The sequence below is a fragment of the Sparus aurata genome, chromosome 8, assembly GCF_900880675.1.
Source record: "Sparus aurata chromosome 8, fSpaAur1.1, whole genome shotgun sequence".
NCBI lineage: Eukaryota > Metazoa > Chordata > Actinopteri > Spariformes > Sparidae > Sparus > Sparus aurata.
In genome coordinates, this window is record NC_044194.1 from 29092080 (window position 1) to 29215252 (window position 123173).

The 123173-nt window shown below is 41.2% G+C and overlaps 2 protein-coding genes across 3 annotated transcripts; both read right to left on the minus strand.

The window, feature by feature from the left end:
• Nucleotides 1-2187: 2187 nt before the first annotated feature.
• LOC115585978 (carabin) lies at nt 2188-63724 on the minus strand. 2 transcript variants are annotated; one of them, XM_030424682.1, is made up of 15 exons: nt 63446-63722; nt 62626-62713; nt 62389-62496; nt 60668-60860; nt 60092-60217; nt 58946-59069; nt 58648-58717; nt 57190-57304; nt 56826-56943; nt 50744-50856; nt 30430-30534; nt 28587-28777; nt 24856-24983; nt 20674-20967; nt 2188-2756 (listed from the first exon to the last, which is right to left on the minus strand). In XM_030424682.1, exons 1-15 carry the CDS (start codon nt 63586-63588, stop codon nt 2690-2692), a joined length of 1983 nt encoding a protein of 660 aa, XP_030280542.1. In that variant the 5' UTR covers nt 63589-63722; the 3' UTR covers nt 2188-2689. The 2 variants fall into 2 exon arrangements, 1 of the variants encoding a protein (XP_030280542.1); XR_003984797.1 differs by lacking the exons at nt 2188-2756; nt 28587-28777 and having other exon boundaries at nt 20831-20967; nt 63446-63724.
• Nucleotides 63725-70070: 6346 nt separating this feature from the next.
• Nucleotides 70071-76881, minus strand: olfml1 (olfactomedin-like 1). Its single transcript, XM_030424925.1, has 8 exons — nt 76305-76881; nt 73750-73853; nt 73403-73593; nt 73050-73153; nt 71919-72110; nt 70964-71144; nt 70701-70860; nt 70071-70508 (listed from the first exon to the last, which is right to left on the minus strand). Exons 1-8 carry the CDS (start codon nt 76431-76433, stop codon nt 70352-70354), a joined length of 1218 nt encoding a protein of 405 aa, XP_030280785.1. The 5' UTR covers nt 76434-76881; the 3' UTR covers nt 70071-70351.
• Nucleotides 76882-123173: the final 46292 nt, after the last annotated feature.

The following is a 123173-nucleotide window of genomic DNA, read 5'->3' on the forward strand; positions in this document are numbered from 1 at the left end:
TGTGTCTGGTTTGCTTCTGTGGTGTTAAAAGTTCTTAAAATAAAAACTATTGCTTTAAAAAAAAAAAAAGAAAAATTGCTTAAACAGAAGCAAAACAATTTCAGGGCAACTCTGATGTAAATGTTTGACTGCAGTGTGATCTGTGTTGTCTTACGGTCACCTAAAATAGATTCAGTTTCCTGTAAAAGCAGCGACAAAGACGCGCACACTTTCCCAGACAGTGTAACAAGTTCAAATCTCCGCGCAGGTTAATGTTTCTCATACACACGGAGCTGATTTCATATCTGACGCACTGAAACTGTGCAGGCTAAGTGAACAGAGGTATGCGACCCCTCCGTCCACCCCCACATCTCTGGCCAGGTTGTGCAGTTTGTCTTTGATCCCGACCTACCGGGTCAAACCATTACAAGGTCAGAGGGTCCACTCTGTGCATTCCACAGCTCTTAATAGGTCACTACACTGAAAAAGAGAGAAAAGGAAAGAACAAAAATAGTTAATTACAGGAAGAAGAAGAGAGACCAGAATGCTCCCATAATCGGTTTCTTCTTCAGTGTTGGTTCCTTTATCTTCCAACAACGCTTCGTATCATATCCGAGCCAAGTATCGGTGCTCTTTGTTTCAGCCCGCAGCCTTCATCCATCCACTGCAAATCCAGTTAACTGTGTTTTCGCTCTTGGCATGACAGATTAATGCCGGCACTAAATCAAGCTCTCCTGTCGTGACACTGCTGTTGGGATCTACAGTAATGAACAGGGAGACACTGCGACTGTGAAGAAATAAAAAAAAGTGTAAATAAGCAACAGAGGGAACAGTATGATTGCATAGTGTAAACACCAGCTATGACAGTACAGTGTTTTATCTAAATGAGCATCATTAAGATGATGAAAACAAACACACAAGCATGTATACCCTCGTACCTTAATGACAGCAGTGTAACTGTGGTAAAATGAGGCAACTGTTAGTCATTTCCATACCTGCAGTTTCTTGATTTTGTTTCAGTTCAGAGACTGATCGCTAAAATGGTACGCATGACAATTGCTTTCCGGTAAACTTGATGAGATAGCTGTAGCAATGCCTGATGGCAAGCAAACTGCTTCAGACAGATTTGGAGTGGGGGGGCAAGCAGAGACCATCTCCTCTCAGAGATTCCAGCCATCTTGGTTTGCCCTGTATCCAAGTGTGATAGCTGTGTTCACATATGCTGACAGCTTTGCTACAAAAATACGGGTTCAATTGAGCAGGTTGTGAATAAAGACTCAAATGCGGCGCAGTTGTACTCAAAGTCGGTCGAAAGAGATCTCAAAGAGATCGGGGCAGTTCAGGTCAAATTAACAACGACAGTAAGAAAGCTCTGATGGTCAGGTTTAAGGGCACAGGGACTCTGCTGGTTGCCTCATCATTAACCAAGCAATAATCCTGCACAAGCTTATTCTTCTTTCAATTTTTTCCCCTGAGGACTTGAAGGACTCGTAGTGTCAGTTTTCCAGTCGGCTTCCAAAACCAAAGTCACATCATGCCATAGCTTCAGGCGTGGGTTGGAACTTCTGTGTATCAAATCCATGCCAGAAAGTGTTGGCTTAATATGACATCATAAACTCTTAGGAGTGTTCAGGAAAACAAAATGGAAAACATCTAATTCATTTTTAAAAGTCAGAGTAGGAATGTTTTGATTTTTAAAAAACAATGACTGTTTACTGTGTCTGCCCAACTATCCACTCTGACCCTGACCACCTACTTTTAACTGATGACCTTCAGTATTTGCATGTTTCCAAGAGGTTGCCCGTCAGGAAAATGTGGTCATTTTAGGCATCTGAACAAAAGGTAACTGCTTTCATCTCAGAGCGTAACCGTGCAAAGATGCAAGTCAACTGACATTTGAATGTCAATGCCATAAAACATTTGCACAAATGTAATAAACACAACGTGAACACACTGTGAGAAAACTACCCAGCTGTGACTGATTTGATGTAAGAAGCTCCGACCTCGTCTCAAGATAATTGTATGAGGTGAGCGTGGTTTTGGAAGCACAATGAAAAACTGACTCATTATACACAAACAAAAACAAACACGCACACGCACACACACATGCGTGCACACACACACAGGGATGTCACCACACTCCCACTTTTACCACAGAGTCACTGCGGTTCAGACAGACATTCTCCCTGAATAAATAACAAGTCACCATAAAATTATATCAATATTTTATTAGTTCCAACTATGAAAGACAATAAAAAACAGAGCCATGATTAAGCATTTATGGCTCAAATACAAAAAATAAACAGCACCAGCACAGTGCAAACTAGTATCAAACAGATCTGCATGACTGTCTGCACACAAGTCATACATGGAATTCAAAACATACAAATGAAAAATCATCTCTGTTCATTAGGGCTTAATGCTCAGGTAGAAATCTAGTTTTACAGTTCTAAGTAACATGAGCAGCATCTTCAGACTGTCTGCAGTTTGGAGTCATACAGTATGGCCCCTGTGCAGACCCTGTGGAGTCCCTACAAGACATTTGCAGTGATTTTGAGTCTTTGTGTGGGTTAGTTACTCATCAGGGTCCCAGACCAAACAACATCACCTGATTTACTTAACCGACTATTGTGGTTTCATCCTTAATGTAAACATTTGCTGCTTTTCATCACTTCACTTGTTCCATCATGTTCCTCTCCCTCCTTCAGTGTCAGATCAGCTTGGACTCTCTGGTGTTCCTGAATGGGACGCTGGTCTGATGTCTGGAAGACAACTCCCTGAGAGAAAGACAGGGAGGAGGGACAATAGATAAGGAGAAAACATACTTAAAATGTGTTTAAATATAGATTGAATCTATTTAAACTAAGTTATCCTGATTCTGGTTTAACCGATCCTGGTTCAGATCCTAGGGATATTATTAGAATTTTGACAGAAGACAGAACGAAAAGAACCCAATATTAATTCAATCAGACGATGGGGAGGTACTTAAGTGTTTTCTTTGGGTTAGAAGGTATAAATCAGAAAGCATTATAGCAGTTTATAATGAATCCAGTTTAATATATATTGAGGTCCTTTCAATAAGAAACTGGTCCTTCTTACTGAAGGCTCTAGGCCACAGATTAGGGTTGGGTATCACCAGGTACCTCGCGATACGATACTATCACGATATTTTGCCCACGATAACGATAATATCACGATACAGCGATTCTGCGATAATCAATATATTGCAAAAAATTTAATCCACGATACATCACGATATCTGTGTCACTGAAGAAATTCAGAATTTATTGACTGCACTGAATCCATTTCACAGGAATGACAAAACATTGTCAATCAATTTCACATGAATGACAGACAAGTAAACAAAGAGTATATTGCACAGTGTCTCTTCTTAACACACACACTGACTACAACTATCATTAAATATCTATACGTGTGGGTTTCAGAGCTACTTAAACCATTTTTTAAATTATATTTGGTTGTATACCTATGTTTTAATAAAGATAAAGCTGTCCTCCAAAGAGGGGTGGTGGTGGTGGGCCCAAAAAACAAACAAACAAAAAAACAAACAAACAATTTTTATTGTTTATTGTTTATTTTTTAAAATGTTTTAATATCGATATTTGGCACCAGTGTATCGATAACGTACCTCAAGACGAAATATCGCAATATATCGTAGTATCGATATTTTAGCACACCCCTACCACAGATGCCCATACTTTTTACCTTAGTGGGCCAAAAATGAAACTTCATGGTGGGCAACGGGCCAAAGCAAACGTCTGTATTTTCATCGTTCATTTACAGCTCAATGAAAATGAGCTGTAAAGTGAACTAGGCCAAAACAGTTTAAGTCATACCATTTTTGTAATTTCCCCTCTCTGTTCATACCATTTCAAACCACTGTGGATTTCCCTGGGTTCACTGGGTTATTGGTTATGGTTTCCTGTATCCGCTTTGCTTGTAACTATAACACAGTTCCCTTTGAAGCTGAACTAACATTCACATTCTTAGGGGCTCCAACAGACATTTTACTAATCAGCCAAAACCAACCTACGAAGTCAAATGTCCCAATAAACCACAAACATTTCTGAACACACCCTGATGTTATCTAACCAGTTCCATCATGAGGAAAACAGAGATGCAAAATCACATGCAAACATTCTGAAAGTGGACACGCATACACAGTGTTTGGGTCAAAGCAGATGAAAGCTCTGAGATAATTCATAAGCCACCTGTTTCCTTTGCCTCTGATTACCTCCTTACCTCATTCTTGATTATCAACTCCATGCTCTCTTTCTGAAGCAAGTCTGTAGGTGTGTGTTTATGTGAACCCCTGAATCCAGTCATTTCATCATGGAGCAAAAATTGTCTATATCATTACAAATGACATGACGGCGTTCTTTGGACTCACAGTGACCTGACCTTTATTGTCAAAGCAACTTTACTCTGCTCCATCAACCACTAACAGCCCAGTGTTCTTCGACTCTGCATGACATAAACATCACTTCAATTCCTTGGATTAAAATGTCTGACTAAGACTGGTGTGAGGGTGTGTGAGGCGGCACATGTGCCTGAAAGAGAAAGAGAGAGAGAAGATTGAGAGGGAGTGTGTGAGTGTGTGTTTGATTGAGTCAGTGTCGTTTGGCCTCATTTGGATTGTGTTTCTGAGTCAGTGTGAGTGTGCAGCGATTACCCTGAGCGGGTTAGCTACGGTGGCTTTAGCTGCATGTGGTTGGAGACAGACCCAACTTGATGGTAAACAGCCTTTCACTGTGGTTAGCCTTCAGTCTGGACTTCCTACAATGCAAGTCTCTGGAGGTTATTCAATGAAAGAATTGACACTATGGTAATGGTGCTCTTTGACACCGGCCCCACGCTATACAAGCGTATGGCCAAGTCAGTCACTGCCAGTAAGCGGCGTACAAGCCTATGAAGCAATCATCGAGGTGGGCCCCACACTATTCAGTCCACAGCCTTTAAATGACCCCGAATAATCACATTAACACCCAAACAAAGTGTATGAAAAAACCAAGGTGCACTTTTATAATGGCTATTTTCTTAGTAACCGGAATGGCACCAATATGACAACATATGGCTCAAACTGAACACCAACGCGGACCAGTTGGAGAATAATTCAGCCCCTACCACCCACACAGAAGGCACTAAACAGGAGCCAGTAAAAGACATCTTTGTCACCAGTCAAAGGAAATGCTCACACACTATCACTAGATCAAGACCGGCAAGGTTCATGATTTGCTGTGTGTGTGGTAGACATGAAACACAACATAAATTAAGAATTATTTGCTTCATAACAAAATATAGCGTATATTTTTGCCTCTACCTGTTGTTTAGTTTGGAATCCAAAGTATTACCACAAATCCTATGTCACTTTTTGATGTGCAGAGAGAAAAATACTGATAATGGAAATTCATCCAATCAGCTTATCCCAAGTGCTTTTTTTTAAATTGCCATTTGCTATAAAATCTTACATCCCGCCATCCCTACTGTGTGCACATATACACAAGTGTGCACATACTGGTGTGATGCAGGTGAAGCTTCCTCCAGACGCGGAGGAAACCTAGACTTGTGAAAGCAATAACTATCCCTCCTTGAAACATCTACATTCAATCTCCATTCAGTCGCTTCATGCTTCCTGCTACCACATCCATCACACTCACGTTACCCCCAGTAATGCATGACAAGGGCACTTAACTGAAAAACAATACTGGTTGTAATCTGACAGAGCTGCATGCATGAGAAGACTGACACCACTCTCATGTCTGCATGTCAAGTATGAATCTTAGCTCACCATAGTGAATGGAAGCAGGGGAAAAGAGAAAATGTAAAAGTGACAATTTGTGAATTTAGAGGCAGTTAGGTGCTGTTACTATTTCTTAATGAACAACAACTACCTCCATCCTCTCCAATTACTTGACAACAAGACCCTATTCTCACCAAGAAGTAGGAACAACAAATAACTCCCTGTGAAACCAAACTGTTGTCATGCTAAGAGTACAGCTCTGGGGATGGTCTGTTGGTCAATCCTCCATCACTTTGGTCCAGAGTGAAATAAATGTACAAATACTGACACATGAAATACACTTTGGTACAGATGTGAAAGGTGGCCAAAGGAAGAACCCTGGTGACTTTGGGGAATTTCTGTTTTTTCCTGTAGCAGGTGAAGGTTTTCATTTATTCTATGAAATATCTCATCAACTTTAAAGAGACATTTATGGTTCCAAGAGGATGAATCCTAACAAACTGTCTTTTTCTCTTGGCATATCATCACGTTGACATGTGGTTCTGAGGAGGCATTGTTCATACGTTGGGCACAAGAGGTCCAGGGTTCAGAACCCAGCAGGCACCCAAATTGATGCAAAGTGACCCAGAGTCAGTGACAATAAAGGTAACCACACATGAAAAAAGTTTTAATAAACTGAATTGTACACTTGAAGGTCAGGTGTGTAGTATTTAGTAGCATCTAGAGATGAGGCTGTAGACTGCAACCAACTAACCATGAGCTATGGTGGGTAAAACACACAAAAGACCCTCTCTAGAGCCAGTGTTTGATTTGTCTGTTTTGGGCTTCTGTAGAAACATGGCATCATGGTGACTTGGTGGAAGAGGACTTCACATGAAAAAATGCAACTGTTCTTAGTTTCATGTGATTATACTCTAATGAAAACAGTAATACTATTTACAATATTATTCATAATCATGGATCATCATATAAAACTCCATAAATCCTACACTCTGTCCTACACTCTAAGCTTTAAGTGTTGATCAGGAACTCAGTGATGAATGCAGCGTGTGGATAAAGTGTAGTGAGTGATGAATGCAAAGAAAATGTGTGTTTGCTGATGTGCTTCCCTGCTCTACCCAGTGACCCCGTAGTCACGAAGTCAAACCAAACATGTAAGAAGCAAGATGAACAAAAAAGTTCTGCTTCAGCTCAGTGTTGTAGGGCTTACTATTTTGACTGAACATCTGCATAATCTGTTGCAGCTGATAAAAGAGAGACACTTTGTGTGTGAGTGACATTCTTGAAAAGCATTCATGCAAATTTCGTTGGAGATACTGTCCACTGATTCTGGGCCGTGACACCTGATAACAATAATAAACCAGAAATATGGTTCAGCTTTATATTTACTAAGGTCAGAGTCATGATGCATATCTCCTATGTATCTGTTAAAAACATTCCCCAAAATCTGATGAATATTCTTAAGACTACAATGAAGGTGATATCATTCAGTCCGTCAGGGCATGATGAACTCAAATGAGCACAATGAGCTCGCTTGACAAGTTGAAGCCTGACAGACTGAGTCATACGACCCCAACATTTGTCACTGATGTAGAGCTCATTATAGTTTGCTCCCCTGTCATACAAAATTGCTGAGTTAATAAGGTTTCCAGTCATTAGAGGCCATAATGCAACTGCTAAAACATTTAGACTGGGTGTCAAGTTGGGACCACGCCACAGTGGGGTGGGAATAATTTAGACGAAGGTGGCTGAGTTACATAGTCAGATGAACTCTCTCTCTTGCACACGCACACACACACACGCACACACACACACACACACACACACACGCACACACACACACACACACACACACACACTAGAGTGAGCGCCCAGTACAGTAATGGGAAAGTGTTAGCCAGGTAACATCAGTCAGTTGAACTGAGCTCAGGTTTCTTCTGTTTCTTAGAGGCTGTGCGAGTGCGTGCACACATACAGTCAGTGCATATAAAAGCACAGCATATACATTACATACATGCATTCCCACCTATGGATATACATAAAGCAGGTGTGGGCGGTACACACACACCTATACAAAGAGAGTGATTATGACTTCTCCATACCAGCAGACACACAGCATGCATAATTTAAATTCAATTACACTGTAAGGAGAAGAAGGGGACTGTGGAGAGACACACAGCAGCAGCCATAATGTGCTGCACCAGTAAAACCATTTCCTTTGTGGTGACTCAGCGAGTGACACCAACTGGGCTCAGTTACTCAGCTCTTTGGACCCTAAGTAAGTTCTCAGCACAGAGCTGCATGTGTGACACCTGACACTAGTGGCCAATTCCTCTAGGAACAATGTTTGACTGCAGTTTGCTGCTATCTACTATAAGCCTGTACATGTCACACTGCTAAGACTGAAATGAACAACTAGTTCCATCATTGTTTTATTGGCAGATTCTGTTTTTGAGTTGTGGAGTGCTTGTTTAGTGTACAGGATACTGGAAGTCTGAGGATAATAAAATATGCCAATAACAAGTTAACAAAGACCAAAGTGCATCTACAAAGTGTGTCCTATCTTAACAACAGTCCAAAATAATAAAATATTTGGTTTACAATAATGTAAAACTGAGTTTACAGCCACAGCAGCAGCTCTGGGAGGCTGTATTTTGGCACAGAAGTGCTCTGAATAAATACTAGCGTCAACATGTTAACTTGCTGATGTATCACACACAATATTAACTGTGTTCCCAATTGTATCTTAGTTTAGCATGTTTGCAAGCTATCATTAGCAAAGTAGGACTAACAGAAAGTACAGCTGAAGAAAAGGAAACTTTTTGTTTTTTTCTACAAGATGATGGTGCAAGAAAAAAAGAGCATAAGCAAAGGTACTACAATTAAACTATACAAACCATCCAACAACTGTCGAGACATTTCACTCAAAACCAAAGTGAACGTAATGGTTGTACTAGAGGAAAGATCGGTGAAACCATACAAATTTTTGTTCCAATCCATTTAATAAATGTTGAGATATTTCAGTCCAGAACAAAATCATGTAGTTTTGCTTAAATAATGACAAGAACAATTAGTCAGCTATCAAAATTGTTTGCAACTAATTTTGTATCAATACACTGATTAATTATTTCAGATAATAATTAATCATACGGTAACTTATGTAATGGAATTTTTTACTTTTGAAATTACTTTTTGCCCAGTCATACTCTATGTATGTGAATGTACAATGCATTGAATTAACAATGAATTGTTCCATTCAACTTAAAGATAAAATAGGAAACCAAATTTACCTCAGCCACTGTCAAACAAGTGTCTTGCCAAATGAGTGAAGAGGAAGACCCAAGGTGAGGGCTGAACTCAAACATCCTCTGTGAAATGGGGGAGGCAGTTTGAATTAAACCAAGAAAGTGTGGGAGAAGGGACTTTGTGGGGGTTTAACATATATCTGTCTCTTCTTTGATGGTACTACAAGTTAGAAAGAGAACACATTGAGGGATCTTTTGATGTTGTATTAGAGCTTTCATACATAGCCTGGCTTTTCTTTATTTAACATGGATATGTTCATTTGACAACTCAGTGATGAGATCTGCCTTTCACAAACCAGCACAATAGACTATTCATTCACCACTAACCTTTACAGCCCCATCTCCCTCATCCTGTCCCCAGCAGGTGTTCACTTTAAGATACAGCCGATATCAGATACAATCTTAGATGTGGGCTATAGGAAGTGCTGGGAAGTTACTAAAGACTCTAAGCTTGACAGATAATTTAAAGCAGAAATGTAGATCAGGGTGGGCACAGTGAGTTTATATCTGCAGCTGCTTCTACTTCTTGATTCCACAGGGCACGTCTCAGTAACCACATGCACCGTTTGATTGGTCCTCCAGGTGGTTTCATGTTCCACCAGAAGCAGAGCGTCATGCCTGCCTGATATTGTTGACTTGCTTGCATCCTTCTTTCTTGATGTCTTTGCCTTTACCTTGGTAATGGTAGGATGTAGTTACATGGTTTCGTTGTTTGACTGTTATCATTGTGTTTATTGTTAATATATCAGACTTTGTTGCACTAGCCGTTTTCAGACAGGGCACCAAGCCGCCAATTTGCCCGTCCTTTTGGCGGCTTGGTCCGCGGCCGCTGAGATCCAGGTGATGCTAGCGTCTCCTCGGTCTCTGTAGCTGTTTGGTTGTGTTAGCTTGTTGTTGTGTCGGCAAGCTAACAGTTGCTACTTTCAAATTTAAAGCCCCCCGCTAAGAACCCAGTTCTAAACTCCAGTGGGGTGCAACGTAAAGCTCTTATTTTGAAGTCAAATTCATTGTCATTGTTCACAGCCCAACTTTGAGCTTCGCGTCACGTCACATGTTTACGCCTACCTCAGAGGCGGCTTTTGGAAAAGGAGGAATATTACGCCTCCGTTTTAGAAAGACAGGCCGGCACATTGCCGTCCTTACCTTGGAGCAAATGTGCCGCCTTTTCTATCTTAAAAGGGCTACTGTTGAGCTCAGCTCTGGGGTGTCCCGAAAATTGATCGAATGCACTATGTTGTACTCTGTCTGGCTCAATCTGCTCTTGATGCGTCCACTGGCCACTTCAGTCAAAATCTTGCTGACTCACTGCATATTCTCCACAGGGCGGAGTGAAGAGCCTCTGGGAAGCTGCATAAACGTGCTGTGGTGCAGCCGGCGGAACCATGAGCACCGTCTAGAACGGCTGCAATCAGTGCCGACCAAAAGCAGACTTTGAAAACAGACAAGAACGGCAGTTCCAGTTACAATAAGGGGAATAAACCTAATGTTGTGCGGTCCAACCTGTGCATAACCCTGCAGGCAGTTGCTAACATAGCATTGACAAAGCTAAATGGTGTTCTGTGCTGGCACAGAACGAGGTACCCAGATCCTTTCCTTGCCATACTTGGGGATTTTGACCTGAAAAAGTCCCTGCTAAACTTCTAACAACAGATTATGTGTCCCACCAGAGGTGTAGGACTGTCGACCATTGTGATTGTTCATTCAAGGAGAGCCACAAGGCAAATGTTCTACCACCATTTAGAAAGTTAAATCAAGCCATTGTCATCTTCATACCAGAACATAAACAAAAACTGCAGTGACCTAAGAGGTTAGGTTATCAGAAGCTACGCTGCAGGCTGCCATCCGTGATTTGATCCAATCCAGCTTTGAAAACATCAGTGAGTCTGTGAAGTACTGAGAAGCCTCATACCAACGCTTGTTAACAATATCACCCACAAGGTGACTGTATGTGACAGTACATCACTCGTGCTGCTTAGGACAGTCATGCTGCAGCTTGCAGCTCAAGATTTGCTAGATAGATATATAAAAGGAGTACAAGGCATCCTACAGGCTGAGACGTAGGATAGAAGTTACTGAGCGGACTCTATTCCAACTATTATAATCCTAACACACTGACTTTATAGCGAGCTCTCTGGAGTATACAATGCCTGCATTCCTTGCATACATCAAGAAATATGAGTATGTGACAAATAAATCCTTGAAGAATGTTTATCTGCACACAAAACATCCTCAGTCCCTTTGCACCAGAGGACTTAGAATCTGCTTTGTCCTTTTATTCTGTCACTATTCACTGCTATCCTTTTGACCTTGGAGGCGTTTTCTCTGACACTCATTAACTTTGACCTTTTCCATTCACTAGCATTTAAACCGACCCTTTCATTAAGATTGTTGATAAGCAACAATTTATGACAAATGTCTTGGGGAAATCTCAGCATCTATACTTTTTCCATTTTTTTTATTAGGAATGACAGTTCCCTTTGTTACAGTAGAAGAAAAACTGTAAGTGTACCTCACAAAGCAATTCATTTTGAACCTATTCCATTTATCACTTCTTTTTTCTGCAGGCAAGGGGGGAACCATTTCCATTCAGCTCTTAGAAAAACAGTGAGGTGTGGTCCATTCATGGTTCACTCACTCTTACATTTATACCTGTTCGCTTTTGTTCACCTTTCTAGATAAACAGCAAGGCGTGGGCCAGAGCTGACATTCACTTACACTGTTCCTCTGCCTTGGGGCTGACCCCTCTCTCTCTGTAAAACATAACCCTTGGAACTCTAGAAGTTACACTATAATTATGTAATAAGCAAAATAAAGTTTAAAGTGGTTGTGTTTGAATTAAATAGAATGACTGTAATAAGTAGACAAGACTTGACTAGAATGAAGAGTAATAAGAGACTTAAGATATCCCAGTAGAGTATATAAGGCATATAATGATGACATATTAGAAGAGCTACAGTATAATAACATGTTATATTGGTTTTGGACTGATAAATCAAAAAAAGAAGACTGAAAAAAGGACACTGGAACTACAAACTGTAGCTGATCTACGCACGTAAACTAAAGGGTGAATTATTCAAACCAGAGCTTAAACTGTTCATTCACCTCTGCTGTTGTATTTTTCTTTCAGACCTTTCAGGATTAGTGTTGACACTTCCTCAAAGAAGTACAATGTGTGTGTTTCTGTGAGGCTGAGTCTTTATCAAACAAACACCGTGGTGTGGGATATCAGTGTGAGTTAAGCTTCTTTTAACTCATGTGACCTGAACAATGTTGTCATTCACATGGTTAAAGCATGCTGCAACAACAGGCAGCTTGAACACGCACACACACACACACACACACACACACACACACACACACACACACACACACACACACACGCACACACACACACACACACACACACACACACACACACACACACACACAAGACAACAGCTGGGCATCGCTGGGAAATCTGGAATGATGTCATAAATGATTAAGATTAGAGTGGTGTAGTGTGTCAAGACAGCAGTGCTCTCTCAAAGAACATACACGTATATTTGCTGAAATCTGACACACACAAAAAAGAACACTTAATAAAGTCAAAATAGAGCAGAGAGGAGGTGGACTGTCATTACCAATTAAACCAGTGGCCCTTCACAGCAGCTGAGCATGACATGATTACTGCTTACTTGTTTTTTTGCCATGGGAAAAACAAGCAAGTTGAGACCAGACGTAAACAAGTTTTTGGAAGGTACATCAGTTGTACCCGTCACATTACACAACAGGTTTTAAGAACAGGGTGATCCAAATATCAGTGTTTTGGTCCAATTAAATCGCTCGTGAGGTGGATACAATTATAGCCCGTGTACATCGAAGCACACATGAAATACAGTATAAATATATGTTATAAAGTAGATGCTCCTGTTGCTAGGCAAAAACATTTTTTACATTCAGAGCAGATCAACGTCACACATCTTCTAATGAGGCCTCCATAATTTAAAAGGAAGTGCAGCTGAGGGCTGCTCATTATTCAAGTGTTGAATAATGGGTACACGACTCCCAAGTCTATTCTCTGTTTCTACTGTTTCAATATTCACAGAAAGAAAAGGGGGAAAAAACTGACAGGCTACTGTTCAGAACACAAGGCAATGTTTTAATTCAGCCGTTACATTATGTTCTCTGAATAAAGAGCTACTCCTGACACATTATTCCATCATTATCATTAGAGATTAAAGGCAAGCTTAAAGGATATATACAGGAAACAATAAATGCTAAATGTTTGTTGTTACTGCAGAGGAACAGAAAGTTTGCCTGTTGGCTAACCAAACAGGTAGCACTGATTCCTCAGAATTAGATCCCTATGCACTTAGCTATAAAAGCTCCAGGAGGGCCATTTCTGTGTTTACAGTGGAAGCGGTGTTTGGAGCCAACGTTTGAAATGATTTGATTTATGTCAATTTAAAGTGGGTTTGGAAGCTTCAGGAGGCTTTTAATGCAATACGCTGTTTTGCCGGAGTTCCGTTTCCTGAATCCTTCCTACAGAGGAGATGATTGCAATGTTAGACCTTAATGACCCATAGTCAGAACAATAAAGTAGCGCCTACGTTGAAAAACACTGGAATTTTCCTTTTACTGTTACACATAATGATAGTGTATACATCCAAACAGGTGCCACCATCTAAAATTTGGGGTTGTTTAATATGTAGTCAGTGGTACTCTAGTAACAATGAAATGGAGTGTATGGTAATTAGGCTTTGCCCATAGATTATATATCATGATTCTAGGCACAAACTATAGGTGAAAAGAAAGTAGAGCTTTTATTAACTGCTTTTAGTGACAAAGCGATTAAATCCAAAACATTTAAGGACAGGATTTCATTAATACTTCATGGTCTTTTTTCTGTCACTTTTGGTTACTCTGTACTGCCTTTGAGACGTGAATCTTCACATGAATATGCACCCTAGGAAACAGTCTATTCTAAAGGTAAGTGAGAGAAATTAGTTATCTAAGTCTGACTCAAGTGGTTACTAAAGGTGTGAATCCTCACTGGCCTTACGATTCGATTAAGATTCAGTTGTCAATCGTTTGAATGCAAAAAGATTCTCAATATATCTCAGTGTATAGCCTTTTATTCAGAGCCAATAATCAGACTGCGGAAGTCTACAAAATAAAAACTGCATCTTTTCAATACATAAACATTACTACACATACATTACTGATCTCTGCCTCCCTCCAACATAAGTTCTACATTTCACAGTAACGTTGGCCTAATGCCCACCCACAATTCAAAACATGGGAGCAACACCGTAATGCAACTTTATTCTACAGCTGAGGCTGGGCAATCAGTAATCAATATAAGCTGCAGACTCTCGATTATGCTCTGTATCGCTGCAGAATCTTATGTATTTCTCTCCACATCTCTCATCTATCTCTATCTTTTTGCATTCTATCTATCTATCTATCTATCTATCTATCTATCTATCTATCTATCTATCTATCTATCTCTATCTCTTTGCATTCTATCTATCTCTATCTTTTAGCATTCTATCTATCTCTATCTTTTTGCATTCTATCTATCTCTATCTTTTTGCATTCTATCTATCTCTATCTTTTTGCATTCTATCTATCTATCTATCTATCTATCTATCTATCTATCTATCTATCTATCTATCTATCTTTTTTGTTAAATTACTGTAGACTAAACAGAAACTGAGGCCATGTTTGATTTGTTTGCGGTAGTCAGGGGAATTAAGGTGTTGCCAGTCTAAGCACCAAAACACTGCAGTAAGGCCTTCAATGTCCCTTTGTTTCTTTAAATAGGATGAGCTGTGTGTGTGTGTGTGTGTGTGTGTTTGATCATTCATGCGTAGTATCCCCACTACCTGGTTATATAACACCGCTACACCTGCATCTTAGCAATTCCCTTAACAATGGCAGAGGTGGTGTGTGTGTATGTGTGTTTGTGTGTGTAAATGTCCACATCCATGCTTTAAGTTTGCCTGATTGATTTTGAATTTTTCATGCATATTTAGTTTGCATGTTTCATTACATGAGGCATGCACAACTCAAAGGCACATCAGCACACACACCAACAACCAGGGTACCAAAACACATGACCATATATTGAATGTCGCTAATGTTGATTTGGACGGGTGTTATGGATGTGTTAACTGTGCACAAGTCGTAAAGAAAATAAAAATAAATGTGGACACAAACATTTCCCTGGGGAGAGGAGATGAGAGGTGAGTACAGCAGGAGAGAGTGGCTCCCACACTGCTGAACATACAGTGAACAACACCAGAGGATCAAATGACAAGCTTCAGCCAACACACACGCTGAAGCAGACATAAGCATGTTTTGTCTATGTCAACCTCTCACACATGGATCCCAAACTGTTACACAATAAGCATACTTCTCGCCTGTTGTCCCAAGTCCCACACACACACACAGTCAGCCCATACACTTCTGGCAGGCTGCGTGGGTCACATATGTGCTCCTGCTCATGGGAAGGACGATGGCTCTAATTATTTCAGTGACTTTATCCTGCACACCTGCACACAGTGATCAACTTCTAACAGTGTCCTCACAGGCAAACGGCTATTTAACCTTGCCCAGGTGGACAGATACACACACGTATGCAAGGATAAAAGACATGACACAACAGTACACAGGTGTTGATGTGTGAGCCTGCACTTTTTAGTCAGATAATTTCCAAAAATCTCAAAAACAAGCTATCATACCTCATGGGTATAATCATGTAACAAGATTCTTCTTTTTTAAATACATAACATATCTTGACAGGTGAGCCTTGTCGTGGTTTGATTCAATTAAGCAACCTTACACACCCTGTTTCTGTGATATGATGCCAAAGAGAGATGATGTGTGTTCCTTTTTGCAAGTGTGTGTCGTATACCAGGGAAAATGTTCAATTGTAATTACTGACAACTCACAGTTCAGACAAGCTGCAGAACATATACACAAAACAAAATACATCTACATGGAAAATTCCATGCAATAAAGAGAATTTTTATGTAATGACAGAGTAATTGTGTGTTCAAGTGTAAAGACTGTTCATGTGTCACTATGACTGTTAGAATACAGGTTGAGCTAGTTACCTGGCACTGTGTCACTCATAATTAGAGCTGTGACTTGCATATATAAAATATGTTTTGCTGCATGCCAACGTGTCTACCACAGTGCTGTTATCATGTGTGTATGATTATATAGCAGAGATGAGAGGACAGAGGAAGAGTGACACAAAGGCATCAATTTTATGAGAAGACGGAGGTTTCCGAAATCAGTTCAGTACTGGTGTGAATGGCAGTCAGCTAAAGCTCCCATCAGGTAATTACAAAGCTGTGGTTTTGAACTTGAACTCTTGCATGCCAGTTTTTATTATGTTATGTTCACATTATTAGCGACAAAGTTACAAAACAGCCAAGACTGGTGAGCTCCACTGTCGACTTTAAAAGCCAGCTCCACTTTGTTTTGTAGCGCGTCACACCCAGCATGCAGCAACAAGTGCTGAGTGTCAGTTTACGACTTCATATCACAATTGTTTGTCACTGGTAGTTTGAACACACCATTAGTCTCTTTAGTCTCTATTTGTATAATTAAGGTATAAAACAAAGTCCAATTGTATCTATTAATAATAATAATGGTCAACAAAAATATTCTGATTAAATTTTTTTAAAATTATTATAAATGGTAAAAGGCTTCATTTAATCAGTGTTGTGATCAAAAAAATGTGTCATTAGCCCACTCACATACACCAGTGACAGCAAGCTACAATACAGGGCTTCAACTAAGACTATGACATGTGGGCAGGGAAGCCTGACTGTTAAGGACTGTTAATAAAACTATAAAATGTCAAAAATGTGTGGTGTTTAGCGTGGAATATGCTAAATAATCAAATTAGAATGTCCAAAAGCCATAATATCATTCATCTTTTAACTATTTTGTTTTTTACTTCATAGGTGACAAAATATCCTTGACAGCCAGAATGAAACTAGTCGCTCACAGGAAAGTGGCTCCATGACAAGATTTCTACTCTTTTCCAGGAACTCACTGTCCAGCTAACTTCTCTCTCTGTCTCCCAGCCATTTTTTCAATTCTGTCCCCTGATCTCATCTGACCTCCTGCACGAGGGAAGCCACAGAAAGTGGAAAAGCAATTTCAGGCTGGGTGTGCCGGGGGGCCTCCGGCAGGCACACACTGTCCCATTAGTGAGGCAGTGAAGACGGGACAGCTTAGCTCATCTTCCTGTGCATGTCAGTTGTATTTCCTTGTTTCCCACACACACAGGGAACAACTGCACACAACTCAAGTCACATAACACCCTTTTAATTTAAATTCCCTGAAAGGAATGTCTACATAGATATGCATGATTCAGAAAGTTGTTGCGTAAGTAGTGCAGATGTTCATGCCTCCCATTAGATTCTTGGTAGGGACAGACTGTACAGAAGGTGCGTAACCTACTAAACAGGAAACTACAAGTCTATTTTAGTGCTGTGATGTCCCCACCCTGCCCTGCTGTAAAATGCTTTGGAAAACACAACGGGATGGCTTCATTCTTTCTGTCTCCCAGTCCATCACACATAGTCATCTCATAAATCCATTACAGAGACCATAAACACATCAGTGTGATCCGTTTACCATTGGGGTTTACACCCAGGTACAACACAAGGCAATGTGTCTGTTAATCACCTGGGAGCCCTATGGCTCTCTGCATGGGGGTGGGCCACCAAAGTTAAAAGCTGGATACAAGTTTTGTTTTTGTGGTAAACTGTAGACTATATATAATATATATAAACAAAGTCATGGCGCTTTTTGTTACTGTGGTCTCAGATATCGCGTGGATAGTTGTTGCTGTAAGACAGTAGTGGTCCACTTTAACTCTTGTCCATGTTAAGTCGCATTCTGAGATCGAAACTTCTCAGCTGCCATAACGGTGGCTAGCAGAACAAGCAACTGCTAAGGTGAGTGGTTCAACTGTCTTTTTAGTAAACTCTGTGTACAGCGATTTTGATGCTATCGCTAAAGTGCCCGTAGCACTCCCATTGAAAATGAATTTGACCCGAAAAGGAAAACACGGTAAATCTTAAAAGCGCCTCTTTTGTTGCAATTATGCTTTTGCGCGAAGGTTTGACTTATATACATTTACAAAAAAAGCAGAGGTTGCATTTTGTAGAGAGTTTCGCTTTAATGCTGAATCACATTATTTGAACTACTATTATATAGTACTATGTCCTCTTCTTTATACTGATGAACATATTCATTTTATGAAAAAGTGTTGTGGTTCTTGCTTAAAAAGCAGGTGGAGCTGTCATTAGTAAAATAAAGGACCTAAAGGATAGAGGTTATCAAATAGTCATCTTCTTTTAGTTTTGTATACAAGTATGTTTTGCAAAGAGATGTTCTGCCATAACTTATCTAAAAATAGAATAAAAACTAAGTAAGTCATTTTTCTTACTGACTGACACGACAGACTCTAATGAGTTAACCTGGAACGTTTTTGTTTGACAAAAGCTGAAAAGAAGGAAATGTTTCCCTGGCAGCTTGAGGATTGATCAGTGAGAGGGTGTTTGATGTGGGATGTCCCCGTCAGTAAAATAAGCACACTTCCTCAAACCCGATTAACACGGTTTACAAGTTGCTTGTTTGATGTTGTGAAACTTGATATGCAACGTGATGTGGTTTGCTCCGCTTACCACACATACTTTATGCTTGACCACAGCTCCCTTCTACATCTGCCATTTGTCAATAAAATGGCTTGTTTGGCAAGTTTAATCTTTAGATAACCAGGAAGCTTTCCCCATCTTACTACTTAATGTAACAATTCAGCAACTCCAACTGAAATGTAGAATTTTGTATATGGAGTCAATTAGTTGAGGATATTCCAGTTACAATACTTTTCCTTTTTAATACAACCATTATGTCCCTGTGTGAAACTCCGACACAGAAAGACAGAAAAGAGGCAGTGTGTTGTAAAATTTAACCAAAGCATGCAGAGACACAAGCATATTTTTAATCAAGTGACTGTTGGTACAATCATTTATTCATCTGTATGGTAGATAGCCTTAAGACATTTACTCCCTAATTTGAAAATCTACCAGCATTTGGCACTTTGCAGGTGTTAATTTTGGACCCTGTCACATACCCACAGGAAAGGGCATACATTTAAAGATCAGTTGTGGGATTTTATGAATTGTTATCAGATCACTGAAAGATGATTGTTTGAACTGGAAACAGTACTGAATGTCTCGTAGTTTCAATCTGTTAATAGAGCTATTTTGTATTATGTGTAGACTAATTACAAAATACCTCTATTTTAAACAACACCATTTATACCACTTAAAACACCAAATAAATTGATTTTACTTCTTAAAGTGAGTTTAACAAGTGTATTTTTAGAATAAGGAGCCATAGAAAGTGTACTGTCTTTCACCTAGCAATAACAAACTTCCTTCCCAAAGTCTACCATTAATGTTGAGATTATTCAGCTCGGTTCTTGCCATTCATCAAGTTGACAACAACACAGTGAATTGCAAATCTGGCTAAGCTGTGAGCCAGTGTTTGAGCAAACACAGAGGGGTCAAATCAAAGTCACTGGGATATGGGTAGACATACCAGTCTGTTTGGTGTGTTGTTATACTCGATACTTAAATTCTCAGTATATGAATACATACAATGAATGCATACATTTTACTATAAGGATGATTGAAATAACTATATAGACATAGCTTTGTAATGTTAAAGCAGCTGTAAGTGATATAATTTATGAAAATAAGTGTTAAATAGCTCTATATTCTAACAGTAATCACTCTTATAGTGTCTTTACAATAACCCATGTCTCTCCTCTCCTTGCTCACGCAATAAAAAATAAAATACATTTTCTATTATCCCTGCTCACTTTATCCAATCCATGACAGAGAACTCCATAAAGAGGAGATCCTACCAATGAGTGCACAACGAGCAGAATCCTACTGTATACTCCTCAGTGTCTGCTGATTACTGCTGCACGTTCATGTGGTGACAGGGAGGAGTGAAGAAATTGCTAACTGGAAAATGTAAAGGGGGTTAACTAAAATGACAACAACGCTTATAGCAGCTTTAAGGGTATTTCACCAACATCTTCAGTTTTTAATGACAATGTTAGGTGGGTTGATGAATAGATACAAACATTAGTATGCAGAGCATTTTTTGAAGGTTAAGGATGCATGAAGTCATAATCACTTTAGCTGTTTAAAAATATAATGTAAGATAAATAATGTCTTCCCAGCGGGGGAGATTTAAATGAAAATACCAAATTAGTATTTGAATTAATTTTTTGTAATTTTTTCTTCCCTTGGGCTGTGTGGGTGTAGTACTAAACATCAGCTACTGTCCCAAGAGAAACCTCAGTAAGAGTCTGGAGAAGACCATGAGTTGGGGTGACCAATGAGGATAGGTAGAGCCACAGCAAATTTGATTCCAGATCTGCTGTTTTCTGAATTTTTGAAAGTGTGTTTTGGGATTCTGTCTAATTAACAGTGGACACATTAAGAGCAGTAAATATGGTGCAGAGCTACATTGTCATTCTCTATGAAAGAGCTATCACACTTTCAAACCATTTGACAGATCAAATTCATGTGAGGTTCTTACTTGATGAGAGCTGTCCTTGGTGAGTCTTGCTGCGTCTGCTGATCCCCGCATTGACGGGCACTGGATGGTGGAGGACTTGAACGTGAGATGGAGGAAGATGGAGGAAGAGTAGATGAACGAAGGGATGGGGGGAGGACAGAGGAGGAAAGAGGGGTTTGGCTCGGCGGGTTCTTGTCACATCGCAGAATACGGAGGGACTTGTGTCTGACAGGCTGGACCAGGCTGTGGTTGCTACGACGATGGGCTACCATGCTAGAAGGTCCTGTACCCGTCCTCCTGAAGGGTTGTTCTGATCTGGATACAAAAAATCACAGACTCACATCTCTCATCATGATTGTTTATTCATAATATGTATGGGAACAACAATTAGAGAATAAACATGCAATTTATCGCCATCTATCTCAACTCTCAGATGGGATTCCGCAGTGTTACAATATGCACTTTATCCCCAGGTGCAGGCTTACAGTATTAAAATACCACAGTGAAACACCTGTGTAGTGGCTGCCTCAATACAGACATGGGGTTTGGTTCTGGTGATGCTCAGTGACACTCTCTGCAGGGAGGGAGCAGTACTGATTCTAATTCCAAACCAAATGCTAAAGAACATGATATAACACGCGTGTATTTTGAATATTTGAAGATGCAGTGTGCTGTAATGTACAGTATCTACAAGGTATAAGGATTTATCTTGTCAGCTGATCCTCGTAAAGTTTTTTACTAGAGCTTACTACAAGAGACGGCTTCAGGTTAGCAGCTGTATGTAGAGAAACTGACTGGCTGGAAACATCAGCTGTGTACAGTTACAAACTGGCATGGTTTGTGCACTGCTTCATACAGTGGACTTGTTGGACTGGGAACAGCAATGACTGAGGTGCAGAGATGTTTGGGAAGGTGGTAAAGAGACACATGACTATTAAATGTTAACAACATGCATGTAATGTATAATATAATGGCTAAGTAAGTAACCTAATACGTAAACTAATATTTGGGGATAAAACATGAAGAGAAATGCACTTCTTCATGTTGACTCTTGGACTTCAAAGACATGTGCAATAAAGAACACCCCAAGACAGATTTGGTGGCCTGTCCCGAAGACATAAGCTATCAACTGCCAAACTATCAAAGTGTAAATGATGTATAGAAACCTGCTGAGGCAGGCAGGAGAGCAGGGGGAACTCTGAGAGGCAAATGCCACAAAGGAACACTGAGCATTCCTCCTATTGTTTGAGTGTTCTCCTGTTGCACATTTCATGTTTTGTCTACCAGTTTACTAACAAATTCAACATGTCTGACAGTAATTCTGGCAGGATTCCTCAGAGACTAAGACAGAGAGATAACCAAGATTCTTAGACAATACAGTACAGCAGGAGACATGTCACATTGTCATGGTATAATGTCAAGTGACCGTGGTATTCAAGTGGGGAGACCCTTAAGGCAAAGTAAGGGCAGCCACCCCTGAACTTTGACCCCTTCTGAGCAGGACCCACTCAGCAAAGTCTGATATGATCCGAGTCCTCAGAGGAGGGTTTTTGTCTCTGATGTTTGAAGCGGCAGCCATGTTAACTCTCAACTATTGTTTCATCTCATCAATGCTGGGAAATGTGGGTATAGAGAAGCAAATATTTTTCAATTCACAAGCAAAACAGCATCTACAGATGATGAAACATGACATAAAATAGTTAACCTAGTTGACTTTAGTCTGCAGAGGTCAGCCTAATCCTTTCTGTCAACCAGAAAGGCCTATTAAATTAGCAATGTAAGGACAGGAGCAAGGATTATTTGTTAAATTTCCCAGGCAGGAGTTTCCAAACATGAGGACAAAATGTCTTGTATGACCATGGGAACTTTACTGCATACCTGCAGTTTGCTTATTTGCATTTGTGTTTATCAAAGTAAAAATAATATTACGGTACCAACACTGATTCCCACTGTGCCGGTTTGTTATCCCTGGGGAGAATAGAGCAGTGCATTCTAAGGACAAGATTTTAGAGAAAACTTAAACAAAACAAGATTCAAAATGGACTTTCCATGGATTTGCCATTGGTGCACACTGACATCAAAGCCTAGACACAGGGTAGGAAAAGAAAGGACGAACCAAAACTGGATTAAATTATGCAAAATTCTGCAGTCAGTGTGGTCTAAAGGGGATCAACTCTGTCTTTGTTACGGTAGTTTCCCATTTTCACGTCGGTACAGGTACAAAGTGACTTCAAGTCCATCTCACTGACCCACTGACTGCAAGTATTCTATGACTCAAGCCCATTTTAAACATGCACCATGTTACATAATGTGATGGAAATATCACATGTTGGTCTTACGCACAAGTAAGGTTCCAAATCACATAAACTTAAAAGTCATGACACCATCTTGATAACTTTTTAACATATCTGTAAAGCATTCCACATAAAACTAAAAGGTTAATATACACAGAGATTAAATGAATGTCAAGTTCTGCCTCCATCATGCTCAAAATGGTAATTAAGTCATACTTATAACAACAAATAAGTTTTAAACTAAATTAGTAATGCAGTGTGTCAAAGTACCATGTGATTCTTACTCCTGTTTTCATAAAGGTTCAATTATATCAGCATAAAGCAATAAACTACATTTACATAAAAGACATGTGTCTGATGATGCCAAAAAGCCATCAGTTGATTGGATAAATTAAGCCAGCAATGTGTATATTTGTCTGCGACTTGAGACTGAAACATAAAACACTGCCTTATATATCTATCAGTATTTGACTCCAGAGCAGGGGGATCAAGTTTAACTTTCTCTTAATCTACTTCATCTCTATCCTTCCACTTGTAATCCATTCACTCATTCACTCACTTATTCTTATCAAGATGACCTGGTTTTTCAACACCTGGCAAAGCGCATTGTCCAGCTCCCTCCTCTGACACCAATTTGCTACCCAATTACAATAATCCTTTTGGTGACCTCTGGTGACCTCTGGTGACCCACAACCTGGTTAAAACAACCTAAACCACTAAACACAAAGACTAAATCTGTGAGGAATGACAAGTATGCTTGAAACATGAGCGCACGCACGTGGAGGAAAGGGTGCAAATGCACACACGTACACACGCACACCACTAGCACAAGAGCGACAGCTTTTTGTTTTGAGCAGTGTGCCTGTAGGAGGAAAAAACAACATTACAATGAGAGGATTAGGAGACTGTTGTGAAATTCCAAGTGCTCCTGAAGAACCAGCTGGTTTTATGACAAAGAAACAACTTATAGGAGACATAATTGAAAGGAAGAACTTTCAACTGGTACATAACTGAACTGAGTTCTGTAAAAGATTACGATCTTTACTTAAACAGACAGGCACTTACAGGTACCAGTGAGGTGAGTCTGGTGGGCAATTGTGAGTAACAGGATCAGAGGGACCAGACAACATTTAAATAGCTCATCATTTCCCATATATTTTCTTTTCTTCAAATGTGTTTGTGACATTTGAATTGCCAATTTATTTTGAGCACTGGCAAGCCCTTGTGTCTTCACTCATTTAAAGTCTGTATAGGAAAATCTTGAACACCCTAGGAACTTTTTCCATAAAAGATGATAGAAAAAATGCTGAGTAATATAAGCGCGTGCACATCTAGCTATAAAAATGTCTCAAGCTCTGACACAGTGACTGATGATTGGCAGCCTACTGAAACCCTCAGGACTAAATAATGATCTCAGATTCCAATTTGTTTTTGAATCACGCACATACAAAGGGGTAACATGCAGCCCAATGGCTTGCCTCAGGGGAAATATCAATGGATCAAATGATTGTGGGAATCCAAAAGCCCATCTAGTGGTTTTGTGTGATTTATTTAAGCAAGCACAAAGTAAAAGAAGTGAATGAAAAGAGAGACTAAGGGCCTGATTTGAATCGTGCAAGTGCAACAACAAATGCAAAGCGGTGGGTCTTGGTTGTCCAGTCTGGGGTGTTAACACCTTTACAATAGTGTTTAAGTATGCCTGTTACTGTACAAAGATTAAGGGGAAAACAGACAACTAGCAGGGACATGCAAGACTTTCCATTAAGAGACCCACAGATGGCCATTCATGTGCACAGGCAGTATTCAAATGCACAGTCGAATGTGAAAAACAAACACTTCAGCAGAGAGCCGACATGCATGCATGCAGACATGTCAAGTTTGGTTTGCAATGTTTAACCTTTGTCCTCACCTGTCAGTTTTCATGTTACCAGCTGTATCTGTCACACTGACAGGAGCAACGGTGACATCACCACTGCTCCCTTGCACCATCGTCCGCTGTGCTCCGCCTCTGTGCTGGCTCCGCCTCCTGGATCTGATCTGAAAGAGGAAACGAGGGAAAGGTGAGGGAGCTGGAATAAGATTGAAGCAACAGTGCGGTTAATATCTATGTATATGGTTGTATGTAAGATAGACCTCTTATTAGTCTGGACACTCATTAGTCTGTGTGGTTAACCAGCATCAACAACATACTGCTTGGAGGATGTGTTTTAATTTTCAGTATTAAGTCAGTAGGCTTCATCCTCAAGAGACCATGAATGTCTGCACATAACTGCATGGCAAACCATCAAGTCACTGTTAAGTGATGGTCAGAACACCTAGGTCCATGTCGCTAGTGCGGTTACAAACATGGCCATCACACAAAAGGTAATAGAAACAAGAACTGTATGTTGTATGTCTCCGTCCACCAGTCAACTCGCTATTACTGAGCTATATAATGAATATAATGATGTCACAGTGAAGTTGACCTTTGGGACTTCACTTCATCATTTTACCCCAATAGACATTTGTGAAAATTGTATGTTGAGTAATGGCCAAAAATGTGTTCCTGAGGCCAGTGATCTCGACCTTTGACCACAAAAATCTAACCACTTGACTAAAAGTGGATGTTTCCTCAGGCGTTTTCTGAGATATGGCATTCACGTGTATGGGCTGCCATGAGATGACCTTGACCTTTGACCACCAAATATAGATACAAAAAACATCCAAAAAGCCATCAAAATGACCAAGCTAAAAACTGAAAAAAAGGTTTTGTGAAAAGAAACTAAAATGACAACTCAGACTACGATGATGGGAGGAGGAATGAATTACAGAGTGTGATGAGGGATTTGAGGATTAATGACGTGGAAATACTTGGACAACTATGTGGAACATTCTTAGCCAAAAACCAAACCCCAAGGGCTGTCAAACAGTGCAAGCTCAAGTCAATGTGACAACATGCTACAAGATGTATTCCCATCCCAAGAAAACATCCCCTGGGCATTGTTCCAATCACATCTTCCAATCATTTCTATCAGATAGTTCCTGGAGTTGCATATTAATGTGACGGAGCAGATGGCAAAGTGGAAGACACTATTTTCTCTCATTTCAAACAAAGTTATTCTGGGTCACAAGAGACACATTTCTAAAGATAGGCATTCCCAAATGATCAATGATGAATACTGAAATATTTATTAACAGTCTGCTGTATTTCGCAATGCAAAGAACCTAAACTGTATTTCCCAAACCTACTTTAATCCTAAGAAGTAGGCTGAGCGAATACGCTAATCAACTCCCATTACAAATATCTAAAGGCATCATTTAAATGCTGATTTTATGTTTCGCTTATTTATTTATTTTTTCATTTTTTCTAGGGGCTTCCTCTGTTGTCTAACTGTAGCCACTGTGTTTGCTTGAATTGACATCTTGTCCTTCCTTTAAACAATTATTGTGTTTTACCTGACCTGTTTTAAACAACCTCTCTCCACCGTAAGTTCTTTTTAAATTCAACATAAACTAAAATTAACCAAAATAACACATTTGGTTTAATATATTAGACGTCAAGTTTATATAGCAATATACATAAACACATAGAGCATCTTTTTAATTTGAGTCCAAGTGTTGGTAATGATAAAGGATCAGCATCTCCACATCAAAAGTTCAACATCCCTGAAACATTGTCCATCCACTTCTGACTCTGTTTGAGCACCAAGCATCGATATTACAAACACCAAGAGTCCAATTCTTCTTCGCCCGTTGTAGACTGGCACTCTGTTAGCCTGGAACATGTTCGACTCATCAAGCACAACAGCCCTGATATTAGCCAGGGGCAGCCTTAAAACCATGCTGAATTAGCATGGCTTCAATTCCGACTCTCTTCTTCCCAGGGGCGATCGGCTGATCAGAATGGTTGAAAGACACCCCGTCCCTGATGGTCTCCAAGTCCACTGCTCCTAATCCAAAGACCTGCTTTTTTCTCCCATAATGATAACTGATACTGATTATGATAGCATAATTTAGAGGAGCTACCATCTTCATGCATTGCTGTTGCCATAGCAGACATGTTGAAAGGGGCGCTCTGGCTCAAACCCTGTGGAGTTACTCTAATGTACCCTTAATTACTCCAGTCCAACTAAAATCTACCTTCAAAAGCAGCTGTTGGCAGTGAGAACAAAAACACTTCAAATTAAACGTTCAGAAAAACCTGGTTACCAAATATTATGAAAACTCAACACAGCAAGAATAGAGATAAGCCCTGTTGTGTTTTACATCGGATGCCAAGTCAGTGGCCTTGCTGCCCAGTCTGGTCTAGCAGAAGGATTTGGCATCGAAATTAAGCTGCTGAAACTGTTTGTCAGACACTTGGCCCTTTGTTTGAGGCTTGCTTTCAGGCTGCTGGCTCTCAGTGGACCCTGACTTCTTTAATAGCAACAGAAAACTCCATACGGTTTAGGAGAGAGAGTTTGAGAGACTGTCTAGATGGCACAAAGTAGAGACTGATGGCCACAGCATACAGAGCATATTGTAACAATGCATGCCTGTCTTACATACAGCTGTTTCTCTTTTTGTAGTGTTTGCCACTGCTTTACTGCGGTGATGCCATGGCGGTGAATACAGGGGGAGGGCAGGGCGGGGGTTGTACCTTGATATCTGTTAACACTTCATCACAATTTTATTCTATAACCCGTTAGACACAATGTGCTCAGCAATGGCAGAGTGATGCTGTCTGTATTTAAGTTGGCTGAGTCCACAGGAAGTAGATGTTGTCCAACGATAATTTAATATGACTGCATCGGCTGATATTTAGCTTCTGTGGACAAAGATAAATAAACTTAAGATTTGTAACAACATATTTTTTAGTAAGCATTGTTTAAACCTACTTCTTAATACCCTCTGATGCACGTCATTGTTACATTGTTTGTGGGAACTACAGGTAACTGCATCGTCGTGGATGCAACCATCCCCCTTAAGAGAGACTGTGTATGTTTCAGCAGGAGAAAGAGTTTATATTAATTGATTATTGAATCTCCCAAGTCCCAAGCTCCATCACTGTTTCCTCTGGAGAGTATCCTCTGCACGTTCCTGTTTATAACTACAGTTTTAAGTTTTGCTGCTTAAATGAGCCATGATGTTTGCTACAGTGACATTACTAAATGCATGGAAAGGAAATCTTTAAATGACTGAAATCTGCCTCTCTAATAATTATCTAATTAGGAGCCAACAAGACAAGAACATGGGGTAAGAAAGTTATTGTTGTCTGGTTGGTTAAAGGAATAGTTAGGAAAAAGAAATAGAAATAGTAAAACACCAATTTTAATGCTAAATTAAATTAAATGACACTAAGCTAACCGACTACTGGCTGTAGTCATGTACTCAAAGGAGAGATGTATTCATCTTTTGAGTTATTCATAAATCCAACATTATTCCAATCATAACTTTCCTGTATTGGATCAACTGAGTTAAGTTAAAGGTAAAACATTCAAACAAAAAAGTGCCTCTGTTATCAAATACCGTAAGTCAGTAATAAGACCGTAATAAAAGAAAATAATATGTTACTTTAGAGGATGTGTTTAGGTATCCAGTTTTATTTTCCAAAGAACCCGAGTGAAAAACGCAGAATTTAAAAAAATACTTATCAAGTTCTCTGTACTAACAAAGCTTTACCTGAGCCTGTGTTAGCGAAGCTGAGGTCCGACTCCTGAACACTCGTCCAGGTGCAGGACTACGTTGTCTGGACCTTGTCTGAGTTTGAGAAGCCTTCTCTCCGGCCCTTTGTCTACCCATTGGGTCCAACAGGTATCGCTGGGCCAGACGCATCACCCGTGTCAGTACACCTTTTGCCCTAGTTACTGAATCTGAAGGTAAAATACAAGGAGTCAAAATCATGAATCCTGCTTGGACTACATTCTGTATCAGTTCCAAGGCTCTTCTCTGTTGTATCAAGGCCCTATAAAGTAAAACATGTATTTTATGGTAGTATGAAAAAACTGCATCTTGTAATAAGCACATCCCCATTTGACAGACATGCAGGACATGCAGGACCTGAGCACCGTTGACTTACAAAATCGTGGGAACAACCCTGTGATGACACTGTAACCACAGCATGTTGGAGTTACAAAATAAGTTATCATTCCATTACAGGCAGACCCCTACTGAATTGCCTTTGTATGTGTCTGTGTGTTTTGGTGTGTGAATCTGTCCTTGTTATACACAAATGAATGTTATCAGTAGCTCACCATATTTACTCAGGGGGCAGAATCTGCCTGCTTAGGCAAGCTGTGACCACAAATACCCACTTATACAATGTACTGTCCCTGTTTGTGTGCAAGCAAACTCATGCATACAGTCACAGACATAGAAGCTGTATCTCTTGTTATAGAACACAAAGAGAGAACATTAAAATAAAACAGTATGTGATCATTTTTACTTTGCATTGCGTATTGAAAAGAAAGTCTGGTTTGTGTTACCATGTTAACATTACAAAGTCTCATTTCAACACTAATTTAGCATTAAAACAATATTGCCATCTCCTGGAGTCAACTTTAATACAATATAAAAAAATGTGATGCATTTTCTCGGCAGAGCATTAGTCATCAGTGCTTTTATCTAAATATGACAAGTAAACAGCTTACTGTCTACCAGCTTACTATATTTGATTTTGTTAAAATGACACAAGCCCAAATAATATATTTATGTTTGTTAAAACAATTTCACTTCCCTGGTCATGGGTCTTTCTAATTACTATCATTAATGTAATGTATCATTTTGTGTGCCATACACCACATCATTTACACCCTGAAATGTATTTGTGATGTCTGTCCTAAGATAGGCCTATATGCAAAACAGCATCAAGATTCTATTTCCAACATTATGAACAAGGTTTAAAAATAAACCACTGTGGTAACTGTAGTTGAATCAAAAAGTTCTGTACAAATAAAAAAATGACCAGTATAAACATGATTCAAACCACAGCACTATTGGATGTACTTTCTTTATATGGCAGAGATTTAGTTTACAATTTGAGAGAACAAAAGTAAACAGATATTTCACCTGAGGCATATGAATGTTTAGTAATGGGTGATCTACTATAGTGGCAAAGCCGGAAGCATTCCCTTATCATACAATAGAGCTTTCTAGCCTCCGGTCAACATAATGTTTAAAGTCTCAAGTTTTTAAGTTATCTAATAACAAACAGTTCAGATAAAATATAATGAAAAAAAACAGAACTGTGATTTAAAGCACTTTTATGCAGGCTTATACTTGTCAACCTTTTGCATTCAACTCTGCCTATACTGAACCTGCTGAACTGCTAGTGATTTAATGCCACTAATATCTTTTTTGCTGTGTTAGCTGAGACCATTCTCCAGTCAGACTAAGATATATGGATGTGGGAGATTGAGGCCTGTTGCACAGACTACAGTTGTTCTATAGACAGAGACAATAGAATGAGACGGATGTTAAAAATGTATTGGTGTACATGAAGAGGCATCTGAAAATAAACACTCACCTTTCTCAGGTGGTTTCTCTCCTTCTGAAGGTGTTGAGACATTTTCTTTTTCCGTCCCTCTACTCACTTCGGTTGACACTGTGGCCTTCTGCTGTTCACACTGGTCTGAAAAAAACAGCACCACAAATGTAACATATAAGGATACATTACGTGCTACTAGCATAACCATTCAGATCTCCTGCCATAGTGTTGGAGGAAGATGCATTGTCGGTAATGTAGCCATAACATTTTGAGAAGAAAGAATATAGAGTGGAGCAAGTGAAGGACAATATCTATGTTTCTGCTGCAACAATTTTAATCCTATAACTGTCCATTATTAGTCAGAAACTGTTAAAGGAGTACAGGACTTAATCATGGCAGTACTCTTTTTAAAAGTCAATTTAAGACCATTTGAAAGAGAAAAATTAAATACTGTGAACAAGGATAAAAACGGCTGTGTACTATGAAAGGAGTTGCTTGTAATGATGGATACATAGAGAAATACCACCCGAGTCCCATTTAGCTCTACTGAGCCTTTAAGTATTCTTTAGATCATTGCTTTGGTTTTCAAACTGGCAACTGTACTCTCATCAACCTTGTGTTCAGCTGCAGCAGGCAGCAAAAAAGCTCTAAATCCACTGTACATCATCTGCTCAGAAGTAAATGGCGGACAATCGTTTTGGGAAAAAAAGGAATGAGTATACAGATCAAGTTGAAGCTAATGTTGTCTGGGGGTATAAACACGGAATATTATGGCCAACATGTTTGCCATACAAAAGTTTGTAATATGTTAATTATTCTGCTCTCCTAGGGGCTTAAATCTGAATCTTGGTTAATTGAGCTAGGGACACTTTATAAAGCTGCAGAAATTACTATTTTGGTGTGCTGTATTTCAATCAGGAGTTCTTACTTGACCCTATGCCCCCATTCTCTATATCTCATTATTTTGTTGTTTTGTTGTCAGAGTAAGCCATCAAATCTTTACCACATGTAACTGTCGGGTCAGCTCACAATAGTAGTGAATTTGGAAAAGTAGGATTTTTTTTTCTTACTCACTAAGCCAGAGTGAGGCTGAGATGCGGCCAGTGTGTCAGTTTATGTCATGTGGGAGGCCAGAGGTGATGTTGACTTCTAATTTGTAACAGTGTATCTGTGTTTTAACACAAGCTTCAAGGATAAGGCCTCTGCCAAACAGGAAGAGCCAATGATAAAGTGCCGTGTCTCCCGGCCTAATGCAAGGTCTTTGCAAAGTCCTGAGTGGGGTTATCTTTGATGTTAAAACAACTCCATTTCCCAGACACACCCTCCTATAGCCCATGGCTCTCTCCCTCTGCCTCATGTCTCTCCCTCCTTCCCTCCCTCCAATCTATCTCAATCAGTGTCAGGCATTGGTTAAGGAGAGGTTCTCTTCCACAACCACATGCCAACTTCAAAACACTGACACGTTGTGACATGTCTACCGGTAGCCACCCAAAGACTAACTGGATAAGAACATAGGACAATTTTACAAAAAAAAGAAAAAAAAAGAGTAGAAATTAGTCAAGTATTGTAGGTCTGACAACAACCTCCCCAGTTGACACTGCACCATAAATTAAAAAAATGTAAGCAACTTCGCTCTTTAGCTAGCATCGTATACAGTCATATTATAGTAATAAACATGTTTTTACAGTGCCCACACAAACATACCAACACTGATCAACACTGGTGAGCTCACCTGCACAGTTTCTGTATGACTCAGAGTTGTAATGAGAAGGTCTGAATGACTGCGTTTGTTAGATTTATAGCTGGAACTCGGCCCTGCGTGGGTTCTACTACTGCTCCTGCCACCCAGCAGTCAGTTTCATTCTCAGTCTAAATGCTCTTAAGGACAGAGTTTTCGCGAAACACTGCACAGTACACAAATAATTGTCAGGAGTTTTCTATAACCAGGTTTTCTGTCACATTCAAAACTATTCAATCCATCTAAATATTTAATATGTCAACACACAGGAAAACTCCCATGACATCCTAAATTTAAATCTCCAGTGTTATGGGTGTGTGTTAGTTGCAGTACAGTCCAGTTTATCAAAAGTTTGGCAGTAGAGAGTTGTGTGTCATCTACAGCATTAAACTGTGGTGCACTGTTGGATGACAAAGCCTTTAAATAGAACATAAAAACTCACAGCGAAGCACTCCAGGTGAGGTCACTTTGAGACACATGCTTACAGAAATTAAAGCCCCATATTGTTAACTGCACAGCATGTAGCGGTGATGAAAAGTGATGTTTTAAGAGGCTATTTCTTTGTGTCATGTTGGAAGCTTTAATGCTGTTCCAAATGTATTGCCTCAGTAACCTACCCTTGTATGGTGCGTCTATCAACTGGGCGCTATGGCCATAAGGTTTTTCACACTTAAAAGGGAATTTTCACTCTTTTCTACAGTGATTGTACGTTGGGCTCTGAGCGCTGCCAAACATGGATGACCTACATTCAATACTTTGCCTGAACACACTCTGTACAGACACAGTTCGAGGACAATGTTGCTGCTGCTCTGCTAAGATGCTGCCCAGGCTACGCACCATGTGTACATACACTGAAGGAGAAGAGCCAGAGAGGTAAACTCAAACCACACCTCCTGTTTCACTTCTGCACAGTTGTCCATTCATGGCGCGTTGCAGGAGTGAATGTCGGCTAGTTGATTTTAAAAAGTTACAGAAATGGTTGGACACGGCTCCCTCCTCATGCAACATCAAAAACGAGTTGGACCTTGCGACCTTCTGATAAGCGCTTCTGGTGGAGTACACTGGCAGCTTGGCCCATTACAGTATTTTACATAATTTACCCTCGAATTGCCTGCCCAAATAGACGGGGGAAGGGTTATGATCTGGGGCAGACTATTTGAAACAGCAGTGGCAAACTTGTTTAGCCAAGGGGTTTGAACGACAGCTTGGGGTTTAGGACTAGACCACCAAGGCTGTACATATAAAGAAGAGTTGGAGAAAACTGGCAGGTAGGATAAAAAGCTTTAGAATAAAGGAAGGATAAAGTAGTTCTTGTGTCTTATTGTTCCTCTATTTGACATTCCTAAAGGAGAAAGAATTTCTGCAAAAAAAAAAAAAAAAAAAGTAGATCTAGTCCTTTCGCTCTCATTTTTCCTGTTCTATTTCCCAGTTTACTCACTTGGTTGCATTAACTATTTAAGTCCTAACATAACAAGTTATTCAAACTCATTAAGGTTCAACAGAATTTGGCCCAGGATCAAAGCAAATCCTCCGGATGAATTAATCCTGGATCCCACTCGACTTTAATTGATAACATTGTAACATAACAACCCTGGCCTTTAACTGCTGCATCAAAATGAACAGTAGCTCATTGTACCAGGTTATTCTGTCACACTGATGTGAACCAGTGGTCTGAGAAGCTTTACCAAAGTAATTTTTTTCTAAATAGCAGGCATCTAAAGTGAAATCATAGACCAAATAGCTAAAAATGCCTGGCAGGAGAACTTTCATCCTAAAGCCTTCTTTGGATTTATTAACAGAACGTCACATCACAGTCTCGTCTCTTGCCAGCTGTCAGCCAAATAAGTCCAAATAAGTCTACCAGGGAGGAGTCTTAGCCACTCACTTTATACAACTGATGCCAAAGTAAAGGTCTGGACTAATGCTATATTGATAGATGCCAATACATGGCACATACAGACACACACATACATCCAACGTATTCTCATAATGTACTGAGGGGCAGAAAACATGTTGGCAAAGCCATTAAAATCAAATGTCTTTTTACCAAGGATATTGGCTGGTCTCTAGGAATTGCAATAATGGTCAGTAGGTTGCGCACTGACACTGTCATGTAAAAAAACAGTACAGGTCAGTGTTAACCAACTCGCAACTCCCATCTGGCTGCAAATACAGGATACTTGGATGGAAAAAGGCCATGTCTATCAGTGTGTACATCTATCCATCCATCTACTTATCTATACCTACTGAGTCTAATGAATCTATGCATCTGTAGAGAGGGTGAGAGCTGAGCTGTGTCAGACAGTCTAGGTAGGAATTATAGGTCCAACTATTGGCCTCAAGGTCCACTTTAAGATACACCCAGCATACATACCCAGTATATTCACAAACACACCGACAAATACATGAAAGGATATTACATAACATTAACACAGTGATGTGGCAACTTAAAGCTATTAAATTAAAACATACTGTCAAAATCACAACTCACACAAACAAACTGTTGAGAATGTCAGTGTCGGTCGGTGAGCTCAGCCCCTGTTTTCTCTATGACTCAGGGATATAATGAGAAGGTATGAATGACAGTGTGTGTTTTACTGCCCACTCTCTCTCCCTCTCCCCGTCTCTCTCTCTCAAAGTCAGTTTCAGATGACAGAGTACTCTGCTGATTCCTCAGTGTCCAGGAATTAATGCTGATGACACTCAGCCTTTTGAAGGTTGTGTTTTGTTGTGTTTGAAGTGTCTGCGTCCTCCGGGAGTTGGCAGGGCAGCACACCTGTAGCGGGGATTGAATAAGCTCTAATGTAAGGCTGGACTCAGCAGATCCTGTGGCCTGGGAGCTCACTAACACTTTTCAGTGGCAGCTTTGAAGTGCTGATCATTTACAGAGGGGGGAAAGAAGACTGAGTAATGAACACAGAAAATGTCTTGAGGGAAGAAATACAGAAGGGGATAAGGTAAAAGAAAGATGGAGACGAATTAAAAGATTCCATGGATATATTACCTGAACACCTTAGCAAGAGGAGAAGAGAAAATTAGACATGGGCTGTATTAGCACCAGATTTTATTCAAATTCAAATGTGACACCTGAAAACGATGGCCTCTCTGCTCTCCCAATGAAACTGTTGGACAGTTGATATAGTAAGGAAATTTAATCTGATTTGAAGACATGTGACACGCAAGAAGACAAAGTTCTACTGGAAAAATTTGAAAACTAATAAGCCAGCAGTTTTCAAGATTGAAAAACATAGTGGAACATATTGACCTCGGGGCAAACCTCAGTCTGTATTAAGCACTTTTTGATGATGTGTTTGTTTTCTGTAATGAACACCAGAGAGGAGTCTATCATGCTGAGCTTGGGTTACATGGACTTTTGTCAGGATTGCCATCAGCATGACCTCAAAAAGATGCCTTGTTATGTCTCTAATGATACAGAAAGGCATCTTTTTATATTATTATCTATAATGATTTTCTTTCTTGCTCCAATACCAAATTGATTTGAGTTTGGGCCAAGCAGAACTGGACAACTTGGACCTGGGACTGGTGACATAGGCGTACAGAAGTGTGTGATAGCATGACTTTGCTGGAGACTTTTAGAAGCTAACTGGTGTTTTTCCAATTTTGTGTGTGGCACCAGCGCTTTCACACCAAGTGAGCCCAAGTTGAGGGTCCTCTTGCAGAGCGTACACTGTGCTTTAAATTCATTATTAGGTACAGCTTTTGACAAACTGAATTCTGGTTGTTCAAGCCAATACCACTTACGTTCCTTGATACTTTGGAAAGATGTGCAACACACAGAGCTAACTGTGAATCTCAGCAACACATTCCCCCCCAAAAAAGGTGATGACGTAAGCGTTAAATGAACATAGATATTTAAGACCTAACTAAATGTAATTTAAGACCTATATGCAAAATATGGACATATTTAAGACTTTTTAAGGCCTAAAATTGAGATTGTCGAATTTTAGGCTTTTTAAGACCCTGCAGAAACCCTGTGATGAAGTGACTGATTAATCAGTTGCATCATATTTTCTGTGATAAGTAGAGCTTCCTGATCCCTGAACAGTGCGGACAACCTTAATTGAATACCACTGAGGATAATGAATGACAAAAAACTGCTAATGAATTCAGACCAGAGTAGTGTATGAAGTCAACAGCACCACTTGCTACATATTCTAGCTAGTGAAGTTAATAGAAAAGTGCTTCAGGGAACAAACATGTGCAAAGGCTAAGGTAACTGAGACTGAAACACAGAATTTGTCTGTTTCCTACTGAGTTTTTCTTAGTTCTGTTTTTTAACTTCACAAAAAGCTTTTAATTTTGTTCTAAACCTATTTCTTTGAAGGGAGAAAAATAAATATCATGAATACATTTCTTAGGCTTCTTTTAGCAGTACTCGACTACTTTTACCACTACCAAACAAGAGAAAGCAGTGTCTCGTGCTCTTTATCACAGAATAATGGACAACAAGGAGAGCTAGTCAAGTTATTTGTTATTTTAGCCCACTGGATATGAGACTCCAGTCATCCCATAAAATTTCTCTGCACAATGTTAGGTCACACTACACAAAGGACTGTGTGACCTTCACTACTGGGCACAGTAGTGGCGGAAAAAAAGCATTATAGAAAGCACAGAAAAGTAGTAGGTTAGAGAGAATGAGGTGAGAGGGACAGGAAGGAAGGATAGAAGGTGAACAGTAAGCAAAAAGGGAGGAAAAGAGAAAACTGGTGCAACAATGCCCACAATGTCTTGTGTAGTTGGAGATGGGCTGATAACTTGGCAGAAGGGAAAACAAAGATTAGGGCTGTGAGTCTCTGAGATAATGAATGTGATAATTGCACACAGGTACTCAAATAGAAGCATGTTACAGCGCAAATTGAGATACAGAACATCAATGAATGTTGTCACACTACATATCAATTTCGCTTTTGGAAATCCATTTGTTTTTTATGTATGGCATCTGAAATAAACTAAATATTGTAAACAGCGCAATGCTATATCTGTAACTTATCTTTATTAGAAGGTGTAGGAAAGTAAGTGGAAATATACACTGAATCGCTGAACAAGGGGATTTCTTTCTGAGTTATTTGTTCTCAACAAGCTTCATCCAGGCACTAACAGATGTAGGTGTGGTCATGAAACTATTATCAGTGTAGCTCATCGCTAACATCAAAGCTGTGTATAGTTTAAAGCTCTCAGCAGTCGTCTTACAATTCTTCCAAACTCACAGAGGTTAGATTAAGGGAATTGCAGTGCTGACTAGACCAGCCTTTACTATTTGATCTGACTGGCCTGAAATAACAACTTACCATGTTTCTCTTAAAATTTAAGTTTGGATTTCCCCTTTATTGGACACATTAGATAAAACATGTATTTGTTAGACTCTATTAGACTGCATGGTGGCAACTCAGATTACAATTAACTGCTCCTGATTTATTGAGCCTGCACTGATATAAACCAAGACACAAAGGGTAGACATGACAAAAAACAGTAGGGAGGGAAATTGATTCTACCTTGGATTAAAAAATGTTCTGTTTGAACTTTTTTACACAAACCATGTTTCACACAAACATCAGGCCTTCGTATTTGTCACGTTTTTCACTCTGGGGTTAGAGTAAGAGTATGAAAAGTAGATTAGCATTAGTCCAGAGAAACGTCAGAGGCCAACAGATGGAGGAAAGTAGATAAGGAGGTTAAAGAAACATAACTGACAACAATACAGCGAAGCCAGGAATGGAGCCAAGAAGTTTGCATGGAGAACACAAAAAAGCAAGTTTAACACAGAATAGTGACATCAGCTGTAGGAATAGTCAATCAGCAGTTTTCAGACAAAATTTAAACACTCTTACACCGACACGTGGTACTGAAGACCATCCTAGTCAAAATCAATTTGGCTAGTGCTATACAATCAAACTTGGTACTTCAGTAGGCCTAGAGATAAGATGAATGAACAGACTGAAACCAAGTGTGCAAATACTTTCATGCTTCGCTAACCAAGCGCCATGACCAGTTTCTATTGAAGACGCATCCTAAAAGAGAAAGACAGATGGCACCAAGGTGTTTACTCCACTGAAAGTGGAATAAAGATTGCATTTGTTGGGGACAATTTTTTGCCATGGATTAGTATATATTTGTGTTATACTATACAAGTATTTACAGCAGCAGAACAGTGGATTTGCAACAAGGATGGACACAGTAAATATATCCGTTCTTCTCAATTTGAGCTACAACAATGAGTCAATCAATTAATGAGTCGATCAAAAGAAAATTAATTGTCTTCTAGCTTGATAATCTTTATTTCTTCCATTCTTCAAGCAAAATGTCAACATTTGATAGTTGCAGCTTGCTTAATATGAGGACCTGCCACTTTGGGCTCTGTGAAATTTCGACCAGTCTTTCTACAATTGTTTCACAACTAATCAATTGATTCATTGATTGTGAAAATGTTCAGCTAATAAATCAATAATTAAAATAGCAGGGTTGGTGTAATTAACTTTAAACCAAAGCTACTACAATGCGTTGAATGATGTCTATTGAGGTGCATAACAGATTCTCCTCTCCTGTATTACAGCTTTTACCTTCAGTTTACTTGTTCTGTATTGTCTAACAATTATGCAGGTTGTAATCTAATTCAAATATAAAACTGCTATGTTTATAAATCACGTAGGAACTGTTTTCTAGATGTCCTTTAAATCAAATATGATAAAAGGCGGCTTCTGCTCTCATGAGTACTTGATATATTTTGACTGCTGACTGTAAAGAAGGCCCCAGTAAGTTCAGCAACTAAGCTGTCACACGCTGCTCGTGCAGGATATGTGGCCTGGCTGTAAGTCATTAAGCCAAAGCGAGGCCTCAACCTGTTCAGTTCCCACCATGAGTTTAGCACCAAGTCCCTTGAATGCAACAGGTCTTAACAATATCATGTCTAGCCTCATAAGCATTGGCCAACCAAGGTGCTCAATCATCTGTCATTATTATCTTAAGATATCAAAACCATTTTGTTCAAACTACTAGCAAATAGCCATGTCCTCTGGCAGTCCTTCAGAACATATATAACACAAATACAATCGAACACCCACACTCATATTTGTCTAGGTTTGTTATAATACTTTGGTACCCAAGGGGATCAACATCTCATCTCATAGCCTGAATGTCGTAATTAATCAAACAGCAGATAGTAGCCGAATCATTCCTGCTGTTTGGTTTTGCGTGTTTGCTGTTTTGCATGTGTGCGTGAAATTGACAGACAGGATAAGCTCCCTGAGGAGTGTGTATTAAATGATGGTGGGAATACACAAAACAGGCAACTTGTGTCTGATGACAATCAGAGAAAAACCCTGAGCCCTTAATAGAAATAGAAATGTACAGATTCTATGCACAGTCGCTCACACACACACACACAAACAAAGCTAAAAGAAATGAAAAGTCCCTTTCGTGTGTTGGTAAATCAATGGCTTAACAGTGTGGAGGCCACGACAGGGCAGGGTTGGATGAAAAGAGGGAGCAGGGAGGGAGTGTGGGAAGAAGAAGGGAGAAGAAAAAAAATAATAGCAAAGAAAAGACGAAGGCAAGGCAACAGATGAGGAGGAGAGACAGAGAGAGCAGGGGCGGGGGTTTGAGGGGGTTGGGGCAGAGGTTCAGAGGTGGGTAGAAGTTAGAAATGCAAATTTAAGCCAGCATTCAACATATCAGAATTAGCTGACTGTTGGACCATTTCCACAATATGATTTATTATAAGATATGGAGAAAATATTTCAAATAAACCATATCAAAAGTGAAAACTCATTTTAGGATACTGGCAAAAAGAAACCTGTAGCAATCTCATCATCAACCACACAATCAAACAGAACTGTGTAGAAAGTCGTGGATATTGCAATTCAGTAACCTCACATCTAGTGAATTACCTCTCCGTAGTCTTCACGGTTGTATTGGATTCAAATAGACTTCAAATATACAGGGGATTCACAGGAAACATTGCAGCAGGAAATCCAGCCTTACTGATAACTGTAATTCTGGAAGTGATAATCTTAAGTGCATCAGAAAGCAGCCATCTTCTACATTTTTTGACAGCAGGTCAGTATTAAATATACAAGGGTATAATGGAACGAGGAGGTGAAGCAGCCACAGTGAGCAGTTAGATGAAAAGCTGCAGGTTACAAGCAGCACACCTCAAATTTCTCTGCAGGGTAACAATTCCTTTTACGAACCTTTGGCATGGAAAATTACTCACACTGTGTACGTCATGAAATCAGATCACAGTGGTTCGTGACATGATGGAACAAGGCCCATTATTAGCCCTTTCTAGATAGAAAAGGCGGCACATTTGCTCCAAGGTATGGGCGACAATGTGCCCTCTTGTCGGCGTAATATTCCTCCTTTTCCAAAAGCCGCCACCGGGGTAGGCGTAAACATGTGACGTGATGTTAAGCACGAAGTTGGGCAATGAGCAGTGACAACGAATTTGTCTTCAAAATAAGAGCTTTACATTGCAACCCATTTGAGTTTAGAACTCAAATGGCGTCACTCAAATGACGCTAGCATCTCCTGGATCTCAGCGGCTGTCCAGTTGCTCATCTTGACGTCCGCGGATTAAGTGATGGACTGACTGCTGTGATCAGCTGTTTCCTAGTTTTAAAACTCACCGGCTGTGAGTCACACAACAGTGCAGGTCATCGACACCTCCGCCCACCTCAAGCAATTGCCGGCACATTGACGCCTCGGATTTAGATAGCAGCTGAGGTGGAAATAAGTGTACCCTCCGAGGCGACAAACTGGCGGACCAAAACAGACCCCCAATTTACCCCCCTTCGTCTAAATCCGCGGACAAATTAGCGGCTTGCTGCCCAGTATAATAACGGCTATTGATTGACTTCATTATTAAAACCATGCAAGTTTGTTTTAGATGCTTTTAAAAATACACCAGTTGATCTTCTGTCTTCTGACAATCTACCTGCTCATGGAGTGATTGGATTCATCAGAATACTGGAACTTGTCCTGTGAATCCACATTAACTATAGCAACTATACATAATCAAGTGAAGGAGAAAACAGCTGCAAGATGCATTAGACAAGGGAAATCAAGTAAAGTAGATAAAATAGGACAGTGACAGTGAGGGAGTGAGGGAGAGAGAGAGAGAGAGAGAGAGAGAGAGAGAGAGAGAGAGAGAGAGAGAGAGAGAGAGAGAGAGAGAGAGAGGTGGATGGATGTGGGAGAAAAGACAGAGGAAAGACATAATGGAAGGGAGTGGGCCGGTTCGCCCATGATCCCCACTGACCTGTGAGTTTTGACCCCTACCACACCCTGTCATTCAGAACCTGCCTTTTAATGCGCCTTAAGGCCTACTGCAAGGTCAGGGTTCATTCCCGGAGGGCAAAGGTCCAACAGGGACTCCAGAGGCTGGGGTACATGAAGCTGGACACTGAATACATATATAAAAAAAAAAAAAACATGAGACGAGAAGTCGGCAAAGCCACAAATGTAATACTCTTAAGTATTAAATTATTAAATACATGAAACAGAAACAAAAAAAAAGAGGGTGCTGTAAAAGAAAATGACAGGAGGTAGAAAAGGACTGGGGGATGAATAGAGGGTAGGGGAGGAGACATTGAGAGTGGGAGGACAACAAAGGAACCAAAATTGCCATATCTTTACTTTCTAACCTGTAATTACAGCTGCCAAAACTAGAATGATGAGCGATCTAAACAGAGTCTGGGGCCTCTAATTTAAACTCCACAACTTTAATATTCTATTGTGCCATTCTATGGTGATGATGGCTAAACATAGTTTAATGAAGTAAGGTTCTGCCTCTGTGATTGCCTGTCAGAACAGCCCTCCAATTTTTCTGTGGGTCAGTGTAGGTGTGTGTGTGTGTGTGTGTGTGTGTGTGCACGCGCACTTGGCTACCGGAGCTTATTGGACTACAACAATCAAAACAGTTGTCAGGCCTTTCCACCTGATTATCCCTCATTACTTTCTACTTGTTTAAAAGTTATTTCATTTTATATCTCACACTACATGTTCTAAAATGCTATGCCCATCTACCCAACTATTCCTCACTTTGTCTCTGTTATTCTGACTCATTGTCCAACCTCTTTTCAGTTACACTTTCCACATGATCAAACACACAACAGTAAACCCATTTTCCTGTCCATGTTGACGTTTTTTCACTCAGTATTAGATCTTAAGTTCAGCAAAGAAAATTCTTTCTATCTCGTTTAGCAAGAGAAGAACGACCCAAATTTAAGTGTATGCAAATCATCCTAACCTCTTTAAGAAATTATGCCTCACATTTTACAAGAAATAAACATAATTAAGAAAATCGATTAATTATTAACACCGCACCTCAGCTGCTTAAATCTGAGAGCTGCACTCTGCTCTAGACTACAAACAAAGCTGCTTAATTCCAATGCTTGCATGAACACAAAACAATGTATGTTACCCTCTCTCTTGCACAAACTCATACAAACTAATATCCACCACACATACATAGCCTCTCCTTTCACCTCAATTATACAGCAGTGTAATTGGTAGGACAGCCACAGGGGCTCCACAGTTTGTAACAGTAGAACAGGGCAAGAGGAAGAGAGGGTAGAGCTGGAGTGGATGAACACACACAGAAACGCACAAACAGACACACACATGCGCGCACAGACACACACACACACACACACACACACACACACACACACACACACACACACACACACACACACACACACACACACACACAGACAGACAGAGTGAGAGGAAAGCAAGCAGGCAGGAAAGGCTTAAGGGCTCCAGCCCTGGAGGAGAGTCTTCAGGCTCTTGGTAGGATCTGAGCCAACACTGCCTTCCTTTCTTTTCCTTTACAAAGATTTGTTTTTCTCCTCTTCCCCTCTCATCTCCTCTCCTACCTGCGGCTTCTAATCCCATCATCTACCACAGTTATACACAAATCACAAATAATTAATTCTTCTCCTTATTCTATCTAATTAGGGACCATATGCAAACAAGCACAGAATCCCAAACCAGCTGCCTTGGTCTAATTTAATGAGGGGAGATGAGGACATGCAAACTGTTGTTCTCTTGCTTTTAGTGAAGTACTTCAACTGTCAAAAAGCCCCCATCTTCCACGACAACTCCTAATTTGCACACGATGAGCTGCAACTGCAAAAAATTCAAAAATCAACCATCAAAATACAAGAGACGCATGAATGAAGTGCAATACAAAAATAATTAAGGGTTAGGGTTAGGATTTTTGGGGACGATCACTGGAAGCAATTTCGACTGATAACTATCCGTTCCTGATCAATCGAAGCAGCCTCAAAAATAATTTCTTTCGTATCACAAAATCTGAGAATGAATATTAAGAGCTGAGGCAAGAAGATGGTTAGGCTACTACATTATTAACATAAGTTTAACTATTATGATAGTGGATTATCATCTTTAGTTGTATGGCAAGGAAAAATGCTTAATACTCTGTTTCCAGCTTTTCTGATATTACATTCCTTTGAAATATGATTGCAAAGGAGCGCCGGACTGTTAGTCCGACCAAAACAAGCAATGTGAATTGTCACTATTTTTTATTTTTTTATTTTTTTAACATTTCAAAGACTGGATTGGATTATCAATGAAGAAAATGTATAGCAAATTCTTATGTGTGTCAGTTGGAGACACTAAGACTGTCAACAGTTACTACAACTCAGTCAACATGAGTAGCCAGACAAGCCTCTGGGACACTCAGTGCGTTTACATGCACAGCTTAGTCAGATTACAGCCATAGTTCGACTATGCTACTCAATCAGACAACTGCCTTATCCGAGTATACATGCCGGTGAGAAAATCGGATTATTGGCCGGAGCATGTCCTATCCCGGTACGCTAGGTGGCGCTGTACCCATTTCAACTAGTGTTAACGGGGCCACCTCCGGCTGACCTCTTTACGTCACCAGCTGCCTCGGCATTCAAGAAAGATGGCGTACAAAGAGCGAGACGAAGCTACATCTTTGTACACTTCGTATATGGTGTACATGATAATTACAAAAACTAGAGGCACAATGGCGCTCTTTCTTGCGGTGATTTCGGAGGAAAGACGCCGCCGCCACCGCCGCCACCGCCACCCATCTACTTCTGGCTCACGGCCCCGGCGAAAAATCTCGCGCCTGCGCAGAACGCAAAATCCAATCCGATCCGCTGGAACATATACATGCAGGAGTAATGCGACTATCAATCGAATAATCTGGGTGCTTTAATTCGACTATGAGAAATCCGATCCGGTCCGATTTTAGTCAGACTAAGGTGTATACATGCATCTTAGAAATCCCATCATAGTCAGACTAACACAGTAATTCGATTTTCTTGAGTGTCATGTAAACGCACTGACTGACTCACTTCCTGCAACCTGCTACTCAACTTCATGCTGAAAATAAGAACTCGGTACAATATCCAGGTCATTGTTGGTGGATAGTACACAAACAAGTCCAAGTTTTGACCCCTCTGTCTCATAGGAGTTAAGGAGAAAAGCAAGTGAAAGAGCTCATTTACCACCACAGACCCAAACAAACAAGCACCCTGACCCTCTGTTCCTGCTGAAAGCCTGACCAAGTATTTCCACCAAGTATTTGTATGGTTTTGTTTATGTGAGACTCACAAGAGATGTGTCTAATGAGCAGAGTAGGTTAGCTTATGGATGATCAAGCAGGTGGCATTCAACTTCAACCATCAGGAACAAATGGAAATGGAGCGGATGGAGGGATTACAACAAACCTTTACAAAGAGCAAAGCTTACTAGAAAGCAGACCCAGCTCAGGGGTCAGAGGTAGGCCAAGTGCCCACGGCTCAGGAGCCTTATCCAGGTTACAAAGGTGACATTCTTATGAGACTAATAGACACACCTTAGCACGAACAGTGGCCTCAGACCACAAGACCATTAGAAAGATGACCCAGATGTTTTTCTATCACTTTTATTTTAACCCAATGTCAGACAGGACATGTACGCAATGAACACTATTTCTACCACAAGTAACATCTTTAATTACAAGTATTTGTACCACTGCAAGTCTTTGTCTCATCAATTGTTCAGATCTACTGTAATGAGTAGTTAGGCTGGATGAAGTATTAAAATTGATCAAATTTCATAATCACATCACACGGTCAAGCTCAACTTCTGGAAGTATTAAGTATTGTTACAATGTAAAGATTATGTAATATATTAGGTTGAGTTAAAAGTCATAACATAACCGTATATGTTATTGGTGATTTAATCACGTATTTTGCCTCTCTGACCTCTATGCTCTGTCTTCGAAAATAAACTTAACTTTACTGATGACAACATTTTTTCAGAGACATATACAAGCCTGCCAAGGACCTGAAGCTATATAACCTCAGCTGAACTTAAAATAACTTCTCATTTTGAATACTCTGTTTTTGTCTCAGCCACCTGTGACCTGTGCATTTGTGTGTGTTCTTGACCCCTTGGACCAGCCCTTAGGGTGCCAACAGCAGTGTTCAAGAGAACCTCTTTCTTTCTGCAGGTCATAAACTCCACACTCTGACCCTTGAAACACTGTTCATCACTTCTCTTGTAATCTGCTTGTTTGTGTGTTGTCACTCCAGCTCCAAAACCTCAGCCAATTTGTTTTGATCCTTGATTTTAACCCGACCTTGCTCGTTCCAACATGGTCTATCTGCTCCATATTCAAGTCCTTCTTCCCTCAGCGCGTGTTCTCATTTGTCTTGTGTAAGTTGTGTAAGACACATACATTTTGATATCAACTTCTGTTGTTATGTCTATTCTAAAATGGAAAAGGAAGCACAAGCATGAATGATGCAAGACCCTAAGGCACTAAGTAAGTGTGCTGTGCCTGATCCATTTATCATAAGGCAAGGACAGAGAGAGAGAGAGAGAGAGAGAGAGAGAGAGAGAGAGAGAGAGAGAGAGGAGAGAGAGAGAGAGAGAGAGAGAGAGAGAGAGAGAGTGTTGTCATTGTTTTCACACTGTATTGAACCAATCTTGACACACACACACACACACGCACACTAATATACATAAACTACTGCAGTGACTCTGCTGGAGCCAAATAACAGATGGGCAGTGAGGTCAAAAATGGTGTGAACAAGGAGATAAAACAGAGATTTAGAGAACAGATGGATGTAGCCTTTACTGATGGGAAGAGTAAGGAAACACACACATACAGTATTGTCAAGCATAACACATAATGCAATGAGAGAATTCCTACTAAAATCTCTTTATAACAGGACCGACTTTCAAGAGTATTTATTTGGGGGGGGGGGGGAATTGTTGTGTCAAAATGGCAAATAAGCCCCAGGGGATGTTAACACCATATAAGCTGTATAGCTGTGGTAAAATGTATATATTTTAAGCATGCTTTGACAGGTTTGAAGCAGCTAGTTAATGAATGATTTAACTAACCACCTGGTTATCCTTTCAAATCTATGCAAGTATGACAGCAGCACTGGCTTTAGGAGGTTATTTAGGGGCATTGAGTAAAATTAATGCTGAGTCACTGCACTAAAGCACGGGCAGCAGGCTGACAGGAAGTAGGTAGGTATCATGGGAGCATGCTGAGTAGAACAGGACTCTGGCATCTGCTGCTACACCAGAGAAGTCAGGGAAAAAAGGAGGAGACTTGAGAGTACGAGCAAGGGAGGGGAAAGAAAGAATGAAAGGAGAAAACGGTGGAAGAAAGGAAAGGAGGAAAGGGTAAAGAGGGTAAAAGAGGGCTGAATGGAGAGGAGAATAATGCGGGAGGGGAGAACAGGGAGGGGAGATAAAGGTTTTAGGAGTAGGGGACAGGAGAAGGAGAGGTGAGGAAAGGAAAACAAGAGGAAAGTAGCTTGTAGAAGGACAGAGGGACACATACAGTATACCTGCTCTGAGAGCTTCTCAGTCTGACTCAGCATAAGCCGCTTCAATTCTGTCCTTTTTTGCTGACTTGGCCTGTTGTTGGATGGGTCCCAGGGACCTCACTGTCACACCTGGAACATTCCACAACAGTATCATTCGTAACACCTGCTCTTGCGGGGGCAGTGCACCACATGAAACCCTTTAAGTAACTTTTACCACCAAAAATGTAAATGTAATATTCCTTTTATTTTAGATTTAGATTTAGAAAATGTTCTATGTATGAATGTACACTGATGAGTCACAACATTGGAACCACTGACAGGTGATGTAAGTAGCACTGATCATCTTGTTGCAATGCAATGTCCTGCTGGGAAACCTTGGCATTCAGGTGGATGCCAATTGACACACATCACAAAAACTGCTCAGGAATGGCTCAAGGGACTCAACTAAGAGCTCAAGGTGACAACTGGGCCTCCAAAGATTCCAATCAAATCCAGCATCTCTGGGATGTGCCGGAACAGGTCCCATCCATGGAACCTCGTCCTCCCAACATTGAGGAACCAAAGGATCCACTACTGATGTCTCAGTGCCAGACATCACAGGACACCCCCAGATGACTTATGACCATGCCTTTATGGGTTGGAGCCCTTTCGGCTGCACAAGGGGAACCTGCATATTATTAAGCAGGTGGCTGATCAGTGTATGTATGTATTGTGTATGTACTTGTCTGAAGTATTTACATTTTTAAACCTAAAAACTAAAACTTTTTCTACAAAATGAGTCTTTTTGGATCGGCCCATATAGACTAAATGATGAAACAAACGGGGAAATAAACTATTCAGTACTAGATTGGTCAGGTCTGTGCTGGATCAATGTGGCAGCTGAGTCTTGAGAAGATTTGTGTCTACACTTTGCCAAGTCAGCCAAGCTGACTCCAGCTGCCACCCTCAGCATAAGAGCAAGCAACAAACTTTTTCAACTGATGTTGAGTATTTGGTCTTGGAGTGACTCTAACAGTAAGCTAGGACAATAAGGATAACTTGTTGTGAAAAAAATAGAAATTGATTTAAAGTTTGAGAATTTGGCATAACGAGGCAGAGTGTTTTTGACTTGATATCTCAGGCTGTTTTTGGACATTATGGGCAATGCTGCAAATCAATGAGCAGGACTGATTTATGATATGAAGCATTCTGTATCAATCTGATGAAGTATCTCACTGGACTACCCAAAGAGACATTCCTGTGTGTTTATTTCAACTATTAATTGCTTCTCAATACTCACAGCAGACATTTTGAATTGTCATATTAGAAAAAGCACACATGCTACAACAACTTTTCTTAGCTAAGCGCATCACACAGCAGGGTGTTTGCTCTAAATGTGGACCTGCATATTTCCAGCACTCCTCAATTGAAGATAAGCATTACACATCTACACTTAATTTCGACTTTGTTGCCTAGGAATGACTAAGGTTAGCAGATAGTGTGTCCGATGCAAATTGGGCCTGGGCGATAAAGTGATAGCAATAAATATCGACAACACGTCATCGATAGCAATAAGACAATAGTTTGATCAAATGTTTGATAGTTCCATAGTACCAAAAAAAGCACATAACGAATACTCCCTGGCTTTTCTTGCTGTCTGAAACCGCTGTCTGTGAGCTGTAGTTTCACTATTTAACGAACCAACCTTTTTTGGCCTCTGGCTCAATCTTCTGCTGCTCCTCTCATGGTCACTCATCCTCAAGTGCTGCTACATTGCACTTTCTCCATATTGCCCACCCATCATGCAAGACTGCCATATCAATTACAAAATAAAGCTAAAGGACTTGGTGCCTTGACAAAATCTTTCTAGAGTGGTTCTGTCACATCAAGTAAGTTTTATTTTGATGCCCAAAAATCACTAATTATCCTTAAAGGCTAATTCATAGTTTTCTTTGGAACCAGTATTCTATGACAGCTCTGAATATCCCATAAACAGAACTGTTTTCCAGCAAAAGCACCGTCAGTGAACAGTGCTCCAAACAGCATGCATTTGGATTCATAAGTAGAGGTCCCAATTGTCAATGGGAGTGTGTAGCACATGCCACAAGATTTGCAAAATACCATGATATTGATGGGTGTCAGTGACAGAGAGAGAGAGGGTGAGTGAAAGTCTGTGAGAATGAGAAAAAACAGGAATGTTCGATTGTGACAAGAGGTAGCAAATGAATCAGCTCGTTTCCCCTGCTGCCTTGAGGGCTAGACAGTCTGACAGGGCAGCAAATAAGGATGACTCATCCTGACTCACATACAGCCACACACACACACACACACACAGGTGGGCGCACAAACAGGAACACAGGGTGACGGATTATCACCAGCATGCTTTTGTGTCTTCCAACTGCCCTGAAAGGAAACCTCTCATCCTCTCACAGAGTCTTCTGCCCTTTTCGCAAATACTCTTACTTACCCAACTCATTCTTTGACATGCTGCCTCTCTACCGCTCTCTCTCTCTCTCACACACACACACACACACACACACAAACACAGTATCTCTTTCTTGCCCCTCTCCTTTCTGCTTTCCCAGCTGCATTGACATACAGCCCTGCAGCCACCAACCTGTGACTCATCCCTGTAGCCTTTCTGAGTCTGTCAGGATGCACGCACAGACACATACATATGTACACAATTACAGCTATGAACACACACATACATGCACATCAGGTTTGCATTCCAATCTGTCTGTCCTTTGTGAAAATGAGACTCAGTGGTGAGGGGTTTCCAGATCTTTTGGAGCTGATATCTGAACAACGTTCAAAAGATGAAAGCTCCTTTGATCTGACAAGGCACAGACACACACACGCACACACACACACACAGACACACACACACACACACCTGAACTTTGACATCAGTGCTTTTGGAGATCAGCTGATTCTGGACAAAGTTAAGGCTATTTGGCTAAAGTTCTTATATTGTAGAAAGTGAGATTTCCATGTCTTTCTTTATTATAAGATAGGTCTAGATACTATATAAATGAAAGAATTGAAATGCTCAATCCACAAGTCACTCCCAAGTCACTGCCCTCAGCAACGCCCCCAGCACAGCTGTGGTCACAAAAACACCGGTAGAGCTAAGGCAAAACACGGTAGGTGATGCCTGCTCAGGCCTGTAAGAGGTGACCAATCAGAGCACACTGTGCCTTTTGGAAGAAGGTAATTAAAGAGACAGGCACTAAAACAAAGAATTCAGCCTGAGGGTGAATAGAGGCGCTGTTGGCATTGACCGTATGATTTGTTTAGAGGACAGTCTATGGCAAAATGCCAGCTTTAAATATCTCTTTGAATTGTGAAACAGCCAAATAATGAAACAAAAAATTAAAAGCTTAAATGAAAAGATGCTTACTTAAGTATAAAACACAAGTAAGGGAAGGCAAGCACAGTTCAAGGCAGTTTAACATTTAGAAAGTTTTAAGAAATGAAGTGAACAAGGGATGATTGTTTCCTCCTTTTATAACAGTGTTCTCAGGAAAACACTTGAGATGTCTTCCCCAAGGTCCAAACCACGATGTACACTGACATTAAGAGCAGAGAACAAAACAGTGTGTGTATGAGTGTAACAAGATCAGCAGGTGTGCCACCAAAGGTTAAGTGATGTAGGCTGAATCAGTTACCAGAGTTTGAGCGACTGCGTGCCGACTTGTCCCCAGTGTCCCTTTGCATTCTTAGCCTCTGCTTGGGGACAACTTCTTTGTGTGCATAATGTGTGTAACGTGTATCTGTGTGGTACCTGTTTTGGATCCATGATGGCTCTCATCCAACACCAGACTGTTCATACATTTCAGCTCCCAGTCTTGGACCTCAGTTCTCCACAGGGCAGGAACCAACACAGTGTACTGGGCCCTGCAGACGGATGTGTGGTGTGGAGTAGAGAGAGAGAGAGTGGAAACAATGTAAAATGGATGCCAATATCCCATCCAAAAAAACAGAATTACCGCCTTGCCTATGCCTTCGCACACCAGTCAAGCTGCAGTTTACATGTCTGTGTGCACTCATATAAAATATTCATAAAGAAGTTAAAGGAATCTAAGAAAAGATTTTTAGTGTATTTTTTGGCGAAGTGGAAGTTACCACTATACATCAGAGGTCATCTAAAGGAAGTGCCGCTGTCCGGGTCAGGACCCAGATGCCGTTCAACCTGGACCTGGACCCTTTACCAATAAATGATTGAGAATTATTACATCTTAATGGAGCTTTTCTATATTAACCGGCACCACTTTTCCAGCCTTTACAGTACTGGTTTAGCAGCCAACAGAATTCCAGAGACCAAATGCATGTGCTGTAAATCATCTCACCGGACACGACTTATCCAATCAAATCAGTGCATTTGGACAAGGGAGCAACTCAAGTGAGTGAAAAAATATATACAAAAATGCGAGGAAACGTGGGTCAGAGAAGAGGTATTTTACATGTTTTACTCCAAAAAGAGAAAAGTGCACAACGAAATCAGGCAGTTTAAAACCAGTACGTCTCATATGTGATGATACCCTGGCGAATATAAAAACAATGTGAGGTTCAACTGTAAGACGAAGCACAAGTCTTTTAAGCAAATAAACCCACTCAAATCCAAAGTAAGGGAACCAAAGATAAAGGCAGCATCGAACATTATTTAAACAAAACATCGTTCAAGGTTTACATTGAGCACCCACCTGTGTATGAGGATGGCTCTGACATTATAACAGACTTTTTAGTTGTTAAAAGGTGCATCTGTCAGAGAGAATGACTCCATCCACGATCGCTTAAGAAGTGAACAATATGCCCTCAGTTTACACATTCTGTCTACTGTCAATCACACTGGCAGAGACAGATGTTCTCTGGTAATACATTTCTCCTGTAAATGCACTAATTGTGATGCAACCTCTCCTAATTACATGAAGGCCTCCTTGCTGTCGTTTTGTACAAACTTTGAAGTGCACCTAATCCTTGCAATGTCCTACAGTGCATGTTTGGTTTTTTTTGGCTACATAATTAACAACAAACTGAAAACTCCAGATAGCACGGTGTTACTCTGGGCTACTTTATAAAACATACTGCCGACAAAGAAAGCTGATAACGATGCTCTGAGAGAGAAACAGTGCAGATAATCGTTTTAAGACTATACCATTGTGGCCCTGTTTCTGTATTAATCACAGAGTGGACATACAACTGCAAATGATGCAACATTAATGTGAGGTGAGACTGCAGAGGGACAGACAAACAGATGAGCAAGAGTATACAGAGACAGAGGAGGGAGAGAAAGTGATAAAGAGTGATGTGAAATTGAAGATGGATTACATTGTTAAGCTATCCTTCCCAGTATATAATGATAAATGGTTGTAGACAGCAATATTTAAGAGTGCTTGGGAGAAAATGAAGAGTGCCATCATGGGCAAAAGGAATAAATGATGTGTTCATGTCAGCTCACTGTAAGATCCCAGCCAGCATTTCGCAGATGGTGATGTGAAGGTGGTGATGGTAAGAATGTGAAATGCATATTGTCTAACTTCAATGATCAACACAAGAAAGAGGGACCCAGTGAGTGATCCTCAGTCTGAATTCATTTTGGTTTTTAGAATGGTTGAAAGAAACAGGAAAAAAAACTAAAGCAGAGACTTTATTGAAGCAAGCGTTGTCAATGTGAAGTAAACAAATGATGTGTCAAACCCCTCTAGCTGAGCGAGGGTGTCAGTGTGTCAATGAGGATAAATGAATGAATGAAAAGAGGCATATAGGAGGAGAGGAGGCACAGAAAAGAAAATGAGAACACAGGGGAGGAGGGACAGCCCAGGGAGGTTTATGGGAATTGAGTATTGTGAAGGAGGGGGTAAACAAAAGAGAAAGAGATAGGACTGGTGGAGGCCACTAAGAACAACAGTGTGTGTAGGGACTGAGTAGGAGAGGGTTGCGGGCAGAAATAAGACTGGGCACAAGAGATATGGACACTAAAAGAGAGATGGTGAGAACTAGGTGCTGAAAGAGAGAAGAATAAGTCAGTGGAATGGAAGTGGATAGTTTAGCTTGTATGGGAACTTGTATTTAAAAATGAATAGTTTTATAATATATACCATAATACAATAATTTGTTTCAATTACATCTCATTTTAAATTCCTGTTTTGATGTTTATTTTTTAAGGTTTATCATCACATTGTATAATGGGAACAAACAAGCAATCTAAAAAATATAAACACCTATATATATTAAGGACATATTTGGATATTGAAAACAAACAAATCATACTGTGGTTATCACCACAAACAAAGGGCAAACTAACAAACTTTAATTTGTGAATCATTTATAGCAAGTGCTGCATTATGAGCGATATAATTCTGTTGTTTCAGATTTTTTTTGTTGTTGACATAATTCATTTTCTTTCAGAAAGACTTTTTCAGACAGAAAAATAGGGATGTTAATGCAGCAGCCCATTCTCATGCTACTATAAATTAGATTTTTAGAAAAGAGAGGAGATAACGGGTCTGAAATCTAGTGGGTGTAAAGGGAATTAGTATTGAAATAAGGCAGCCATATATGATGAAAAAATTACTAAAAGGCCACAGGTCATGCAAGCAGCTCCATGAGGTTATACTTGGGTACAGTGGTGCTTTTAGCTAAATGCTAATCTGCTTATATGCACATGTTTAGCTGGTGCAATGTTTACCACTTTGAGTGTTTTAGCATACCATCATTTGCTTACTGCCACTCAACAAAGTAAAGTTTTCTAGGTATGTCATCAGTTTTAAAAGGTATAAGAAAGTATTCGAAAAATGTATTTATCAACCTGATGATAAATAAAAAGTTAATGCACTCTGAGGGGGACATGGAGGGCTAGACAGTGTAGAAATGTTGAATGCATTTGAATTGAATTAAATAGAATTTTCACCGAATGTCTTGAGAACAGTAGCTCTATTTGGAAAGAATGAATCATTCTAACCTTTTTGCAGCAGGTTAGACACATTTAAATGAAAAAGACTGCTGGTCAGACTATAATTTAATCTATGCAGTGAAGACTTTGACTTCACCAAGGATTACATTTTTCTCTTACTGAATTCCCTTCAAAGGTATCACCAGTGAGAAACATGCTGTCTCCACTTATACTATTCTAACAAAGGAGTACAGAGGACTGACAGAGAGCTTTATCACATGGTGCAATGACACTAAGGTGGAGCTCAATATCAGCAAAATGTTTTGTTCCAAACTTGAAGAAATTCCCTGAAGGTGTTCCTGAGATATGGCGAGATCACTAGACTACAGACTTGAGGTCACAGTGACCTTTACCTTTGACTGCAAAGTATATCCTTGAGTCCAAGTGGATGTTTGTGCCCAATTGTAAAGAAATTCCCTCAAGGCATTCCTGAAATATCACATTCACAAGAATGGGGCAGAGATACGTAAAGATGGATGGACGCACAACTTCAAAATATAATGTAAACCAACATAAACATCCCTAGAGCCACACTACTAGCAGGCCTACGAATTATGTAGTAAGACATAATTAAAATGCAGTAGCCAAAGTCTATATGAGGAGCAGAGTGTTGGAAAACCAGGCAGACAGTCAGAAACTGAATGAATATTCTAGAGTGTGAAGCTGTCTCTTTGAATGGTAACATAGGCTGTGCTTGGAGTCATTGTTATAACCTAGGACCGAGGTGACAGCTGATTGACAGCCCAGTGTAGACGAACAGGGACACGAGATGGATGAGCCTCTCAACCAATCATTAAGCAGAATAGCCTATATGGGTGCATGACAACACCTGTTCCTGCCATTCACAGAGAGTGAAAGAGGCTGAGATCCTTGAGGAAAATTAAAAGCGGTGGAAGATCACGCCTCACTCTCCTCCTTTTCTCTCTCTACCCCCTCCTCAATTAGTTTACCTTCTCTCACAAGCTGCTTCTCTCTATGACCCTCCATTCATCTTTCTTTCTCTCTTTTACTCTATTCGCTCCCTTTCCCTCTTTCTTCATCAGGATCTTCCCAGTGTAAAGGGATCCTGCCCTGGGAGACAGTCGGACCACTTACTGTTGACTCCTGACCAGGCTTTCATAATGATGCCAAGCAGGCAACAAGGACTTCTCAATGTGATGTGATGGCAGGCTGCCCACTGAAAACCAGCGCTAGAACAAAACAGGACTGTCAGTGCTGCCCTTGATGCATGCATATACAATAAGAAGAAGAGGTTCACACATGGAATACAATGTACTTCTACTGTCTTTGTAGCACAGAAATCTTGGAAAACATTGGTCTTATTAAGTGGTTATGAAAAGCTTGATGTAAAATGTTTAAAATGGGGCACAAAATGGCCACCTTACAGTTTAGCTGTTCTTCATAAGAAACAAAGATTTGTCCTTCATAATCCACTTTGCAGGGCATTGGTGTGTACCTAGTATGCCTCTCCCCCCTGGTTCATGATAAAGTGCTTTATCACTGCCTGTGACACAGCTACGTTTATGGAAACTACTTGGCGGAGTGGCCTCTGTTTAATCCAGAGTCTGCTGCACAGATCTTTGTCTAGGGTAAACAGACTTGGGTCCAAACAGGGAGACCTTTCCAACAATGAGAAGCACACAATTGTGACATTAAGGTAGCTGAAGGATAGCTTATCTATTAAAGCAAATATGATAAACTGCATTTTATTAATCACTGTGCACCAGTCTGTCACAAACACACAGACAGACACAGACACACACACTGGCTGTATACATAAACCTAGTGACCCTGCTGAGTTGCCATAACTACAGCTCCATGTCAACAAAACATGTCCGTCAGCATGTGACGTTTATATTCAACATAGTGAGAGACAGACAGAGGAGTCCAACTGAAAGCAGCATGGGCTGCCATTGAAGAAGCTAATTTAGCATAAAGGATGTTTAATCCAAACATGTACAAAAACAACCAGAGCAAAACAATGACGCTCTACTTCTCCTGGAATGCTTGATGTCAAAACATGTCCAGTCCTGATGAATTGATTGATATTCATGAGATGCCTGCGGTTTTATTTAGGACCAAGTCTCAAAACTGAGCTCTGAGAACTGTGCGGCACATTCTTCAGAAGAACCCCTCGCTTTCAGCACATTCATGAGGGTGGTCTGGGACAACATTCATGGATGCGGGTCTCAGAAAACACATCTAATGCAATTTTTTGCTACACAAAATGTGGATTGTGGATATCTACACAAATGTCAGGATAAGGATGACATGATGTTATAAGCCAATCAGCAGAAAGCACAAAATATATATACAGAATTGTTTAACAACATAACAAAAATGTTCAGAATGTTAAGAAAAAACAATACTTAAAGCAAAATGCTGTCAAATACATAATGAGCTTTCCTTTTAGTCCATCACTACACTGAGCTGCGGCACACTGCGTCAGCTTCTCAGCGAGGTTGTCTGACATGTGTCAGAGGGGTAGTAGGAGTCAGGAGCACACTAGTCTTGCACAGCTTTCCACACTTCATTCTGAATCTGTGCCAGCACTGGAGAAAGGAGCATCTCCCAGCGTCAGGAGCATCAAGGTACTAAATTAACTCTTTGAATCCCTTACCCTCTACCACACCGATTGGCAAAGTATCCCCTTAGACCACAGATCATTATTTCTCAACCCAACTAACAGCATCCTCAGACATGACTACTGACACAGCTTAATGTGCTACCTCAGACTGCTCTAGCGGAGAAGTGTGCAGACAGTTTGTTTGTATGCAAAGTAACAGAAGGCCAACATGCAGAACACAATAAAATCTTCTCAGCGGTTAGCCAATTAATGGTTAACTGTTGCCATCCCCACACCAGATAGTGTTCAGTATCAAAGCTTTCCAGTTTTTAACTTGACTGTACTTACACATCAACAGGTACTCTCAGTAGCAGAGGTAAGACTGCTCCCTCATCATTCAGGTCCATCAGTCGAGGCTCCAGGAGCTCCATGATTGTCAGAGCAGTGCGGAACACAGCTGACAGGCCTGAGGACAGAGCAGGCTTTACAAAAATGATTGCTATAATATACATGAATGCTTTGTTCATACAAAATAGGTAAAAAAGAGATGAGAGAATTATGCCTTGGACAAGACAAGACTATTTATTATTTTAAAAAATTACAATTATTAAAAATAATTGCCCAGAAATAATAAATCACAGTAATGTCAATGTGTTTCATCTGCTTGCTTATATATTTGTGCATGAATGAGTGTGTTTGTGCGTGCACAAACCGTGCAGAATTATGAGATCCCAGACAGCCAGGACAGAGTCCCAGCATGGCAGGGAAGAGAAGAGCGTGAGGAACCATGGCATCACAAAGTGGACTGATAAGACTCCTACTGACTCCTGCAGGGGGGTTGGGAAAACAGGAAGGGCTGAATTGGCATAACCAAACACTATTCAAGACTCAGTACTCTGCCAGTTCCTGTCCGTGCTCATCTTCACTGACATCCTAACTGAAACATCCATCTGCAATGTGCAAGTTAGTGTTGAAACTGAGTTGTTGCTTTGACGATTTTTTTTTATTAACAATGGTGTTACAGTCTAAAAACCATTAGTTATCCCAAATCTGCTGAATGTTGGTTTTGTAATTTTTAACAATATTCTGTTGTGTAATATTCACTGCTCTAACAGATAGGTCTTACAAATGGGATTGGGATCATTCATGTTTTAGCCTGGAGTTCAAAATGCAGTAGCTCTCTGTTTACTCAGGTCTGGTAGGTACAGCACACGTACAACATTTTCTTTCCAGCTGGCCTGCCTTTACTCTGCTGAACAGCTCTATTACAAAGGAAATGCTGACCACTGATCTTGAATAGGCTTTTTCCGTAAGGGGGTACAACTATTATGTCTACAATAGCCCCCTGTGGTGTGTGCGTTTCTGTGTGTGTTGACTCAAAAAGGGCAGCTTTCTTCTCAGACCTGCTGAGTCGATGTGACGTACAACAATCCTTTCAAAGACACTTGACTAGCACAAATGATAGTAGTGAATGCATCAGTGTGTGTAAGGAGACTTCGATGATGATTTTGAACAGAGGAGAACAAAGTTGCAAATGCAACCCTGACCTGGTCCTGACCTTATCCTCCTCCATACTTGTTTTCTGTATATATTTTGGCTATAAATATAGCTAAAGTGATAACATCCCTGTGATGGCATTCAGTTTATGCCTACATGCAGCTGCAAGAAAATTGTTGTGCATCTGCTGTGAGGTTCACTTAATTGACCTCGTGAAAATAGTTCAACAACAGTAGGGACGCAGGGAGAAAATGACATAGCTGCCCCGTGGGCAAACATTAATAATACCAAACATGACAAGCCTTGAGCCTAATGCAGTGAATGATAGAAGAGGCCCAGTTGCTGATGGATACATTACAGTGGCCTCTCCCCTAAAGATGAACTACTCATCACTTAGCCATATCTGGCCTGAAAACACACACACACACACACACACACACACACACACACACACACACACACACACACACCATTCATGTCAACATGTTTTGTGGGATAATTTCGCCTCCAAGTTTTCAGTCTAGTCATGATCAGTGCCATGTTGAAATTCAAACCTGCTTGTTTCGTTCTCAGTCTGTCATTTTTCTAACATTTAAAGTGGATCACCAAGCTTCTGCTACTACCTACAAATCCAGACAGTGAACAGGAGGAATGAAAATCACAAAGGACTCACCATGTGCTGAGAGAGCTTGGGTTTTCTGTGTTTCAGGAACTGGTCAAACACCTTCACCTGATGCTGGACCCTTATTAGATGAAAATTAAGAACTCTGTGATTACTCGACAACAACAAAGTGCATCTTTCCCTGATTTCTCTAATTGAGTGCAATATACTGAATGTTCAATTTAGTCAGTAATAAAATGCAGTCTATTCAGTCGTTCACCGTGTATTTGTATCTATTATGCATTCAATTTTTAGTTATTAATATTGTATTTATATTTGTATTTATTATAAACTGTGAGCCAATTCTTACTTGGTGAGGCTGAGGTCAAACAGTTCAGCCAGATATTTGGGTTTATCCAACAATGCTGTCAGAGCCCAAAACGCCTCCTCCTCTGCCAACTGCATCAGCAGCACTGCAGCAATGTAGGACATCCCTGTGAGACACAAAGAGATTTTTACATATAACACAGAACACAGAAATACTGCATTTCTTACAGCAGGTAATCAGTGTTTGATATACTGCATTAGGAATATTTAAGCTACTGGACTAATCATGTTTTATCAAAAGGGTGAGACAATGAAATTACTTCAGTAGGAGCAGCAGGGTACAATGCTGAGTACGGGCGGTAGGACATAACCTCAATAAGCTACGCTTGCAAAATGTGCATATCTGGCCTTCTCATGACCACTGCAGCTTTCTTCCAAAATACAATATATTTTCTATGGAAGCTGCATACACAGGAGAATATCCTGTAATGCATCGGGCTCGAAAGTGAAAAATCTAAACCATCAATGGAATATTATTCAAGAAGAAAATGTAATTGATCTTTCCTTCTACTTGTATAGCATGCTTTAACAATTAACGACATGTTATTTCCAGAAACAAAGTTAAAAAAAATTAGCAAAAAATAAATAACAGGCAGGTATTTAATCTTTTGGCAAATGTGGCAACAATTTTCATCCAAGACAGAAGACAACACAGAGCAGCTGATTATCCATGAATCAAACAAAATAAAATAAAATAAAATACAAATACATTACATAGACAATGTGTAGTTAACAATGTGAATAATATTTCTCGGAGACTTCCTGAGCATGGCAGAGCATGGTGAGCATGAGGCAGTAAATCTTTATATTAATAGTCCTCTACTTCTATCTAGTGGTCAGATGATGTACTGCAGATCTCTTCATCAAATCAGTAAAAAAGTGTGTGAAATAATATGCTGAGTCAGAGGGAACACCTTGTTAAACTCAAATTTTCTTCATGTGTCCTTCGACAGGGCATTCGGAACAGAGACAACAACATGATGATAATCACTTTCCTGTGGATCAGAGAAGGATAACAGAAGAGGGAGTCCTATATACTGTTAAAAAAATAAAACATTATTCTCACAATCCCATGTGTCTGATAAATGAATACAGAAAAATCATCATAACCATTTATTCAGTCAATCACCTTGGCTGTATCCAACCTGCGGGCTGTATTTGGCATAGGCAATAAGGACTCTGAAGAGTTTAGCCTGACCCTCGATGGCTTCTGGGCTCTCCCCCATCAGAGAACGGTGGGTTGGGAAGGAACGCTCTGTGGAATGGTTAAAATTAATATGAGCTACACTTATAGTAGTACACTACTAGACACTTCCCTCCAAAAACAGACCTATCAGCTACTTGTACCTGCTGTTCACAGAAAATCTCTGTCATTTTTATTTACATTATTTTCTAAAGTTATGCTCTGGTCACTACTAAAGTTCACCTTTAGCCCTAAACATGCTGCATGACCGGAAAAGAGCTGAATTGCATGGTGAACTACCAGTAGAGCAGAACACAGTAACAAACATAACACTAAAGGCCAACATTAACCAATTTTTGGTTTCAATGATCGGGGTTCAGTATCTTGCCCAGGCACACTTCGACATGCAGACCAGGGGAATCAAACCTAGTGACCGTCCAATAACAAGGTGCTGGCTCTACCCCTGAGCCACAGCAACATGTGAGCCCAAGCCTACAACTACATTCCACATTTTGAACTCACGTAGGTCCAGAGCGATCTGCCTGAAGAGTGTGATGTCGTCTACAGAGTATCTGGGCTCTGGGCCGCTGGAGGGCTGCTGCTGGTTCAAACCCAGGTCGTTCTGAGTCTCGCTCAGTGTGGTGATTGCAGACAGGATGCCATACTCACTAACTCCCAAGTCCACCAGGGGCCCTCGCACCTCAGACAAGCAATTCTGTTGGAGAAAATCCAACACATTCCACTGTGAGAAAACAATCAGTAACACTTCTGCTGTGAATGAATGACAGAGTAGGGTAGGGATCGTGACTCATAATCCCGTTTGGTCAGGCAGCAAATCAATGTACGGTCAACTACATTAGTCAAACTACAATGAAATCCTGGTTACAGATAGCGATTGGGGAATTGAAGCTTGCTGAAGCATTGAGCAAAATGGCGACATCTGCTTGCCATTTCTTGATGTTGCATTTCTAGGAAGGATTCAATCCAAAACATGCGATAAACATGTTACCCAGAATATATCAATTAGTGTTCTGACTGGGATTTTCTGTTAAATAAAAGTTAGTAAGAGCCTACTACTTTGCTTTCAAAAACTGTGTGGGATTGTGGTAATCTGAAATACAGTAATACTTCTCCACTACATGAGTGATGTAATTAGGCCTCTTTTGAGGTAGTCACATAATTTTTGCTATATTTACTTGAGGCATTTAGCTTCTTCTTCAAAAAGGTCAATACTGTGATGGGAGGTCTGCTTCAAGTTTAACATCAATAGTTTTGAGAATTTCCTCTAATTTGACAAAATATAACTATGGCTACCACCAACTATTGTTATCAACTAAATGTGCAGATTAATTTCTGTAATAATCAATGTATCATTTTGTTGATATGTCAGAAAGTAATCTAAAACATTATATTTCAATACTGATGTGTTTCTGTTTAGCATTTTTACTTGAAAAGTGATTTTGATATCTTTGACATCAACAACAAATAGCAACATATTAAAGAAAACATAATCATGTATTTTATGTTATTATTTGTCAAGTTACCAATTGTTATACAAAATTACTGCAACAAAACATTTTTCACATTTCCTATTAATCTGCTGATGATTTTTTTTATTAAATGTCAAAAGCAGAGAAGAAATTACCATCACATCTTCCCAGAATGCAAAGTGACATTTAACTTACTCAGTTTACAGAAATACAACAAGCAAAGCAGCAAACCCTAACATGTGAGAAGCTGAGATGAGGGAATGTTTTTCATGTGCTATTTTACTCAAAATATGTCAACGCAACATTTCCATCATTTAAATAACAAGAATATTAGGTGGGCTAATAAATGCAAGCAGTATAAGAGTATACCAGAGAGACACAGACTGACACAGAAGATTAATTGATTATCTAAGTAATTACATATCGTATTATTGACAATTGACAAATCAAAACATATCAATTAACTTATTGTTTAAGCTATAAAACTAAGTGTAGAATCAATTCCAACGCTACACACTTGTATTTTAAAATTTTAAGACATGGTAAATAATTATTTTCAAATGATAATTACAGTATTTATATGTATTTTCTTTCTTGCATTAATTCAGTTCGGGAAATCACAGCCCCATTTAAAGTATATGAGGGAAATGTTATGGCGGCACCGTTTAAAAATTGAGTACTACAGTATATAACATCACTTGGAGGAGGCTGAAACTAGCCATTCTTCCCCGTGCATGTCTCATTGTATTTTACCTCGTAGTTGAAGTCACTGGTTTCTCTCAGACTGTCTATGGTGAGAAGACACTTCCACACTCTACCTCGCAGGCTTGGAGGGATACCCATCCTGACAAATCGCTCAATCTGAAAACACAGCAAGTGTGTGAGGGAAGACAAGATGTTTGTTTACACTTACTGCATGGTAAAACAATACGGAAGATTATTAGGAAGACTTTGGGACTGGGGTTTTTTTGCAGCCGAGACCAGTCTCACCTGGCTCTTGCAGATAAAGCTGGCTCCATTCCAGTAGCTGAGCAGCTCACACAGCTCTTTCACCCTCACTGAGCTCATTTCAGGGTAGCTGACACACAAGACAACATAGTGGGATTAGACTGATTCCTCTGTTTTTGGAAATCAGGCTGATGATGGTATTTTCAGTGAAAGCAAAACTGGTCATTGACTTTTGCACTTCATTTACAGAGGGATCATAAATGATTACTGAAACGCTGAGTTGTTCTGTCACTGCTGGTACATGATTCGGTATTCTGAGTATTCATGAATAGGATTTTGCTTGTGCTAAATCACATGTGATTGCTAAGACCAATACAGTGTGTTTTATGTGTGTTTGGCGGAGGAGGGTACACCAGAGTGTACCCTCCTCCGCCAAACACACATAAAGCAAGCATATTTTTCATGTATCCATTTTTATTCCTAATTTACTTTTTGGTCACCAAATGGTTGAAGTTAACGTTAAAGGAAAGCCGGGGAACTAATGACTGGATGACATCAATACATAACATGAGACACAATTAACTTCACACAGCGTCTATTTTCTCTCAGTAATAACCTCAACAGGTTTCGAGTGCGACGTTTAACGTCAATGTAAGTACTTAGCGATAACAACCAAAAGGTTTGAATAATTGGAAATATAACTTTCTATTTTCATTAGTTAGCATTAATTCAGCTGTAACGTTAGAGAGCTTTGAATGTCCTGCTTCAAAGCCAAAGTTGACGCTAACTCACAAACTTACAAACAAACTACCAGCTAGCTTAACTACTTCCCACGAGCTAATAACGCTCCCCTGTCCCGCACCTGTAGTCGTGACATCGGTGATGAAGTTTCTGGTCCTTTCGTTTAGTAAGGGCAAAGCCGAATTCATCAAAACGCAAGTTCTCACTGCGTCTCCTAATCGTCGAGCTTCTCCTGCTGGCGTTGCTGCTGCTTCTCCTCCTCATGCTTGTAAAGAAAGACAGTTGTTCGTGCACACCTTCCAGCCCGTTTTCAAACAAATCTGAGCAGCAGTCAACAATGCCGGCTGGCCGCTCCGCCGTTGGTGCTGTCAAACTCAACGGTCACTCTGGACCCGCCCCCCTCTCTTACGTCACCGCCAACTGAAAACGGGCGGGATGAATCAGAGGGTTTTAAACAAAGAGAGTGGAGAACAGCCGAGGAGCGTTACGTCAGACAGCCTGATCAGAAACACAACACAACGCGCTGACATCATGCTCACATCAATGGCAACAACACAACGTTTCATACTTTATGTGATAATAACATTAGTTTGGCGAATATATTTCATGAGCAGCTGACAATAACAAACTTGCAGGGAATCCTATAAAGGTTGGTGGAAAGAAAGAACACTACTCTATATCTTCCTCATACACTTATTTCTTTCTCCCTCTTGTATAATAGAGAGCTAAGGTAACGTCGCTTCCGGTTTGCCCCATTGGACTTTATTTCAGATGAACTTGTGCGGTAGTGAATCGAGAAAGACAAATAATTTTTTTCCCTGTTTGAATTGTGTCATGAATCACATATGTGATGTTTGTCAATTCAAAGGACAAGTTTTCAACCTTAGAAAGTCGCCGGTTGTCATAAAACGAATGAAGTATAAGACTGTGAAAATATGTATGGGAGGACACAATGAGCAGTCTCAGTAGTGGAATCATCTCGTTGAACAAAAACCCGTCACTGAAAAGCTGCTGTATGCTATCTTGCTCACAGAACTGACAAACTGCCATTTCATATAACTCAAGCTGTCAATACGGCCAGTTCCATTTTCATTTTCACCCGTGTTTGTAGTTATTCTGTGCCGGGTTGAAGGCCATGTTGGTGTTGGTGACGTGTGTTGAGTGAGATGAGTGGTTTAACATAAAACTAGAGGGTATTTGAGTTAAACTACGACAAACTGCGACTTTCTTGACTTGGAAAATTACCTTTTAAAGGGACAGTCATCATATAGGCTATGTAATTCACTACATTACTCAAATTATTTGTCTCTCCATTCACTACCATACAAAGCTTCTCTGAAACAAGTACCCATGAGAGAAAGTGGAAAGGTCTTGACCTCGGCTCTCTATAAAACCCCTTTACATCTGCTTGATTGATTGATTGAAATCTTTATTTCAAACAAAACCATTTTTTAAGACCACTAACAAACAAACAAAAGAATGGAATTAAACAGAAAAAAAAACTGTAAATTCCAATTATATGTTTGAAAACAATTGAGAAGAAGTCTGAAATATATATAATATCACAACAACAGTTATTTACCCCAAAGAGATTTATCTTACAGTATGTGGTCATTGACATTTCATGTTTCTGCCGGCCTTGTTGTATCACCAATGAAAGAATTAATCCTAACATCAAGAAATTCAATATTTGTGATTTAAAAAATGTTTGCTGGTAACATATTAGAGACCTCCACAGATGTGTGATTGTACTGCTTTCATGTGCGATAAGACCCTACCTTTGGCTCCCAAGTAACTCAAACCCTGTTTTCAGTGGTTTACAGTGATCTTTTTTAGTGGACTGGATTTTACAGTAGTAATGAACCACTACTTATTTGTGGTGGTGCACAGTGTTGTGTGTAGAGTAGTGACCACAGCAATGCTGCTCAGTTTATTATAATTCAGACTGAAAGTGAAGTTAGAAAGTCAGTTAAGTTAGAAGTAACTTGCTCAGTGTGCTGCTTGAAGAAATAATCTGATTACCAGTGAAATTACTGCTGTGTGTTTGTGTCTGTGGTTAAACGCTGTCAGTCAACGGAGCACATCATTGAGAGCATGTTTACTTCCATTTCTGGAGTACATTCCTGTGAAAGTCCTCGGCCTTCAGAAAAGAATGAAGGCGTAAGAGACTTTCATCTCCTGGAGATCACGACCCTCCAACAATCTGAACGGAACGCAAACGAAGGGCTGAGAGAGACCTTCCTTTTGTGGAAACATATTCCTTACAAGATCTGGGAGAAACTTGGTGGGAGACCTTCGTTTAGGGAACTTCTGTCGAGTCTTCACATGCCAAGTGCATAGTGCGCACGACAACTGTGGCTTATGATTTTGTACAATGTGCAGGAGCACAGGACATTGTTTGTCAGGAGATTTAAAGCTACATAATCAAAAGCTTAAGTCTAAAGCTAAAGATTTAGAAACACATGTTTAAAAAACTGGCAAGTATGGAGAACTGGTTCGCCGATGATGGCCCTGTGAACCCTTTGGCGCAATCTAAAACAGGCCACGGGTACTTGGCATGTTTGCCGTTGTGGGCAGGTACAATGTGCAACACCATGTCTCATGTTCTTTCACGAGAACCTTGAGTGTTGCATGTTTATAGATACCTGGGACTGGGAGGGACACCCTGTCAATGATCTCTAACCCACTTTCTTCACGGTCTGATGCCCTTCCTGAAAGTACAACTTTGGAAATGATCGATTGAACACCCCTGGAAATAACTAAACTTCACTGAGACTTCCTTCAGCCTCCAATACCAGAAAATTCACCTATGAACTGCAGAAAAGTTGGAAGGTCCATGGTGATGGCATCAGATCGACACCAATGGAGCAGAGGTGGAGAGGGTGACCTGAGGACCTCTACTGGACCATCACCACCTCTACATGGGTCAATCAGACACCAGCAGATCTGGTCTTCAGGGGTCTCACTGAGGAGACTTCTGCTCTCCAGGAGTTCCAATCTGGAACAGTGAATTACAATGTAATGCTTCATACTGTTTTTTGACTAATAACTGTAATTTGTACTTGAGTACTTATGTAAATGTCCATACTGTTGGTACATGATTCAGAGGAAAGAAAAGAGGAAGATGACGACAAAGAAAAGGTGAGGAAGACGCTGGGGAAGAAGATATGAATCATCCCCATGTCAACAGGTGTGAATCTTTCAGTTATCAACACCTTTTATTTTCCCCTGACAGGCTGAAATTAGACCTGACCTCATCCTCAAACCTCTTCTCACGTAACATCCACGTTGAATTTCCATCAAGCTCTGCATTCAGTTTTCATCAGATAACTGAAAGTGCTTTGTTCTGAAAAAAGTACAAACTGGCAAACAGACAACACAGACCATTTTTCTACTCAAACAACTGTGACAAATGTGTGCTTCATAAGCTCAAATTCTTAATGTAGATGACCAGCTGTGGAAGTTTAATTTCATTTTCATTTATTTTTCATTTATTAATTTATTTAAAGAACAGTGCACATTAATCAACATTTCTGTAAATGTGCCAGTTTTAGCCAGCAGGCTAATTTTCAACTGTAGTCCTTTGGCAAGATGTTAAGCTAGGCGCGGGGTGGCTAAGAAATGATATAGTTATGTATTTTACCCGATTCACCTGCACTCCCTTTAAACGTGGCTTCCTGGAATGTTTATGTTCGCAGTCCGGTATGTTAACACAAAGAAGTCGACGACAGCAGCTACCAGCTCTGTTGATCCAAGTTCAGCATCTCTAAAAATGGCGGTTGCTAAATGACACTACAGAAGTTGTCACAGACGTTTAACATCATCACAGCAAACACAGAAACTCATCTACTCACAAGTCCGTCTTTACTGACGGAAACTTCAGTTATAAACTATTCTAACTCTAACTCTTTACAACCTGAAGATTGATATTATATAGAAAAAATGTACTGTCATTGTGCAGTAAGAGAATTAATGGTGGGTATGCGACTGCAATGTAGTCTGTTTATAGCCTAACTTTAGCTTTTTCTTGTAGAGATTTAATATACGCTATGAAATCGCAAATGATGATGATCTGTGACGATTGTCTTGTTGAACAAAACACATTCAAAATCCCCTAGGCTTTTTGCTGAGGGAGCCAGGGAGATAGTAACTTCCAGGTTGGCCTACAAAAATACATTACTACACCACTCTATACACAGTCATTGTCTGTTCTTCACTACAGGCACATTCTGTACCGTAAATCTGCCCCATCATGACTTCTCAGTCAGCCCCTACAGTCTTTATCTGTTTGTTATGCCATCACTGATGACACATTTAATGCTCATCATCACTGCTCTGTTGTAACACAGCGTGTAAGGAGGAATTATCATCTAATGATGCAGTGTAAATATATGCTGTTACAGCATCTAGACCACCTCACATCTCATCTCTCATTATCCAGTTATCCCTATTATTAGTATCATTATTACACTTGAAATTGTAAAGGGAATGAAAACAAACAGCTCTCAAGCTAGATGTGTACTCTTTTTAGATTTTAAAGATTGACTTTTGTTTTTATAATCTTTCTAATGATTTCAATATAGGGGTGTATCAATGATGTATTTTTGTAGGCCAACCTGGAAGTCAGCATCTCCCTGGTTTCTGCGACAAGAAGCCCATGAGATTCAAAATTGGATTTTTGATTATCTCCATAAATATGATCTGTAACAAACAGTTCATGTTCATGAATACTTCATGATTCTTATATTCAAGATAATCTTCACAGACGAACACAACTTTTGTGATTTCATAGCGTATATTAAATCTCTAGTAGTAAAAAGCGAAAGTTAGGCTATTACCATTGCAGCCGCATGGCTTAAAGTCACCACCACTAACTCTTACTACACAATAACTTTACATGTTTTCTATAAACTGATCAATCTACAGGTTGTTAAGTTTGAATTAGACTAATAGACGGACTAGTGAGTAGTTGAGTGAAGATGGTTCAGTTTATAGAAAACATGTATAGTTATAGTTTAGTAAGACGTGCAGTGGTGGGGCCTTTAAGTCATATGACTGCAACATTTTGTCCTACAGCATGAAATACATCACCAAATGTCCCTCAATTGAATTACAAAGTGCTTACGTGTCTTAGGGCACACTTACACTTGGCCCAGTTGCTCCATACTGTGTGGAAGCGTGATTGTCCCTCCTCTCCAGTCCCCTGCTGGCCTGCACTCACTTTGCTCCGGCCGCAACCAGGCCTGACCATGATTACCTCTGGTATGTACGTCATCCCGTCATACTGCAGTTGCAGCACAATGGAGAACAATACAGAGAACATGACTTTACTGACCTTTATGTGGCTTATTTTGTGTTATTTTGGTCATAGACGCCCTCTTACATTCCTTGATTTCTTGTTTGTGCAAGGCAGAGTAATACCCATGATTATACTTCATGTCCACATTGTGCATCTCTGCTTGTGCTAGTGCATGAGTAACTGTATCGTGCTGAAGCACACCTCTTTTAACAATGCCAGGGCCAAGAATGTGTACCGTGCATGGGCACGGTACAGATGGCCTAGGATGAGTGCATCCTGAAAATGGAGGTTGCTAACAATTGGCTAAATGAGACTACAGAAGTTTCAATATATGCTTTGAAAACACAAAAGAGGTGTTCATCTGTGAAGATTACCTTGCAGTACAAACATAAACTTCTGTTTGCCACAGAGGTTATTTTTGGCGATAATCCAAAATCAAGGTCAAAAATCCCATCACCAGGGAGATAGTAACTTCCAGGTTGGTCTACCAAAATTCATTACTACACCAATCCATACACAGTCATTGTCCGTACTTCATTACAGGCACATTCTCTACTGTAAAGCTGCCCCATCATCACTTCTCAGTCAACCCCTACAGTATTTATCTGTGTGTTCTGCCATCACCGATGTCAAATGTCATGCGCATCATCACTGTTCTGTGTCGTAACACAGTGTGTAAGGAGGAATGATCATATTATGATACACTGTAAATATCTGCTGTTACAGCATCCAGACCCGACCTCACATCTCATCTCTCATTTACATCTCAAAGACAATCCAGTTGTCCCTTTTATAGGGTCACATCCTAACAGAAGTCAGGTACACTTGACATTTTAAAGGGAATGAAAACAAACAGCTCTAAAGATAGATTTATCCTCTTTTCAGAATTTAAAGATGGACTATTGTTCTATCACCTTTCTAATAGTTTCTATTATCTCTATTCTGTTGTTTGCCGGCTGTGTGGCTGTTTGACTTTAAATGTTTCTTTTTCTCAGGCCTGAGAGAGAAGAGATCTAGGCAGGACAGCCTAATTAGATAAAGTTAGTTACTTTACTTTACAGAAAGAGGCTAACTTTAATGAAACTTTAATGAAACCTTAGCTATACTGGCACAAATGCACAATTCACGGACAACTTTCGAGTAAATCAGAGACCAGCAAAAGGCACACTAACAGGTAACATGCAGCAGGGGAGCTTCAGTTCCGTCAGCACTAAGTACTGCTGATCTCCTTCATAAAGATTTATTGTACAGTATGATGGCTTCAACTGTATCCTGCAAATAGAGGAAACATATAGGAAATATATGAATTATGAAACACTGTGTATGCATATGTGGGTGCAGCTACAGGTATGTATTATAAGTCATAAACATGTGTGGCTCATCCAGAGGGTGTTTACATAGGCCACCAGAACATCATGTACTAGGGCAAGTTAAAGAAAACACATACAACACTTAAATGTTCTTTATTGTCGTGATATACAAAATGTAAAGCCTAGATAATGTATAAAATGCCTTTGGTTGGACGTGATGTGTATGTCGTAATGATCAACCGTGATAAAGGCGACATCCATTGCCAGCAAAGGATCACTGTACTGAACAACAGTAGATTATAAGCTACACATCAACAACCCTAATTGATGCTATTATAAGTGATGGTTATTGCGTACTTTTGAATTTTCGAAGTGGTAACATGAACTGTTTAAAGAGTAACACTGTAGGTCATCATGTTCATTCTGCGGTGACTTGGTCATTTCTGCGAGTGTCCACTTTGTATATCGTTTGGTAGCCGTCGTCCCAGGCATACAGCTGCTTGTCCCCGGGGTGGTAGTGGATGCTGCTGTGGCTGGTGTAGCGCTTTGGGAAGAACAACACTGGACTCTCATCACTGCCGATGGATGCGTTATGAAAGAGAAAATGATTAATTAAGTATGTGGATGTAAAGTGAATTCGTGTGAACCTGGATTTTTATTCTGTCCACCAAACGCTGCGCTGTACTTGATTTCCGACTGTTTTTCTGTGTATGCCCATGCGGATGGGTACTAATGAGACTTTATCTTAGGTCTGTGTGTAAACCAACCTGTGGATGGTGTCATGGATGTCGTACAGACACTGGATGGTGGAGCGTCCTCCATAGCGTGTGTTGTAGACCACATAGAGGGTCCCACATATTAGGAAGGCTCCTTCAGCATCACGGCTTCTGCATTGTGTGTCCCAGGTATATTCTACTGCCAGAGATGCTGAAGGAGAAACAAAAAAAGTCCCCAAAACGTTGGCTCAATATAGACCAGATTTCATTACTAACTGAATCTCTGTCTCCTATCTAGGGCTTGTATGCTCTACCTTTATCCAGCTTGGTAATGACCAGATTTCCTCCATACTCGGGGTCAGCGTGGATGACCCAGAGTCCGAGTTCATCCACAGCCAGGTCCAGGTAGGTGTTGGGGTTCAGACTGTAGACTGGCAGACGACCTGCTCCTGGCAGCAGTGTACTGTCCACCACTGTAGCATTCAACAGGTCTACCTTTATAGAATGGACACAGATGGAACGAGACATATTCATGAATGCGGCAATTGTAGTTCAATTTCTCTGACATGTTGTAACTAAATCACACCAAATTAAATGTATGTATATAGCCCAAAATCACAACTACATTGCTTCAGTGGGCCACAGGATTAGATGTGTAAAATGAATGAACTAGAGTCTGCGGCGATGCTAAGGGGTCTGTGAGGCTGTACATACTGTAGGCACAGTGTTGCTCTTAGCTTTATGTTAATATCATGCAAATGTGCTTACAATGACGCTGCCTATATGGTATTTAGCAAGTAATGCACAACATGTCAACATTTCAATAGTATAAGGTATTGTTTTTTTTGTATTTTTCTTTGATTTTTTGAAAACTAAACCCACTAAACTTTCTGCAGCACTGACATTTGCTCTTAAGTATTTTGAGAAAGTCAAGCTCAGTTTATTGGAACAGAATTGTTTCTCCTGGCATTGGTAGCTCACTGACCTCAGCTAACATGGAGCAGCAAAGGAAATTGGACAATCTACTCCCCAATGACTAAGCTCCTCTGAAATGATCTGGAGTCAGCCTCTAGCTAAAAAAGATTTACTTCAGCATTATTCAAGTGAAATCAGTGTATTCAGCAGTAACTGCTCTCACCAGCTGCTGCCAAGCAATCTTCAAAATGTTGAATTAATCCTCCAACACAGAGCAAATTAATACAGAAATGCCTTGATGGGAAATACACATATATAATGTTACGCCATGATTACTTTATGCAAATCACACACCTTCAGTATCTGGTTGGGCGTTTCTGCCTTGTGGCAGTAGAGGAATCCATTGTAGACCACATGACCCGTCCCCTGCCAGTCGAACGGCAGCTGCACCACTTTTGCTGGTGGAGTGGTGGTCCTCTCTGCGAAACTCTGCAGAGAAACATACTCCAGCAGTGTGTTGTTACGAATTCCACTGAGCAGGTAGACCTGAAAGATTGAATCCAGTTGAGAAGTGAGTGAAAATTACATTGTGGGACTCTTGGTTTGAATACAAGAATATTCTTAATCCATGGTATTCATACAATAATAGCTCTCTCACGTCATATTTCAGCCTTGCTGATGAACGTCATTGTGAAAAGTGTTAAAGAAGGCATTAAAGTCTTCAGACTGACAGAAAAGCCTGATATTTAAAACGTGTAATTTTGAAGAAATGGACAGAATGTTAAAGGTTGATCCAAAACTATAGCTTACTGCTGCCTGCTATACTTTTTGGCTGGAGCAACGAGCTGTCATTAGCTAGTTATCTTAGTTAGCCATGCAGCTAAGTGGCCCTATTAGCTGATGTATGATCAGCAGGGAAGTCGCATACTAGGAACCACAGCTGGACACCAGACCGGGACTAAACACAACACACGACAGACACAGAGGAAAAAGTATGGAGGTGATTTACCAGGCTTACCAGGACTATGACTCCTCGGTTTGGTGACTTTTATGTCATTTATGTCAAGAAAGAATGAAGTGTGTTTTATGTGTTTCACATCCCGTTGATTTACTTTCATTCAGTTCATTTTCTGAACATGTAAACAAAAATTCTGGCCAAATTTTACAAATGGCCCCTCCAGCCACTCATTCTTTAATGGATGAAAATCCACCATCTATGTTATTTATATTTCTAAGATATTCACATGAATGGGAAACATACAACACTGAACTATATGGGCCCTGGAGTGAGGACTTTCATCCAGAGTGAATCAGCCGAACAATTAATTTTGATTGTTTTGAGAAAAAGGTCAGAGTTTTCCACCAGCGGCCTCACACTGAGAGGAAGATAAGCACAGTCTGCTGCACAGAGAGAAACACAGCTGTCTCTCCAGCCTCAGCAGCCCATTATAGCTGTAATTACGTCATCTTTAAAAAGAAACAGACCTTAGCTGATCCTTCAGAAGGGTCCTTGAACCAGGAACCGGAGGTGTCTCCTGTTCTCTTCACAATCTTGAGGGATTTGATTTGACTCAGGGCTGTGCTGCAGTCTGGACATGTTGGAGAAAAGATCACCGATGAATGGATTCTTAAGAACTGTCCAGACTGATATGTGTCTGTGCTTTGTCTGACTTAAATGATCTGTACATTTACCATTCATATTTTTTCCTTTTACTCTGTTCCTCTCTTTCAATCTCCTCCTCTAGTACATAATCTCTTTAGATAGATATAGTAAAGGCTGTCATCATTATCAGTGCCGCCCCCCCATACACTGTACCTTGTACAGGCGCCCCTCCTACCTTTCTCCACTTTGATCTTGGCCTTCTTTTTCAGCTGCTCCTGTTCTGCAGCCTTTATCTGCTGTTCCAGCAGTGCCTCCTCCATCTCGATGTCAGACTGGGTGGGAATCTTGTTTTCGAGATACTCCAGCTCTCTCTCCATGCGGTCAACTCGCACAGCCACGTTGTCCACCTGGTTCCTCACCTCTGATCTATGGAGCAATACAGTTTAGTGTCTCACAGTTCTTGTGTACCTTGAATAACCACCGTAGTTGCTTAGTTTGGTCACATGCTATTTCATTCATGCATTCTTATAAGTATTGTCCATTTTGGATACATGTTATAGGGTCATTTTTCTGACAGCCTACCTCAAAATACTGACAGTGGACAGAAAACCTCTGATTTCAGAGGAGAGGTCATAGGTCTTCTGGGTGACGGCCACTGTGTTTTGCTCGCACAGATTCAGACGCTCCTGATGTCATCGAACAGAGAAAAAGGGTCGAATCACAATTAAAGCAAGGTTACGTTCCCTTTGAAAGAAGTACGCGTTCCTCTTCTAAATTCATAAGGTATAAAAAGCTCCCTTTCTCATTTTGTTAGACAGGACAAGTCTTACTCGCTTCTGCTGTGCATAAATGGTGGCTTTAATGTTAGCTAATGTTGGAAAACTTTAGCTAAGTACTGCAGTTTAAAGTACATAGTGGGTCAGTTCTCTGACTTGATTTCTTCCACACTTACAAGTTGGCAGCCTTACTTGGACCAGATATCTGTTCTGTTCTGTTCTGTTCTGCTCTGTTCTGTTCTGTTCTTAGGCAAACTTTCCTGTAAACAGGCAGCTACAGGGACCTTAATATGAATTGCTGTTTATGTTATGTCCCCATGGAGCAAATGGTTGCAAACTCAAGGAAGACAGAGGCCAGTTGATGACAGGCAATACAGTTCAGAGATAGTTTCCTTGCAACTTGCTAACAGCAGCCACATTTAGCATCAGGGCACAAAGCAGCTGGTATCTGTCCATCACAAAACTCAATGGATCACCTCAGCGCTGCAGGCTTACTCGCCTCCATTACTCTTGGAGGCTTCTAACAACCCCTGTCTGGAGATGTTCATCAGTGTTTTAATCATCTGTCAGATAATAACAAAATCTGAAATACCATAAAACATACCTACAAAAGTTTTTTAATGAATTATTATTATTTTTTTTAACCATTTTTGGGCCTGATGCTGGCGTATAGGTGAGATCCAGAGCAAGACATGATAAAAACACCGTCATTGATTTTGACTGCATAACAGATATAGGAAGTACATGTAAACTAAGCAGCTTTAGAATTCAGGAAGATTAAAAAATCGGTCACACAGCTGAGATGATGTCATAACTTGGCAGCCTTTTTATCTAAGCATGTTAATGTAAATATATACAGTAAGGCTTGGGCGGTATAGAGGTATTACAGTATACCAGGGTATTTAGAATTCCCCAAGGTATGAATTACATTACTTTCAAAAACACAGACATTGTTCCTTCCATCAAACTGAGACGGAGATGCTCGAGGCTATGTATTGCAGTGCACAGCATGCGTCACCAGGGGTCAGTCTATCCTGGTGCAGCAGAAAGATGCTGCCTGCGAGTCGAGGGGGAAATGTGATAGGACTAGTCAAAAAAATAGTATTTTGGGTTTACTCCTAAAGGAGAGCCAGGCCACATGGACAAAGTTTACTGGTCACATGATTTTACTCAACTGCTAGTCACCACCACCACCTGCACATGATCTCTGTTCAGCGCACTGATGGGTCAGTATCCCTGCAGCAACAAGTGTCACTGGGTGCTCCAGCAAGAATCTATAGAAGATGAGTTCCAAGGAGCGCCCAGCGACAATGGGAAGAATTATTGTTTTTATTATAACTCCATCCATAAGAAACACAATGACACACTGTATGACCATTTTGGTATTTAAAAGCATCAAAAACCAACAGTCTTATCAGACGGTGGGACCCTGTGGCAGAAGCTTATGAAACTGTGGTCCGTAGATGGAGCTGTTGGCCTCCGTGTGTCACACTGAGAGTGAAGAATGTGGACCCAAACGCAGCAGAAGGCAGGCAGGAAGCAACGGCAGAACATTTATTTAAAAAATAACTGCAGGAACAGGCGAACAGAACGAAAGACTCAGCAAAGCCTGCACAAAAAACCCTTAATACAAGCTAAACTGACGAGAGGATGAGGGGAGGGTGGAGAGAGGTGGAGACGCACAGGTGAGGGGGGAGAGCTGAAGAAAGATGAGAGGCAGGGGAAAGCAGTGGGAACGGGGGCACGGCTTACAAGGCTGAGGAGGCGCAGGTGTGGACGGAACGTCAGGCTGAGAGAGAGCACACGAACACAGGAGGGGGTGAAACAAAGGGCAAACAGCAAAGACGCCACATAAAACCCAGAAAACCCAATTACAAGAAAGAGCAGCACCATGACACTGTGGTCTAATCTGTGCCAATTATGGGGTCCTAAGTAGGAGAACCGCTGTTCTACACCCAGCAAGACCTGTGTAATTAGGCTGATTGCATATTATACACACAGGATGTCATACATGCTGCAATGACTTCTATCACCAGCAGCTCAGCTCGTTGCATTTTATACATCATGCCTCATTCAATAGTTGTAGGTATGAGGAAGTAGATACCACCCAAGCCTCACAACAAGTGATATTTTTCAAGCTTTAATTCACAAATCTGCTCGTTTTAAGGTCTGACAGCAAGAAAAGTTGAAATCTGACACAAAGCAGTACAGTAGAGTAGTTTATGGTCATGTATGAGTGACACTGCAAGCAGTAGTTAATGAGAGCTGCCAAGATTGAGGTTATACTGTCTATACTGTGTACTGCAGCTGAGGGATGCAGGTACATGATGTCAAACAGAAGTGCAGAGGGCAGTCACCTACCTCCATCTGAGCCAATCTCCTCTCCAGGTACTGGATTATAAAGGCATCCTGGGATGAACCCTGGCTCCTCACTGAACCCGCAGTCAGATGGAGAGCCAGGAGGAGGACGGGAAGCAATTTTCCTGACATTTCTATACTGTCAACAACTCTACTCCGAAAACTAACGCGGCTGCCGCAACAACGTCACTATGTCTGAGGTAATGAGAGCGTTTCCTGTATTCTTGCAGAGTATAACACACTAAAACAGTTCACACTGAAAAATAAGCCAAAGGGAAGCAAAGGTCAGCCCATGTGGCTTCAGTCACAGTTTACAACAACCTTGAAGTGTTGCAAGTGACCCTTGATTGTCTTTAAATGGCTGGATATTCTTGTTTCCTTGTTTTCCTGTAAGTTGTTTCAGTCCTGTTAGAGTTGTTGCTCCAGAACCTTCTTGCATGTGCCTCTAAGCAGTTGCTGCTCCACTGGATTTTTGGATCCAAAGTGAACCTCGCCCACACAGTCCCTCCCAGCCCCTCACACTCTCACACTCACGCACTCTACCCTGCCTCTCACCCACCCTTCCCCTCTCCGGAGTTTGTGTATTTGAGCTCTGAGAGAGAAAACCAGAGGAGAATGTGCAGAGAGAAAGACAGTGAGAGCTAAATACCGAGACAGTTCATATCCTATTGGTTCAATCCGGCAGTTTTTTTGTGTAATACTCTCCAGATGGCGCACTGACACGTCCTCAGTTCTCACAAAGTTGATAACCAGGCTGTATACAGTTACGGGGATCCACTCATCCTGCCTGAAGAATACACATAATTAAATGTGTGGTATGAAGTTTTGAAAAAAAAAAAAACAACAACCTCAAACTTCAAGTTAATATATGAAATAATAATAAGGTGATAATACAAACTCAGAAATAGGTATTTGATATATTTCCATATAAACAAACATACTTTAGGGGAATAAGGTCCCAAGAAAGTTAGCTACTTAGAAGGCTCCTGCTAACATAAATAAAGTATGAAATTGTTTTGTCCTTTGAGAAAAGTTTGTTAATTCAGGCATGACAATCAGTAAGTGAAGTTCTCTTAACCCATTAATGACTAACCAATATATGTAGTATATTAAGGAAAAACCCTGCAGTTTTTATTACATTTTTTTTCTGTTACATGTCGAAACATAAAACTTGCTAAGGAAACTGTCAACACATGTCCACAAATGTCAAAATCGAAACTGGTCATCCAAATTTGTCTTTCACATCATGCCTGAACTGCGGGACACTTCTGATTTAAAACACACAGACATAAGTTTAGCATTCATTTGACATGCTACATATCAGATTTGCCCTGGATCAAAGCACATATACTGGAAATGAAAGTTGATATGAATGCATTGTTACCAAGAATTTGATATAGCTCCTATATAGAGATACTGCTAATTTGTTACTTAAGGAAAATACAAGTTTCTATGGTTCTAAGAGAAACTTTATAAGCTTTATACTATTTAAGTGCATTTGCTCAGCTCAGATAGTATTTCTAATGTCAACATTAATGACTTAAAATGTCAAAACTATAATGCACCATGTGCAGAACTAAAATAAGAAATTAAAAACCCTTCATTCCTGACTGTAAAATCTGACAGAGGGATTTTGTTGTCTTGCAAGACACAGAGGGTGTTTCCGCTGGCAGGATTGCAGGTGGCATATTAGACACTGTATTATGTGGCTACAAAGAAAATATGACAAAGGTGCCTTGTAATTTATTTGCTCCTAATTCTAGCCTATGATGTTAAAGACATGTTATTATCTAATATCACAACCTCCCAAACCAATGGTTATTCTGACTGAGGAGACTTGCGGCTTAGAAAGACATCATACAAATATGTGCAAAGACAAAATACATTTAACTTTAAAGATCCTCGTTTTAACACGTGCGGCGGCGTGGTTTCCGGCCTCATTCCTGGTGATCCAAGATTCCTGGTAATCCAGATGACATTGTGACTGATTCAGGTCCAAAAGTTGTCATTTCCATTGTGGACGATTCCTGGTTTGCTGCTGCTGCTGGATGATGACTTTTATCCCCATCTGGTGCTTTTTAGAGCCACCTGGGTCTATTTCCTGGACTTCTGTTGTGACAGACCGCATCTGGTTGTCAGCTTTTCAAGCTGTCCTCTATCTGGCGCATATTACACACGGACCTTTGCTTGAAATGGCAACTGTGCGTGAACATGATGAGGAGGATGGAGGATTAGTCACTAACATCGTAACAAAGCAGCATATTTTGAGTCTTCTTGGCATCTTTTGCTGAGCAGTTTGGTATTTTGTCCTCGTTAGGCTTCTGCAGTTGCGCAAGGATCTACCAGGAGATGGCGCCACATCACAACTGGATTACTAATACATACTACAACATACTACATCCTAATAGCAGCAGGCCATACCACGTCACCAACAACACAACCATCCACTCCCCCCACATGTTGCCTGTGGCCTGTAATTACAGCCTGCTGCTAAATCCTTTATGGGAAGCAGTGGTATTGATAAGGCAGCAGGAAAGTATGAAGGAACAGTCAGAAAATAAATTCATAATTCACTCTGTTGCTGTGGTTTCTTGCCTTTCTGGCTTGTATCACCCTATACACAAACAATGTGTGACTCCAACGGTGCCAACTGGCATTAATATGCTTCTCGACATGCGGCTCACTTGCGATTGGATCTCACTTCGCTGCTCTATGTGCAAATAAACCTCACTGGGACAAACGGACACATTTTTTTTACACAAAGAAAGACCTTTAATATTTGAGGAATTTACAAAAAGAGTCCAATTAGTCACAAATGTGTCATAGACAGTGTTTCACTAAGTGAATGAAGTTTCTCGTAACTCAGAAACTCACACAATTGAGCAATTTTGAAATGGAGTCTGGGGACTTGACATAAAATGGTCTTCTCTCGCACATTCAGTGTAAATGGTGAAATCAGTCTAAACAGTGTGTTCAGGCAGCTGCTCGATGATGGCAGGTAAGACGCAAGCGAGACATGGAAGCAGCCAGGCTGCTAAAGCCGTGCTGCCACAAACTGACGCTTTTTACAAGGAAAGAAACATCCTATTGTATTGCATTAAATGCCGAATTTACAAGACAGTATGGATGATGTAAAATGTGCACTAGTCATTTCCAACACCTTGTTTGGTTTCTCCTCACTAAACAACACTTCAGATTGTGTGATTTGTTAAGGGAGTGTGGGGATGTTGCAGTTAATAGTTCAATGGTAGGAAACTGTGCACACAAAACATCTGCAGCTCACATTAACCCTAACTCGGAACATATAATTTAGGTTACAGTGAACCACGTAGAGATCAGACGGTGTATAATCCATTCAGCCTGTTTGTGGCTTCTTCTTCTTCACGTCATTTGATGTCGGTTGAGTAGGCGGTCCCTCAGTGAGGCGAGGGTATACAGTATGTGTGCACACACTGCTAAAAGAATGTGGTGACATCATGCGCCGCAGACCACCCCTGAATGTGGTCTGAATGGTCGGGTCTCAAATGTGTCCTCAATGCATCTTGGGGGAATTCACACCTGTGCTTCGAGCTGTCCACATGGGAGGTCTGATGTGGTCTGATGAGAAGTCTGCTATGTCTCTTGACCCGATTATGGCAGGAATTTATTATGCTATGAGTTCCCCAACCTGACAGAGTGATCACCTCATAAGGTAAAGTTATCGTGTAGTCTGTTCCCTGTAGAAAGTGACAGTACCTGGTTGTTGTTTTGTTTCGGTACAGCACTGACCCCACCCCAGAAAACATGTCTCATGGAGAAGGTACCTGGGGAAAGGTAAGGAATTTATCTTGTTTTAGGTGATCGCATTACTTCTTAACACTTTGAGATCCTCTAGCTGTGGACTACATGCACAAAGGCACTCACGCCCCAGCTACATGCACGCACACACACACACACACACACACACACACACACAATGAGATGTAACCTTATAAAATATTTATTACAATTTGTGGGGGAGGCCTATAAAATATCCATAGAGTCTCAGCAAGACATCCGACTGGGTTCAAGTCCAGAGCTGACAGCAGGAATCCCAAGATCCTTGTGTGTTTGTGTGTGTTGTTTTGTGCGTTATTGTGCATTTATGAGTGTTTTCAGAGTATCAGAGTATGTCTGCTTCCTTGCTCATGTTTACCGTATGTCTATATGTTTGTCCATCATATGTTTTCCTGTGTGTGTGTGTTTGTGTGTCCACAAATGCATTATGTGAATGTGTTTTGTAATGGCAAGGTCAAGATTGTGAAAGGCTTTACATTTCTCTATAACTGTATGTTTGTTTTTGTATGTGCAGGCTTGTGCCACCGGACCGTGTACACGTGTGTGTGAGGGAATGTTTGTATGTGTGTGTGTGTGTGTGCGTGTGCGTGTGCGTGTGCGTGTGCCTGTGAGTGATTTGAGTGAGCGATGTCAGCTTCTCACCACCCTCGAGGAGCTAACATAATCACCGACCTTTCCTGCAGTCTCTGTGTTTGACAGATGATAAGGTTTCAGTACCAGCCAGCAGACAGCTTCCACCTGGAGATCAGGTGACTCTGTAGAAGCTGCGGGAAAGACTGCCTTAAAACAGAACACGGCCTGTGCAAGCAGCTTAGTATGACTAATTTTTATGTTTATTCTTAGGCAGTTACATCTAGTGGTAAAGGAGAAAGACGGGTTAAGTGCGACAAAGTCCATTAAGAGAGGAGGAGAGGTGGACAGTTTAGCTTACCGGAGTAAACTACCTTTTAAATATAATATAGTTGAGTTATTTCATGTTCGTAACATAACATATGTAAATTAAGTTTAAAGAAACTAAAACAAATCACAGCCCTGTTACAAACCTAACAAAAGTGTGACAGTTTGTCTACGTCATGGTGAAGGTCCAGTGAGCTAGTTGCTGTTACACTCCAGCTGTCGTGCCGTTTAGGGAGTCATTGGCAAATGACCTATTCTGTCATTGTGGTGTGAGGACAGTAAGTGAAAAAAGGACGTGTCCGTGGTGTGACTCTCATAGCCCTTAAAGGTGCACTGTGTAGTTTTGGGGAAGAAGTTTTAATCAGAAGAGAAAGGTATTCATTGACTAAAAAAACAAACTGACCTTAAAAGACAGCACAAAGTTTTCTTTGTTTACGTGCGGCGGACCCTGCCAGCTTTCTAGTTTCAAACAGTGTCCTGGGACCTTATTTTCCTCTGAGCTTGTTTATTCAGTTATGGAGAAAAATACATATTTCTGAGTTTGTTTTACTTCCTCATTAATATTGTAAACATTTAAATTCTGAGTTTGAATTTCTTCTCCAAAACCACATGGTGCCCCTTTAAAGTCCACGTGGAAATGTTAATCTGCTGCTGGCTGTTGCCTTTCATTTTAGATACAGACAAGAGATGTTGTTATCACTTTAACTTTCCCTCTAGTTCCAACATGACTTTGTCTTTTATGTTTATTAGTGATTTTTTACATGTTGTATTTTTTGTGCCAGGTGACAAGTTCACCTTCCCGTTTATTCCCTTTGTGTGTCGCGTCTGTCATCTCGAACGCACTGACAAACAGTGAACAGTATTCTACACCAAAGAAATTTGACACATTGCTGATTAACCCTTGAATTGAGACATCTTGCTTCTTTCTCATTGCTGCTGATAGCTGCACAAGCGCAGTAGCGATTATCTAGCCTTACAAACCACGGGCAGTGACACAGAAGTCAGTGTGTCCTTCTTCATATATTTCGCGGCGCGCCTGACGAGGGGCAAAAATTGGCATGTTCACCTGTGTTGTTTTTCATCAGACTGCTTCAGAGTCATTGGGCGCAAGAGTGAATGTCGATTACACATTCATTCACATGCAACATTAGAGACAAAAGCCAGATGTCAGTGGTTGTTTGTCAGTTTTCTGTCCAGCGTGCTTATTATTTTCCTCTCACTATCCCTCTACAGGTACAATACCTCCCGCTTTGCCAAAGTGCCCCCTTGTTTTTCACACTGTTTCACAATTGCTCTCTGACCTTCCTCTCCCTCGCTCCTCTCCTCTCGTCTCCTCACTCACTCTGTGGGTGGTCTGACTTCCCATTGTTCCACTCTTCAAAATTTAATTACCAGGACACTCCCTGGTGCAGCGAGCCAAGGTGAATGCCAAGTCCACCCCAGGTGTAGAAATTAATTAGGTTTTAACACAAGCACAATATGTTGTTACTTCCCTTTAGCTTTCCCATTGTCAGGGAACTTCAGCTACTCTATTATTTATCATTTCAAAGCAAATTAGTCTCGTCCCGGTTTGCATTTGCTTGCGAGGGTATGTTTTTTGAATGTGTAATTGGAGCAAACAAAACAAGAATACAGCTAGGTTAATCCTTCAAAGGGAGGCCTTCTCTCAGCAATTACATGCACCAGTAACACATGTGTTATTTTCTCAGGTGAGTCAATATACCGGCAGGTCTAAGACATCATCAGCTGTTTCTCTTGTATTTCTTATCCACAGTAAATCCAAAGAATGCAGATTTGTTTTCTTGAGATCCATTCCTTTTTTTTGGGACATTATTTATTGGATGCAGATTAAAAGCAAACATGGGGCCTTATTTCAGTGAGATGGGCAGTAGTCAGTCCAGTAGGCGAGGAACTAACACACTCTTGATCCCGTCTGCAATGTGCCATGAATCACATGTTTGGCCTAGCCATATTGACAGCTGCAGTTAAAAGAACAGAGTCAGTTTTGTGAGCTAGCAAACACACAGGACAGACTCTAAAGTGTTTCAATCATGGGTTTTGGTGAGCGTTCAAAGAGACCGTTCTAATTTTTTAATGTACTTTAACAGTCTGACATATATTTAGTTTAATCACAAACTGCGACTTCCACAAAATGTAAATGTCTCAAACATCATATGTGTGATTTATGGCAACATTCAAAGGAATCACCTTTAAACTACTGTAAATGGTGGTCCACCGGAGGGGGCATTACATTTCATTACATTCTATTTTCTTATTGATTCATTCTCTTTCCCTGTGACTTGATGTGGTCTGGTTCTGTCCGACAGGCGCTCTGCAGAGAGAACGTGTGATAGCGAACAGTTAGAGATGTGCATGTGAATATGTGAGCTCCAAGTCATCACTTCTTTCATGCTGACTGAAAAAATAGTGAAATAGTGAATGTTGTTTGGAGTTTCTGATTATCACATATTAAGCAGCGCTCATCAATACGCTGCATATACAGCAACAATAGATCAAATGCGTGTCTGTAATGTGACAGCTGTTGCCTGTTACGGCAGATCCATAGATGGTTATCACCCAACTCTAGTAATCATAAGCTGTGAGCCTTTAATTGTCTTTCAGCTTTGTTTAGATTTTTCAATCCACAGCTTTAGCTTAGCAGTTCAGTCTCGAGTATCAGAGTTTTTTTTCTTGTTTCAACAGCCCAGTCGCAGGATTCAAATGTGTCGTATCACACTTACATCACACATTTGCGACCTGACCTATCATCTGCGAGGTGAAGGGGGACGGCGGTGGAGTTACAGGCGGGAAGGTTGCCAAGCCGGTGATCGCAGTTCCAGATTGCGTTTCATTTTAACGAGGGACATATTTAAATGACACCTTAGGATGTCTCCAGTTGTGTTTGTGACAAAGACTATCATGGTCTGGGTTTTTGTATCACTCACTTCTTGTTTTATTTTGTAGGTTATCTCCTCATGTGTCATGTTTTACTTTTCACTTCCTGTCTTTGTGTTTTTCCCCACCTTTTTTTTTATTGCTCTGTTAGTTTCACCTATCCCTCCTTCCTCCCTCATGTATTAAGTGTATATCTGTGTTTTCCCCTCTCTCTTTGACTCCTTGTTCCTCATGTTGCTTCTGTGTTTGCTCCTTGTGTTTTCTGCAGTCCTGCCTGTGTTCCTCGAGCTTCGTCCTGGTTTGTAGTTAGTTCAGTTTTGTATTTCTCTTCAGTTGTTTTGGGTTTGCTGCAGCCTGCTTGTTGGTTTTGTTGCCTGCCTTTGATTGTTGGACATCAGCTTACATAATTACAGCGCTTTCCCTTTTGTCTGTCTTGGTGTTTTGCATTTGGGTCCTCTTTTGCCAACAAAAAAAATATTTTCTCAACCCCAACCCAGTGGTTCCTGTGCCTGCAGCTAACCAGAGCAGAAGTACAGCATTGTCGCAACATGAAATAGAAAATTAAACCCAAAGAAATGTTAAGTTTTTAACATACAGAAACAGACATTTCCAACATTTACTCTGGCTATTGGGATGTTTGTAGCCTCCTGAAATGGACAGTGATTGCTGAACTTATGTTCATCAAGTGTAGAAATATCTCACTCAGTATCAATAATCATGTCACTGTGTCAGTTGGATTTGTAAATTAGTAACTGTTTTTCAAGGTGATAATGAGAAAGTGTTGTCTTTACAGCTTGTTGTGCTCACTGCAGGTGTTCAAAGATCCACGCAGAGAAACCTTTGAACACTGAGGTGCCACATGCGAAAATTAGTGTTTTTGAGCGAGCACCTTATCTCCGGAATAATTAGGCCCCAGGCATTTCAGCTGAATCTGAAATGCGCACACAATACACAGTAAGGCAGGAAATTTATTTGTTGACACCAGGCAGAGGACAGAGGAGGCATGAACATTATTTCAGACGTGAGCCATGCAGTGTTTCTTTTAAAAGAAGTCACAGACGGGATCGTTTGTCAGTGTGCTTTATTATTTCCCTGAAATCATCAATTATGGAAGAATAAATAACAAAAGAGACTGAAAGATTTTTAATGATGTGTCGTCTCACTTTTTTTTACATTACTGATGCAAAAGTTTTCCCTTGTCCCTAAAAAGAGGTGCGCGCCAACCAACAAAAAGCCCTGCAAGGCTTGATTCAGGGTAAAGAGAATATTCCATTAACAGCTTTGGGATTTGCTGCCTCCAAAGCTGTCTGTGGTTCCGGACCGAAATGACCTATAACGCACATTTACGAGTCCTTAATTACCACACTATTGTACTGACCCCTTATTTGCATACTTGTGGCCTGCCTCATGTGAAGATTGTCGTTTTCCACATCATCAAGTCATTCTGTCCCTCAAGACTGCCACTGGTCACACATGAGTGTTGTTTACAGCACCAATCTTGCAAATTTGTTGACACAGCGGCTCAAATCCTAAGAAATTCCAAGAGACAACAAAAAGTGCATCTGGCGCCAGTGGTCGGTTACATGGACAATATTTATTTATTTCAATTCGACTGAAATTATTCTGATATAAATCCATCTTTACTGTTTACGCTGATGCTAAATGAAGTGATCCATAGACATGTACATGCCCAGAAACATTTAATATGAATGCAATTTTTTTGACAATTGAAGTATATGAAGCGTCTAATCTGCCTTAAGTATAACAGAAGTAGGAGAAGGAGAACTTTACTGAGAATATTCAATCCATTCATTCATGGATTTGCTACTCGGGTGTCCAGGTGTCCCACATTTCATCCCTTGTCCCCTGTCCCACATATGAGTCAATGTCCCACTTTTTGATTGGCTATAGTTTTCAGAAGCTATTGACACACTTTCCTAAAATCTGGCTTTTGTTCGATGGCTGTCATCATGGTGATGTGTTTTGTTTTTATAAAAGAATAAAATGAAGTAGCGGTCAACCACAGGTGCCAGAAACAATGTTTGGTTTCTGATTGTTTGACCAACTCGTTCTCACCAGCCTTTTGGCCACCGGGGCATTCAACAAATCTTTGAAGATCTCAAACATAAATGGTTCTTTGGCAACATCAGATATCTGTCCCCTCTGAAAGCAGCGTCGCCTAATATTATCCCCACATGAGGTGAAGACAAAGAAGAAGTGAGAAATGTTTGGATTAAGTGTTTACATGGTTATATCCTGGATGAATCCTCATAATCCCACTCATAATCCCCTTCAATGGAAAATATTAGCTGCCGTGTTGTATTTGTCTCCGTATCCATCTTACTTGATGGTTGAGTAACATCCTTGGCTACATTTACACCAGTGTCTCAAACTTTTTCAGACCACCAATAAATCAATAAAAAAAAAAAAAAAAACCTCATGGACCACCGGACATCCTAACATCCTCAAAAACAACTGCAGCAATATTTTCATTCATTTATTTAACAGTATATTACAACTTACAGCATAATTAGTTGACTTAACAAAAAAGCAAGGCCTACTCACTTATCACTGTCTCTGTTGCCATCTTTGTGGGAAGAATGTTGCTGGTTTTGTTTTTGTTTCACACTTAGGGATTGTAAACCTGCGCCCAGAGGGGAGAAGCTGAAACTCATTGTGCAATGGGTGGGAACTGTCCTTTAAAACTGAACCACATATGCGTTGTAGTTGTTTTGTGTACAAGGTCTCCACGTTGAGCTGTGGCTCACCGAGGCACTGTCGCAAAACTGTCACAAAACTACATTGCTGAAGCCCGACAACGCAGCAAGACAGGCAATTCATATAATAATGTAGGAATTTACATACAAGTGGATTTCATAGCATAAACAACACATTCATCCGACTCGCTACCAGGCTTTGGAGATGCACAAAGTCCCAGACAGTTTGAGGAGCACTTAATTTTAAACATATTTTACCAGATCTACTCGCGGAGCACTTGTGCTCCACCATCGATGATTTACAACAACACTCTCCATCTGATTGAAAATTAATTCAGATCAGGCTGAATTGGATGAATCATTTCCTTCTGAAGTAGTTAAAGATGAGACATTTTTATTCTGATTGGGCCATTAGTTGACCATCAGGGTCCATGTTAAGAAAGCTGGATCGATTGAACTGTTCAGAGGCATTAGCAGTTTCGCTTGAGAGAAAAGCTCCACCTTTAAAAAGTGCAGTCCATGTTGAATGCATTTGATTGTTTTTGCCAGCAAGATAATTCCCATCATGTCTATTTCTGTCAGTAGTTTCTTTCTGAATGAGCTTTTCCTATGTGATGTCACTATGCCTCGCTCGGTCTCCCTCCCTTGTTTTCTCCTTCTGCGCTCTCCATTTCTCCAAATGTGACACGGTTTGAAGCAACACCTCCAGTCCGAGGCTGCATAGAGAGCAGGCTCTAAAAGCACGGGAGACATCAGACATGCATTAGGAGTGGACAGGATTATGCCATACAGCTATTAATATTAGAAACCTTCAGCACAGTGCAGTGTACTGAGAGCTGGTCGTGCTAGAGGAAGTGATATCTAACCACCAAGTGGAACCCAAGGAACACACTTGGAGATTGTCCAAAAAACCCATAAACAACGGATCAGAAGTTTTGTGTGATTTGTGGCATGTGTGTTCTGCAGTGGCAGAACTAAGAGGTCCACAGTCGCTGAGGTGAAGTGCATGAGTTGCTATAGAAACTGGAGTGAGGTGTATAGGTGCTCAGGTAAAGGAATGTGATAAAGGTCTCATCACACAAAAGCGACCACGGGTAGCGTAACCCTTAGCTTCACTGGATGACCTTTCCAGCACTTCTACAAGCTGCATAACACATTGTGAGAAACCAAACATCTTTTTCGCAGAGGGGAGTGCTGCTTCCAAGATTTGCCGTCTAATTAGGGACAAAAACCTGAAGCATTACCGACTTGCGTTCGTTCCCCCGACCTCGTTTATCGGTCTGAGATATTGCTCTCTAAATAATTAATCCTTAAAGAACACTTTTAATTTTTTACAGCATGTCTCTTATTTTATTGTTTTGGCCATTGTTTCCCACAGTAATAATACAGTTGTACTCATCAAGTTAACAGCTGAGGTGTTGGAATGTGGCATCATCACTAAAAATAATCTGATGGATCAAGAAACACAAGTGGACAGCGGATCATTAAGGTTTTAAACGAACCTCAACTGGCTGAAACCTGAAGTGAGACTACAGCAAAGTCTCAGTCAGAAGAAAGATCCAAGGATGCCCAATTTACCAGACATAATGATAGCTCTAGACATGCACATAGTCAAAAAAACAGAAAGCAAACTGAGCAGCTAATGGATGCCGATACTCTGCAGGGAAACAAATATTAACATCAATCAAAACACTTTAGAATAAAAACACTCAAGTACACTTTGATTAAATGTTAAAATTTACATTTTCTAACTTTATATCTGGCCCGTCGATCTGCATTCATACTGACTGCCAGCTGTGCTCAACACAGCAGGGAAGCAGCTCCGAAATACATTAAAACAACAAATGCCTCACGCCTTTAAACCTGACAGCGCACAACAATACACGCTATACAAACAACCGTGAGCCTACCAGCAGTGAGGCCTGCACGTGCCTCGTTCCAACCAGCCTGAACCAAACGTCACAGCCTGTGTTCCTACTACAGGTAGACTTAGTTTCTGTAGACCTCATCAGATGGTGCAAATCCCCTTTTCTTACTCAGCGCCACCTGCTGCGGAGAGTTTGCTGAAAATATGAAATGGCTAGAGTGCGATGATAAAATCGACCAACACATATGCATGCTTATTGTCGTGGTTTTTGTTGGAGAATTCGTCCTCATGATTAGTGACTTTCCACTTCCTGTCTTTGTCTTTTTCCATCCCTTTTTCTGTGTACATGTGTTTCATCTGTTCATTGTCTCTGGTCTATTTAAATCTGTCTTTTTCCCTGATAGTTAGTCTGTTTTGTTGCTTCTGTGCATTTTTTGCAATCCTGCCTATGTTCCCTAAACTTTATTTTAGTTTTATAGATTCGCCCGACCTTGTTTTTGCAAATTTAGATGTCCGCCCTTTGATTTTCTGTGTGTCTTGTGTTTGGGATTTTTGATAGTCCATAACATTTTAACGAATTAATCTTTGGTAAATTAATGCCTCAGTGGGGATCTGGCCAATATGAAATACAAAGCGCTGCTAGCGTATGTCAGCTAGCACATGAGTTATAGGTTCACATCATTGTAACTGACTAAACAACATTCTTCCATCAAAGAGAGACACAGAGATCTGCATCAAAAACTACTCAAAGATTTCTAGCTGCTTACTCAATATTTTTCTTCCAGCCTGCATGACCTCAGGTCAATTGGCATTACATTTTTGAGAGTTTCGGGATTGCGGACATTTGATTTTTCTGAGGCAAAAGATTACTACATCATCTGCGTAACACCTCTATCAGCTATTGAAATTAGATAATTAGTTACCTTCATGAGGGCTGTGCTATGGTGAGTGCATAGACCTTAAATTTACCGTAAATGACAGAAATTAGATGAGTGTTAGGATAATGTCTATAACTGAGGTTGTGCGAACAGCCATCTCCCATCTGAAATGAGAAAAATTTGTTTTTTGTCACTAAATATATGTAGTTTTGGGGTACTGAATGTAATAACAGACTGGAAGATAGTCTCCATCAACACACAGTGTTTGGTCAAACAGTTTTCCTGCGAAATAAAAGATTTTTGATTACTTTCCCTGCAAATAAGAAGGTTTTAATCCGGCTTAACCTGTTTTATTTTTCTTTTGTTGAGTCTTATTAAAGGTTGTTTTATTCTAACATGGTCAGAACCAAAATAAAACCACTCTACAACCCACAGTCAAACAATGTCGGAGTGTATATGAAGTACACTGTCCTTTTATTTCAAGCTAATTAAATCTGCAAATTATTTTTTTGAAAAATAATACACTGAACCTGCCCTTGTACTTCCTTGCGTTTGATTGAAGTGCTTGTACATTATGTTAAAGTGTACATAGTCAACTTCTACAACGACTGAAGTGAAACAGTTTGCAGTCCCTTAGTGAGGAAAAATTATGCAGCTAGTCTCTCTGCTGGCTGTTGGCTTAATTGCCTGGCTATGTTATAAATAGCAAACGGAGCCACAGCCATATGCCAACATTTCTTGAATGCATAGCTCCATGAGGCTCAGCTATCTCTGCAATCACGCCACTCCCGGTAAAGTGCTACTGTTAGAAGCTCATCTCCACTGTGGATATGCAGGAAACCACACCCTGCTAATGAGCAAATGCTCTTATTCATTCAAGGACAAACAAACAGACAATCAGCAGGGAATGCAGCTCACTGAAGTGTGCTGTGCATCCAGGTGTATCCATTGATCCCTGTTGAGAGTTCCATTTGGAGAATGTATCAGAACAGATGTTCTTTTACTTTTTAGAAATTATTAAAAAAAACCAACAACATAGATGTGAAATGTAAACCTTGTTCTCTTGTATTGTTTCAGGGAGGCTAGCTGATGCTACTTGGCAAGAAAATTGTTTTATGAGAAAGCACTTTGCTGTAAAAGGAATGTATAATGAATAAGTGTGACAGCGGCTTCTCCAAAGAACATTCAGAGGAACATAAGGAGCCATGGGATTTCTTGAGTTTCACTATTTAATGGGTGAGCTGCTTTCTGTTCTCTAATATTGTCCCAAATGGAAAACTGAAAAATGGCATATTAATTCCTTCTGTAATCTAATCGACTCTCATTATTCTCCTCAATTGTACTGTATGCAACACCCCCTTCGTACCAAAATCCTGGATCTTATTTTATATTCATTACAGTGAAAGAGCAGGTTTTTCATTTTCAATTTCATGACTTCTGCATGCTACATATTTTTCACAACTCGCTCTTGTTGAAGACACTATCTGTTCTCTTTTATAAAGCCTACACAGTCCTGTCTTGACGCCCTGTTTCCTCGCATGTTTTGAACTGGTGCCATGTGTCTCCCCAGCTGCTCTTCCTTATCAGAAACCTCTGCTTCTCTATTGGAAAGAAGCAAGCAGGAAGTTATGGGGGACGCATGCAGCCACCACAAGTGTATCGACATTTTTGGGGTGCAGGTCCTTGGTCATAAAGGTCTGTAATTAAAAATCTTCTTCTGATGAGTGAAGCTCCGTTCCGGTTTTGGCCTCATCAAGTACAACTTGAGTGGGAAAGCTTGCATCTCCCACCATCACAAAGGGCACATAACCCATGTGACTAGCTCCAGGCAGAGAGGTACTCAATGGCACGTGAGGTGTTCCAGTCTTGTTTCCTCCTTCTAAACATGATCCAGCATACACCACACCATCGCTGGGTCTTCCGAAGTCCCAAACTCAAATCGCTCTGAACCTGTGGTCCACGACTAGCAAAACCTTGATGAAAAAAGTCTTTTTGTATTTAAGTTCCTACTTCAAGACAATGGTGGTGCTTGTATGGTGATGCTATCCATCTATTGCTCCCAGTTCATTTGGGAAATTCTAGTTTTTCCTAGAATCCTTGTGCATTGTGTAGGTCTGGGTAGGAACCTCTACATCGTAACTTTCGCAATGCTTGCATGCACCATATGGACAGAGATGATAACAGTCTTGTGGCCAAGGCAATAGCCGAATGCTACTAGTGAGTCCCTGGAAGTCAAGTATCTGAGAGGAAAGAAAAAGAATGACAATCCACAATCTTTTGGAAGAGTTGAGGCATGGAAAAAGGATCTCTGGGGGTCCAGTGGCATCTGGCACCATGGCGTGGTAGTGGATCCTTTGAGTCCTGTGGGTTGCTAGGTTGGGCCCCTATGTATCGAATGTGTCTAAAGGATGTTTGATTAAATTTGGATCTGGGGAAATTGGAGGCCAAGTCAAAGCTTTGAGCTCTTTGTCACATTTGTCGGGCCATTCCGGAGCAGTTTTTGCAATGTGGCACAAAAACTGCTCCTGCGTTGGGGCTTCTGGGGCCCCCACTGCCATCAGAGAGTGCCATTGCCTTGAGTTGGAATTTGGAGTTTCAGTGGGTGATTCATGTCAAGTGGCATCATCATGGAGGCCAGGACCCAACGTTTCATTGTGACAAAATGATCAATGTTATTCACTTCAGCTGTCAGTGGTTTTAATGTCGTGGCCAATCAGTTTACATATTAAGGGAAAGAAGAAACAGTTATACTACGAATTTAGTGAGACCAACGACTTTCAGCGTTCATGTCGATCCTTGACTCGATAAATTGACTGAACAACAATAAATTATAGCACAAAGTCCTTCGGGAGATGTTACACAATCCACAGTTAAAGCTGCAGTCTTTCACAATTTCTTTTGTTATATTTGCTAAAATTGCCATCATGATCCGACAGTAGAATAAAATACAGGTCAGGTGTGTAAAATTCCACTGTCTGTGGCTTCACCCAGTGGCCCTAATTTGATTAGCAAGAATCCATCCCTCCCGGCTCATTACAACCAATCAGAGCCAGGGGGAGTGTCTAAGAACTGTCAATCATTCTCGTGCATACACTGCTGACAGCCCCCCTCCCTAACGCAGTGCTTACTGGGCAGTGCCCCTCCCCCGCACAGGGCACTGCCTGCTCTTACCTGGTCACATACTTTCATGCCCTAACTGTAAACCATGGCGGAGAACAGACAACATCAACAGAGCCAAAACATGCCCCACCATTGCCCACGTAAAAGAGAAGAAAGAAGAAGACTCACAAGAAAGGCAGTGTAAAAAGAAAGAATTGGCCCAAGCCAGAGAGAAAATAAGGATAAATATCAGAGCTTCTTTTCAGAGGTGGACGGAGGTGCTGGATTTGTAAGGACTCAAGAGCGTTTGCTGCTTTTCTGCTGGACAAGTAAGGACCCCTGCTTGATATATGTTTCATTCTATGTTTTAACCACACGGCTATGGTGGTGGCGGTTACAGTAATTCTCACAATAGCGCATATCACCAATGTTGCAGTCGAGCTATGTAGCTTGTTGGTAAATCTAGCTTGTTAGCTTGTATGCTAACTCAGTGCCGTGTTCCAATATCCATACTTTCCGTACTTACTATACTTAGTTTGAGTACGTAGGGTGTTCCGATATCTATCGCGGTGAAAAGAAGTGAACTTAAAGGACCCGGATGTTGCACTCATAACGGCAAAATCGTTGAGTGTGCAACGATGTACACTTTGCGCACTCAACGGCCGTCATCTTGTCTACGTAGCGGAAGAAGCGGAGCCAGGCAGAGGCGCTCCGCTCGGATTTTTTTTTTTTAAATAGCTTCTGAGACAACAGCGCCTGCAGCGGAGCCATATTGCAGGATTGTAGGATTGTAATTGTTAAAAAGTAAAGCCGTAGATGTCTTATGTTCACCGTTCAAAGTGGGATGTTTTTGCCGCCGTGGCGGCTGTCGCGATCATAATTTCCGGTAAGTGCACCACGGAGTATTAGATTTGGAACAATACTCACCTGCTGAAATCTGCGTACTTAGTAAGTGTGGATAGTGTACTACGTTTAAGTGTACTCATGGAAGTATGGATATCGGAACACAGCACTGGTGTTTAGCTTTGTCTTTATGGCTACTGGTTAGCAAAAGTGTCTTTCAAGTGACCGGGCAGATATAATAACATCAGTTTGTGTTCAGTACGCTCTGAAGTGGTTGAATTGGTTTAGAGAAATAAGGTTAGTCATGCTTCAGAAAGGCGGCATGGCAAAAATGTTGCACTGGGTCAGAGCATGTGAGCGGAGCTGAGCGGCGAGAATTTCCGCTCCCCGCTTACGTGGGTGTTCGCTCCATCGCTCAAAGTTATACCAGACAACTCCGCTCAAAGACCGCTCTCCGCTCACCTAAAATTACATTCAGCAAATTTAAAAGAGGGAGCAATTCCTGACGTTGCACCTATATGACCTGTCTGCTTGCTTTTGAAATATTTTTACAAACTCCATCTCTCAACGAATGACCTCTGATGTAGGCTAACCCTTGAAGGCACACGTGAGTCTGTGTGGACTTGTGCATGCCCTAGACTCGTGGAGAGCGGTATCGGAACAGAACTGGAGTGAAACAGAACCATCGCTCTGGCCTTTGGATTAAAACCGGCTCTGCCCTCCGACTATATTTCGCACGCTCCGCTCCCCGCTCGCTCCGCTCTGCTCACATGCCCTGCCACTGGGTAATGATTACCAGGTAACTCCGTCTATTGCAATGTAAGGAATATTGTTTGTTACTCGTGTTTTACAGTGACTCGGCACAAGGCACTAGTCATTGTAATTTAGTTGTATTGATCAGAAATGTGCTTCTTTTGTTGTTGTTATTTTGAATGCGCCATCATCTCATTCAAATTTTCTGGTTAAATTCACTTTTTTCTCGAAACTCCAGACTGCAGCTTTAAGTATTAAACCCACTTGCCAATGCTGGTGAATGCAAACAATCATGTGATCCGCACATAGCAATATAGCTTCAGCATAATATCAACCTCACTGTACAGATTGTATAGCCCAATGAGGCAATGTGATTGTGATTTTGGGCTATATAAATAAAACTGATTTGATTTGATTTGAACCTCATTAATATCCACCGATCAAGTTCATATCGAATTGAGTACAGAACATAGTCAAGACCTCATGAAGAGAAATAAAGAGAGCAGGTTGAAGAGAAGATCATGACGGAGAGCTATGGTTTGGAGAAAAGCAGGACAGGAAGACATCGACTACACAGGCTCAGAGATAATTCTATTGTATTAGGCGAGATTTAAAGCAGATGTCTTGGCTCAGTCAGGGAATGGCTAATAGGAAAATCTAATTCAAATCCTCCACAGATTACATTATAAATTCACTCCAGGCCATAAAAAAGAACCTTTCAATTCACAGGGTGTGTCAGACAGGGGAGATAATGTCCAGATCAGCCTAAGCTCTTCCCTGAAATGCTGAAATTATAAAAATGATGTCAGCTTATTCTTACTTGTGTTACTAACTTTATTATTGGTTTATCTGGTTGATTTTGAGTAACAACAAAAAAGTTTTTACTGCATATTCACACTGCAATTATTCAGGAAAAAAAAAGCTTGACAAAATGTTTTTGACAGTGACCGGTGGACATATAAAGTATCACATTCTCACATCACATCACACACTCACATACACACGCAAGCACGCATGCATGCACACACACACACACACACACACACACACACACACACACACACACACACACAAAGACAAACACAAAATACACACACAAGATGTAAGCAGAGAAATGGTTCAATAGTTATTGAATGGATATGCTTTGGCTATTGTCCAAATCAGTCTGCAGGCTGAGGGGATAAAGGGAAGCATTAATGGCTTTTGATCGCATTGAAGGTCATCGCAAACGGACAGGATGGCTATCTGCCTGCTGGAGGATAGCAGAAAGCGATCTTAGAAAGGTAACAGTTTCTGACTAAATTAAACTCTCCACAGGAGAATGTGGTTTAGTCAGAGTTTTTGCTCTAGGTTCTTAAAGCCACAAAGTGCTTTGCCAGCCATTGTTAGAGACAAACATTTATAACAGATGACTGACCTGATGCATGCATTTTAAAGCTTTTTGAGATGTTAAAGGTGCTATTTGTAAGAAAAGGCAAAACTTCCCTCATTCCCAACTCATCAAATAATAATGTTCTGGGTTTCCAAACTTGTCAGAAACTAGCGCTTTGTGATGGTGGCCGACCCATCCTAAATTCGAAAGCGTCAGTTTTTGACAAGATGGGAATATGACTTAAAAAAAACCCTTTGAATTGGCATCTTTAAACCTAAGCAAGCTATGAAGCATTTCTTGTTTCATTTGTTGCAATTCTCTTTACATTTTGACAGCCATTGATATATAGAGAACTAAAGTCCCGCCCTCTTCAGGTAATCCCATGGGACCTTATTTTGGAAAACTCTGTATGGTGGTGAAAGGAGAAAGAAAAATCATTTTTTGATACTGGTTGAATTGTGCCTCCTGAGTAGATAACCCTGGTACTCCACCAAACCATCAGCTAAAGCATTTTTAGTGTCAGCTAACTGAATGTTCCAAAGTGCATAAATGCCTGAAAAATGAAAAGGCATTTAGAAATATAAAACTCTATATCAGAAAGTGTTTGTAGTTAAGCAGCCAACACAAACAGGGTGTCTGGTTCTTTAATTTGATTTTTGGGTTGATTTTCACTTGCTCAAGTTCTGCAGAAGAACAGGCAGGCGAAGATGTTCCCATCTCCAGAGATGTTGTGATGTTTGTACTTGGTCGTCTAAGTGAATGATTAGAAGTAAATCTTTGTCTGAGGTCAGAAGAGGTCAAAAAAGACCATTTGGCCTGTAGCTTATCTTTTCAGACTCCAGCAAAGACTCCCATTAAGGCTTGAACTGAAACAATAAAACTGTCTAGCTGCTGCTATATTTTACTGAAGTATGGTCTGAGGACGTCTCTCTATACTTTTTCTCTCTTTGCATTTTATTTCCAGTACATGTTGTAACTGGCTGGCTGTACACTCAGGTCAGTGATGTCACAGCAGGTGTTTTAGAAAGCATTCATGGACATGACAGAAAACACATGCTTGTCTTGCTCTGTACTAGAGCTGTCCCAAACGATTATTTTTCAAATGATTAATCTAGCGATAATTTTTTGGATGAGTCGGCTAATCTAACGATTCATTTTTCGATTAATCTAACGATTCATTTTTCAGTCACATATTATTTCACATGACTTTTTTTTGCTATTTGTTGCTCCTTGGTGCTCGTGCTGCTGTTGTTGATTGAATTCTTCCTCTTCCGTTTTAAACTATGGAGTCTACACTGATTGGCGACGAGCATTCTTGTGCATTACACCACTGGACTGAAGTGAGATAAGAGTTAATCTAGTAGCCTAGTTGCTTGTATGGACCTACAAGAAATGGATGAATAGACTCCGTTGATTTTGTTCTGTTAAGTTTGCTCAACATACCTTAAACGTCGGCTTTCTCTCCAGATTGTATGCTAGCGTCTTGTCCAAACAGTACGGTAATTTCCCTACTGTGTGACCGAAAGACGCAGGCATAATTATTTCAGTGTTAGCTTCCCTACAGCGGGACATGCTACAAATTCTACTAACGGGACCTGAACGTTACGTACGAGGTATCTGAGCCTGTTTTGCCCTGTATTGTTCATGTAGAAAATACAGAAGCTACATGTCGGCACAAGATACATGTAATGTAAAGTTATGGGATTTAAAAAAAATCCCAAATGAATGGACATTCAATGGGGCTAGGAAGGGGTTGACAGAATGTGTGTTTTCTACCCCCTTGGTTGTTTGGGACGATGCGTGGTCTCAGCACTACTCCACACAGAGCAGTGTAACAGACTCCCTCTGCTTGTTATTTGCTGTTACCCTTTCATAATTTAATGCTCCATTGCTGACCAAGAGCATTAATGTGGTATACAGCACTTTGCTGTAATACTAACTCACAAAGGAAAGAGGAGGATGGCGCATAACAGCCGTGTGTTTGCATGTATGGTCAATGTATCGACTGTCTCTCTCAGCGAGGGATCACAAGCTCAATCATCTCTACTATAGGAGGTATCTGGCTGGTGCATTGTGAGACATGGGGAGCTGATAGCTTTATGAAGAAGAACTGTCCGAACAATCTGATGCAATCCCATGGTCTGCTGTAAATCCCGTCTACAGTGGCTGTAGAAAAGAAACAGCAGACAAGTTATGTGAGAGTCTAAAAGCTGAACAAACAACTCAAGTGAGCACTTTATCCAACTAAAGCCGTTTACAACCAGCACTTTTGACCGGTCGACTCAAACTGAGACGCACTATATTGCTTTTCCATCGCAAGTTAAGCGAGCTGCGCCGGCGATGCACCTGCTCCAATGAACAGCACCCGTCCCCCCAAAAAATCAATACTCAACTCAGGTCTGTGCAGGAAATCTGAGAGAAAGACTTTTTTAAAAGTGTGTTCAACTCTCAGTACTTTTGTAGTTGAGTCTCTAGTTTTTCTCGTCATCTGCTGTGTTTTATTGTTTTATCATGTTCACTTCCAGCTGTTTCAGGAGTCGTGTTTAGTTACTGCTGCTGAAAACATTTTTCCTGTAATGCTGCTTCATAATTGTTACGTCCCCGGATGGCTAGGGGATGAAGGGAGTAACATATTAAAAATGATGAACCGGGAGTTAAGGAGACAAAGGAAAACTGTAACAAATCTTCACTCAAACGGCTTTATTGCCTTCAAAGAGGAACTTGTAGTAGCCCACACGGCTGTAGTCAAGACAAAACAAAGCACGTCACAAACACACTACACGCTGTAGCTCAGGCTCTCTGCTTATCACGGCTGCCGGCGGCCCACTGGCATCTGCAGCACCTTTATATCCACACCAACTAAGTGGCAAGCAGCTTCAGGTGTGCAATCCACACACTGATGAGGAGGAGGATGCAGGTGTCACCTGAATGGATGAAAGAAGACACACACAAAAATACACCCACAGCACTGAGGCTGTAACACCCCCTCCCATAAGAACAAACCACGTTTGTCCATACACATCCCACAAAACAATGTACACCTCCACCACATGTTATTCACGCACAAACAGTGCAGACCTCTGCCACAAGTCATATACACCTGGTGACAAACAAAACACTCATGTTACCTCAGACCCAGCACCATAATGCCACTTGGCAACCAAAAACGGATCACTCACCTCACCCACGAGACGGTGCATCTGCTACTATGTTGGTGGACCCTTTTTTGTGACACACCCGGATGTTGTAACCCTGCACTAACAGAGCCCAATGCATCAGGCGCTGATTGTGGTTGCGCATCTGTGCCAGGAACACAAGGGGATTGTGGTCAGTGTATACCAACACAGTGGAGGGGCTCGAGCCCACATACACTTCAGAGTGCTGAAGGGCTAGGAGAATGGCAAGGGTCTCCTTCTCTATCGTGGAGTAGTTGAGCTGGTGGCGTTTAAACTTGAAGGAGAAATAACACACAGGATGACTTATGCCACTTTTGCCGTCCTGCAGTAGCACAGCACCTGCCCCTGATGCACTGGCATCAACCTCGAGCTTGAATGGTTGAGAAAAATTTGGGGCTGCCAGAACAGGGGCACTACAGAGTAGAGACTTGGCTGCTTCGAACGCATTTTGACACTCCTCACTCCACGCATAAGGGACCGCAGGGCTGCACAATTTGGTAAGCGGGGCCACCACAACAGAGAAATTACGACAGAAACATCGATAATATCCGGTCATCCCAAGAAACCGCCTGAGTTCACGTCTGGTGGATGGGACAGGGTAGGACACCACCGCCTGGACTTTTGCATCCACCGGACGGACCTGGCCATGGCCTACTCGCTTCCCCAGATAGGTGACGGTGGCCTTGGCAAACTCACACTTCGCAAGGTTCAACGTCAGCGATGCAGTAGCCAATCGCCGGAACACCTCAGACAAGGTGGACACATGCTCTGCCCATGAGTCAGAATATACCACAACATCATCCAAGTAAACGTTACAGGCTGGCACATCTCCCAACACCAGATGCATCAAGCGCTGGAAGGTGGCAGGGGCGTTCCTTAAACCAAAAGCCATGACATTATACTGCAGAAAATGGTCTGGTGTGACAAACGCAGAGATAGCAGACGCTCTGGCTGTTAAAGGGACCTGCCAATATCCTTTCAAAAGATCTAATTTTGTGATGATGGAGGCAGGACCAATGCTATCAATGCAATCTTCCATACGTGGCAGAAATGAATCTGGCACTGTAACGGAATTAACCTTTCGAAAATCCGTGCAGAAGCGCGGCGTTCCATCGGCCTTAAGAGCAAGTAAACATGGGGAGCTCCAGGGGCTACTGCTAGGTTTGGCTAGACCATTTTCTAACAGGTACTCGACCTCCTGCTTCATCACCTCCCTCTTTGGAAGTGGACAGCGATATGCATGCTGCTTGATGGGTGTAGCAGAGCCGACGTCAATGTCATGAGACAACACACTGGTACGGGAAGGCACATCACCAAACAAAGAGGGATGTGAGTGGAGCAGATTTACTACGTCACTGCGCTGCTCGACAGACAGGTAGGACAGATGAGCCTCAATATTGGCCAATATGCTCGAGTTACTCAGCCTCCCAGATTGCTCACCATCACTTCGCTCCTCCAAATCATCATCAACCAAGAAGCTTGCACAGGCTAATGAAACAGCACCCCCTCCAGGAGCTGCAGTTGCTGGAGCTGGCTCCCCTTTCCCCTCAGTGGCATCTCTGGAAAGGAAAGACTTGAGCATGTTAACGTGGCACAACCTTGTTTTTCGTCTACGCTCAGGTGTCAAGATTATATAGTCTGTAGGGGACACCTGACTTTTAACCACATATGGGCCACTAAATTGTGCACGGAGAGCTGCACCAGGCATGGGCAACAAAACTAGTACTTTATCACCAGGATTAAATTGTCGCACCACAGCCTTCCTATCAAACCGTCTCTTCATGTCACTTTGAGAGGCGGCGAGTGCTTCCTTCGCCAGGGTGGAGGCACGATGCAAGCGCTCCCTACACTGAGAGACAAAATCCAACACATTCATCTTTTCAGACTCCAACATAAATTTTTCAGTTAGCACCTTTAACGGACCACGCACATTGTGCCCAAACACCAACTCAGCGGGGCTGAAACCAAGCGATTCCTGTTTTGCATCCCTGATGGCAAACAGGACAAATGGGACGCCCTCATCCCAGCTCCTACCAGTTTCATGGCAGTATTTTCGCAACATTGATTTTAGGGTCTGGTGCCACCGCTCAAGCGCACCTTGTGACTCAGGGTGGTAGGCACTGGATACAGCATGGGAGATGCCTAATGATCGCAGGGTCTGCTTAAACAGGTTGGAAAGAAAATTAGTCCCTTGGTCTGTTTGCACTACTTTCGGCAAACCAAAAGTGGTGAAAAATTTGGTCAAAGCTCGGGTGACAGCTGGAGCTGTGATTTTCTTTAGGGGAATGGCCTCAGGAAAACGAGTGGCAACACACATTATAGTCAACATAAATTCATTACCTGCCTTTGTACGGGGTAAAGGACCCACACAGTCTACCAGTACATGTTCAAAGGGCTCACCAGAAGCTGGGATAGGGTGCAAAGGAGCTGGGGGCACCACCTGATTTGGTTTTCCCACTATCTGGCAGGTGCGGCAAGTTTTACAGTAACGCGCTATCTCCCCCTTCATACATGGCCAAAAGAAATGTTTGAGGATGCGATTATATGTTTTAGTGACACCCAAATGACCAGACCACAAGTGTTCATGTGCCAACTCCATTACATGACGTCTATATTCCAGAGGAACGACAATTGGATACACCGTGCTCCAGTCATCACAAACCTTTGGCTGTGACACCCACTTACGCATCAAGACCCCTTTATCAATGAAAAATGATTGTCTCGGCCTCTACTTCCAGCTTTTTGAGCTCCAACTCCCTCCGGAGCTGAAACTCCCGTTCTTCCCTCCTCTCCTGCTGGTCTAACTGCAGACGAGCTATCCGGAGCTTCAACTGAGCGTCTACTTTTGAACCGGGAGACGACTCAACCGAGAGGGGTTCAAACTGAGGCATCGTGAACGGCTTTATCTCCGGCCCAACCCTCCCCACATCAGGAGTAGGCTCCACCGGCCTTGACCGTGCCGCCTCCCCCACCTAAGGAGCGGAGCGGCCGGCGGCCAGGAGCTCTGGCGACCCGGGGGCGGGGTCCTCACCGGCGGCCACCAAGCCAGGAGCATCCGACCCAGGTACCACCAACACACCCTGCTCAACTAAGCCGGTAAGTATTGCTGCTTTAAGCTCTCCCTTCACCCACGCAGTTGAAACAGGCAATTCATACTTCCCAGCAATTTCGTACAAATCGCGCTTTTTACAGAGTTCAAGCTGCTCCACACTAGGATCAGCCACAAACTCATTTAACACAAAAGTCGCCATACTCAAAAACAGCAGATAAAAAAAATACACACAGCCACCGGCTGGTTTAAAACTGCACACCACTCGGGCCAAACAAATCACAACCGATCGCAAAAAATGAAATTAAATCACTGCATCCAACAGCAGCACACGCGGTAACACTGACGTCAGAAGCCACACAAAATCATTACCCGACCGGCCGCGCGAGAACAAAACTCCTCAGATCCTACCTATGATAAAACTTCACCTGTTTATCTTCTGGAGCGTGCCGGGCTCGAGGCGACTTGAAAGGCTACTATCAGCGGCCGAAGCCCTGAAACGCCTGCCTCCGACAGAGATTGTTATCCCCGCCCAGGATTACTCCGAAAATAAAAAAGGCAAAATAACAAAACAGTGCCCGATGGAAAGGCTGATTAAACCCAGCTGGACACTCCCCTAGTCTTACCTGAGGAGCAGTTACCCGCACAGTTGCGTCGGCAAAACAATGGCACACCAAACAACCGAAACTCATGACCCTCTGTGGAGTTTTCTCCGGCTCCTGAACGATCCCGGACGAGCCCCCAAATATGTTACTCCCTTCATCCCCTAGCCATCCGGGGACGTAACATATTTGGGGGCTCGTCCGGGATCGTTCAGGAGCCTTCAGGAGTTTTCCTTTGTCTCCTTAACTCCCGGTTCATCATTTTTAATATGTTACGTCCCCGGATGGCTAGGGGATGAAGGGAGTAACATATTAAAAATGATGAACCGGGAGTTAAGGAGACAAAGGAAAACTGTAACAAAACTTCACTCAAACGGCTTTATTGCCTTCAAAGAGGAACTTGTAGTAGCCCACACGGCTGTAGTCAAGACAAAACAAAGCACGTCACAAACACACTACACGCTGTAGCTCAGGCTCTGTGCTTATCACGGCTGCCGGTGGCCCACTGGCATCTGCAGCACCTTTATATCCACACCAACTAAGTGGCAAGCAGCTTCAGGTGTGCAATCCACACACTGATGAGGAGGAGGATGCAGGTGTCACCTGAATGGATGAAAGAAGACACACACAAAAATACACCCACAGCACTGAGGCTGTAACAATAATAAAAGCTTTTAAATGACTAAATAACGGGGGTGGGGGGGTAAAATGACACACATCCCAGTTGGGGTGAAAAAGCAAAACCCTGAGTGAAACCGAGTAGAGCCAGGCCAGCAGACATAATGGAAAAAACAGCATTAGTCTTGAAAGGCCTCTGATTCGGTAACGTCTAGGACCATTTATACTGCCAACTGCTATCCCCCAAAAGTTAAAGCAATTATCATTCGACATTTGGATGATTGTCTGGAGAAAAGTTCACCTGAGGCTTCAAACACACAATTCACATCCTTCACTAAAAGCCAGCAGTCACATTGCGGAAAAACAACTTTGACATAGAGGCCTTCCAACATATTTACAATAGAGCTTAGATCGGGCCCAAAAAATCAAGCCTGACCCAACCCGAGTCCGTACACGTTGTGTCCAAGCCCGGCCCAGCTCGACACATTAACTGTCATTTTGAGCCCGAGCCCGATTTAAACCCGAAATATTTTTAATACGTGGGCTGTTATAACTGACGTTCTCAGCTACAACTCCAAATTTGCTCATAGTTAATTCTCCTGTTTTTTCTTTTTTTCTTTACACCCTAAGCTCCATGTTGCACTTAAGCTACACAGTCAGTGATGCCGGTAACGCATTACTACTGTTATGACCCTGGGTCATTATTATTTTGTGTGTGTGTTTTTATATATATGATGCTGCTCTGTCCCTCCTCCTCCAAGTGTGTGAGCAGTCTGCTCTTAGTGTGTGTGGATGATTGATAGCAGGTTGGACTTACTGATTTGCTGGAGCCGTCTGATTGCTGCTCCAGGATTGGCCAGAGGTGGGAGAGGAGCCCTTTTTTAACCACCAGCTGACTGCAGTCTCCCTCTCCAACCATTCTTCCAACTGGGACCGGTGTCTAACTTGTTTAGGATTTTGAGTTTGTGTTTTGTGGAACATAGCGCAATTGTCAATCTGAGTCTTCTGTAACTTTGTACATTTAGTAAATTGTGTGTGGTAGCCCAGTAGGAGGGAGAAGCCTTTTCTTTAACCCTTTTTCTCCTGTTTTCCCTCCCATTTAGGAGTTAGGTAAGATTTTGTCTTTTTGTTAATACTTTTGATTTGTATAGGGAAGGTGGGGAGATAGATGTTTTTGTTTGTTGTTTTGGCCTTCTCTCCCTCTGAAGAAAAATAAAATGCTACCTTTAATTTAAAAGTTCCTGTGACACTGGCCTTCTTGGGAGTGGGAAGAATGGGGAGCAGCACATCATGCTATGTCTCTGATTCCCCTAGATCAGGGGCGTAACATGATTTGGGGGCTCGTCCGTTCTTTTCCTTGTAAATCGTAACATGATTTGGGGGCTCGTCCGTTCTTTTCCTTGTAAATCGTAACATGATTTGGGGGCTCGTCCGTTCTTTTCTTTGTAAATCGTCGACGTTGAATCTGGTGAGTTTGATTGATCCTTTTTTCCTAATCTCTGCTTGTTTGTTTGACAGTTTTTTCTTTGTTGTAGGTGGCAAAAATGGAGTTTAAGTTGGAAGAATTAACTTTTAGTCCGTCGATTGACACATTAAATTTTTTTTTAAAAAGCTGATTTAATTGTGATTGCAGAGTCTTTTGAGGTGGTTGTGCCAGTTAATATTAATAAACATGGGTTAATGGAGCTTCTGACCAATTATTTCAGTAACAAGTAATCTAACGCATTAACGTTTCCAAACCAGTAATCAGATTAAAGATACTTATTCAAGTCACTGTGCGTTACTATTATTTTTGTCATTTTCCTTAGTAAAATGTCTCGGGGAATGAAGTCACGTATGTGACAAGTCACGTTTTCAGCATGAGGACAGGTCAGGTGTAACACCATGCAGTGACACAAACAAAACAACAATGGAGGGAGAAGAGAGATGAAATTTTTCTAGCTGGAAATACAGTCATTATTTTGAGTTATTTAAAAAAAAACAAAAAAACACAAATGCTTGATCAAGGGCCCGGCCCGAGCATAGCGGTTGGAAATATCGAGGTTCGGCTTGGGCTCAGGCTCGGTCAGAGAATCTAAACTCTAATTTACAATGACTTTGTAAAACTACTTAAAGGGATATTCTGGTGTAAATTTAATCCATAGTGTAACACAGCGTGAAACTGTATTAGACTCCTTCTCAAGAGATAAAGTTTGCAGACTGCTAGCTAACGTAGTTTTAGCATCCTCAGAAACGACCGCACGACAACATTACATTACAGTAAATGGGTCCAAATATAAAACCGCCATCAAAAAGCCACAAATAATGCTCAGAACAGCACCAAACTTCAGCAACATTAGAAACAGGGTCCCAGCACATATTTCGAGGCATCAAACATTTCATATAATTGCCGTATTTGTCAGAATAGATAAACAAATCTCACCACCCGAGAAGCCTTCCTTGTTGTGGGGAGCCCTGTGGGTCGATTACCGAATGCAGTAGAGTTCCGCAGCTCAGTGATGATCATTACTGCTTACTACTTCTTTTTTTTTTTTCCAAGTTTAAAATGAAAATTTGGAGAAATTTAAGCTGCCTTTTATATGAATAAAAAAAATCATAATAATTATCAATAAGATGGTATGGTACTTTTTTTTACGAATTACGTTGTGTAATTTATTATTTTCACTCATTCATTCAGCCTAATCATTTTCCAGAAAGTGCATACAAATGTCCCATATTTCCCTAAATCTACTTGTAGGTTAATTTCTCCAAAGCGAGGATGGGCGCCATTTCCTGTAACTGCACTGCTGGTGTAAGGCCGTCCATACTTTTCCATCTCAACATGATCCCTCTCCTAGCCGGAAGCAGGGACATATTATTCAAGTGCACTGCCTTGTGACCTGGTGCAAAGTAATCAGGATAGATACCTAGTATACAGGGCTTCACCTCAAGATAGATCCCTATAAGAGATATATGTGAGACCAGGTTGACTTTGTCTGTCCAGAACAACTGGATTTTTTTGGCACTCCCACGTACAGTAAAGCAGAGGACCCACATTATCATCACATTTGGAACAGTTGTCAGAAATATTAGGATTATAATGACTAAGTTTTACAGGAGTCCCACAGGTTTTGAAAAGCCATTTGTATTGTATCAGTATCAGTGTTGTGTTGAGTCTGTGTTTGTACATTTTCCCACTCATTGTTTTCTAATATCTACCTATAAATCATCTCTCCAAGCACTGAGTCTTGACTGTGAGTTGTGCTTTGATTTTAACTGTAGCATAACATAAATGACAGTTAGCCTTGATTATCCTTAGAATTTAGAGCAGTTCTCTCCATAGCTGACATGGATGGCTCCTCTAAGGAGTGGGTCTGTGATGTTATGAAGCTCCTTAACTGAAAGTATTTGAAAACATGGTTTCTAGGGATAGCATAGCTAACCAGCTGATCAAAGGTCATTAGTTTTCCCTCAAGATACAAGTAATTTACTTTACTCAAACCTTTGCCAGCCCAAAGTTTGAATCCACCATCAGCTCTACCACGATAAAGAAATCATTGCTCTATATCGGGAAAACTGTGAAAGTTCAGGTGCTCTCCTGTAGCGCTGGGCGATATGGCTGAAAAATGTATCACGATATAAGTGTTTCATATCTATCGATAATTATTGATTTTTTTTTTTTTACCTATTTGAAATTAGATTTTTTTTTTAAATAACCCTTTAAATGGTGACTACTGGTGAGATTTTTGAAAAAAAAAATTCATTTTCAGGATTTCAGAATCAGAATCTAAAACATGAGACAAAATAGTGTAGAAGTTGACAATCCAGCAGAATGCATATAGGAGAAACACTGTCCGAAATACTGCCAAACTGGTGACGTGACCTTTCTTCTGTTATCCGCAATTTCCTCTCGCGCTGTCACACTCATTTTCTCCTTTCACTCCTCGCCGTCCTTTTTGTTAAAGCAGTTATGAGGCACGATGGCGAGACATGAAATTGCTACTGTGCATGTCACTCGACAGGTTGTTCCTAGGTTACCAAAGAGCAAGTGAGTTTGTTCATGCCATCAACCTTGCTTAGCTGGGCCGGGACAGGTCGAGAGGCTAAAGCCCTTCCTCTGCCTACATCCCCCAGAATGCCTTGCGGTTCTGGATCGTGGTTTTCTTCCTGTTTTTTTTTCTAACAGAGTTCAGTGAAATTATCGAACGTATTTTCTATTGATATTGATCATGTGTCTATCGCGATCAATATCGTTATTGTTTTATCGCCCAGCCCTAATCTCCTGTATAATCATGTGCTTCATGCCAAACAGAAGGGGTATTGTTTACAAATGGGTTAGTCATCTGTTTCAGGAGTTTTTTAATGCAAGCAGAATAAGGATATGACTGGAGAGGTAGACCCCATGTTGTAGTGTGTTCAATATTTCCCTCAAATTTTGATAAGACTAACAAGTGTAAGGATAGATATTGTCAAATTGGACAAAAAAATAATATCATCGGCAAAAAGCATAATAATCGGCTCTGTCTCTCCTCGGATCATCTTCTGTAGGTGGCTTGCCAGGCTTTGGGACTAAGGTGATCAGTGCAGACTGTAAGGATGGGTGCAGGATTCCTGACTCATTTGTCCATAAACAATTCATAAACCTCTATAGGAATCCCAACCGGTCCTGGGGTCTTCTCACTTCACATGCATCACACAGCTTCTAACATTTCCACAACTGTTAAATGTTTATCCAGGTCAGTCTTATCTTGGCCTGTCATTGATAAAGAGTCTCATATAATGTTCTAAGGACGAGATATTTTCAACTGGATTTACTATATTTTTCCATTTTCTAATTTGATTGAATTTATAGCTCTGTCTGATTTAATATATTTTTAACTCTCCATGCAAGACGCTTGCCAGCTTTGTCACCTTCCTTATGCTTGCAGTAGTCTGTTCTGTACACATATGAAAATAGTTTATGACCATCAAGAAATTCGATGAAATTTGGGTCTTGAAGCTGTTTTGTTTGGAGGCACCACCTACGGGGGCACCGAACAAGTCTTGTTATATAAAGTGTTAATGCAATGGGAGGATGACCAGATAGCACGGTGCTGTCATAACCAAATTTATTCCCTTGGGATAATAAACTCCTTCTCGTTTACGGGGACAAAGCCTTACCTCATTACAGAAATGGATTGTCTATCTATGTCCACATGAAACAGCACATGTCGGCATAGTCATGATGCAGAGTCTTCTCTTTGGCTTACTTATCATTCTGCGCTGATGCGGGCCTGCTTTCTTCCTGTATGTTTTGAACAAACCTCTCTGCATCTCTAGGACCGACTTGAATAAATGTTGCTGTCTATTGTGCGGGATTACCAAGATAACCGGGTTAATCATTTCATAGTGGAGTCCTGCAGGACTGCAGCTGCTTTTTCATTGCATCAAAGAGCTTCTGCAGCCAGTGAGTCTCTGCTGAAAGGTCTTCCGGCTGCTCGCATTATGTTTTCCTTTTCTTTTTAGTTCAGAAACTTCATATTTATCATTGTTCGTTTTGGATGCTGGCCAGCGATATGTCATCTCATCTGATGGATCTTGATCATGAGTGGGTTGGGGAATGTGTCAGTCGTTGTGACACACTTTGTTCTCCTGGTCTTCCACTTCCACTCATTTTCAATGCAGCACATTCCTCCTGTAACTTTTTAATAACGCTGTGCATGGAGTGTAAATTGTGCTCAGCACTTCCAATTCTTTCTTCTGCCTCTGTAATGTTGTTAGCTTGGATTTGTAAATCACCTTTGAATCCACTTATTTCTGCCAGCATTGCCTCAGTCTTGCCATCTTTACTAGCAGCATTTGAGCTAGCATTAGCTTGCAAAGTAGGCACTGGCATTTTTTTTTTATTTCCCCACCATGGCTTTGACTGGTAGTCTGCTGTTCACGGATATGTGGAGCTTAAACGATCTGTTGTGTTCTAAATAATAGATTCAATAAATTAGCCCTGGAGCCTCACAAAGATGCATCTCACTAGCACCACACCATAACTGGAAGTCAGTGCACGCTGTTGTTCATGTCGTCACCCAGACAAATCACAAGTGTGATAGTCTTAGATTGAACTACACTACTCACAATAAGTTAGGGATATTGTTATTTACATGAGTGCTTTTCCTATTTGGTCTGAATTTTAATGAAAGAAGTAAAAGTTCCCTTTGATATTACTAATAATGAATGAGAAGAAACACCATTTTCATTAGTTTAATATTTATTACCCCAAAAATTTAGACAATAACAAGGATAGCCCCAAATAACAAAAATCGACAATGTCAGTAGCGGGTGTTTCCACCATTTGCCGCAATGACAGCTTGACAGCGACGTCTCATGCTCCTCACTAGCCTCATGATGTTGTTTTTGGGGGTGTGCTGGCGGAATTGGGGGATGATGATGGGTTCTATGATGTCTCTGAGGCAAGAACTTGCAGTGACTGAGCCATCTACAATAACCAAATCTGTTTTGCGCTGACTGGTGATGCCTGCCCAGACTGTTGCACCTCCTCCACCAAAGGGAACCCTGGGGACCATGTTGACCTCGGCGTATCACTCACCTCGCCTTCGCCAGCAACGCTGACGACCATCATTTCCGTGCAAGGTGACCCGACACTCATCAGTGAACAGGACGGTAGACCACTGCTGCATTGTCTAGGTCACATGGTCTTGTGCCTACTGCAAACGTTCACGGCGGTGTCTTGGTGTCAGTGGAGTCACCTGCAACGGTCGTCTGGCATTCAAGCCAAAGCGGTGGAGTCGGTTTCGAATGGTTTGTCTGGAAACCCTAGTACCCGTCACATCTCGTAACTGGGCCTGCAGCTGTGTGGCAGTTGCATAACGATGTCTGAGTGCATAGGTCCTTAGGTACTGGTCATCGTTGCGGTCTGTCACTCGTGGGGCTCCACTCCTGGGTCTGTCAGGAACTCTGCCAGTAGTTCTGTGTCTTGATTCAAGTCTGCTGATGACACTTTGAGACACACCAAGTTCACGAGCAACATCTGACTGCCTGCCACCGACCCGAAGACGCGCAATGGCCAGGTGGCGCTGCTCGTCCGTTAAGTGACGTTGTGTGTAATTGGCTGTTTGAATGATGAACTTGGAATGACTTACTGACAATACCAGCTTTTTATACCCACAGAATGTTGAAATTGATGCCCCATTGAAAAGGGTTGTCTTTTAGTTTTTTGGTATTGGCCCCAATATGTAAGGCACACTGTACACAGTGAGACCATTACGTGGAAAACACAAAATGAGGTGTGTCTATCACCCCAATACAATTGCCTCCTAATACACTGAGTCTCTCACAATATCCCTAACTTATTGTGAGTAGTGTATAATAGTTAATTACTGAAACTTGTGCAAGGAATAAAAAGTGCCTGTTTATGCAATGCTACGCAACGCATCTACACTCATTCTTCACAGCAGAGCGTTCCACTGAGAGAAGTGACAGGGCTGTACATATTATCACCATGACAGCTGTATAGCTGTTTTGTTGATAATATGTCAGTGTTTTGTTTCAAGCCGGCTCCAAATCAGAAGTGGACAAAAAAATCTAAAAAAGGCCAGAAAACAAGAACAAGTCCATTAATGCAGCTTGAAGAGAGGCTGATTAATATTTGTTTACGTGTGATCAACCTGTGCAGCTGCATCATCAACAGAAGCAAAATGTCTCTCCACTTGACAGTTGGCTGTGCACAAATAATGCATCATCTGTAGGATGTAGGATCTGCCTGCTGTAAGATGAAAAAGCTGGATCAGAGGTCCTCATACCTACATGATAAAATGCTTATTACGTTAATAGCAATAAGTACTGTATGCTATTCTGTGGATCTGTTAACACACACAATTCTTTCAACTTAAAAGTCAATATATCTTCTAAAATCCTACACATTAGCTCTTACAGTTGAGGGGAGCTTTGATAAAAAATAGCTCCAGTTCTAAGGCTGCGTAGTCGCTATCAAGATCAAACTCCACTTTTTAAATAGCTGAAGGCATTTTTATCTGATATACACAGAAGAAGAGAGAAAACAAGACCAGCGGTAAGAGGCTCATTAAAAGCTTTGCTCTATTTCTGTATGTGTGTTTTCATGCTTATTTCAAGGTGCCCAACAACACAAGTGGTGCCACAGCTTATTTAACTCCAGAAGGTGTTACAGTAGACAGGCACCCCCATGTAGAGATAAAACAAGCAGCTCCGTCTCTACTCGGATCATCTGAGCTCCTGCGAGAAGCTGCCCTGCCAAGTTATGTTTAACAGACAACACAGCGTGGCGGGAAGACGTGAGCTCTTTAATGCAGCCGTTCAGCATTTGAGCCATGCAGGTGTTGTGAAGAACTGTAAGTATTCTGAAGTCTTTATGGTTCCCATCAAAGTTAAAAGTCTCCAGCAGACTGCTGTTATTCATGCAGAGGTTTTAGTCCTTCTTTGCCACATATTTTAAACACAATGCGGATGGAAACCAGTTTGGACTACTGCTTCTTCAGAAACCTGTGAAAGCCAGCGTTTGTATGGATTTGTCATGCCTGTTAAAGTTGCTATTGCTGCTGCTAATGATTGATTGATTTGATTGATTGGGTACTTTCTTAATCCTTGACAGGAAAGTAATTCATTGCTGCAGCCATTATTAGACACACATGCATACATGCATAAATAAAGTTGAGAACCAGAACATCCAACCTGTCCCTACAGGGGTCACGGTAAGTGCTCATTAAAAAAGTTTCATTGCAGCAGGGAGAAAAGACCTCCTGCTGCGCTCTGACTTGCACCTTGGTATGATCCGTCTTTCACTGAAGGTGCTCCTTTTGATCACCCCCAGTGCATTGAGTGGATGGGAGGGGTTCCTCAAGATTGCCTTCATCTTAGACAGCGTCCTGTCTTCTGCCACCTGCTGGACAGTGTAAATGCTAACTACAGTCTTTTTTTCATTTATTCCAAATAAATCATAAATGACCACTTCCCTGTGTTGAAAGGAGCCAGTTGATGTGGTTAGGGCGTCTGACTGGGATTCCACCTGGGCTCTCGGAGGGTTTCAGGGCATGACCCCGGGGCAGACCCACATTTGCCTGGAGAGATTATTTATCGGATCTGGTTTGGGATCACCTCGGGATCTCCCAAGAAGAACTGGAAAGTGTTGCTAGGGAGAAGGGTGTCTGGAATACCCTACTGAGTCTGCTGCTGCCACTGCGGCCTATCCCAATGGATGGATGGATGGATGGATGGATGGTTGGATGGATGGATTTGTGGACCGCCAGGTCGGGTTTCATAGGCCCCACTTTGAGAACCGTTCCCCAAGAATGAACCGCCAGTAGTAACTGTCATGTCTCGTCCAGCATTTGAGGTCATGTTTTCTTTGATTCAGGTCCTGTTTTATTTTGTGTAACTCACCTGCTCTCCTGTTTCAGATCCTGAATGCAGCACAACCGTCGTTATCACAAGTCCCAGGTCTGTCTTGTCAGATGTAATGTAATGTTGTGTGCCATCTACAAACAATACTTGCAGCATCAAAACAATGTTATGTCTTGAAAGTGCTTGTCTTGAGGTAAACACGCATGCTCAGGCATTTTGCCAAGCGATGAACACAGCCTTACATCAAGCAAGCAATTTAGCAACAAAGCTTATATTACTCATTAGTTGAACAGCAACATGTGTTTATTGTTGCTTTAACCAAAATGTGAGGGTCTACTTAACATACGTTGCTATGAGTGCATGTTAAAGTTGGGTATGGTAGGAGAGTATGATTAAATGATACTTGTTAGATACGTAAATAGAAATGGATGCTCGTGATGCCGATGAACCAGATTATCCTGACAACAGCACGTTTCTTCTAAATGCCACTGCAAATCAGTTTCATGTCCATTCAGTTCCTAGGAGACAGGGATGTTGGCACTTCTGTCTTTAACCATTCTTTTTTATTTGTCTTTTGTGAGTGGCCCAATACTAGCATTAACACACCTTTTATACTGTACAACACCAACTAGATAGATATATATATAGACACATATTTCACCCACATAAAAAAACGATCACTCGCAGAAATATAATAGTAAAAGTAAAAAGAATGTGACGAAGACAGTGCAGGAATATAATCAGTACTTACTAACTTCATGTAGTTGAACTTGAACAAATGCAACAATAATATCAACTTTTTTAATAACCTCACCTTGCTTGGTAATCCCTTGCGTTAGTGTGATAACCTCTTCTTCCACGCCAGTTAGAAGTCCATCAGCAGCAGCACCAAATTGGTCGACTCTGTTGTGAATCTTAACACCACTGGGCTTTTTGGGGCAAGGGACGGGATAAACAACCAGCCTCTCTGGTGTTATGGACTTCTTTATGAAAAACGCTTTAAGTTGTTTATGTCCTCTTGATTAACTGCTAACCCCCAAACAAGTGTTTTCACAAGTTGTTGATATCAAATAGGAAAACCATATGAAAAAAATGACTCATGCTGTTAATAGAAGTGTGTTAACATGACCATGGCCCTTTGACAAAATAGTCTTTTGTATCTTTAAGGTCTGTTGAACTTTAGATTTTATGCCCAGAGATACTGCCGTGTTTGGTCTGACTCTGATAAATGCTCCAGACTGATAAATGCTTGGAAAAACAACCTAAGGTCCTCCCAGACTACTCTATCTCTATTGTAAAAAACAAATTAACTTTTTCCCTTGCATTTTTCTCCCTCCGATCTTACATCCTGCTGTCAAATGCCAAGGCCTTCAAAGAGTCACTTGTTCGCTCACAGAGAGCCTCGGCTCCTGCCCTCCTCTTAATACTGCCACTCTGTTCTGCACTTCAATCCTTTCAGCCCCCCTCCTTTCCCCAGCATCTGTCTCAGCTTCCTGTTTTCTCCTCTCTTTGACCTGTACCCGGTCGTCTTTGCTATCCTTGTCAGACAGGATGGGCAAACAAAATGAAGACAATCAGCAAATAAATAAACAAATGCAGAAGAAAATACAGAAAAATCTATTTTATGTCCGCCCACAGTGAGCCAATGTAGCACTGGCATTTCTTCAAACCCCTCGATATCACTGAATTGATCAGATTCAGAAGATTTATATGAGGGACCTGACTATGGGGTGTTTGAGACTACAGTGCTGGGCTGTTCAATCAAATAGTATGCAGATTGGACTGAGCTTTGTGCCTGCAGATGTGTTCTTATTGATTTCCTTTATGGGAGGTGATATGAAGCACACACACACACACACACACAGAGCTGGAACACAGCTAGCAATGTTTACCTCCTGCCTGTGTCGAGGTTTTGTTTGTTTATGTATGTATGTGGGTGAAGAACGGCTGCTCTGGAGCAGTTAAGACCCCAGAGTGTGGAGAAATTTCCATGGTCATAACCTCTGATCAGCGTGTCCTGGATGTTTCTAGATATAGCAGGCAGTCATTGGGTTGTTTTTGGTGGCACGGCTCTGATAAACTCGCTGTAAGTACCTGTTCAGCACCACACAGCAGATGGACACATTTTAAGCTGTCACAGACAGAGATATTTCCCTCAGGAGTTGGTGAAGACGGATGCAGAACCACAAGGAGGGTGAATATTGGACTTACATTCATCAGCTGGCCAGAGACATCATACACTATATCGCTCCTTGTCTGCTGAGTAAATATGCATCTGTGAGCTAACTCTTTACACATCACAAATCTTTAGGTGATAATATGTTTGTTACCTATTTTCAGCCTTTTATGCTGCCCCAAAGTGGCTCACAACACTCTCTACTGCAACATTATGAAGTAATCCTAAGTGCTGTTTCGTAGGCAACTAGAGGTTTCACCTCTTATCCAAGAGGCTTGTTCAGTTCTAACTAACTGGAGGGGAGCAGCAGGCTTTAAAGCCTGTGTGTGTCCTCCCAGAGTCGTTAAGGACACATGTGTGCTCTGAGTTTCAGAGTCGTTAGGGTCACTACAACCATCTTTGATAGAGGAGGGGGCCGCAGATATTGCTTATCACCCACCTAATGTTCTGAGTTCTCTCCCCAGACAGCTTGACAACCATTCACACCTGGGCTCACCTAGCCCTAGCAACCCAAATGAAGGCTGGTGAGGTCAACGACACGCAAAAGCTAATTCCATGTTAAGTCTGTGGTTGTCAATAAAGAAATAAAGACAACAATACATGCGTACAGTTTCTGTCTTTCAATAACTGAGTGAATGAAACAAACAGTTTCCTCTACATAGCAGCTCCTGGGTACTATCCTGCAAAGAAGAGCACTTGCTTTGTCTGTGTTTGCGTCCCTGTGTGTCTGTTGCAGCTGTGAAAATATTGGGGTTCTGTTGTTGGTCTCCATCCTGGTGATGTGTGGTTCTTCTCTCTGCAGCATTGCATCAAACTGCTCCACAGTCAGTCGCAATCTTGGCAGAGTTCATGAACCACCCTCTGGATTCAGCCATTGAATTGCAAAGGTGTGTGTGTGTGGTAGATACCAATACTACCAAAATTTGATTTTCCGGCTCCTGTCCTGACACGGATAAACCCAAGTCTAGAAAACACGGACTGCTTAAGTCACAATTACTATGTTTTTGTTTAAAGGGATATTCTGGTGTAAGTTTAATCCATGGTCTAAATCACCGTGAAACTGTGTTAGACTCCCTCTCGAGAGATAAAGTTAGCAGACTGCTAATTTACGGAGTTTTATCAACCTCAGAAAGGACCGCACGACAACAATACACTGCAGTAAATGGATCCAAATATAAACCGCCACCAAAAAGCCACAAATAACGTTCAGAACAGCACCAAACTTCAGCAACAGTACAATTAGGGTCTCAGCACATAGTCCGGGGCATCTAACCTCTGCTAGCTTAGCTAGGGAAGCTATTGGGAAGCTAAAAACAGATTTCAACTCTCCTTCATCAGCTTCCGGGTCGGGGAAGTCCCGACGCGACGATTACCGAGTGCGATTAGAAATGTTAAATTCCGTTCTTTTCCCTGTCCGCTCTTGATAATAACTGTTATAAACTGGCAGGTAAGACACATATAAACTTTGATTGCTTTTCCATGGAGTCATAATCATACATTTTCATCCATGAGCCGCGGAACTCTACTGCACTCGGTAATCGAGTCGTTGGGACTTCCCGTCAACAGGAAGCTGCTGCAGAAGAGTGGTAAATTTTGTCAGCTTTTCAGTAGAAATCCAGCTAAGCTAGCGGAGGTTAGATGCCCCGGACTATGTGCTGAGACCCTATTTGTACTGTTGCTGAAGTTTGGTTAGCGGTCTGCTAACTTGATCTCTCGAGAGGGAGTCTAACACAGTTTCACGGTGATTTAGACCATGGATTAAATTTACACCGGAATATCCCTTTAATGTATGCCTCAATAAGAGGTCAGCACAACTTCAGTGACTGAAGTCAACCGATTGGAGGCTTTTTATTCAAAACTCTGCCTTTAATGTATGTATTGGAAGCATAGATAAAGTGGTAATATACAAGTTTTCATAAAGTCAGTGCTTTTAAGCAAAAAAACCCAAACTCAGCACTTATGTTATGATTTCTATTTCGAGCCATAGGATACTGGAAATTATAGTGATAAGCCCTTTAACCTCAGTGAGGAATTGATATGTGGATGCTGCTTTCAGAGAAGCGTTTAAGAACAGTGCGACCGGTGTGGAGGCTGAACAGATACCCTCTGTTCCTCTGAGCAGCTGGGCTGGCTGTGAGCCTGGCTCAATCCTCCTAGATAACGCTATATCAAACTCAGCCACATCCAAAAGACACACAGACACACCCCAGGTTGACACACACACACACACACACACACACACACACACACACACACAAACAGATGCACCGATGTGTCCATGGCAGCACGTGAATACAAAGAAATGAACAAATAAACATGCATATGTGTACAAAGATGCAAACACATGCAAGTGCAGAGGCACCCCCACACACTCCCACACACACATACACACACGCACACACAAATCAAACTGGTGAATACAGGTTGGTTTTAAACCAACAGCTCTGCATCATCATGCACAGCGCTTGCTTTTTGATGATGTACTGACATTGTGATCCTGCTGACCACTAAAGCTGACATGATTACATCATCTGGCTCCTGAGCAGCAACATCTTGGGTGATCACTTCATTGGAAGAGCAGTTTTATTGCACATTAGGCTGAGCCAAATCTCACTTACAATATCTGAGTGTGTGTGTGTGTGTGTGTGTGTGTGTGTGTGTGTGTAATCTGGCAGTGGAGTAACGTGTCTCCATGCTGTGTTAATTAGTATTGAAAAAAATCCCCATGACATGTTTGTTTGCAGAAAATCAAAGGTTGAGTGGTGTCACATGGGAGCAGTTTTCAAAACGGCTGCACTCTCATCGCCTCTTTACAACGAAATGTCAGCATCAACAATATCATTAGTATACTAGAATTTTGTATATCCTGTCTATCTTTCACAGATAGAGAATAGAATAGAATAGAATAGAATAGAATAGAATAGAAAAACATTCTATTTGATTTAAAAAGGACCCCTCATTTGGCAAGCTTCATTCAGAGATAAGAATGAATCTCACCCCCTCTGATGAGTCTTTTGTGGATCTGCTAAAGAGAGTTGGTAAATGCAGAAGTTGTATTTCATTGCTGCTGTTATTACAAGACAACTGGATCCGATTCAGGTCAGGCAACGGGTGTAGGCCTGGTTTTCAAAAGTGTGTGTGGTGTTATTTTCTTGTTCATATACATTCGTGTTATCTATCAAATTCTAAATTGTGGTTAGATTGGCGATCATTATGGATTCACTGTGATGCTGATTCCCTGTAACCTAAAACTTTTTACCTGCTCTACTCCTAATGTAGACAGGGCTGTGTGTCATTGCTCCCTCTTATTCTATAATCAGCAATCACTTTCTTGGCTTTGCTGTTGTTGAGCAGTAGATTGCTCTCTTTGCACCACTCTGCAAGATTGCTGATTTCATCCCGACATGATCTTGTTTATAATGCGGCCAATGATGATGTTGTCGCCTGCATACTTCACAATAGAGTTCTTTTGATGTCTGGTGGTGCAGCCATGGGTGTACAGTGTGAACAGGAGGGGGCTGAGAACACAGCCCTAGGGTGCTCCAATGTTGAGCACCAAAATAAAAGAGGTGTGACTGCCAATCCAAAATGTCTGGAGTCTGTTTGTGAGGTAGTCTAATATCCAGTTGCATAGTGTGGCGCTGAAGCCCAGAGTGTTTAGTTTTCCAGTCAGCTTCATGGGTGAGCTTGAGTTGAGTGCTGAGCTGAAATCAACAAACAGCATTCTGATGTACCTGCTCTTATTCTCAAAGTTTGTGAAGACTGAGTAGAAGGCAGTGGATATGGCATCCTCTGTGGATCTGTTGAATCTGTGGTGATGGTCCAGCCTGGCAGGGTTTTTGTCTTTGATGTGCTGGAGAACCAGTTTCTCAAAGCACTCAGTCAGGATGGGAGTGAGTGCCACAGGGCAAAAACTTAAATGGTTGGTGATCTGTACCTCCCACAATGACCCATATTACCATTCAAAAACTACTCTCTATGATGGTGTGAGTGCCAGTCTGTAATGTCTGGGGTCTGCTGTTGTGGAAGTCCAATATCCAGTTGTACTCAAGCCCAGCGTGTTAAGTTTTCCAATCAGTTTTAATGGGTGAGATGGTGTTGTTAAGGCGGCTGTGGACCAGGGGTAGAGCCAGCTTCTTGTTATTGGAAGGTTTGCTGGTTTGATTCCCCTGGCTTGCATGTCGAGAGCAAAAATTCTGCAGATCACTCCCCCTGCTTGTAAAGCTCGAATGCTGCCAGTGCATGGTAATAACTGAAGGAGACTCAGAAGGGTCTTTTCAACATTTTGATCATCTCAGGCTTAGTGGACTTAGAGAAATGACACCCTTGGCGCAGGCTGGCTCAATGCTCGATGCTGCCGATACATTTGTTTGGGGGATTGCTGGTCAGTTCACCTCTGACACCTCGAGCTCCTGAAATACTATGAGATTTTAACCCTGTCAAAAAATCCATTCGCTGAACTAAACCAATTTAAAGAGCCCCTCTTCATACGGTTGTCATGGTAACCTGGAGCTGTGCAGAGCTCACCTCTGACCCTTATCTGACCTGTACGAGCCAGAAATGAGTATTACATCAGTGAATTTAGCTGGCAGTGTCAGTTATATTCCCGGAGAGCAGCTCTGTGTACTGTGTCTCATCTGTCTGATCTGCTTGACCTCTATGCTCTGTGTATTACATCAGCCTTGTGAGAGAGAGAAAATGCCCTGAACACTGCGATGAGGTAAGTCATGAAATATAAATCGATCATTTGAATCAAACCAGGGTTGCCTGCACAGAGAATCCTGAACATATTTCTCAGGTGGTTCCTGCAGGTTTTTGACTAGACAAAACATTTGTTCTTTTTCCTCTTTTTTTTCTGACTCTGTCTTCTTTCTATTGCAAGTAGGCTTGTTTACATCGAATTTGTACTTTTATATTGGGGTAGATTCTTGGAGTCTTGGAGCCTGGTGAATGAAGCTGCTCTGCAGTCTGGTGGTACTCAGCAGATACTTCTGTATCTTTTGCCAAATTGTGGCAGTATGATCAAACTGCATCAGGGGTAGGTGCTGTCTTTTAGTATCCTTTGGTCTCTGGGCAGACATCTCACTTCACTGGTATCACTGTGGTCTGTAGATGGTACCAGTGATGTTCTGGGCGGTTTTAATCACCTACTGTAGAGTCTTCCTGTCCTGGGCTTTGCACTTACCATGCAAGTTTGTGACGTTTCCAATTAGGATGCCTTCTATAGCTCGTCTGTAAAATTTGAACCAAAATCTTGCTCCTGAATTTAGCCTTCCTACAAATTTAGTATGAAATAAAGCTTTAGCTGTTTGACCCAACCTTCCAACACCAAACCACAGACAGACAACATTAATGCGTTGTGGGCCATTTAGGAGCTAAGGAGCCAGATATTTTCCTCAGGAGTTGTTACAGACCATAACAAAGATAAAGAATAGTGAATATCGGACTTAAAATTGCTTGGTGGCCACAAATGTCTGCTAATGTCAGTCCGTATCTGCTGGAATCTAACAAGTCTGCCTTATCAACATAGAAGTTTGTGATTATCAGTGATGCAGTGTTATAACATAATGACAAAGTGAGAGTCACCATTCAACCTAGCCTGCATGTCCTTGAACTACAGGAAACATCTGGAGAACAGCAATGCAGACGTGGTCATAAGTCCCATCACATATGGAATTGTACTGGAATTGTCCCCATCTTGCCAGAAAATACACATATATATATACATGGATTTTATCTTATGACTGGAACATTTCTTGATATAATTATGTGTTGTATATGACGCAAGACATATTAACTGGTTACAAAAAAGTGCTGTCAGAAATATTGATATATTGACATATTGACTCTGATTTTTGTTGTTGTTTGTTGAGGGATTCAGTACATTTACCCCTTCTGTCTTCTTCCTAACATCAAGTCAAACACTGGTGTATTGCTCCTCTTGTGACAACACTTTTGAGTGAATGAAACAAACTGTCCGAGTATAATACTGAGACCTCTATATGACCTATTTCAGCAAACAAGAGCATCAGTGAGAAGATTGGCGATTTCTATAGCATTAACTACATAGTTATTCTTAAAGCCTGGCCTCGGGTCAGATGGCTGCCCCTCGTCTTCCTGGCAGAGTGCTGTGGATGAATTGAGGAGCCTCAGGAAACAAGCTGCTTTGTAGTCTGGTGGTTTGGTAGCAGATACTTCTGTATCGCCAGACAGAAGGAGAACACTAAGCTGTGTCTTTGCTGTGGGCTTATTATACTGACAACCATTAGCAAAAGACCAAACAAAACCATTAGCTCCAGACAACGTATAGGCTAACTTAGGTGCATGAACTGCACTAAAACAAAGTCTACTTTGTCTCAACATTGTCGAGTTATGAATTTTACATAACCTCAGATAGACAGCCTACATTACCATCACAATGCTATGCACCTTGCAAACAGCTGCGTTCATAGAATTGCACACAATTAATGGTAGTGTATTAAAAAAAATGGTTGCATCTTTTATCGCTTTTAAAAAACTGCACATGCTAGCCAGGTCAATATCTTTATGAAGGCGGCTTTATGAAGTGTAGTGTAAAATAACCATATAGTGGTCAGTATAAAATAACCACAGTTAGTAAATAGTGACTAATGGTAACTGATAATAACTGTTATAATGATAAAAGTAAGAAACAGAGGGTAACAAGTGTGAAAGAGTTACTGAAACATACTACTGGGCACCAGCTGACTGAAAAGTGCATCTACTGTTTAAAGCTGCTATAGTCAGATGATGTCAAGTGTGAAAATGTAACCACAAATCTAAGAATTACATCATATAACCAAATATGTAACACTTTCATTATGTTTAAAAATGCAGTGCCAAGAATGGTCAGATATAATGGGATATATCAAGGAGGGGAGTGAATTATCAAAAACCTGAAGGCCTCAAGGCCAGAGTGTCTAAGAGCCGGTGATAGCGGCACAGAGAAAGCCCCAATGTAAAAAAACAAAGCGAAGCGAGGTGCAACTGGTCGACATGCAGTTCTGCACGTACGCCAATCTTCGCGCAAGCGCAGAAGGTAATACAGGGTTTTTCCACTAGAGGTACGGGGATTTTCCATAAGAAATATGGTATTTTTCCATAGAGGAATAACAGTGTCAGCAGAAATTAAGCAGAATAATGATTGGTTGAGGCCATGTTGTCCGAACGGACACACCTACTTTTCTGTGTTTAAAGGTTTTGAGCCTCGGGTCAGTTTTTTTTTTTTTCACAGATTTTGTCTGTATCTGGTCCCGCTCTTTTTTGCCGGCAAATAAAGTTCTATTGCACTCAGCCTTGAAGACTCCTGGTGACTTTTTGATCTTTGAAATCTTTTGGACCAACCGAGAAAAGAGAAGTCATTTTACGACAGAAGCAGCTGCTAGAGGACGTATTATAACCTGTGACACATAATGTCATTTCATAGTGCCGGATCTATCATCAGTGTTAGTAGGTCAAACAGGCTAATGTTGCTCGTCTAAATTCCAATTGTTTATCCCTTTATTTTTTTGATCTTATTTATCACAATTTTCTTTTTTAACAGCTAACACATCAGAAACAATAATTAGTTTCTCTTTGGTTTCTCCTGTTTGTACTTTCAAACGTGGGGTCATGTTTAATTACTGCTTGTGAAAACACAACGTTTCCTGTAATGCTGCTTCATAATAAAAGCCTTTAAATTACTAAATAACGGGGCTTTTATTGTTTGTAACTGAATTAGTGGAGCAACTTTGTTAGCGGTGATTCTTCGATAGCACTGCGGGGATCGAGACAAGCGTGCCATTGTGTGACACACCTTCGGGCAGGTAGCCCAGTTGTGGTGGAAATGCAAATCCCTGCCGTGCCGAGTCCAACTGAGTAGATCCAGGCCGGTGCCGTGCTCTGGTTAGCCACTTCCATTGATTTCAGCGGAAGCGTTGCTCCACAAATGGTCCAGTGTGTTCAATGTGGCCCGCCTGTTAGCCATCAGCGTCCTGTACAGACTTCCAGCAGACAGGGAGCAACATTTACATTCACTCAGTCTCAGAGTTGATTCTCTGTCCACCTGATGACTGCGAGTCTAATATGAACTCTTGGTCTCTAACAACTCTTAAGGAAAAGTAACTTGTTTTGTAGCGGCTAACCACAGTGCTTCACTTTGTTGGCTAGTCACTAACTTTGTCCGTCACATTGTGTTTTTAGGTATTTGTTGCTAAATAAACAGAAAAGTAACATTTACCTGCTCTGGCAGAAAATGACGAAACAATGACAGGGGTCAAGTTCCTGAGATAAAAGAATCTATATGCTACAGATTTCCTGATGATTCCCTTTACGGTTGTCATGACAAGTGACCCCTTTCATATTACAAAGTCCATCCATTCATTACACAGTCATTTGATCAATCATTTATCTATAAACACTGATCAGTGCGGCTTTAGATGGCAGCAGGTCCGGCCAGAGGACCGCCTCGCAGTTACATAGACATCAGTTCAATGCAGCAGAAACACTGACGGCTGAAACAACAGAAGCTTCACAGTCAAGTTATTTTTATGTTGCTTGAAGCGTTTTGTCGATGCACCTGAATGTCCTCACCTCACACTCCACAAACACAGAGAAAAAGACAAAGAGAGGGATCCGGGGAGGCTTTTATTAGCTCCTTCAGCAGGCCTTTAATGAGACATTTATCTGTCGCTCTCGCCCTTCATTACCTCCGTCAGTAAAGGTCAGGATCGTGCATGCGGGTCCTCTCAGGTGTTTGGGCCCCTA

What these genes read in the sequence shown, in the direction of transcription:
- LOC115585978 (XM_030424682.1), bottom strand. Translation starts at nt 63,588, where the DNA reads ATGAGGAGGAGAAGCAGCAGCAACGCCAGCAGGAGAAGCTCGACGATT. An exon ending in TTTGACCTCAGCCTCACCAA is followed by an intron (nt 58,718 to 58,945) that starts GTAAGAATTGGC and finishes TCATCTAATAAG; the next exon opens with GGTCCAGCATCAGGTGAAGG. An exon ending in CTTCGCTAACACAGGCTCAG is followed by an intron (nt 24,984 to 28,586) that starts GTAAAGCTTTGT and finishes TTCCTCTTTCAG; the next exon opens with ATCAGATCCAGGAGGCGGAG.
- olfml1 (XM_030424925.1), bottom strand. Translation starts at nt 76,433, where the DNA reads ATGTCAGGAAAATTGCTTCCCGTCCTCCTCCTGGCTCTCCATCTGACT. An exon ending in TCCACTGTCAGTATTTTGAG is followed by an intron (nt 73,594 to 73,749) that starts GTAGGCTGTCAG and finishes ATTGCTCCATAG; the next exon opens with ATCAGAGGTGAGGAACCAGG. An exon ending in CATTACCAAGCTGGATAAAG is followed by an intron (nt 70,861 to 70,963) that starts GTAGAGCATACA and finishes TTTCTCCTTCAG; the next exon opens with CATCTCTGGCAGTAGAATAT.